General features: G+C 42.8%; 3 protein-coding genes, 1 long non-coding RNA gene and 2 pseudogenes across 5 annotated transcripts; 3 read left to right on the top strand and 3 right to left on the bottom strand.

The window, feature by feature from the left end:
- Positions 1 to 36,150: 36,150 nt before the first annotated feature.
- On the top strand, positions 36,151 to 88,406 carry LOC123448347 (annotated as a pseudogene).
- Positions 88,407 to 89,337: 931 nt separating this feature from the next.
- On the bottom strand, positions 89,338 to 91,807 carry LOC123450972. The gene is made up of 2 exons (XM_045127982.1): positions 90,122 to 91,807; positions 89,338 to 89,943 (listed from the first exon to the last, which is right to left on the bottom strand). The coding sequence occupies exons 1-2, from the start codon at positions 91,575 to 91,577 to the stop codon at positions 89,825 to 89,827; spliced, it is 1,575 nt and encodes a 524-aa protein (XP_044983917.1). The 5' UTR covers positions 91,578 to 91,807; the 3' UTR covers positions 89,338 to 89,824.
- Positions 91,808 to 93,907: 2,100 nt separating this feature from the next.
- LOC123450971 lies at positions 93,908 to 96,271 on the top strand. Its single transcript, XM_045127981.1, has 2 exons — positions 93,908 to 95,431; positions 95,901 to 96,271. The coding sequence occupies exons 1-2, from the start codon at positions 94,105 to 94,107 to the stop codon at positions 96,017 to 96,019; spliced, it is 1,446 nt and encodes a 481-aa protein (XP_044983916.1). The 5' UTR covers positions 93,908 to 94,104; the 3' UTR covers positions 96,020 to 96,271.
- Positions 96,272 to 97,046: 775 nt separating this feature from the next.
- On the bottom strand, positions 97,047 to 100,124 carry LOC123448343 (annotated as a pseudogene). Its single transcript, XR_006631702.1, has one exon. The product of XR_006631702.1 is annotated as a receptor-like protein EIX1 (transcript).
- Positions 100,125 to 135,327: 35,203 nt separating this feature from the next.
- LOC123450970 (probable F-box protein At3g61730) lies at positions 135,328 to 138,761 on the bottom strand. Its single transcript, XM_045127980.1, has 5 exons — positions 138,519 to 138,761; positions 135,960 to 136,192; positions 135,819 to 135,863; positions 135,523 to 135,687; positions 135,328 to 135,419 (listed from the first exon to the last, which is right to left on the bottom strand). Exons 1-5 carry the CDS (start codon positions 138,617 to 138,619, stop codon positions 135,391 to 135,393), a joined length of 573 nt encoding a protein of 190 aa, XP_044983915.1. The 5' UTR covers positions 138,620 to 138,761; the 3' UTR covers positions 135,328 to 135,390.
- Positions 138,762 to 139,650: 889 nt separating this feature from the next.
- On the top strand, positions 139,651 to 140,216 carry LOC123450969. The gene is made up of 2 exons (XR_006632084.1): positions 139,651 to 139,988; positions 140,074 to 140,216. It is a non-coding gene; the product is annotated as an uncharacterized LOC123450969 (long non-coding RNA).
- The last annotated feature ends 3,963 nt before the right edge of the window (positions 140,217 to 144,179 follow it).

Genomic DNA, 144,179 nt, shown 5'->3' with positions numbered 1-144,179 from the left:
ACGGAAGCAATAATTATCTGAAAAAATAATGTTTTCCTGCTACACTTAGCCTCATTGTACAAAAAACAGATGTGACTGAGAGAAGTAGGAGCAGTAGGCCGTGATCCTATCTGAATGATCTCAACTTCAAATATGGCAACACAGACCATCCATCCATCCATCATAAACACTAGAATGTGAAGGGAAATCTGCAGCAGTGAGAGGACACGAGCAGCAGCAGGGAAATCTGCTACGGACGCGCCTCGGCGGCACCAAATCGCTCGCTCACCCCCTGACTTGTTCCAGCATCTCGGGCGGGCGCTCGCGCCGGATTTTGTTGATGAACATGCCGTATAAATCCTCCGCCAGTCCATCTGCCAAGACAGCAAACATGTACAAGAAACGGATAGCACTATTCTTTTTTCAGTACAATTCAGTAGAATGCTTATCTTTTAAGAACAAAATCTGGACAACCATATGGGAACAAGAGAACTTCTGAATTATGATATCCATTTTTCAACGAAAAAACAGTTGGGAACATAGACAAGTTAACACTGGGAACCAGAGTATTTGAGCTATAGATCTGGAAATCACATTTCAGAAAGTAGCCAGTAACAGTTTCACTGCATAGTTGCTGATTTGATTGCTGATACTACGCGATACAGATTTACAAATTGGATGCACATTCAGTAAGGCCCTTAATTTTTTGTATGTAAGGAAATGTTGTAGTGGTGGCTCCAATAGGATAATCAATATGAACCAATTCAATACTCCAGGATCCGATCCATGCATGAAAATAGAGGAAGTGGAACCTTACCAGGAAACTATAAACACCGATTGTAATATACTGATACAAGTTCTTCCCGAGAAACGGAGACAAGAAAGCATAGAATGCTATACACAGCAAGAACACTGTTATAGCACCACCTGCCGAAAAAAACACCATTCAAAGTTTATAGAAGAAGAAAGAGCGTTCAGTATATCAAACCATCGACCGAACGACTGACAAGAAAATACAAGTCACAACCAACCAAACATAACCTGAACGGAACACTGACAAACACCACTAGGGCTAAAACTAGACAAAACAAAACAGAAAATACCGCTTGGGTATGATCTAATTAAGAGATCACTGTTTTTTCTTTCAAAAATGCAGAATATTATGTCATGAACAGTACTATATATATCGAATATTATGCGGCGAATAAATATATGTTGTGAACAGTATTGAAACTAAACAACTACTGAAACTAAACAGCTACTGAAATTTTGCCTTAAAGAGTACACGGTGGCATCCCAACATTGGGTTCGTATGCATAAGTCGTGAGTACTTGTACCAAATAATTGTGTAACTGAGAAGAGCTTCTAAATTACTGCAGGACAAACAGTTGTAGAGCAGAATCATACTTGGTAAACAATGCATGAACATCCAAGTCCTTCTCCTTTAGTTTTGGACCAGTGTTGTACCAGCCAACAACATGCTCCTTGGCTGCATCCGAAACAGCTCATCAGTATTAAAACGATAAAAAAGTGACGGCTTAGATGTAACAATAATGAAAGAGTAAAAAAGAACGGTTGCGATTTGCTTGAAAGAATATGTCTATATACATGTCTCCCTATCCCATAAGTTCCAAAAACCAATATGACTAGGCTCACTATTGGAATCGGGCAGACAAAAAAAAACACCGTGGACTCGTATGCTAGAGGTAACCTGGAGTCCAAAACTAATACATATATGTGTCTCTCTCTTTCCTTATAATTCAACACAAGATTTTTTATGTGAACTCATCATAAGCCGTAATTAAAGGGATGGCCAGCTGACGTTGGCAACAAATCAAGGACCAACATTTCTTTCATCTAGCACTTCTTAATTTGCACACAAAGGAGCCAAAAGGATTCGTGCAGCCAAATAAAACATCACGTCATGTTCTTTCATACAGATTAAATTTCCCTATCAGTTAATTCTTAGATATAAACGGTTGACATTTAAAGATTTAATGTGACACAAAAATATTTCTGTATAGATAGATATTGTGTTGCCCATGTCAAGTCTGTCACGCCCATGTACCTTTAATGGAAAAGCACAATCAGAATCACGTAATGACAAGGGTATGTATTTTTGAAGCTACGTAATAAGAAGGACATGCACTATTGTGACTTCCCATAATATATGCAGATTCGTACAACAGTGTTTTTTTCCAAACTACATCTATCTATAATTCAAAACCATAGAAGCGTCAGAGATAGAAGTTGAATGGATATAGAAAGAGGAGTCCGATCGTATCACATATGAGTAGATTATAGACCAAGATGAAGAACCCATCATAACTGCAAAAGGCAAAGATGAAATCGATTAGATGAATGCCAAGTTAATATCCCTAATTAACTCGGAGATAAAACTACATCACTCACACAAGACACTAGGTACCAGAAAACGAAGGCACGCGATCCACTCATTGCCAAAATTGCACAAATATTCAATGAAACAAGACGCATCCGTCTATCCTGGCAGTCATATTCAGTGACAGGGTGGGTGCATTTGATGGGACAAACCCACCGGCGACCTAAACGCCGGACGAAGGTAGATGGAGGAGATACCATGATCTTTCCGACGAAGAACGCCGCGGCGCATCAACGCCTGTATCTTGGCTTTATTTCTCTCTACGACTCAAACACATACATGAGGTACACACGCACGCACGCGGCACAATCCGGAAGAAGTCTCACGTCGACCGGGCACACACCACGGTCCCGACAGAGACTACATCTTCTAGGCCCCTCATAGTTGGCTCAGCACACCACTTCGCTCGGCAACACACCAGAGCACGGCTATACATACCCGCGCCACACCCACATATTCCCTACGCTACACAACACCACATCCTCTTAAGTAATACCCTCACGGACTCAGCCGGAGCAACAAACTACCTAGATTTTATGCCACTCACGACTTAACCACCAGGACACCTTACGGGCCACTAACCCACAGCCTGGCTAACAAACTACCCATGCACGCGCGCATGCACTAACAAACTTCCTAGCTGCATCCATCACGTCCATTGATGGTGCTGGATCTTCACAACGGCACACGACCTGGACAACACATACTAAGTTAAGATTATGGCTAACAATTTTCCCTTTAATCTTGACATAGCTTGTTTTCGACCGCCACACTCGCCGCCGGCCGCCGCTCGCACGCCTCTGTCCTGGACGCGCTCTTACTGATCACCACCATGCCTGACTCGACCTGGCGCACATACGCCGGTCTTTACCGTACCTGACCCGACCTGGTGCGACCTGGCGCACATACATCGGTCTCCACCTGCCGGACCCGACCCGATGCACATACCCCGGTCGTCACCGTGCGCCTGCACGATCGCCGCATCCATGCCCTTTGCACCGCGCCGCTGCGGCCTCCGTCGCCGTGCAGCACCTTCATGCCGCCATGCCGCATGAAGTGCCTCCGCAACTGTTGGGCTTGTCACGGGCTCACCGTGCCCTACCGCCGCGTCCGCCATGGCAGCCACAACGCCGTGCACCTCCATTGACTGACACACGGTCCGGAGCTTCGCCCAGCCATCGACGAACGTCGCCATCGCCCGTACGCCTCCGTCACAGCAAACCAGGCCCAATACCACTAAGCTCATGATACCAAATGATGGGACAAACCCACCGGCGACCTAAACGCCAGACGAAGGTAGACGAAGGAGATACCACGATCTTTCCGGCGAAGAACGCCGCGGCGCACCAACGCCTGTATCTTGGCTTTATTTCTCTCTACGACTCAAACACATACATGAGGTACACACGCACGCACGCGGCACAATCCGGAAGAAGTCTCACGTCGACCGGGCACACACCACGATCCCAACAGAGACTACATCATCTAGGTCCCTCACAGTTGGCTCAGCACACCACGTCGCTCGGCAACACACCGGAGCACGGCTACACATACCGGTGCCACACCCACATAAGAGACTACTGAAGACTACATCTCTCCTAGCTGCTACTGTTCCCTGCCCTACACAACACCACATCCTCTTAAGTAGTACCCTCACGGACTCAGCCGGAGCAACAAACTACCTACTCTCTGTTCCTAAATATTTGTTGTTGGAAAGAACTAGGCTAGTTCTCTCCAACAACAAATATTATGGTGCAGAGGAAGTAGATTTTATGCCACTCACGACTTAACCACCAGGACACCTTACGGGCCACTAACCCACAGCCTGGCTAACAAACTACCCATGCGAGCGCGCATGCACTAACAAACTTCCTAGCTGCATGCATCACGTCCATTGATGGTGCTGGATCTTCACAACGGCACACACGACCTGGACAACACATACTAAGTCAAGATTATGGCTAACAGCATTTTCTCGTCGTGTGATACAGTCAGATACAATAAAGTAAGCAATTCTTCAACTACGTACTAAATTTGTTAACTCTTACTCCCTCCGTAAAGAAATATAAGTGTGTTTAGATCATTACTTTAGTGATGTATAAACACTTTTATATTTCTTTAATAACTTGTCATTAGTTTGATTGATCTGGCCCGCCAAAAAACCCGTGATAAACTGGAATCTAGGCTATAAATGCATCAAAAATGCTACGACTAGTATTGGTAACTAATAAGAAATCCCAACAAACGAACCCTCCAAACCAAACCACATAAAGCAGCGCTTCTCACAGAAGAGAAACAAGTGCAAATAATACGGCGGGACCGTTGCGTGCGCAGTTCGCTCATTCATTCGACGATACTATGTGCACAAACGAAAATTCGTGGTGTGCCTGCGTGCGTGCGCCCGTCGTGCGAACCTAAGAGAAAAAGCACGCGGTTGCCCCGGCTGGCGGCTGCAGAGAAGACCTCCTGAGCGGCTGAGCCCTGGCCACAACCGAAACCCTCGAAGAACCCTAGCCCGGAATGGGGACAGAGCCGAACCGAACCGAATCCGGATCAGTCAGGGATGCAAACATCAGGCAGGCAATGCGGCCGCAGCAACCCAGCGTCGGGCGTCATCTATGTACGAGCGATCGAATCGAGAGTAGGACCGCCGGGGTCTCTTCCGGTCGCATTGGGGATATACGGGAAGGGGAGGATGAGGAACTCACCGTGGCTAGGGATGGTCGCCGCCCGCGTAGATCTGGCGAGGCCTGAGACGAAGAGCGGGGGAGGGTGGGCGTGGCCGCGCGGATCTGGCGGCGAGGGACGATAGGGTGGCAGCTAGTCGTTGGAGAAGGGAGGATCGCCGAGAGAGAGAGAGAGAGAGAGAGAGAGAGAGAGAGAGAGAGAGAGAGAGAGAGATGCGGGCGCGAGCGGCATCGGTCGGCGTGTGGGCTGGGCGGGCGCACCGCGCCCCTGCGCCGCGAGAAGCCCCTGGGCTGTACCGGCATGCAGGAAGGTCCGCCCCGCGTCGGAGGGGGCCCTCGCCCCGCCCCGTCAGGCGGCGAGCCTCCCCCGCGTCAGGCGGTGGGCTCCCTGTGGCGCGCCGGATCAGGGGAAACCTCCTCTTTCCATGCGCGACACTGTGCGTGTGCTCAACCGCGCCACATCTCGCAGATCGGGGCGGCCATGGGATCGCACGCGCTTGTAGGGTTTGGCTCGGGCACGCGGGTGGGAAGAAGCACGGGATAGTGGAGGAGCGGAACAAGCGGATCCATGTCGTGTGCTTGGCACCGTCTATCCCCACCAGAGGTCGCCTGGATCAGGGCGCCGTTGGTGATAGCGGCGGCTAGAGGGGTTCGTGCGGGAGAGAGATGGGGACGAGGGAGAACTGTGTGGCTGTGTGTGAGGGGTGGGGATCGGATAGTTAGGGTTTGGTTTTTCGGGAGATGCTCCACCGTTGGATGGACGCGTGATGGATGGCTGAGATTGCATCTGGTGGGGTGATCCACGTGGAGGAGGTTCCTCGCGTTTCATTGGTTCGCTGGCTCTTCTTATCCTCCGTGAGGTCGTGATGTATCTAAAAATTAGACCTATTCTCTGAAATTTTTCAAACAAATTTCTAAATATGTATACAATTTTTTCACTAGAGTTAGACCATATTTTATGGATGAGATCCAATTTGTATGCATTTCCGATCTTTCTAGCTATTTTTAACCATTTTCCGAGTGGCAAAAATGGATTGTTAGGTGGGGTTAAAATTTTGTGGAGAGCTATGTTTTGGGCACATAGAAGATGTGAAAAAAATTCAACCCATGAGGATATTCCTATCTAGTACTTCCTTCACAAAGCTATTACATGAACGTAAACTTTGGAAATTTGCTGAGAAAGATTTACTAGGCAAATCGTTACGAATGTTTTCATGAGGCGGCAATGATTTGGATAGGAAAGAGTGCACAAAAAATATGAGGGTAATCAAAAAAAATAGAAATAACACTTCTTTCACAAAGTGTTGTTCTGAACAGAATAGGAAATGAATATTACAGAATTATTTTTGAACTATGGAAGAAAGGGTTTTCACATATTTGAGGAATGTATGATCCAAAGTATTTATGAGAATTTTTGGAACGATAGAATAGTAGGTTTCTTCACAAACTAGGATGAGGTGGGATAGAATGGACCCACGAGTGACATGTCAACATAGTTAGAACACGTTACGATATTTTTATAATCGTCGTAAAAGTTATGACGATCTCATCTTATGCGGTTACGACGTTTTTGACTCATGTCGTCGTAATTTATATGTAGATTTGATCCCCTCAAATAGTTTACGACGATCTCGGATGAAATCGTCATAGATTTATGACGAATTCATTAACGACATCTTAAAAAAGTCATGTATGAGCATATTTCTTGTAGTGGTGGCTCCCCCTTATGTTGGAACTATACATCATTAACATCATTTTCACATCATCTTAATCTGTCACTTTAGATTTCCGTTCGTCTAAAACTGGAAATTAATATATATGGCATCGTCGATAGATAACAGTAGCCTTTCGACCATTTGATTATTACGGGGTAGTATTTGTTGCCTAATGTACCTCAAACAACAACTTACATGTGGAAATCGGTCAATTTCTAATATGTTTTGTGCCATTTCGATCCATCATGGTATTTTTTTCTCTTCTGTGAAACTGAAAAGCCGTTTAAATAACAAAATTGACATATGCTATCAGTCATGCTTCATTTGTTGTTGTCAAAGTTATCTTCGCAGCAGTATGTAGCTCCTTCAAAAACTTATTTCTACAAATGATACAATTTTAGCACATTTTCATAACCTTTTCATACATTACTGTAAATTTCCCTACCCTGTAAACGGAAACATTTTTCATACAGGATAGAAGTCGTATTACAACAATGTTTCCTTCATTTCATGCTTCAGGATTAGTCTCTGCAGCAGTATGTGGATCCTCTTATATAGGAATCATACATCTTTAGCACCATTTTCGTACCCTCTTGATTCATCACTCTAGATTTTAACTTCATGTGAAAATTAAAACTTATTTATATAGCATCTCGACATATTCCACTCGCCTTTTCATCATTTCAATTTTCAAGAGTACTTATCATTGCATTATGTACCTCACACAATGACTTACATGTGGAAATCGGACAATTTTTAATATTATTCTTATTTTTCGGTCCATCATGTTATATTTTATCTTATATGAAAATAAAAAGTTGTTTAAATAGACAAATCGACATAAGCTAGTAGTCCCGCTTCATTTCTTTCTTCCGAAGTTATCTCTACAGCAACATGTAGCTCCTCCAACAACTTATATGTGGAGATGATATAGTTTCAACACTTTTCTTATAACCTTTTTATTCATTACTATAGATTTTCTCTTCCCGGGGAAGTGGAATGTTTTTCAAATAGGATAGTCGCCATATTACGACATCATTTTCTTCATTTCATAGTTTGCCACTACTCTGTGCAGCAGTATGTGGCTCCCCCTCATGTTGGAACTATACATCATTAACATCATTTTCACATCATCTTAATCTCTCACTTTAGATTTCCGTTGGTCCAAAACTGAAAATTAATATATATGGCATCGTCGACAGATAATAGTAGCCTTTCGACCATTTCATTATTACAGGGTAGGTTTTGTTGCCTAATATACCTCAAACAACAACTAACATGTGGAAATCGGTCAATTTGTACTATGTTTTGTATCATTTCCATCCATCGTGGTATATTTTCTCTTCTGTGAAACTGAAAAGCTGTTTAAATAGCGAAATGGACATATGCTATCAGTCTTGCTTCATTTGTTGCTGTCAAAGTTGTCTTTGCAGCAGTATGTAGCTCCTCCAAAAACTTATTTCTACAAATGATACAATTTTAGCACATTTTCATAACCTTTTCATTCATTACTGTAAATTTCCCTACCCTATAAACTGAAACCGTTTTCAAACAGGATAGAAGTCATATTACAACAATCTTTTCTTCATTTCATGCTTCGGGATTAGTCTCTGCAGCAGTATGTGGCTCCTCTTATATAGGAATCATACATCTTTAGCACCATTTTCGTACCCTCTTCATTCATCACTCTAGATTTTAACTTCATGTGAAAATTAAAACTTATTTATATAGCATCTCGACATATTCCAGTCGTCTTTTCATCATTTCAATTTTCAAGAGTAGTTACCGTTGCGTTATATACCTCGCACAACGACTTACATGTGGAAATCGGACAATTTTTCATATTATTCGTATTTTTCGGTCCATCATGGTATATTTTCTCTTATGTGAAAATAAAATGTTATTTAAATAGATAAATCGACATATGATAGTAGTCACGCTTCATTTCTTGCTTCCGAAGTTATCTCTACAGCATTATGTAGGTCCTCCAAGAACTTATATGTGGAGATGATATAATCTTAGCACTTTTCTGATAACCTTTTTATTCATTACTATAGATTTTCTCTTCCTAGGGAAGTGGAATATTTTTCAAATAGGGTAGTCGCCATATTACGACATCATTTTCTTCATTTCATAGTTTGCCACTACTCTGTGCAGCACTATGTGGCTCCCCCTTATGTTGGAACTATACATCATTAACATCATTTTCACATCATCTTAATCTGTCACTTTAGATTTCCATTCGTCTAAAACTGGAAATTAATATATATATGGCATCGTCGACTAATAACAGTAGCCTTTAGACCATTTCATTGTTACGGGGTATTATTTGTTGCCTAATGTACCTCAAACAACAACTTATATGTGGAAATCGGTCAATTTCTAATATGTTTTGTGCCATTTCGATCCATCATGGTATTTTTTCTAATCTGTGAAACTGAAAAGCTGTTTATATAGCAAAATTGACATATGCTATCAGTCCTCCTTCATTTGTTGCTGTCAAAGTTATCTTTGCAGCAGTATGTAGCTCCTCCAAAAACTAATTTCTAGAAATGATTTAATTTTAGCACATTTTCATAACCTTTTCATTCATTACTGTAAATTTCCCTACTCTATAAACTGAAACATTTTTCATACAAGATAGAAGTCATATTACAACAATGTTTCCTTCATTTCATGCTTCGGGATTAGTCTCTGGAGAAGTATGTGGCTCCTCTTATATAGGAATCATACATCTTTAGCACCATTTTGGTACCCTCTTGATTCATCACTTTAGATTTTAACATCATGTGAAAATTAAAACTTATTTATATAGCATCTCGACAAATTCCACTCGCCTTTTCATCATTTCAAATTTCAAGAGTAGTTATCATAGCATTATATACCTCGCACAACGACTTACATGTGGAAATCGGACAATTTTTAATATTTTTCGTATTTTTCGGTCCATCATGGTATATTTTCTCTTATGTGAAAATAAAAAGTTGTTTAAATAGACAAATCGACATAAGCTAGTAGTCCCGCTTCATTTCTTTCTTCCAAAGTTATCTCTACAGCAATATGTAGCTCCTCCAACAACTTATATGTGGAGATGATATAATTTCAGCACTTTTCTTATAACCTTTTTATTCATTACTATAGATTTTCTCTTCCCGGGGAAGTGGAATATTTAATAAATAGGGTAGTCGTCATATTACGACATCATTTTCTTCATTTCATAGTTTGCCACTACTCTATGCAGCAATATGTGCACTACAAGGAATATGCTAATACACGACGCTATATTTTCGTCGCTACATCGTCACGGTTTTTAATTAGTTTACGACGATCTCACGACGAAAAACCAAGCGTCAAAAATGGAGCGTCACAAATGAACAACAGCGACGTTTTGATCAAAATCGTCGTAAATTTTACGACGATTCGTGGATCATCGTAACCGTTATAACGATCCTAAATCGTGTGGACAATCTAATTAACCGAGTCCTACGTGGCAGTCTACGTGGCAAAATTACGACGAAATCAAAACATCATAGTTGAAATCAGCCCAACCCATTTCAATTGATCACATGGGCTGGTTTTATTTTTTTGAGCTTTTTTTATTGGGCTTCTTTTTGGGCCTTAGCCCATTTATAGGCACTTTTAGTTTTTTCCTTTTTGAATTTTTTTTGGGCCCTGGACTTTTAGTGGCCAAGTACATTTGGTCCAGTTTAAGTTTTGGCCTTTTTTTATTTTTGAATTCAGCAACTTTTTTTCGAGAACTTGGTTCCATTTCTATTTACTAGGCCTTTTCAACCAATTATTTTTCCAATATTAAATGCAGCACTATTTCATATTCAAATCAAGAAAACTCCAAGTTGAATTAAAATCATCCATCATATAACATCACATAATACATCTCTAGGTTTACATAATACAATACCTCATGTGATTCACAGTTGACAATCAGATACCAGTTTTCACAGCCGAAGCATCAACCCAAAAGAATCTTAAAAGAAAATATAGAAATTAGCACTCGCTGTGAAGAAGTCATCATGCTCTTGCTTCCCCACTCCTATTTTTGCATCCCTGATACCAGCTTTTATGGGCTCTAGTATAACTGCATCCAAACAAAGTAATGTATTGTTGAGGCGCAGGAACTAGATGGCAATGCTAAATTGTAAAACGTCTTTCGACGAACAAAATATCATCTCAGGTGTAACAATTACATTGAGTAGCTAGATGAGGTGCAAGCTAGCTGAAACACCATTCGTTAAGTACCAAAACTACTCCCTTGGATAATAAGTGACCACCAGGAACTACCCATACATATACTCAGCAAGTTTGCATCAGGTAGGCTAGTGTTAGCTGGCATGACAAGCAGAGAAACGAGCAAACTTTAAAAACAAACACTGGCATGATGATTATGAAAGGGGTCTAGAAGCCTAACCAGACAGCCATGGAACGATGTCCATAGACCCACACCATGATCGTGGCTTGAAGGCCACGAGGATCATCACAGCAACCGGGGACAGGAGGCACAAAGCAGAGGAGGGAGAGGAGCTCACCATGCCGATGCCAAACAGCGTCGCCGGCAGCAACGGGGCAGTCCAATGGAAGACGCCGAAGCTGAGCCTACCTCCATGCACCTTGCCTGTAAGAGATGGTAAAGTAGTTTCAGATATCACATTAGTGAATTGCTTGTAGTGTGACATGAGCTAGCCAAAAGTATGTAAGGGACTAAAAAGTTTTAGAAGTCTAGAATCATATATGCCCCTAACATGCATCTCTCAAATAGTTAATTAATCAGAATTGCACTGTTGTACTAACAAGCATGAGCTTTTAATTTGTACTCAAAACTGAACCTAGAGGATATATATGATAAATCTCACTCACTGCTAGCCAAATCAACAACTAGAAATTGGTGGTGTGCTATTTAGAAGGTCAACAATGAAGACATGTTTGTGTCTTTCAAAAGAAACATGTGTGTGGTGTTTTTCCCAACAAGATATAATTAAGCGGTCCAAGTAAATATACCACTAGTGGAAAATGGGCCTTTGGCCGGGACCCTTTAGTCCCGGCCTGCCTCTGGGCCGGGACTAAAGGCCCGGCCACGTCGCCCCAATTCTCATATCCTCCCTCGAGGCTTTAGTCCCGGTTCGTGTCCCAAACCGGGACTAAAGGGCTACGCGGTGTGCAGCCCGCATGTGCGCCACCTTTAGTCCCGGTTTGTCTCTCAAACCGGGACTAAAGTCCTGTGCCTATATATAGCACAACCCCCCTCTAACCTCTTCGTTGCATTTTTCTTGGATGGAGGATTGTGGGTGGGTGCTTGCTCTCCACTTTTTTTGATGCACTAGAGGTGTTTGTTGAAATGTGTGTTAGAGCGATGTCGCTTCAGTTCACCGAACACAACTACGATATGAGATGCCTGAGCCACGCTTAAACCTCTTCCTCTTTATTTCTACTTATTCTAAAAGGTTAGCAACTATATTTCCTCGTTTAGACCGTGTCGTACTAATTTTTAGGATCGTGATTGTATTTGGTATACTGTCGTATAACGCAGATGAGCCATCCATGGATGTACGATGATCGACGCACAGCCGCTTACAGAGAAGGCATGCATTCTTTTCGAGATGCAGCCGATACGAACAAGCATGGTGGTGGCTATATGTTTTGTCCATGTGTTGAATGTCGGAATGAGAAGGATTACACTTCCTCAAGAGTCATTCGGAGCCACCTGCTTCGGTCCGATTTTATGTCGGCCTATAATGTTTGGACCAAGCATGGAGAAAGAGGGGTTATGATGGAAGACGACGATGAAGAAGAAGAGAACGATGATGACAACTACCGATCTATGTTCCCTGAGTATGCTGTTACCGCAATGGAAGACAATGAAGAAGAAGATCAGGATGAAGAACGGGAACCAGATGAGCCCGCTGATGATCTTGGCCGGGTCATTTCTGATGCACGGCAAGGTTGCGACACAGAAAAGGAGAGGTTGCAGTTCAAGCAGATGTTACCGGACCACAACAAATTGTTGTACCCAACTTGTGAAGATTGCCAGAAGAAGCTGGGTAGCACACTGGAATTGCTGAAGTGGAAGGCAGAGACCGGTGTGATTGACTCGTCATTCGAAAAGTTGCTAGTACTGATGAAGAAGATGCTTCCAAGAAAGAACGAATTGCCCGCGAGCACGTACGAAGCAAAGAAGCTTGTCTGCCCTCTAGGATTAGACGTGCAGAAGATACATGCATGCCCTAATGACTGCATCCTCTACCGCGGTGAGAAGTACGAGAATATGGATAAATGCCCGGTATGCACTGCATTGCGGTATAAGATCAGAAAAGATGACCCTGGTGATATTGAGGGCGAGCCACCCAGGAAGAGGGTTCCTGCCAAGGTGATGTGGTATGCTCCTATAATACCACGGTTGAAACGGCTGTTCAGAAATAAAGATCATGCGAAGTTGTTGCGATGGCACATGGAAGATCGTATGAAAGACGATAAGTTGAGGGACACCGCTGATGGTCGGCACTGGAGAAAAATCGAGAGAGAGTTCCCGAGATTTGCAGCTGACGCAAGGAACTTATGGTTAGGTCTGAGTATAGATGGCATGAATCCTTTTGGGGAGCAGTGTTGCAGTCACAGCACCTGGCCCATTACTCTATGTATCTACAACCTTCCTCCTTGGTTGTTCATGAAGCGGAAGTTCATTATGATGCCAGTGCTTATACAAGGTCCAAAGCAACCCGACAACGATATTGATGTGTACCTAAGGCCATTAGTTGATGAACTTTTACAGCTGTGGGACGAGCACAAACAAGAGGAATTTGACCTTCGAGCGTTGCTTTTCACAACCATCAATGATTGGCCTGCTCTTAGTAACATTTCAGGACAGTCAAACAAGGGATACAATGCATGCACACACTGTTTGGATCAGACAGAAAGTATATATCTCGACAACTGTAGGAAGAATGTGTATCCGTACAATCGTCGTTTTCTTCCGCCCAAGCATCCCTTAAAGAAAAAGGCAAGCATTTCAATGGCAAGGTAGAACCCCGGGGGAAGCCTGTCATCCGTACTGGTGCTGAAGTATTTGATATGGTCAAAGATTTAAAAGTAATCTTTGGAAAGGGTCCTCGCAGCCAACCTGTCCCTAACGGCCCTGATAAGCGCGTACCCATGTGGAAGAAAAAATCTATATTTTGGGAGCTACCCTACTGGGAAGTCCATGAGTTCTGCTCGACAATCGACGTGATGCACCAGACCAAGAATCTCTGCGTGAATATTCTAGGCTTCCTGGGCTTGTATGGGAAGTCAAAAGATACACCGGAAGCACGGGAGGACCAGGAACGTCATAAAGGAAGAGATGGCATGCATCCAGGGCAGTTTCAAGGACGTGCCAGCTACGCTCTTACTAAGGAAGAGAAGGAAATCTTCTTTGAAGTCCTTTTCAGTATCAAGGTCCCGACTGGCTTCTCATCGAATATCAAGGGAATCGTAAATATGAAAGACAAAATATTCCAAAACCTAAAGTCTCATGACTGCCACGTGCTTATGACGCAATTGCTTCCGGTTACATTGAGGGGAATTCTACCGGAAAATGTTCGCCTGGCAATTGTGAAGGTATGTGCTTTCCTCAAAGCAATTTCTCAGAAGGTAATCGATCGAGAAAGTCTATCAGGGTTACAGATTGATGTGGTCCAATGTCTGGTCAGCTTTGAGTTGTTGTTCCCGCCATCCTTCTTCAATATAATGACACACCTCCTAGTTCACCTAGTCGAAGAGATTAGAATTCTGGGTCCTGTGTTTCTACACAATATGTTCCCCTTCGAGAGGTTCATGGGAGTCTTAAAGAAATATGTTCGTAACCGTGCTAGGCCAGAAGGAAGCATCTCCAAGGGCTATGGAATAGAGGAGGTCATTGAGTTTTGTGTGGACTTTCTTCCTGACCTTAAGCCGATTGGTGTTCCTGAATCTCGGTATGAGGGTAGGCTGACAGGAAAAGACACACTAGGAAGGAAAGCAAAAGTATGTATGGACGGGCATTCTTTCTCTCAAGCACACTACACAGTTCTACACAATTCCACCGTGGTGGCTCCGTATATCGTGAGACACAAGAATATTCTACGCTCCGAAAACCCGGGGAATGCTGACTCTTGGATTAAAGGGGAACACCGTGGTCTGCCGAAAAAGGGCCTTTAGTCCCGGGGTGTGGCTCCACCCGGGACTAAAGACCTCCTTTAGTCCCCGTTCTTGCCACGCCCCGGGACTAAAGGCCCCTGCTTCCCGGCTTTTGGTCTGCCCGAAAAAGGGCCTTTAGTCCCGGGTCGTGGCTCCACCCGGGACTAAAGGGGTCTTTAGTCCCGGATCGAGCCCCGAACCGGGACTAAAGATCCACCTGTATAAGCGGGAGTTAGAAAATTTCGAACCCAAATCGTCCATTTCTCTTCTTCTTCCTCTTGTCCTCCTGCCCGGCGCGGCAAGCGACGAACTCGACGACGTCGTCAGGCTGCCCGCCATCCTTCTCGCCGCCGCCTGCCGTCCTCCTCGCCGTCGCCGTGGTCCTGCTCACCGCCTCCGTCCTCCTCGCCCCGCGCCGCCCTCCTCACCGCGCGCCGCCCCGTCCTCCTTGCCGTGCGCCGCCGTCCTCCTCGCCGCGCGCCGCCGTCCTCCTTGCCGTGCTCCGTCGACACCTCCGGCCGGTAAGCCCCACACCCCCTCCTCCCCAACACTCCGGAAAGGAGAAGAAAAGAAGAAAAAGGAGAAGAAAGGAAGAAAAAGGAGAAGAAAAGAAGAAAAAGGAGAAGAAAGGAAGAAAAAGGAGAATAAAAGAAGAAAAAGGAGAAGAAAGGAAGAAAAAGGAGAAGAAAGGAAGAAAAAGGAGAAGAAAGGAAGAAAAAGGAGAAGAAAGGAAGAAAAGGAGAAGAAAAGAAGAAAAAGGAGAAGAAAGGAAGAAAAATGAGAAGAAAGGAAGAAAAAGGAGAAGAAAGGAAGAAAAATGAGAAGAAAGGAAGAAAAAGGGAAGGAGAAGAAAAGAAGAAAAAGGAGAAAAAAAGAAGAAACGAAGAAAAAGGGAAGAAGAGGAAAAATAGAAGAAGAGGAGAGGAGAAGTAGTAGAAGAAGAGGAGAAGTAGAAGTAGAAGAAGAAGTAGTTGAAGAGGAGAAATAGAAGAAGAGGAAAAATTAGTTTAGGGTTACAAGAAGAAGAAATATATTTTTTGTCATTTAATTTTGCTATTGTATAGTGTATATGCTTAAGTGTTAATAGTGTTTCTTAGATTATTGCTTAATTTTGCTATTGTATATGCTTAAGTGTTAATAGTTTAATTTTGCTATTGTATATGCTTAAGTGTTAATAATTTATTTTTAGCAAGAAAATTAATAGAACTAGTTTAATTTTGCTATTGTATATGCTTAAGTGTCCGGGACTGGGCTCCGCCCGGCTGGCATTTTAGAGTTTAGGTTCTAGCCAAGACCCGGGACTAAAGGTCCTCCTATATAAAACGAGCCTTCGAAGTTTCCTACCCCTCTTATATAGTTTTTTAGTTTATTAGTTAATCAATTGTCCGTTTTTTGCAGAACTATGGATCCACATATCAGGAACCCCGAAGAGGAAGAACTTCTCGAAGATATAATCAAAGACCGCCCCGACGTTGAACTAGCTGAATCTCCGACGTCATATCTAAATGACTCCGGATATGGAATGGAGGTCGAGCGACACGAAGATGAAGCCGATGGGGCAGGAGATAGTTCCAATGACGGAGAAGGTGATAGCTCCACTGATGGAGAAGCCGATGGAGAAGCCGGTGAAGAAATAATAAAGTCAGGCGAGGTATACATATGAAGTTCGACAATCACTTGTAATATGTGAAAAATATTGGAGATAGCTCTATATTGTATACATATACATTCATTTTACGAATGTTTCTCCCTCTTAGGCCTCCACATCGAGCAAATCTACGAAACGAGGCCCGACTAGAAAGTTGGATGCACGGACGCATTACACCTTTGAGGTGATAATGCCTACGGGCGAACCCAAGCTTCCTAAGAATGCTGCTGACACATTCAAGAAGCAATGCGGAGTTCTCGTTAGGGATCACGTCCCGATCAGCGTTCGGGAGTGGAACAAGCGCAAAGGGGCAGCCAATAGTGACTATGTCGCCGAAAGTTACAAAGATAATCTTTCGAATGATCTCATGTCACATTTCAACCTGCCAGAATGTGAGAATGAAGACGCCGCAGACAAACTGAGGGCCAAAGTCAAGCAGTGGACTCTAAAGAAGATGGCCGAACTGTTCCGTAGCTGGAAGAAGAAGCTATGGAAAAATTATCTGAAGACAAAGAAAGTGCCAGTATTCGAGGGGTATCTAGCCAAGCAGGCGAATCACTGGAAGGAATTTCAAGAGTACAAGGAGTCAGAAGATGCCCAGGCATTATTAGAAAAGAACAAGATAAATGCCGACAAGAAGAAATATCACCACAAGCTGGGGCCAGGGGGCTATGAGACTGCCATCCCAAAGTGGGATAAGAAAGAGCAAGATCTGATAGATAAAGGCATCGTACCTGAACCACTCCGTGATGAGTGGGAATTGAGAGCAAGAAATTGGTTCCTTGCGCATGGTGGGTCGTACGACGAAACAACAGGGGACCTCATCTGCAATGACAATCTTAGGATACCCAGGGAGAATTGGAAAAGGATAGTGAAAGAAATTAAGGAGGGACAAAGAAAGTTCACTGCAGATAGAGATAAAGATTTTCTCACACTAGTCCTCGGCAATGACGAACATGGAGGACGAACGCGAGGCTTCGGTCCTTCTTACCCGTGGTGGCTTGGGTTTGCCAGAGACCAAGACACTTACAGAAGCCGAGAGAGAGCAAAGAAGCGGCAGCAGGATGAGGAGAATGACAAGTTCAACCAGTTGCTTGACAGGAATAACGAGAAACAGAAGCATATTGATGAGCTTAGAGGAGTACCGCGCCAGGAAGATCCTGCACTTGATATTACAGGCGCCCCATCTAAGCGGAAAAGCAGCGTGGCTGAATCTGAGGCCCCGCCCGACGATGAACGAAGAATGAGAGAGGGCGTTCCCGGCTACCCCATGGATGGAATCAAGGAGTCAACATCATGTGAACTCCATCAGAAATTCAAGAACATATCCATGAAGGTGGCCGTCGGACAAGCTTTACCTTCTGGCCCTGATGCACGCTCGCATGGCCATGAGATTCCATCTGGCTTTGCTAAAGTCGGGGTGGATGAAATCATGACGGGGTTTAATGATATGCAGCTCGACATAGCTGGACCCGAAGATGAGAGGACACTCGGAGAAGTACTGGGTGGAGTCATCCTATGGGACAAGAACTACATCAAGCTTCCAGGCTCGGCCCCAAGGACAACACCGCCTACGAGTCGTCGCAGGTCACCTACACCTCCATTACCTCCAAGCCCTCCGCATGACGTCGGCCAGCACAACATGAGTCCATCTCGATCACCGCCGTCGGACTTGGGTCGTCCGTCTCCGCCGCCGCCCGCTCCGGATACAAAGCGGGAGCGTGCCACCAAGAATGCTCCGCCGGCGATTCCTAAGCCACAGAGCACCCCAAAGCGCAAATGGTCGCCCCTCCGAAAGGTATGTCATGCTCATCTTCCTATCAGACCTTGTGATCGTACCCCCGAGGAAAACGCCAGGATAGCAAAGGAACATCATGATGCACAGATGAAAAAGAAGGAACCCGAGCCCCGCTCGGAATACACCGAGAAGCAAATAGCATTTGCAAAATACTTCACGACCCTTCCATCATAGTATGACTTACACCATAAGCCTGATGACTATACACGCACATTACAGAAGGAAGTGAAAAAGAGCAGATCACGTGCAAGCCCTCCACATGACGTCGGCCAGCACAACACGAGTCCATCTCGATCACCGCCGCCGGACTTGGGTCCTCCGTCTCCGCCACCGCCCGTTCCGGATACTAAGCGGGAGCGTGCCACCAAGAACGCTCCGCCGACGATTCCTAAGCCACAGAGCACCCCAAAGCGCAAACGGTCGCCCCTCCCAAAGGTACGTCATGCTAATCTTCCTATGAGACCTTATGATCGTAACCCCGAGGAAAACGCCAGGATAGCAAAGGAACATCATGATGCGCAGATGAAAAAGAAGGAACCCGAGCCCCGCCCGGAATACACCGAGAAGCAAATAGCATTTGCAAAATACTTCATGACCCTTCCATCACAGTATGACTTACATCATAAGACTGATGACTATACACGCACATTGCAGAAGGAAGTGAAAAAGAGCAGATCACGTGCAAGTGCAAGTGGGAGCAAATCAAGTTCAACTACAAGCAAGAAAAAATCAGACGTTCCTCAGCTTGGACAACAGGCCAAACAGTCGATCCCACCCCTCAAGGTGTTAACCGAGAATGTTCCCCCTCCGGTGCAGGGGCTAGTTTTAGAAAGAGCAAAGGAGTTGGCGGCTGCATGTGGTGTCTCGGTTGAAAAATTGCTGTGTTTCCAAGACGACAGGATACCCAAGGTTGTGGTAGCCCCTAAGCCACAGTTTGTCATGGGTGAGCCTTTGGTCAGCAAAGATGATCTCCCAACAAATATGCGTTACTTGCATCAATGGTACTTAAGTGAATCAAAGAATGAGAGAACGATGATCGTGTTGTGTGTCCCACAGGAGTACTACGGCCGCCCCGAACAAATCCATATCGACTTTGATGAACTCTTCCAGATGTACAATGGCGACGCCCTCGACAAATCGCTTATGAGTTGCCATTGTGTGTAAGTTTTTCAATTCATTGTCTACATATAACTTGTTTAGTTATTTCAATTCATTGTCTATATATGACTTGTACTCTATTATGCAGAATGAAGATTCTGGATTGTAAAAGTAAGAGCATCCTAAATATTAGGTTTATTGACCCAGACAAAATACATATAGCGACGCTAACTAATTATACCAAGGAGACGGAGAAAAACCTTCTAAGGTTTCTAACAGATCAAAATTTCTGTGACCACATACTGTTTCCATACAACTTCAGGTGAGGGTCTTTACTCTGTTGTGTCCATTCACTTATAAGTGTAATTGATAAGTTACTGACACATATATATACATGTGCAGCTTCCATTGGATTCTGTTGGACATTCAAATTGATAAGGGAAGAGTTGATGCCTTCGACCCATTATCGAGACCCTTGAAACAGTTCCAAAGCCTGCAGGACATGCTCCAAGGGTAATTTCAATCATTCTTGCGCTCTATCGGTCTCTTTCGATGATTTTATGATATATCAATTAATGAAAAACTTAGCACATCATTATCCTTGTCGGGCAGGGTTTGGAAGCGGTTCAAGTGCGTGACTCCCGGTATCGAGCATGAGAAGCTGACCTTTAAAGCGGCTCAGGTAAGTAGGAGTATGATATACTTCTATTTTCAATACATTTATGATGCTAGATTATTATTTTGATTATATATATTCTATTCTCGTAAAGTGCGACCAGCAGCCACAGGGAACGCATCTATGCGGATACTATGTTTGTGAGACCATTCACACGTTTACCTCTGAGCACAAGGATCACAGATTCAACGTAAGCAATGAACATTCACACCTCTATTTTTACCCGTCATTCTTTGTTATCATGATTGATATTCATATTCATCTCCTCTTCTTATATAGCACACGGCCATGACGACGAAGGTCCTACCAGAGCAACGCGTGATTGTTGTTGCAGAGGAGCTTGCGACCTTTCTGAGGACGGAAGGTATAGATGACAAAGGACGATTTAGTGTAGCTCGGGGCCATTACTGATGTTCGTCCATGTAATCGAATAGATGGGCTCTAGTCCCGATAATTCAGATCTCCATATAATTGTATATATATGCTCGCTTGTAAGATAAGTTAACCTTTAATTATTTCTATTTAAATTATATGAAAACTAATTCCCAAACACCAAACGAGGCATCACGTTAATCTCCCGAACACCTAAACCCTAAAACCCTAAAACCCAAAAATAATTTCATTCAAAAAAAACCCAAAAATAAGCAAAATCTGAAACTCTTTAGTCCCGGCCCGTGTAATGAACCGGGACTAAAGGTCCTGCCCCTGGGGCGCTACGAAACGTCCACGTGGAGCACCTTTAGACCCGGCTTGTAACAGGGCCGGGACTAAAGGTTAGGCCTTTAGTCCCGCCCCTTTAGTCCCGGTTGGTGAACGGAACTAAAGCCCCTTACGGGCTGGGGCTAAAGGCCCCGTCCCCACTAGTGTACTGAAGCAATAATTATCTGAAAAAATAATGTTTTCCTGCTGCACTTAGCCTCATTGTACAAAAAACAGATGTGACTGAGAGAAGTAGGAGCAGTAGGCTATGATCCTATATGAATGATCTCAACTTCAAATATGGCTACACAGACCATCCATCCATCCATCATAAACACTAGAATGTGAAGGGAAATCCGCAGCAGTGAGAGGACACCAGCAGCAGCAGGGAAATCTGCTACGGACGTGCCTCGGCGGCACCAAATCGCTCGCTCACCACCTGACTTGTTCCAGCATCTCGGGCGGGCGCTCGCGCCGGACTTTGTTGATGAACATGCCATATAAATCCTCCGCTAGTCCATCTGCCAAGACAGCAAACATGTACAAGAAACGGATAGCACTACTCTTTTTTCAGTACAATCTGGACAACCATATGGGAACAGGAGAACTTCTGAATTATGATACCCATTTTTCAACGAAAAAACAGTTGGGAACATAGACTTGTTAACACTGGGAACCAGAGTATTTGAGCTATAGATCTGGAAATAACATTTCAGAAAGTAGCCAGTAACAGTTTCATTCCATAGTTGCTGATTTGATTGCTAATACTACGCGATACAGATTTACAAATTGGATGCACATTCAGTAAGGCCCTTAATTTTTGTATGTAAGGAAATGTTGTAGTGGTGGCTCCAATAGGATAATCAATATGAACCAATTCAATACTCCAGGATCCGATCCATGCATGAAAATAGAGGAAGTGGAACCTTACCAGGAAACTATAAACACCGATTGCGATATACCGATACAAGTTCTTCCCGAGAAACGGAGACAAGAAAGCATAGAATGCTATACATAGCAAGAACACTGTTATAGCACCACCTGCCGAAAAAAAACACCATTCAAAGTTTATAGAAGAAGAAAGAACGTTTAGTATATCAAACCATCGACCGATCGACTGACAAGAAAATACAAGTCACAACCAACCATACATAACCTGAACCGAACACTGACAAACACCACTAGGGCCAAAACTAGACAAAACAAAACAGAAAATACCGCTTGGGTATAATCTAATTAAGAGATCACTGTTTTTTTATTTCAAAAATGCAGAATATTATGTCATGAACAGTACTATATATATCGAATATTACGCGGCGAATAAATATATGTCGTGAATAGTATTGAAACTAAACAACTACTGAAACTAAACAGCTACTGAAATTTCGCCTTAAAGAGTACACGGTGGCATCCCAACATTGGGTTCGTATGCATAAGTCGTGAGTACTTGTACAAAATAATTTTGTAACTGAGAAGAGCTTCTAAATTACTACAGGCCAAACGGTTGTAGAGCAGAATCATACTTGGTAAACAATGTTGGAATTTGCAATAATAAATATAGTTATTATTATAATTCCTGTATCAAGATAATCGTTTATTATCCATGCTATAATTGTATTGAATGAAGACTCATTTACATGTGTGGATACATACACAAAACACCGTCCCTAGCAAGCCTCTAGTTGGCTAGCCAGTTGATCAAAGATAGTCAGTGTCTTCTGATTATGAACAAGGTGTTGTTGCTTGATAACTGGATCACGTCATTAGGAGAATCACGTGATGGACTAGACCCAAACTAATAGACGTAGCATGTTGATCATGTCATTTTGTTGCTACTGTTTTCTGCCTGTCAAGTATTTATTCCTATGACCATGAGATCATATAACTCACTGACACCGGAGGAATGCTTTCTGTGTATCAAACGTCGCAACGTAACTGGGTGACTATAAAGATGCTCTACAGGTATCTCCGAAGGTGTTAGTTGAGTTAGTATGGATCAAGACTGGGATTTGTCACTCCGTGTGAACGGAGAGGTATCTCGGGGCCCACTCGGTAATACAACATCACACACAAGCCTTGCAAGCAATGTGACTTAGTGTAAGTTGCGGGATCTTGTATTACGAAACGAGTAAAGGGACTTGCCGGTAAACAAGATTGAAATAGGTATGCGGATACTGACGATCGAATCTCGGGCAAGTAACATACCGAAGGACAAAGGGAATGACGTACGGGATTATATGAATCCTTGACACTGAGGTTCAGACGATAAGATCTTCGTAGAATATGTAGGATCCAATATGGGCATCCAGGTCCCGCTATTGGATATTGACCGAGGAGTCTCTCGGGTCATGTCTACATAGTTCTCGAACCCGCAGGGTCTGCACACTTAAGGTTCGACGTTGTTTTATGCGTATTTGAGTTATATGGTTGGTTACCGAATGTTGTTCGGAGTCCCGGATGAGATCACGGACGTCACGAGGGTTTCCGGAATTGTCCGGAAATGAAGATTGATATATAGGATGACCTCATTTGATTACCGGAAGGTTTTCGGAGTTACCGGGAATGTACGGGGAATGACGAATGGGTTCCGGGAGTTCACCGGGGGGGGGGGGGGCAACCCACCCCGGGGAAGCCCATAGGCCTTGAGGGTGGCACACCAGCCCTTAGTGGGCTGGTGGGACAGCCCAAAAGGGCTCTATGCGCCAAGGAGAAGAAAATCAAGAGGAAAGAAAAAAAAAGGGAGGAGGTGGGAAGGAAGGGGGACTCCCTCCCACCAAACCAAGTCCAACTCGGTTTGGGGGGGAGTCCTCCCCCCTTGGACTCGGCCGACCCCCTTGGGGCTCCTTGAGCCCCAAGGCAAGGTCCCCTCCCTCCCACCTATATATATGGAGGTTTTAGGGCTGATTTGAGACGACTTTTCCACGGCAGCCCGACCACATACCTCCACGGTTTTTCCTCTAGATCGCGTTTCTGCGGAGCTCGGGCGGAGCCCTGCTGAGACAAGGTCATCACCAACCTCCGGAGCGCCGTCACGCTGCCGAAGAACTCTTCTACCTCTCCGTCTCTCTTGCTGGATCAAGAAGGCCGAGATCATCGTCGAGCTGTACGTGTGCTGAACGCGGAGGTGCCGTCCGTTCGGTACTAGATCGTGGGACTGATCGCGGGATTGTTCGCGGGGCGGATCGAGGGACGTGAGGACGTTCCACTACATCAACCGCGTTCACTAACGCTTCTACTTTACGATCTACAAAGGTACGTAGATCACTCATCCCCTCTCGTAGATGGACATCACCATGATAGGTCTTCGTGCGCGTAGGAAAATTTTTGTTTCCCATGCGACGTTCCCCAACAGTGGCATCATGAGCTAGGTTCATGCGTAGATGTCTTCTCGAGTAGATCACAAAAGTTTTTGTGGGCGGTGATGTGCGTTTTGCTGCCCTCCTTAGTCTTTTCTTGATTCCGCGGTATTGTTGGATTGAAGTGGCTTGGATCGACATTACTCGTACGCTTACGAGAGACTGGTTTCATCGTTACGAGTAACTCCGTTGCTCAAAGATGACTGGCAAGTGTCGGTTTCTCCAACTTTAGTTGAATCGGATTTGACCGAGGAGGTCCTTGGTTGAGGTTAAATAGCAACTCATATATCTCCGTTGTGGTGTTTGTGTAAGTAAGATGCGATCCTACTAGATACCCATGGTCACCACGTAAAACATGCAACAACAAAATTAGAGGACATCTAACTTGTTTTTGCAGGGTATGCTTGTGATGTGATATGGCCAACGATGTGATGTGATATATTGGATGTATGAGATGATCATGTTGTAATAGAAATATCGACTTGCACGTCGATGGTACGGCAACCGGCAGGAGCCATAGGGTTGTCTTTATACTAACGTTTGTGCTTGCAGATGCGTTTACTATTTTGCTAGGATGTAGCTTTAGTAGTAATAGCATGAGTAGCACGACAACCCCGATGGCAACACGTTGATGGAGATCATGGCGTGGCGCCGGTGACAAGAAGATCGTGCCGGTGCTTTGGTGATGGAGATCAAGAAGCACGTGATGATGGCCATATCATGTCACTTATGAATTGCATGTGATGTTAATCCTTTTATGCACCTTATTTTGCTTAGAACGACGGTAGCATTATGAGGTGATCTTGTTGGGGAACGTCGCATGGGAAACAAAAATTTTCCTACGCGCACAAAGACCTATCATGGTGATGTCCATCTACGAGAGGGGATGAGTGATCTACGTACCCTTGTAGATCGTACAGCAAAAGCGTTAGAGAACGCGGTTGATGTAGTGGAACGTCCTCACATCCCTCGATCCGCCCCGCGAACAATCCCGCGATCAGTCCCACGATCTAGTACCGAACGGACGGCACCTCCGCGTTCAACACACGTACAGCTCGACGATGATCTCGGCCTTCTTGATCCAGCAAGAGAGACGGAGAGGTAGAAGAGTTCTCCGGCAGCGTGACAGCGCTCCGGAGGTTGGTGATGATCTTGTCTCAGCAGGGCTCCGCCCGAGCTCCGCAGAAACGCGATCTAGAGGAAAAACTATGGAGGTATGTGGTCGGGCAGCCGTGAGAAAGTCGTCTCAAATCTGCCCTAAAAGCCCCATATATATAGGAGGAGGGAGGGGGACCTTGCCTTGGGGTCCAAGGGACTCCCAAGGAGTCGGCCGAGCCAAGGGGGGGAGGACTCCCCCCCAAACCGAGTTGGACTTGGTTTGGTGGGAGGAGTCCCCCTCCCTTCCCACTTCTTCCCTCTTTTTTTTTCTTTTCCTTTGATTTTCTTCTCTTGGCGCATAGGCCCCTCTGGGGCTGTCCCACCAGCCCACTAAGGGCTGGTGTGTCTCCCCAAAGCGGGACCTGGATGCCCATATTGGATCCTACATATTCTACGAAGATCTTATCGTTTGAATCTCAGTGCCAAGGATTCGTATAATCCCGTATGTCATTCCCTTTGTCCTTCGGTATGTTACTTGCCCGAGATTCGATCGTCGGTATCCGCATACCTATTTCAATCTCGTTTACCGGCAAGTCTCTTTACTCGTTCCGTAATACAAGATCCCGCAACTTAAACTAAGTTACATTGCTTGCAAGGCTTGTGTGTGATGTTGTATTACCGAGTGGGCCCCGAGATACCTCTCCGTCATACGGAGTGACAAATCCCAGTCTTGATCCATACTAACTCAACTAACATCTTCGGAGATACCTGTAGAGCATCTTTATAGTCACCTAGTTACGTTGCGACGTTTGATACACACAAAGCATTCCTCCGGTGTCAGTGAGTTATATGATCTCATGGTCATAGGAATAAATACTTGACACGTAGAAAACAGTAGCAACAAAATGACACGATCAACATGCTACGTCTATTAGTTTGGGTCTAGTCCATCACGTGATTCTCCTAATGACGTGATCCAGTTATCAAGCAACAACACCTTGTTCATAATCAGAAGACACTGACTATCATCGATCAACTGGCTAGCCAACTAGAGGCATGCAAGGGACGGTGTTTTGTCTATGTATCCACACATGTAAATAAGTCTTCATTCAATACAATTATAGCATGGATAATAAACTATTATCTTGATACAGGAATTATAATAATAACTATACATTTATTATTGCCTCTAGGGCATAATTCCAACAGATCTCTCACTAAAATTTCAAGACGAAATTGTGTTCTCCCCGACTGTGCACCGTTGCTACAGTTCGTCGTTTCGAGACACCACGTGATGATCGGGTGTGATAGACTCAACGTTCACATACAACGGGTGCAAAACAGTTGCACACGCGGAACACTCGGGTTAAGCTTGACGAGCCTAGCATGTGCAGACATGGCCTCGGAACACATGAGACCGAAAGGTCGATCATGAACCATATAGATGATATTATTAGCATAGGGATGCTTACCACTGAAACTATACTCAACTCACGTGATGATCGGACTTGAGCTAGTGTAAGTGGATCATGAACCACTCAAATGACTAGAGAGATGTATTTTTTGAGTGGGAGTTTAGCGAATAATTTGATTAAGTTAAACTCTAATTATCTTGAACATAGTCTAAGTCCACTTTGAATATATTTGTGTTGTAGATCATGGCTCACCCGACAGTCATCCTGAATTTTAATACGTTCCTAGAGAAAGCTAAGTTGAAAGATGACGGAAGCAACTTTGTAGACTGGGCTCGTAATCTTAAGCTAATCTTACAAGCTGGGAAGAAGGGTTATGTCCTTAATGCTGAGTTAGGAGATGAACCACCCGCTACGGCTGATCAGGATGTTAAGAACGCTTGGTTAGCACGTAAGGAGGACTACTCAATAGTTCAATGTGCAGTCTTGTATGGCTTAGAACCGGGACTTCAACGTCGCTTTGAGCATCATGGAGCATTTGAGATGTTCCAGGAGTTGGAGTTTATCTTTCAGAAGAACGCCCGGATCGAGAGGTATGAGAACTCCGATAAATTCTATGCTTGCAAGATGGAGGAAAACTCATCTGTCAGTGAACATGTGCTCAAAATGTCTGGGTACTCAAACCGTCTAGCTGAGCTGGGGATTGAACTCCCGCAGGAAGCTATCACTGACAGAATCCTTCAATCACTGCCACCAAGCTATAATGGCTTTGTGTTGAACTACAACATGCAAGGGATGAACAAGTCTCCCGGCGAGTTGTTTGCGATGCTGAAAGTCGCAGAGTCTGAACTCCGTAAAGAGCATCAAGTGTTGATGGTGAATAAGACCACTAGTTTCAAGAGAAACGGCAAAGGCAAGAAGGGAAATTCGAAGAAGAGCGGCAAGCCTGTTGCCAATCCGACGAAGAAACCCAAAGCTGGACCTAAGCCTGAAACGGTGTGTTTCTATTGCAAGGGTATGGGTCATTGGAAGCGCAATTGCCCCAAGTATCTGGCAGATAAGAAAGCGGGCAAAGAAAGATCAGGTATATTTGATATACATGTTATTGATGTGTACTTAACCGGCTCTCGTAGTAGTGCCTGGGTATTCGATACCGGTTCTGTTGCTCATATTTGCAACTCGAAACAGGAACTGCGGAATAGGCGAAGGCTGGCGAAAGATGAAGTGACGATGCGCGTAGGAAATGGTTCCAAGGTTGATGCAATCGCCGTCGGCACAGTGTCACTTCAGTTACCGTCAGGATTAGTAATGAACTTAAATGATTGTTATTTAGTGCCTGCATTGAGCATGAACATTATATCTGGATCTTGTTTATTGCGAGACGGTTACTCTTTTAAGTCAGAGAATAATGGTTGTTCTATTTCTATGAGTAACATCTTTTATGGTCATGCACCGAATGTGAGAGGATTGTTCATATTGAATCTTGATAGCGATACGCATATACATAACATTGAGACCAAAAGAGTTAGAGTTAACAATGATAGCGCCATATTTTTGTGGCACTGCCGCTTAGGTCATATTGGTGTAAAGCGCATGAAGAAACTCCATGCTAATGGACTTTTGGAGTCACTTGACTTTGATTCATTTGACACGTACGAACCATACCTCATGGGCAAGATGACTAAGACTCCGTTCTCCGGAACAATGGAGCGTGCAAGTGACTTGTTGGAGATCATACATACCGATGTGTGTGGTCCGATGAGCGTGGAGGCACGCGGCGGATATCGTTATTTTCTCACCTTCACTGACGATTTAAGTAGATATGGTTATGTCTACTTGATGAAGCACAAGTCTGAAACATTTAAAAAGTTCAAGCAATTTCAGAGTGAAGTGGAAAATCATCGTAACAAGAAGATCAAGTTCCTACGGTCTGATCGTGGGGGTGAATATCTGAGTTTCGAGTTTGGTGCTCACTTAAGACAATGTGGAATTGTTTCACAGTTAACACCGCCTGGAACACCACAGCGTAATGGTGTGTCCGAACGTCGTAATCGTACTCTATTAGAGATGGTGCGATCTATGATGTCTCTTACTGATTTGCCGTTATCATTTTGGGGCTATGCATTAGAAACAGCTGCATTCACTTTAAATAGGGCACTATCAAAATCCGTTGAGACGACACCATACGAACTGTGGTATGGCAAAAGGCCAAAGTTGTCGTTTCTTAAAGTTTGGGGATGTGATGCTTGTGTCAAAAAGCTTCAGCCTGAAAAGCTGGAACCCAAAGCGGAAAAGTGCGTCTTCATGGGTTACCCAAAAGAGACAGTTGGGTACACCTTCTATCTCAAATCCGAGGGCAAAGTGTTTGTTGCTAAAAACGGAGCTTTTCTCGAGAAGGAGTTTCTCTCGAGCGAATTGAGTGGGAGGAAGATAGAACTTGACGCGGTTGTCGAACCTCTCATCCCTCTGGATGGTGGCGCAGGGCAAGGGGAAACCTCTGTCATTGCGACGCCGGTTAAGGAGGAAGTTCATGATGATGATCATGAAACTCCAGTTCAAGTTTCTGTCAAACCACGCAGGTCGACGAGACCACGTGCTGCCCCAGAGTGTTACGGTAATCCTGTCTTATCAATCATGTTGTTAGACAAACAATGAACCTGCGAATTATGAAGAAGCAATGGTGGGCCCAGATTCCAACAAATGGCTGGAAGCCATGAAGTCCGAGATAGGATCCATGTATGAGAACATGGACTTTGGAGGTACTGCCTGAGGGCCGCAAGGCCATTGAGAATAAATGGATCTTTAAGAGGAAGACGGACGCTGACGGTAATGTGACCGTTTATAAAGCTCGACTTGTGGCAAAGGGTTTTTCACAAGTTCAAGGAGTTGACTACGATGAGACTTTCTCACCCGTAGCGATGCTTAAGTCCGTCAGAATCATGTTAGCAATAGCTGCATTTTTCGATTATGAAATCTGGCAGATGGATGTCAAAACGACGTTCCTTAACGGTTTCCTTAAGGAAGAATTGTATATGATACAACCCGAAGGTTTTGTCGATCCTAAGAATGCTAACAAGGTGTGCAAGCTCCAGCGATCCATTTATGGACTGGTGCAAGCATCTCGGAGTTGGAACAAACGCTTTGATGAGGTGATCAAAGCATTTGGTTTTATACAAGTGGTTGGAGAATCTTGTATTTACAAGAAAGTGAGTGGGAGCTCTGTGGCGTTTCTAATATTATATGTGGATGACATATTACTGATTGGAAACAACGTAGAGTTTTTAGAGAGCATAAAGGATTACTTGAATAAAAGTTTCTCTATGAAGGACCTAGGAGAAGCTGTTTACATTCTAGGCATTAAGATCTATAGGGATAGATCAAAACGCCTGATAGGACTTTCACAAAGCACATACCTTAATAAAGTTTTGAAGAGGTTCAAAATGGAACAGTCTAAGAAAGGGTTCTTGCCAGTTCTACAAGGTACGAGATTGAGTAAGACTCAGTGCCCATCAACTGATAAAGATAGAGAGCATATGCGCTCCGTCCCCTATGCTTCAGCCATAGGTTCTATCATGTATGCGATGCTGTGCACTAGACCGGATGTTAGCCTGGCCATAAGTATGGCAGGTAGGTTCCAGAGTAATCCAGGAGTGGATCACTGGACAGCGGTCAAGAGTATCCTGAAGTACCTGAAAAGGACTAAGGAGATGTTTCTCGTGTATGGAGGTGACGAAGAGCTCGCCGTAAAAGGTTACGTCGATGCAAGCTTTGACACAGATCCGGACGACTCTAAGTCGCAAACCGGATACGTATTTATTCTTAATGGGGGTGCAGTAAGCTGGTGCAGTTCCAAGCAAAGCGTCGTAGCAGATTCTACATGTGAAGCAGAGTACATGGCTGCCTCAGAGGCGGCTAAGGAGGGTGTCTGGATGAAGCAGTTCATGACGGATCTTGGAGTGGTGCCAAGCGCACTGAATCCAATAACCTTGTTCTGTGACAACACTGGTGCCATTGCCTTAGCAAAGGAACCATGGTTTCACAAGAAGACCAGACACATCAAACGACGCTTCAACCTCATCCGCGACTACGTCGAGGGAGAGGACGTGAATATATGCAAAGTGCACACGGATCTGAATGTAGCGGACCCGCTGACTAAACCTCTTCCACGGCCAAAACATGATCAACACCAGAACTATATGGGTGTTAGATTTATTACAATATAATTCACATGGTGATGTGAGGGCTAGATTATTGACTCTAGTGCAAGTGGGAGACTGTTGGAATTATGGCCTAGAGGCAATAATAAATATAGTTATTATTATAATTCCTGTATCAAGATAATCGTTTATTATCCATGATATAATTGTATTGAATGAAGACTCATTTACATGTGTGGATACATAGACAAAACACCGTCCCTAGCAAGCCTCTAGTTGGCTAGCCAGTTGATCAAAGATAGTCAGTGTCTTCTGATTATGAACAAGGTGTTTTTGCTTGATAACTGGATCACGTCATTAGGAGAATCACGTGATGGACTAGACACAAACTAATAGACGTAGCATGTTGATCGTGTCATTTTGTTGCTAGTGTTTTCTGCGTGTCAAGTATTTATTCCTATGACCATGAGATCATATAACTCACTAACACCGGAGGAATGCTTTGTGTGTATCAAACGTCGCAACGTAACTGGGTGACTATAAAGATGCTCTACAGGTATCTCCGAAGGTGTTAGTTGAGTTAGTATGGATCAAGACTGGGATTTGTCACTCCGTGTGAACGGAGAGGTATCTCGGGGCCCACTCGGTAATACAACATCACACACAAGCCTTGCAAGCAATGTGACTTAGTGTAAGTTGCGGGATCTTGTATTACGAAACGAGTAAAGAGACTTGCCGGTAAACAAGATTGAAATAGGTATGCGGATACTGACGATCGAATCTCGGGCAACTAACATACCGAGGGACAAAGGGAATGACGTACGGGATTATATGAATCCTTGACACTGAGGTTCAAACGATAAGATCTTCGTAGAATATGTAGGATCCAATATGGGCATCCAGGTCCCGCTATTGGATATTGACCGAGGAGTCTCTCGGGTCATGTCTACATAGTTCTCGAACCCGCAGGGTCTGCACACTTAAGGTTCGACGTTGTTTTATGCGTATTTGAGTTATATGGTTGGTTACCGAATGTTGTTCGGAGTCCCGGATGAGATCACGGACGTCACGAGGGTTTCAGGAATAGTCCGGAAACGAAGATTGATATATAGGATGACCTCATTTGATTACCGGAAGGTTTTCGGAGTTACCGGGAATGTACCGGGAATGACGAATGGGTTCCGGGAGTTCACCGGGGGGGGGGCAACCCACCCCGGGGAAGCCCATAGGCCTTGAGGGTGGCACACCAGCCCTTAGTGGGCTGGTGGGACAGCCCAAAAGGGCTCTATGCGCCAAGGAGAAGAAAAGCAAGAGGAAAGAAAAAAAAAGGGAGGAGGTGGGAAGGAAGGGGGACTCCCTCCCACCAAACCAAGTCCAACTCGGTTTGGGGGGGAGTCCTCCCCCCTTGGACTCGGCCGACCCCCTTGGAGCTCCTTGAGCCCCAAGGCAAGGTCCCCTCCCTCCCACCTATATATACGGAGGTTTTAGGGCTGATTTGAGACGACTTTTCCACGGCAGCCCGACCACATACCTCCACGGTTTTTCCTCAAGATCGCGTTTCTGCGGAGCTCGGGCGCAGCCCTGCTGAGACAAGGTCATCACCAACCTCCGAAGCGCCGTCACGCTGTCGGAGAACTCTTCTACCTCTCCGTCTCTCTTGCTGGATCTAGAAGGCCGAGATCATCGTCGAGCTGTACGTGTGCTGAACGCGGAGGTGCCGTCCGTTCGATACTAGATCGTGGGACTGATCGCGGGATTGTTCGCGGGGCGGATCGAGGGACGTGAGGACGTTCCACTACATCAACCGCGTTCACTAACGCTTCTGCTGTACGATCTACAAGGGTACGTAGATCACTCATCCCCTCTCGTAGATGGACATCACCATGATAGGTCTTCGTGCGCGTAGGAAAATTTTTGTTTCCCATGCGACGTTCCCTAACAAACAATGCATGAACATCCAAGTCCTTCTCCTTTAGTTTTGGACCAGTGTTGTACCAGCCAACAACATGCTCCTTGGCTGCATCCGAAACAGCTCATCAGTATTAAAACGACAGAAAAGTGACGGCTTAGATGTAACAATAATGAAAGAGTAAAAAAGAACGGTTGCGATTTTCTTGAAAGAATACGTCTATATACATGTCTCCCTATCCCATAAGTTCCAAAAACAAATATGACTAGGCTCACTATTGGAATCGGGCAGACACAAAAAAAAAACACCGTGGACTCGTATGCTAGAGGTAACCTGGAGTCCGAAACTAATACATATATGTGTCTCTCTCTTTCCTTATAATTCAACACAAGATTTTTTATGTGAACTCATCATAAGCCGTAATCAAAGGGATGGCCAGCTGACGTTGGCAACAAATCAAGGACCAACATTTCTTTCATCTAGCACTTCTTAATTTGCACACAAAGGAGCCAAAAGGATTCGTGCAGCCAAATAAAACATCACATCATGTTCTTTCATATAGATTAAATTTCCCTGTCCGTTAATTCTTAGATATAAACGGTTGACATTTAAAGATTTAATGTGACACAAAAATATTTCTATACAGATAGATATTGTGTTGCCCATGTCAAGTCTATCACGCCCATGTACCTTTAATGGAAAAGCACAATCAGTATCACGTAATGAGAAGGGTATGTATTTTTGAAGCTACGTAATAAGAAGGACATGTACTATTGTGACATCCCATAATATATGCCGATACGTACAACAGTGTTTTTTTCCAAACTACATCTATCTATAATTCAAAACCATAGAAGCGTCAGAGATAAAAGTTGAATGGAGATAGATAGAGGAGTCCGATCGTATCACATATGAGTTGATTATAGACCAAGATGAAGAACCCATCATAACTGCAAAAGGCAAAGATGAAATCAATTAGATGAATGCCAAGTTAATAATCCCTAATTAACTCGGAGATAAAACTACATCAGTCACACAAGACACTAGGTGCCAGAAAACGAAGGCACGCGATCCACTCATTGCCAAAATTGCACAAATATTCAATGAAACAAGACGCATCCGTCTATCCTCGCAGTCATATTCACTGACAGGGTGGGTGCATTTGATGGGACAAACCCACCGCGACCTAAACGCCGGACGAAGGTAGATGAAGGAGGTACCACGAACTTTCCGGCGAAGAACACCGCGGCGCACCAACGCCTGTATCTTGGCTTTATTTCTCTCTACGACTCAAACACATACATGAGGTACACACGCATGCACGCGACACAATCCGGAAGAAGTCTCACGTCGACCGGGCACACACCTGGTGCGACCTGGTGCACATACATCGGTCTCCACCTGCCGGACCCGACCCGATGCACATACCCCGGTCGTCACCGTGCGCCTCCACGATCGCCGCATCCATGTCCTTCGCACCGCGCCGCTGCGGCCTCCGTCGCCGTGCAGCACCTTCATGCCGCCATGCCGCATGAAGTGCCTCCGCAACTGTTGGGCTTGTCACGGGCTCACCGTGCCCTACCGCCGCGTCCGCCATGGCAGCGGCAACGCCGCGCACTTCCATTGACTGACACACGGTCTGGAGCTTCGCCCAACCATCGATGAACGTCGCCATCGCCGGTACGCCTCCGTCACAGCAAACCAGGCCCAATACAACTAAGCTCATGATACCAAATGATGGGACAAACCCACCGGCGACCTAAACGCCGGACGAAGGTAGACGAAGGAGATACCACGATCTTTCCGGCGAAGTACGCCGCGGCGCACCAACGCATGTATCTTGGCTTTATTTCTCTCTACGACTCAAACACATACATGAGGTACACACGCACGCACGCGGCATAATCCGGAAGAAGTCTCACGTCGACCGGGCACACACCACGGTCCCGACAGACTACATCTTCTAGGCCCCTCACAGTTGGCTCAGCACACCACGTCGCTCGGCAACATACCGGAGCACGGCTACAGATACCGGCGCCACACCCACATAAGAGACTACAGAAGACTACATCTCTCCTAGCTGCTACTGTTCCCTGCGCTACACAACACCACATCCTCTTAAGTAGTACCCTCACGGACTCAGCCTTAGCAACAAACTACCTAGATTTTATGCCACTCACGACTTAACCACCAGGACACCTTACGGGCCACTAACCCACAGCCTGGCTAAAAAACTACCCATGCACACGCGCATGCACTAACAAACTTCCTAGCTGCATGCATCACGTCCATTGATGGTGCTGGATCTTCACAACGGCACACGACCTGGACAACACATACTAAATCAAGATTATGGCTAACAACATTTTCTCGTCGTGTGATACAGTCAGAAACAATAAAGTAAGCAATTCTTCAACTACGTACTAAATTTGTTAACTCTTACTCCCTCCGTAAAGAAATATAAGTGTGTTTAGATCACTACTTTAGTGATGTATAAACACTCTTATATTTCTTTAATAACTTGTCATTAGTTTGATTGATCTGCCCCGCCAAAAAACCCGTGATAAACTGGAATCTAGGCTATAAATGCATCAAAAATGCTACTACTAGTATTGGTAACTAATAAGAAATCCCAACAAACGAACCCTCCAAATCAAACCACATAAAGCAGCGCTTCTCACAGAAGAGGAACAAGTGCAAATAATACGGCGGGACCGTCGCGTGCGCAGTTCGCTCATTCATTCGACGATACTATGTGCACAAACGAAAATTCGTGGTGTGCCTGCGTGCGTGCGCCCGTCGTGCGAACCTAAGAGGAAACGCACGCGGTTTGCCCTGGCGGGTGGCAGCAGAGAAGACCTCCTGAGCGGCTGAGCCCTGACCACAACCGAAACCCTCAAAGAACCCTAGCCCGGAATGGGGACAGAGCCGAACCGAACCGAATCCGGATCAGGCAGGGATGCAAACATCAGGCAGGCAATGCGACCGCGGCAACCCAGCGTCGGGCGTCATCTATGTACGAGCGACCGAATCGCGAGTAGGACCGTCGGTGTCTCTTCCGGTCGCATTGGGGATATACGGGAAGGGGAGGATGAGGAACTCACCATGGCTAGGGATGGTCGCCGCCCGCGTAGATCTGGCGAGGCCTGAGAGGAAGAGCGGGGGAGGGTGGGCGTGGCCGCGCGGATCTGGCGGCGAGGGACGATAGGGTGGCAGCAAGTCGTCGGAGAAGGGAGGATCGCCGAGAGAGAGAGAGAGAGAGAGAGACGCGGGCGCGAGCGGCGTCGGTCGGCGTGTGGGCTGGGCGGGCGCACCGCGCCCCTGCGCCGCGAGAAGCCCCAGGGCTGTACCGGCATGCAGGAAGGTCCGCCCCGCGTCGGAGGGGGCCCTCGCCCCGCCCCGTCAGGCGGCGAGCCTCCCCCGCGTCAGGCGGTGGGCTCCCTGTCGCGCGCCGGATCGGGGGAAACCTCCTCTTCCCATGCGTGGCACTGTGCGTGTGCTCAACCGCTCCACATCTCGCAGATCGGGGCGGCCGTGGGATCGCACGCGCTTGTAGGGTTTGGCTCGGGCACGCGGGTGGGAAGAAGCACGGGATAGGGGAGGAGCGGAACAAGCGGATCCATGTCCTGTGCTTGGCACCGTCTATCCCCACCAGAGGTCGCCTGGATCAGGGAGCCGTTGGTGATGGCGGCGGCTAGAGGGGTTCGTGCGGGAGAGAGATGGGGACGAGGGAGAACTGTGTGGCTGTGTGTGAGGGGTGGGGATCGGATAGTTAGGGATTGGTTTTTCGGGAGATGCTCCACCGTTGGATGGACGCGTGATGGATGGCTCAGATCCACGTGGGGTGATCCACGTGGAGGAGGTTCCTCGCGTTTCATTGGTTCGCTGGCTCTTCTTATCCTCCGTGAGGTCGTCATGTATCTAAAAATTAGACCTATTCTTTGAAAATTTTCAAACAAATTTGTAAATATGCATACAATTTTTTCACTAGAGTTAGACCATATTTTATGGATGAGATCCAATTTGTATGCATTTCCGATCTTTCTAGCTATTTTTAACCATTTTCCGAGTGGCAAAAATGGATTGTTAGATGGGGTTAAAAATTTGTGGAGAGCTATGTTTTGGGCACATAGAAGATGTGAAAAAAATTCAACTCATGAGGATATTCCTATCTAGTACTTCCTTCACAAAGCTATTAGATGAACCTAAACTTTGGAAATTTGCTGAGAAAGATTTACTAGGCAAATCGTTACGAAAGTTTTCATGAGGCGGCAATGATTTGGATAGGAAAGAGTGCACAAAAAATATGAGGGTAATAAAAAAAATAGAACTAACACTTCCTTCACAAAGTGTTGTTCTAAACAGAATAGGAAATGAATATTACAGAATTATTTTTGAACTATGGAATAAAGGGTTTTCACATATTTGAGGAATGTATGATCCAAAGTATTTATGAGAATTTTTGGAATGATAGAATAGTAGGTTTCTTCACAAACTAGGATGAGGTGGGATAGAATGGACCCACGAGTGACATGTCAACATAGTTAGAACATGTTACGATATTTTTATAATCATCGCAAAAGTTATGACGATGTCATCTTATGCGGTTACGACGTTTTTGACTCATGTCGTCGTAATTTATATGTAGATTTGATCCCCTCGAATGGTTTACGACGATCTCGGATGAAATCGTCATAGATTTATGACGAATTCATCAACGACATCTTAAAAAACGTCATGTATGAGCATATTTCTTGTAGTGGTGGCTCCCCCTTATGTTGGAACTATACATCATTAACATCATTTTCACATCATCTTAATCTGTCACTTTAGATTTCCTTTCGTCTAAAACTGGAAATTAATATATATGGCATCGTCGATAAATAACAGTAGCCTTTCGACCATTTGATTATTACGGGATAGTATTTGTTGCCTAATGTACCTCAAGCAACAACTTACATGTGGAAATCGGTCAATTTCTAATATGCTTTGTGCCATTTCGATCCATCATGGTATTTTTTCTCTTCTGTGAAACTGAAAAGCTGTTTAAATCGTAAAATAGACATATGCTATCAGTCCTGCTTCATTTGTTGTTGTCAAAGTTATCTTAGCAGCAGTATGTAGCTCCTCCAAAAACTTATTTCTATAAATGATACAATTTTAACACATTTTCATAACCTTTTCATACATTACTGTAAATTTCCCTACCCTATAAACGGAAACATTTTTCATACAGGATAGAAGTCGTATTACAACAATGTTTCCTTCATTTCATGCTTCAGGATTAGTCTCTGCAGCAGTATGTGGCTCCTCTTATATAGGAATCATACATCTTTAGCACCATTTTCGTACCCTCTTGATTCATCACTCTAGATTTTAACTTCATGTGAAAATTAAAACTTATTTATATAGCATCTCGACATATTCCACTCGCCTTTTCATCATTTCAATTTTCAAGAGTAGTTATCATTGCATTATATGCCTCACACAATGACTTACATGTGGAAATCGGACAATTTTTGTATTATTCTTATTTTTCGGTCCATCATGTTATATTTTATTTTATGTGAAAATAAAAAGTTGTTTAAATAGACAAATCGACATAAGCTAGTAGTCCCGCTTCATTTCTTTCTTCCGAAGTTATCTCTACAGCAATATGTAGCTCCTCCAACAACTTATATGTGGAGATGATATAATTTCAGCACTTTTCTTATAACCTTTTTATTCATAACTATAGATTTTCTCTTCCCGGGGAAGTGGAATATTTTTCAAATAGGGTAGTCGCCATATTACGACATCATTTTCTTCATTTCATAGTTTGCTACTACTTTGTGCAGTAGTATGTGGCTCCCCCTCATGTAGCAACTATACATCATTAACATCATTTTCACATCATCTTAATCTGTCACTTTAGATTTCCGTTCGTTTAAAACTAAAAATTAATATATATGGCATCGGCGACAGATAATAGTAGCCTTTCGACCATTTCATTATTACGGGGTAGTATTTGTTGCCTAATGTACCTCAAAAAACAACTTACATGTGGAAATCGGTCAATTTCTAATATGTTTTGTGCCATTTCGATCCATCATGGTATATTTTCTCTTCTGTGAAACAGAAAAGCTGTTTAAGTAGCGAAATCGACATATGCTATCAGTCATGCTTCATTTGTTAGCGTCAAAGTTGTCTTTGCAGCAGTATGTAGCTCCTCCAAAAACTTATTTCAACAAATGATATAATTTTAGCATATTTTCATAACCTTTTAATTCATTACTGTAAATTAACCTATCATGTAAACTGAAACATTTTTCAAACAGGATAGAAGTCATATTACGACAATGTTTCCTTCATTTCATGCTTCGGGATTAGTCTCTGCAGCACTATGTGGCTCCTCTTATATAGGAATCATACATCTTTAGCACCATTTTCGTACCCTCTTGATTCATCACTCCAGATTTTAACTTCATGTGAAAATTAAAACTTATTTATATAGCATCTTGACATATTCCACTTGGCTATTCATCATTTCAATTTTCAAGAGTAGTTACCATTGCATTATATACCTCACACAACGACTTACATGTGGAAATCGGAAATTTTTTAATATTATTCATACTTTTCGGTCCATCATGGTATATTTTCTCATATGTGAAAATAAAAAGTTGTTTAAATAGACAAATCGTCATATGCTAGTAGTCCCGCTTCATTTCTTGCTTCCGAAGTTATCTCTATAGCAATATGTAGCTCCTCCAACAACTTATATGTGGAGATGATATAATTTCAGCACTTTTCTTATAACCTTTTTATTCATTACTATAGATTTTCTCTTCCCGGGGAAGTGGAATATTTTTCAAATAGGGTAGTCGCCATATTACGACATCATTTTCTTCATTTCATAGTTTGCCACTACTCTGTGCAGCAGTATGTAGCTCCCCCTTATGTTGGAACTATACATCATTAACATCATTTTCACATCATCTTAATCTGTCACTTTTGATTTCCGTTCGTCTAAAACTTAAAATTAATATATATGGCATCGTCGACAAATAACAGTAGCCTTTCGACCATTTCAATATTACAGGGTAGTTTTTGTTGCCTAATGTACCTCAAACAAGAACTTACATGTGGAAATAGATCAATTTGTAATATGTTTTGTGCCATTTCGATCCATCATGTTATTTTTTCTCTTCTGTGAGACTGAAAAGTTGTTTAAATAGCGAAATCGACATATGCTACCAATCCTGCTTCATTTGTTGCTGTCAAAGTTGTCTTTGCAGCAGTATGTAGCTCCTCCACAAACTTATTTCTACAAATTATACAATTTTAGCACCTTTTCATAACCTTTTCAATCCTTACTGTAAATTTCCCTACCCTGTAAACTGAAACATTTCTCAAACAGGACAGAAGTCATATTACAAGAATCTTTCCTTCATTTCATGCTTCGGGATTAGTCTCTGCAGAAGTATGTGGCTCCTCTTATATAGGAATCATACATCTTTAGCACCATTTTCGTACCCACTTGATTCATCACTCTAGATTTTAACCTCATGTGAAAATTAAAACTTATTTATATACCATCTCGACATATTCCACTCGTCTTTTCACCATTTCAATTTTCAAGAGTAGTTACCATTGCATTATATACCTCGCACAACGACTTACATGTAGAATTCGGACAATTTTTTATATTATTCGTATTTTTTCGGTCCATCATGGTATATTTTCTCTTATGTGAAAATAAAAAGTTGTTTAAAAAGACAAATCGACATATGCTAGTAGTCCTGCTTCATTTCTTGCTTCGGAAGTTATCTCTACAACAATATGTAGGTCCTCCAAGAACTTATATGTGGAGATGATATAATTTAAGCACTTTTCTGATAACCTTTTTATTCATTACTATAGATTTTTCTCTTCCCGGGGAAGTAGAATATTTTTCAAATAGGGTAGTCGCCATATTACGACATCATTTTCTTCATTTCATAGTTTGACACTACTCTGTGCAGCAGTAGATGGCTCCCCCTTATGTTGGAACAATACATCGTTAACATCATTTTCACACCATCTTGATTTGTCACTTTAGATTTCTGTTCGTCTAAAACTGAAAAAATTAATATATATGGCATCGTCGACAGATAACAGTAGCCTTTCGACCATTTCATTATTACATGGTAGTATTTGTTGCCTCATATACCTCAAACAACAACTTACATGTGGAAATCGGTCAACTTCGAAAATGTTTTGTGCCATTTCGATCCATCATGGTATATTTTCGCTTCTGTGAAACTGAAAAGTTGTTTAAATACCGAAATCGACATACGCTATCAGTCCTGCTTCATTTGTTGCTGTCAAAGTTGTCTTTGCAGCAGTATGTAGCTCCTCAAAAAACTTATTTCTACAAATTATACAATTTTAGCACATTTTCTTAACCTTTTCATTCATTACTGTAAATTTCCCTACCTTGTAAACTGAAACATTTTTCAAACAGGACCGGGTCTCATATTACAACAATCTTTCCTTCATTTCATGCTTCGGGATTAGTCTCTGCAATAGTATGTGGCTACTCTTATATAGGAATCATACATCTTTAGCACCATTTTCGTACCCTCGTGATTCATCACTCTAGATTTTAACTTCATGTGAAAATTAGAACTTATTTGTATAGCATCTCGACATATTCCACTCGCCTTTTAATCATTTCAATTTTCAAGAATAGTTACCGTTGCATTATATACCTCACATAACGACTTACATGTGGAAATCGGACAATTTTTAATATTATTCGTATTTTTCGGTTCATCATGGTATATTTTCTCTTATGTGAAAATAAAAAAGTTTTTTAAATAGACAAATCGACATATGCTAGTAGCCCCGCTTCATTTCTTTCTTCCGAAGTTATCTCTACAGCAATATGTAGCTCCTCCAACAACTTATATGTGGAGATGATATAATTACATCAGTTTTCTTATAAACTTTTTATTCATTACTATATATTTTCTCTTCCCGGGGAAGTGGAATATTTTTCAAATAGGGTAGTCGCTATATTACGACATCATTTTCTTCATTTCATAGTTTGCCACTACTCTGTGCAGCAGTATGTGGCTCCCCCTCATGTAGGAACTATACATCATTAACATCATTTTCACATCATCTTAATTTGTCACTTTAGATTTCCGTTCGTCTAAAACTGAAAATAAATATATATGGCATCGTCGAGAGATAATAGTAGCCTTTCTACCATTTCATTATTATGGGGTAGTATTTTGTGACATCCTCGACTTTTGCTACAGTAATGATTGTGATTAAGCGACACTGATCCCGCGCTAATGATGCCACGTCATCGCAAGTGATATCAATGATCTCGGGTTGTTTGAGACCGAATCAAATTCGAAGCTTTAAAATAAAGTCAGGCGAGAAAAGATTTTTTTGTTGTTGAAATAAAAACGTCGCGGAGTTATCAAAAATTTTCTAACGGATTATAATATCGAATCGGGCACATTTAGAATTATTGATAATCCCAATATATTTGAAAGTGGAGCTTTAAATCAAATAAATAAAAGAAAGATAGTAAATGAAAATAAATATATAAAAGAAAGAATTAAAAGTATATATGGTAAATTATAAAATAAAGTAATAGAATTGAATAACAAAAGGAATTAGATTTAATAATAAAAAGAATGTAATTTTTTTTAAAGGAAAGAGAACCCCCTGGCCCAACTGGGCCTAGTGGCCCAACCGGCCAGGCCACCAACCGGCCCGCAGGGGCCAAACCCTAGCTAGCGAGGCCCCTCCCCTCGCTCCCCCGTGGCAGCCGCCGCCACCCCACCCAGCGCACCCCCTCGAACCCTCCTCTCTCCCTCTTGATACACCTCCCTAGGGGAGCCGAGCCCCACCAAGCCCCCGTGCACGCCGAAGCCCCCACCCCACCGACACCTCCCGCTCGCCTCACCCCCACCCACCGTCGAGGCCCCCCCACGTCCCACGAGCTCCCTCGATCCCCCATACCCCCGTCGGCCCCAGATCCCTCCTCCCCTCGTCTCCTCCCTCCTCTCAGGCTCCCAGATCGAGCCCCCCACCCTCCAGGAGCCCTGCCGACCAACCTTTCCCTGCATCCCATCGGGCCCTCGTCTCCACCTCGCCCCCACCCCCCACCGGTGAGCCACCTCTCCCTCCCGGCCTCCTCCCGCCGGCGAGCCCCCTCCCATCCCCACCGACCTCGCCCCCCCCCCCCCCCCCCCCCGCAGCCTCCCACCCGCCGGTTCCCTGCTACCCAACCGGCCGGAGCACACCGCCCCTTCCTCGCCGGCCGAAGCCCCCACCCCGAGACCGTCTCCCGTCGGCCCCCCGTGCCGGCCGGAGCTCCCCGTCGGTGGCTCCATCCCGGGGGCCCTCCTCACCGGGGCCCCTCTTGGCACGATCTCGCCGTCACGTTCTCACCGGCATCATCACCACCGTGCCACCATCGTCACCGCATCGTCTTCGTCCTCTCCGTCACCTCCGCCTTCCCGCGAACTCCGGCTTCACCGGGCCGTCTCATCAACGTTGGTGAGCCCTCCTTGGGCTCCTCCCACCATCGCGTTCCCCTCACCGTCCCGGTTCCATTCCGGCAAGAGGGACTCCGATCCGTCGACGGTAGTGACCGGTAGGAGGATTTGGAGGATGTGTTCTTCTATGTTTAGTTAGAGCAGAGAGTTCTATGTCTCTCTGTTAACAGAGAGAGAGATGGGAGTGTTGAGAGTTAAAAGAAATAAAATAAATGATGTATTAGATGCGTATGTATGTATGTATGTATGAGATGCGATGTATGTATTTGCGTATATAGATATTTGAGGAATACGATATTTGCATGATTATGTATCTGTGAATAAAATCGAGTATTTGGCCTAAGGTCACTTACCGGTGGGGCCAACGCACCCGCTGTATATGACACGGAGGCCCCACGCGATAGTTAAAAAAATAAAGATCATGTTAATGTTTTTATTAAATAAATAAATATATATATTAGTTAAATTAATTAATTGGATAATTCGAATTATTAGAGTATGACACGTGGGTCCCCCACTAAATTAATCTGATTAATTAATATTTAATCTTAATTAAAACTTGTGCCCATGACGTTCGGACCCGCTGGTCACTTGACCAGTCTACTATTGATGTCAGCACGACATCATGCTGATGCCATAATAGATTTTTATTAAATTATTTAAATCTGTTTTTAATTCCTAATTATTGAATAAAACTTTAAAAATTAATATTAAATAATCCGTAAGTCAGATCAAAATATTTCCAACATGAAAGTTGATCAGCAGAACGAGACGAACCCGGATGCACGGTCCATTCGTCTGTCACGCGTTCCTAGCATAGCAAACATGGAACATTTCCATCGTTTCCAGTATGACCGGTAGTAGCCCGAGACCCGGAAAATATCGTCAGATATTCTTCCGACCCGTCTATGACGGATGTTGCTGTGTTAGCTCATGTCTAGCCTGCATCTTGCCATGTCATGTCTTGTGTTGCACCGTTGCTATTATTTATTGTTTCTTCCACCTTTTCTTACCGGTAGACCCCGAGACTGACGCTGCTGCCGGGTACATCTACGACCCTGTCGATCAGTCCTTTGCCGCAGAGCAGCAAGGCAAGCAAACTCCCCTTGATCATTCCTATATCGCCTATGTCTTTCTTCCTACTGCTTGCATTAGTATTTTGCTACTGTTGTAGTTAGCTCCTATATCTGATGCATAGCCTGTTTTTGATGAACTGCTACTTTCAGTCCTGTACTTTTAATATGCTTAGTATAGGTGGAGCAGTCATCCCCTCTGACCCCGTAGCTCAGTTGCTCCTCTTGTTTTCAAATCTCGATCTCTGATCGACGAGCTAGACCCGACACAGCACATTCACCCCCCCTTGTTGTACGACGCTACAGAGATACTATCGGGTACCGAGGGTGACACCTCGCTAAGTACTCCTGATGATATCTCTGTAGTATAGCTAGTCGGTCGTGGTTATTGAGGGTGATTCCTCTTTCACCATTCCCGATGACGTCTCTGTCGTGCCACCCCGCGATTGTGGGACCCCCGAGGGTGATTCCTCTAAGCCCACCTTGACGGGTACATCGTTCGGAATCCAACGAGGGTGATACCTCGGATTCCCCTGATGTTACAACCACACAGTTACTCGACCATGTTACTGGGATCTTCGGTGATTAGTTGTAAGACGGGTGGATTCCCGCGAGACTGTGTTGCTGACCTATTTAAAATGCTAATGGATTTGGGTATTTGATCTGGGTTGGTCGGAGACCTTTTCGCACTAACCGGCTACGCGGGAAGAATTATGGGTACTCGGCGTCGCGGTATCAGCCGAAGCTTTTCAGATGCCAGAAGTGTAGCGGCGCGCGCCCGAGTGGTCCCGAGATGCATCGGCTTGTGATTAAGGGATGCTAGGACTGACGTGGGCCGCCCACGCCACGTGCAGGAGCGTGAAGGGGAACTGGGCCCATGAACCCTTTGTGCTTAGGATTTAGACCGGCGGGCTGGCCTCTCTGATTAGTCTTAGGTGGGGCTGCGACGTGTCGTTATTCCGAGGCCGGGCAGGACCCAGAAAAGTATGTCCGGCCAGAGTGTTATCGAGCGTGACGGGACATGTGGTGCACCCCTGCAGGGATGAAAATTAACTATTCGGATAGCCGTGTCCACGGTTACAGTACGACTTGGAGTTGTGCCCCAATCTCTTACAACTACAATTGTTACTTAACTGGAATTAGTTTGCCTCGGGATTGCTTCCTCGCAGGGAGTCGAGGGAGGATCTCTAGGCGTGACCTCACTTTAATTTTGCTGCAACAATATGACTATTAATGTTTTACCCCTGTTCTACTCTCATCTATTGCTGCAAGACCCTGAAGATGCTAGTCTTTGATGGGACTAGGCCTTCTCTCTCTATTGTCGCACTGCTGCAGTCAGTCCACATATAACCCCCTTCTTTGATACTGGTGCATAATTAGAATAGTTCTGATGTAAGACTTGCGAGTACTTTGGATGAGTACTCACCGCTGATTTGCTCCTCCTTTGCCCCTTGATCCGTTGCTGCGACCAGATGATGGAGCCCGGGAGTGGAGTTTCCTGCCGACGCCTACCGTCCCGATAGTGTCTTCTTCGTGGAGGCCGCTGAAGCCCAGGAGTAGTTTAGGAGGTTCCCAGGCAGGAGGCCTCGCCTCGTTCGATCATGTTTCTTTTGTGCTAGCCTTCTCTAAGGCACCCCATGTTTTATGCCTGTACTCAGATATTTGTTGCTTCCGCTGACTCGTGTGTTTATCGAGCTTCTGTATTCTAGCCCTCGAGGCCCATGGCTTGTAATATGAAGCTGATATTGTTTTATTTGCGTCTAGTGTTGTGTTGTGATATCTTCCCGTGAGTCCTTGGGTTTAATCGTACGCATTTGCGTGTATGTTTAACGTACGATTAAACCGAGGGCGTCACATATTTGTTGCCTAATGTACCTCAAACAACAACTTACATGTGGAAATCGGTCAATTTCTAATATGTTTTGTACCATTTCGATACATCATGGTATATTTTCTCTTGTGTGAAACTGAAAAGTTGTTTAAATAGCGAAATCGACATATGCTATGAGTCCTCCTTCATTTGTTGCTGTCAACGATATCTTTGCAGCAGTATGTAGCTCCTCCAAAAACTTATTTCTACAAATGATACAATTTTAGTACATTTTCATAACATTTCCATTCATTACTGTAAATTTCCCTACCGTGTAAACTGGAAAAAATTTCAAACAGGATAGAAGTCATAATACAACAGTCTTTCCTTCATTTCATGCTTCGGGATTAGTCTCTGCAGCAGTATGTGGCTCCTCCTTTATAGGAATCACACATCTTTAGCACCATTTTTGACCCCCTTGATTCATCACTCTAGATTTTAACTTCATGTGAAAGTTAAAACTTATTTATATAGCATCTCGACATATTCCACTTGCCTTTTCATCATTTCAATTTTCAAGAGTAGTTACCGTTGCATTATATACCTCACACAACGACTTACATGTGGAAATCGGACAATTTTTTATATTATTCGTATTTTTCGGTCCATCATGGTATATTTTCTCTTACGTGAAAATAAAAAGTTGTTTAAATACACAGATCGACATATGCTAGTAGTCCCGCTTCATTTCTCTGACATCCTCGACTTTTGCTACAGTGATTATTGTAATTAAGATACACTGATCAACCGCTAATGATGCCACGTCATCGGATTCCCATCTCAGACCTGCGTTGATTCGAGTTTTGTCCGGATTCAAAATTTGAAGACAAACGAAGAGTACTTTATAAGTTCATTACAAATATTAAAAGGATATGTATACGAAAGAAAGAATTAAAAGTATGTATAATAAATTGTAAAAGAAAGTGTAATAAAAGAAAGTATTTAAAAAGAAAAATAAAATAATAAAATAAATAGGAAAGTATTAAAGAAATAATAATGATAAAAGAAAGAAAAGAAAACTGAAAGAAAGAAATAATAAAAAAGGAAAAAGAGAAAACAAACTAAGACAAAACAAAACAAAACAAAAAAAGAAAGAAAGAAAGCCCCCCCCTGGCCTGGCTGGGCCAAGAGGCCCAACCGGCCAGGCCCCCCCGCGCCCCCTGCACCCAAACCCTAGCCCCTGGCGAGGGAGCTGCCTACCCCCCTCGCTACTCCCTCCTCCCACGGCGCCGCCAGCGCCCCCCCACTCCCTCGTCACGACCCCCCCTCCCCTGCCGAGCCACCCCCCCACCAACCGGGCCCCACCCTCCCACCGACAACCCCCCACGAGAGGACCTCCCTCTCGGTCCCCCCCACCTCCCGTGACTTCCTCTCCCCCCCACACCAGATCCACCCCATCTCGCCCCCTCCCCATCCCCACGACACCTCTCCACCTCGCCCCCTCCCTGGCCGGCGGCCTCCCCTGCCTCCCGCTGGCGAGCTCCCCCGCCGGCCTCCTCCCTCCCAGATCCCTCCTCCTCCTCCCTCACGTCGGCCCTCCCGCCGGCGAGCCGCCCCCACCTCGGCCCTCCATCCCGCCGGCCGTCCCCGGGAGCCTCGTCGGCCTGCCCTGCACCGTCCTCCCCGCCGGTTCCTTCCCCGCCGGCTGGAGCTCACCGCCCCTCCAGATCCGGCGACCGAGCCCCTCCCCGTCGGCGCTTCGGCCGGGGTCCTCACCGGCCACGGCGACCCCGTCACCGGGCCCCTCCCCGTCGGTCCTTCTCCGGTCCACCGTGACCTCCGCGCCACCGACGTTAACCGCCACCTCGGGCTCCTCCTCGCCGGCACTGCACCATCGGCCTCCTCGTCATCCTCCACAACGGCCACCCCGAGCCTCGCCGCCCCGTTCCCCGGCAACGCCGGTGAGCCCTTTTACGGGCTCCTCCCACCCTCTCCTTCAGTTTTCCGCCCCGGTTCCGTTCCGGAGATTAGTTCCCTTTTCCGACGCCGTTGAGGTCTCGTAGGGTGGTGGAGTTTTGCCCCATTCCTCTCTGTTGAGAGATGAACAGATGAACAGAGAGGGCAGAGATGAGAGTTAAATGAAAAAAAAAGAGATGTATTAGATGCCGTATGTATGTATGTATGTATGTATGTATGTATGTATGTATGTATGTATGCATGTAAGTATGATATGCGATGTATGTATTTGCGTATATAGATACTGGAGGAATACGGTATTTGCACGGTTAGGTATCTAATAAATAAAAGATGAGAAAATAGCCTTAGGTCACTTACCGGTGGGGCCAATGCACCCGCTGTCTATGACAGGGAGGCCCCATGCGGTAGTTAATATAAATAATAATAAAAAAATAATGTTTTATTAAATAAATAAATAGATATATTAGTTAAATTAATTAATTAGAATAATGAGAGAATGCCACGTGGGTCCATCAGTAAATTAATCTGATTAATTAATATTTAATCTTAATAAAAACTTGTGCCTATGACGTTCGGGACCCGCTGGTCAGTTGACCGGTCAAATGTTGATGTCAGCATGACATCGCGATGATGTCATAATAGGATTTTACTAAATCTTTTAAATCTGTCTTTAATTCTTAAATAATTAATAAAACTTTGAAAATTAATATTAAATAATCCGTAAGTCAGATCAAAATATTTTCAACATGAAAGTTGATCAGCAAAGCGAGACGAACCCGGATACACGGTCCATTCGTCTGTCACGCGTCCCTAGCATAGCAAACTTGGAACTTTTCCTCCGTTTCCAGTATAACCGGTAGTAGCCCGAGACCCGGAAAATATCGTCAAGTATTCTTCCGACCCGTCTATGACGGATGTTGCTGCGTTAGCTCATGTCTAGCCTGCATCTTTCCATGTCATGCTTTGTGTTGCATCGGTGCTATTATTTATTGTTTCTTCCCCCTCTTCTTACCGGTAGACCCCGAGACTGACGCTGCTGCCGGGTACATCTACGACCCTGCCGATCAGTCCTTTGCCGCAGAGCAGCAAGGCAAGCAAACTCCCCTTGATCATTCCTATATCGCCTATGTCTTTCTTCCTACTGCTTGCATTAGTATTTTGCTACTGTTGTAGTTAGCTCCTATATCTGATGCATAGCCTGTTTTTGATGAACTGCTACTTTCAGTCCTGTACTTTTAATATGCTTAGTATAGGTGGAGCAGTCATCCCCTCTGACCCCGTAGCTCAGTTGCTCCTCTTGTTTTCAAATCTCGATCTCTGATCGACGAGCCAGACCCGACACAGCACATTCACCCCCCCCCCTTGTTGTACGACGCTACAGAGATACTATCGGGTACCGAGGGTGACACCTCGCTAAGTACTCCTGATGATATCTCTGTAGTATAGCTAGTCGGTCGTGGTTATCGAGGGTGATTCCTCTTTCACCATTCCCGATGACGTCTCTGTCGTGCCACCCCGCGAGTGTGGGACCCCCGAGGGTGATTCCTCTAAGCCCACCTTGACGGGTACATCGTTCGGAATCCAACGAGGGTGATACCTCGGATTCCCCCGATGTTACAACCACACAGTTACTCGACCATGTTACTGGGATCTTCGGTGATTAGTTGTAAAACGGATGGATTCCCGCGAGACTGTGTTGCTGGCCTATTTAAAATGCTAATGGATTTGGGTATTTGATCTGGGTTGGTCGGAGACCTTTTCGCACTAACCGGCTACACGGGAAGAATTATGGGTACTCGGCGTCGCGGTATCAGCCGAAGCTTTTCAGATGCCAGCAGTGTAGCGGCGCGCGCCCGAGTGGTCCCGAGATGCATCGCGCTTGTGATTAAGGGATGCTAGGACTGACGTGGGCCGCCCACGCCACGTGCAGGAGCGTGAAGGGGAACTGGGCCCATGAACCCTTTGTGCTTAGGATTTAGACCGGCGGGCTGGCCTCTCTGATTAGTCTTAGGTGGGGCTGCGACGTGTCGATATTCCGAGGCCGGGCAGGACCCAGAAAAGTATGTCCGGCCAGAGTGTTATCGAGCGTGACGGGACATGTGGTGCACCCCTGCAGGGATGAAAATTAACTATTCGGATAGCCGTGTCCACGGTTACAGGACGACTTGGAGTTGTGTCCCGATCTTATACAACTACAATTGTTACTTAACTGGAATTAGTTTGCCTCGGGATTGCTTCCTCGCAGGGAGTCGAGGGAGGATCTTTAGGCGTGACCTCACTTTAATATTGCTGCAACAATATGACTATTAATGTGTTACCCCTGTTCTACTCTCGTCTATTGCTGCAAGACCCTGAAGAGGCTAGTCTTCGATAGGACTAGGCCTTCTCTCTCTATTCTCGCATTGCTGCAGTCAGTCCACATATAACCCCCTTCTTTGATACTGGTGCATAATTAGAATAGTTCTGATGTAAGACTTGCGAGTACTTTGGATGAGTACTCACCGCTGCTTTGCTCCCCCCTTGTCCCCTTGATCCGTTTGCTGCGACCAGATGATGAAGCCCACGAGATGGAGGTCCCCGCCGCCGACGACTGCTACCCCGACGGTGCCTACTACTACGTGGAGGCCGCTGATGATCAGGAGTAGTTAGGAGGTTCCCAGGCAGGAGGCCTCGCCTCGTTCGGTCGTTGTATCTTTTGTGCTAGCCTTCTCTCACGCACCCCATGTTGTTTTATGTCTGTACTCAGATATTTGTTGCTTCCGCTGACTCGTGTGTTTATCGAGCTTTCGTATTCTAGCCCTCGAGGCCCCTGGCTTGTAATATGAAGCTGATGTTATTTTATTTGTGTCTAGAGTTGTGTTGTAATATCTTCCCGTGAGTCCTTCGGTTTGATCGTACGCACTTGCGTGTATGGTTAGCGTATGATTAAGCCGAGGGCGTCACAATTTCTTGCTTCCGAAGTTATCTCTACAACAATATGTAGGTCCTCCAAGAACTTAAATGTGGAGATGACATAATTTCAGCACTTTTCTTATAACCTTTTTATTCATTACTATAGATTTTCTCTTCCCGGGGAAGTGGAATATTTTACAAATAGGGTAGTCGCCGTATTACGACATCATTTTCTTCATTTCATAGTTTACCACTACTCTGTGCAGCAGTATGTGGCTCCCCCTCATGTAGGATTTATACATCATTAACATCATTTTCATATCATCTTAATCTGTCACTTTAGATTTCCGTTCGTCTAAAACTGAAAATTAATATATACGGCATCGTCGACAAATAACAGTAGCCTTTCGACCATTTCATTATTACATGATAGTATTTGTTGCCTAATGTACCACAAACAACAACATACATGTGGAAATTGGTCAATTTGTAATATGTTTTGTACCATTTCCATCCATCGTGGTATATTTTATCTTCTGTGAAACTGAGAAGGCTACTTAAATAGCGAAATCGACATATGCTATCAGTCCTGCTTCATTTGTTGCTGTCAAAGTTGTCTTTGCAGCAGTATGTAGCTCCTCCAAAAACTTATTTCTACAAATGATACAATTTTAGCACATTTTCATTACCTTTTCATTCATTACTGTAAATTTCCCTACCCTGTAAACTGAAACATTTTTCAAACAGGATAGAAACCATATTACAACAATCTTTCCTTCATTTGATGCTTCGGGATTAGTCTCTCTAGCATTACGTGGTTCCTCTTATATAGGAATCATACATCTTTAGCATCATTTTCATACCCTCTTCATTCATCACTCTAGAATTTAACTTCATGTGAAAATTAAAACTTATTTATATAGCATCTCGACATATTCCACTCGTCTTTTCATCATTGCAATTTTCAAGAGTAGTTACCGTTGCATTATATACCTCACACAACGACTTACATGTGGAAATCGGACAATTTTTAATATTATTCGTATTTTTCGGTCCATCTTGCTATATTTTCTCTTATGTGAAAATAAAAAGTTGTTTAAATAGACAGATCGACATATGCTAGTAGTCCCGCTTCATTTCTTGCTTCTGAAGTTATCTCTACAGCAATATGTAGGTCCTCCAAGAACTTAAATGTGGAGATGATATAATTTCAGCACTTCTCTTAAAACCTTTTTATTCATTACTATAGATTTTCTCTTCCCAGGGATGTGGAATATTTTTTAAATAGGGTAGTCGCCATATTACGACATCATTTTATTCATTTCATAGTTTACCACTACTCTGTGTAGCAGTATGTGGCTCGCCCTCATGTAGGATTTATACATCATTAACATAATTTTCACATCATCTTAATATGTCACTTTAGATTTCCGTTCGTCTAAAACTGAAAATTAATATATACGGCATTGTCGACAAATAACAGTAGCCTTTCGACCATTTCATTATTACATGGTAGTATTTGTTGCCTAATGTACCTCAAACAACAACTTACATGTGGAAATCGGTCAATTTGTAATATGTTTTGTACCATTTCCATCCATCGTGGTATATTTTATCTTCTGTGAAACTAAAAAGCTATTTAATTAGCGAAATCGACATATCCTATCAGTCCTGCTTCATTTGTTGCTGTCAAAGTTGTCTTTGCAGCAGTATGTAGCTCCTCGAAAAACTTATTTCTACAAATGATACAATTTTACCACATTTTCATTACCTTTTCATTCATTACTGTAAATTTTCCTACCGTGTAAACTAAAACATTTTTCAAACAGGATAGAAGCCATATTACAACAATATTTCCTTCATTTCATGCTTCGGGATTAGTCTCTCTAGCAGTATGTGGCTCCTCTTATATAGGAATCATACATGTTTAGCACCATTTTCGTACCCTCTTCATTCATCACTCTAGATTTAACTTCATGTGAAAATTAAAACTTATTTATATAGCATCTGAACATATTCCACTCGTCTTTTCATCAATTCAATTTTCAAGAGTAGTTACCGTTGCATTATATACCTCGCACAACGACTTACATGTGGAAATCGGACAATTTTTCATATTATTCGTATTTTTTCGTTCCATCATGGTATATTTTCTCTTATGTGAAAATAAAAAGTTGTTTAAATAGACAAATCGACATATGCTAGTAGTCCCACTTCATTTCTTGCTTCCGAAGTTATCTCTACAGCAATATGTAGGTCCTGCAAGAACTTATATGTGGAGATGATATAATTTCAGCACTTTTCTGATAACCTTTTTATTCATTACTATAGATTTTCTCTTCCCGGGGAAGTGGAATATTTTTCAAATAGGGTAGTCGTCATATTACGACATCATTTTCTTCATTTCATAGTTTGCCACTACTCTGTGCAGCAATATGTGGCTCCCCCTTATGTTGGAACTATACATCATTAACATCATTTTCACATCATCTTAATCTGTCACTTTAGATTTCCGTTCGTCTAAAACTGAAAATTAATATATATGGCATCATCAAGAGATAACAGTAGCCTTTCGACCATTTCATTATTGGGTAGTATTTGTTACCTAATGTACCTCAAACAACAACTTACATGTGTAAATCGGTCAATTTCTAATATGTTTTGTGCCATTTCGATCCATCATGTTATTTTTTCTCTTCTGTGAAACTGAAAAGTTGTTTAAATAGCGAAATCGACATATGCTATCAGTCCTGCTTCATTTGTTGTTGTCAAAGTTATCTTTGCAGCAGTATGTAGCTCCTCCAAAAACTTATTTCTACAAATGATACAAATTTAGCACATTTTCATAACCTTTTCATTCATTACTGTAAATTTACCGACCGTGTAAACTGAAACATTTTTCAAATAGGATAGAAGTCATATTACAACAATGTTTCGTTCATTTCATGCTTTGGGATTAGTCTCTGCAGCAGTATGTGGCTCCTCTTGTATAGGAATCATACATCTTTAGCAGCATTTTCGTACCCTCTTGATTCATCACTCTAGATTTTAACTTCATGTGCAAACTAAAACTTATTTATATAGCATCTCGACATATTCCACTCGCCTTTTAATCATTTCAATTTTCAAGAATAGTTACCATTGCATTATATACCTCACACAACAACTTACAGGTGGAAATCGGAAATTTTTTAATATTATTTGTATTTTTCGGTTCATCATGGTATATTTTTTCTTATGTAAAAATAAAAGGTTTTTTAAATAGACAAATCAACATATGCTAGTAGTCCCGCTTCATTTCTTTCTTCGGAAGTTATCGCTAGAGCAATATGTAGCTCCTCCAACAACTTATATGTGGAGATGATATAATTATAGCACTTTTCTTATAACTTTTTTATTCATTACTATAGATTTTCTCTTCCCGGGGAAGTGGAATATTTTTCAAATAGAGTAGTCGCCATATTACGACATCATCTTCATTTCATAGTTTCACTACTCTGTGCAGCAGTACGTGGCTCCCCCTCATGTAGGAACTATACATCATTGACATAATTTTCACATCATCTTAATGTGTCACTTTAGAGTTCCGTTCATCTAAAACTGAAATTAATATATACGGCATCGTCGACAAATAACTGTAGTGTTTCGACAATTTCATTATTACACGGTAGTATTTGTTGCCTAATGTACCTCAAACAACAACTTACATGTGGAAATCGGTCAATTTCTAATATGTTTTGTGCCATCTCGATCCATCATGATATATTTTCTCTTATGTGAAACTGAAAAGCTATTTAAATAGCGAAATTGACATATGCTATCAGTCCTGCTTCATTTGTTGCTGTCAAAGTTATCTTTCCAGCAGTACGTAGCTCCTCCAAAAACTTATTTCTACAAATGATACAATTTTAGCACATTTTCATTACCTTTTCATTCATTACTGTAAATTTACCTACTCTGTAAACTGAAACATTTTTCAAACATGATAGAAGTCATATTACAACAATCTTTCCTTCATTTCATGTTTCGGGATTAGTCTCTGCAGCAGTATGTGGTGGCTCCTCTTATATATGCGTCATACACCTTTAACACCATTTTCGTACCCTCTTGATTCATCACTCTAGATTTTAACTTCATGTGAAAATTAAAACTTCTTTATATAGCATCTCAACATATTCCACTCGCCTTTTCATCATTTCAATTTTCAAGAGTAGTTACCATTGCATTATATACCTCACACAACGACTTACGTGTGGAAATCGGACAATTTCAAATATTATTCGTATTTTTCGGTACATTATTGTATATTTTCTCTTATGTGAAAATAAAAAGTTTTTTAAATAGACAAATCGACATATGCTAGTAGTCCCGCTTCATTTCTTTCTTCCGAAGTTATCTCTATAGCAATATGTAGGTCCTCCAAGAACTTAAATGTGGAGATGATATGATTTCAGCACTTTTCTTATAACCCTTTTATTCATTACTATAGATTTTCTCTTCTCGGGGAAGTCGAACATTTTTCAAATAGGGTAGTCGCCATATTAGGACATCATTTTCTTCATTTTATAGTTTGCCACTACTCTCTGCAGCAGTATGTGGCTCCCCCTTATGTTGGAACTATACATCATTAACATCATTTTCACATCATCTTAATCTTTCACTTTAGATTTCCGTTCGTCTAAAACTGAAAATTAATACATACGGCATCGTCGACAAATAACAGTACCCTTTCGAACATTTCATTATTACAGGGTAGTTTTTGTTGCCTAATGTACCTCAAACAACAACTTACATGTGGAAATAGGTCAATTTGTAATATGTTTTGTGCCATTTCGATCCATCATGGTATATTTTCTCTTCTGTGAAACTGAAAAGCTGTTTAAATAGCGAAATCGACATATGCTATCAGTCCTACTTCATTTGTTGCTGTCAAAGTTGTCTTTGCAGCAGTATGTAGCTCCTCGAAAAACTTATTGCTACAAATCATACAATTTTAGCACATTTTCATAACCTTTTCATTCATTACTGTAAATTTCCCTACACTGTAAACTGAAACATTTTTCAAACATGATAGAAGTCATATTACAAAAACTTTCCCTTCATTTCATGCTTGGGGATTAGTCTTTGTAGCAGTATGTGGCTCCTCTTATATAGGAATCATACATCTTTAGCACCATTTTCGTACCCTCTTGTTTCATCACTCTAGATTTTAACTTCATGTGAAAATTAAAACTTATTTATATAGCATCTGGACATATTCCACTCGTCTTTTCATCATTTCAATTTTCAAGAGTAGTTATCGTTGCATTATATACCTCAGACAACGACTTACATGTGGAAATCAGACAATTTTTAATATTATTCGTATTTTTCGGTCCATCATGGTATATTTTCTCTTATGTGAAAATAAAAAGTTTTTTAAATAGACAAATCGACATATGCTAGTAGTCCCGCTTCATTTCTTTCTTCCGAAGTTATCTCTACAGCAATATGTAGGTCCTCCAAGAACTTAAATGTGGAGATGATATAATTTCAGCACTTTTCTTAAAACCTTTTCATTCATTACTATAGATTTTCTCTTACCGGGGAAGTAGAATATTTTTCAAATAGGGTAGTCGCCATATTACGACATCATTTTCTTCATTTCATAGTTTACCACTACTCTGTGCAGCAGTATGTGGCTCCCCCTCATGTAGGATTTATACATTATTAACATCATTTTCACATCATCTTAATATGTCACTTTAGATTTCCGTTCGTCTAAAACTGAAAATTAATATATACGGCATTGTCGACAAATAACAGTAGCTTTTCGACCATTTCATTATTACATGGTAGTATTTGTTGCCTAATGTATCTCAAACAACAACTTACATGTGGAAATCAGTCAATTTGTAATATGTTTTGTACCATTTCCATCCATCATGGTATATTTGATCTTCTGTGAAACTGAAAAGCTGTATAAATAGCGAAGTCGACATATGCTATCAGTCCTGCTTCATTTGTTGCTGTCAAAGTTGTCTTTGCAGCAGTATGTAGCTCCTCCAAAAACTTATTTCTACAAATGATACAATTTTAGCACATTTTCATTACCTTTTCATTCATTACTGTAAATTTCCCTACCCTGTAAATTGAAACATTTTTCAAACAGAATAGAAGCCATATAACAACAATCTTTCCTTCATTTCATGCTTCAGGATTAGTCTCTCTAGCAGTATCTGGTTCCTCTTATATAGGAATCATACATCTTTAGCACCATTTTCGTACCCTCTTCATTCATCACTCTAGATTTTAACTTCATGTGAAAATTAAAACTTATTTATATAGCCTCTCGATATATCCACTCGTCTTTTCATCATTTCAATTTTCAAGAGTAGTTACCGTTGCATTATATACCTCGCGCAACGACTTACATGTGGAAATCAGACAATTTTTCGTATTATTCGTATTTTTTGGGACCATCATGGTATATTTTCCCTTATGTGAAAATAAAAAGTTGTTTAACTAGACAAATCGACATATGCTAGTAGGCCCGCTTCATTTCTTGCTTCCGAAGTTATCTCTACAGCAATATGTAGGTCCTCCAAGAACTTATAGGTGGACATGATATAATTTCAGCACTTTTCTGATAACCTTTTTATTCATTACTATAGATTTTCCTCTTCCCGGGGAAGTAGAATATTTTTCAAATAGGGTAGTCGCCATATTACGACATCATTTTCTTCATTTCATAGTTTGCCACTACTCTGTGCAGCAGTATGTGGCTCCCCCGTATGTTGCAACTATACATCACTAACATCATTTTCACATCATCTTAATCTATCACTTTAGATTTTCGTTCGTCTAAAACTGAAAATTAATATATATGGCATCATCGACAGATAACAGTAGCCTTTCGACCATTTCATTATTACGGGGTAGTATTTGTTACCTAATGTACCTCAAACAACAACTTACATGTGGAAATCGGCCAATTTCTAATATGTTTTGTGCCATTTCGATCCATCATGTTATTTTTTCTCTTGTGTGAGACTGAAAAAGCTGTTTAAATAGCGAAATCGACATATGCTATCAGTCCTGCTTCATTTGTTGTTGTCAAAGTTATCTTTGCAGCAGTATGTAGCTCCACCAAAAACTTATTTCTACAAATGATACAATTTTAGCACATTTTCATAACCTTTTCATTCATTACTGTAAATTTCCCGACCGTGTAAACTGAAATAGTTTTTAAACAGGATTGAAGTCATATTACAACAATGTTTCCTTCATTTCATGCTTCGGGATTAGTCTCTGCAGCAGTATGTGGCTCCTCTTATATAGGAATCATACATCTTTAGCACCATTTTCGTACCCTCTTGATTCATCACTCGAGATTTTAACTTCATGTGAAAATTAAAACTTATTTATATAGCATCTCGACATATTCCACTCACCTTTTAATCATTTCAATTTTCAAGAATAGTTACCGTTGCATTATATACCTCACACAACGACTTACATGTGGAAATCGGACAATTTTTAATATTATTCGTATTTTTCGGTTCACCATGGTATATTTTCTCTTATGTGAAAATAAAAAGTTTTTTAAATAGACAAATCGACATATGCTAGTAGCCCCGCTTCATTTATTTCTTCCCAAGTTATCTCTACAGCAATATATAGCTCCTCCAACAACTTATATGTGGAGATGATATAATTACATCACTTTTCTTATAAACTTTTTATTCATTACTATAGATTTTCTCTTCTCGGGGAAGTGGAATAGTTTTCAAATAGGGTAGTCGCCATATTACGACATCATTTTCTTCATTTCATAGTTTGCCACTACTCTGTGCAGCAGTATGTGGCTCCCCCGCATGTAGGAACTATACATCATTAACATCATTTTCACATCATCTTAATTTGTCACTTTAGATTTCCCTTCGTCTAATACTGAAAATAAATATATATGGCATCCTCGAGAGATAACAGTAGCCTTTCGACCATTTCATTATTACGGGGTAGTATTTTGTGACATCCTCGAATTTTGCTACAGTAATGATTGTAATTAAGCGACACTGATCCCGCGCTAATGATGCCACGTCATCTCAAGTGATATCAATGATCTCGGATTGTTTGAAACCGAATCAAATTCGAAGCTTTAAAATAAAGTCAGACGAGAAAAGATTTTTTTGTTGTTGAAATGAAAACGTCGGGGAGTTATCAAAAATTCCCTAACGGATTATAATATCGAATCGGGCACTTTTAGAATTATTGATAATCCCAATATATTTGAATGTGGAGCTTTAAATCAAATAAATAAAAGAAAGATAGTGAATGAAAATAAATATATAAAAGAAAGAATTAAAAGTATATATGGTAAATTATAAAAGAAAGTAATAGAATTGAATAACAAAAAGAATTAGATTTAATAATAAAAAGAATGTAATTTAAAAAAAGGAAAGAGAACCCCCTGGCCCAACTGGGCCTAGTGGCCCAGCCGGCCAGGCCACCAACCGCCCGCACGGGCCAAACCCTAGCTAGCAAGGCCCCTCCCCTCGCTCCCCCCGGCAGCCGCCGCCACCCCACCCTGCGCACCCCCTCGAACCCTCCTCTCTCCCTCTCGGTACACCTCCCAAGGGGAGCCGAGCCCCACCAACCCCCCATGCACGCCGAAGCCCCCACCCCACCGACACCTCCCGCTCGCCTCACCCCCACCCACCGTCGAGGCCCCCCACGTTCCACGAGCTCCCTCGATCCCCCATACCCCCGTCGGCCCCAGATCCCTCCTCCCCTCGTCTCCTCCCTCCTCTCAAGCTCCCAGATCGAGCCCCCCACCCTCCAGGAGCCCCACCGACCAGCCTTTCCCTGCATCCCATCGGGCCCTCCTCTCCACCTCGCCCCCACCCCCCCATCGGTGAGCCACCTTTCCCTCCCGGCCTCCTCCCGCCGGCGAGCCCCCTCCCATACCCACCGGCCTCGCCCCCCCAGTGGCCTCCCACCCGCCGGTTCCCTCCTACCCAACCGGCCGGAGCACACCGCCCCTTCCTCGCCGGGCGAAGCCCCCACCCCGGGACCGTCTCCCGTCGGCCCCCCGCGCCGGCCGGAGCTCCCCATCGGCGGCTCCATCCCGGGGGCCCTCCTCATCGGGGCCCCTCTCGGCACGATCTCGCCGTCACGTTCTCACCGGCATCATCACCACCGCGCCACCATCGTCACCGCATCGCCTTCGTCCTCTCCGTCACCTCCGCCTTCCCGTGAACTCCGGCTTCACCGGGCCGTCTCATCAACGTTGGTGAGCCCTCCTCGGGATCCTCCCACCATCGTGTTCCCCTCACCGTCCCGGTTCCGTTCCGGCAAGCGGGACTCCGATCCGTCGACGGTAGTGACCGGTAGGAGGATTTGAAGGATGTGTTCTTCTGTGTTTAGTTAGAGCACAGAGTTCTGTGTCTCTCTGTTAACAGAGAGAGAGATGGGAGTGTTGAGAGTTAAAAGAAATAAAATAAATGATGTATTAGATGCGTATGTATGTATGTATGTATGAGATGCGATGTATGTATTCGCGTATATAGATATTTGAGGAATACGATATTTGCATGATTATGTATGTGTGAATAAAATCGAGTATTTGGCCTAAGGTCACTTACCGGTGGGGCCAACGCACCCGCTGTCTCTAAGGCACCCGTTGTTTCTTTTGTGCTAGCCTTCTCTAAGGAACCCCATGTTTTATGTCTGTACTAATATATTTGTCGCTTCCGCTGACTCGTGTGTTTATCGAGCTTCTGTATTCTAGCCCTCGAGGCCCATGGCTTGTAATATGAAGCTGATATTGTCTTATTTGCGTCTAGTGTTGTGTTGTGATATCTTCTCATGAGTCCTTGGGTTTGATCGTCCGCATTTGCGTGTATGTTTAACGTACGATTAAACCGAGGGCGTCACATATTTGTTGCCTAATGTACCTCAAACAACAACTTACATGTGGAAATCGGTCAATTTCTAATATGTTTTGTACCATTTCGATACATCATGGTATATTTTCTCTTGTGTGAAACTGAAAACGAGTTTAAATAGCGAAATCGACATATGCTATGAGTCCTGCTTCATTTGTTGCTGTCAACGATATCTTTGCAGCAGTATGTAGCTCCTGCAAAAACTTATTTCTACAAATGATACAATTTTAGTACATTTTCATAACATTTCCATTCATTACTGTAAATTTCCCTACCGTGTAAACTGGAAAAAATTTCAAACAGGATAGAAGTCATAATACAACAATCTTTCCTTCATTTCATGCTTCGGGATTAGTCTCTGCAGCAGTATGTGGCTCCTCTTATATAGGAATCATACATGTTTAGCACCATTTTTGACCCTCTTGATTCATCACTCTAGATTTTAACTTCATGTGAAAGTTAAAACTTATTTATATAGCATCTCGACATATTCCACTTGCCTTTTCATCATTTCAATTTTCAAGAGTAGTTACCGTTGCATTATATACCTCACACAACGACTTACATGTGGAAATCGAACAATTTTTAATATTATTCGTATTTTTCGGTCCATCATGGTATATTTTCTCTTACGTGAAAATAAAAAGTTGTTTAAATACACAGATCGACATATGCTAGTAGTCCCGCTTCATTTCTTGCTTCCGAAGTTATCTCTACAACAATATGTAGGTCCTCCAAGAACTTAACTGTGGAGATGATATAATTTCAGCACTTTTCTTATAACCTTTTTATTCATTACTATAGATTTTCTCTTCCCGGGGAGGTGGAATATTTTACAAATAGGGTAGTCGCCATATTACGACATCATTTTCTTCATTTCATAGTTTACCACTACTCTGTGCAGCAGTATGTGGCTCCCCCTCATGTAGGATTTATACATCATTAACATCATTTTCACATCATCTTATATTGTCACTTTAGATTTCCATTCGTCTAAAACTGAAAATTAGTATATACGGCATCGTCGACAAATAACAGTAGCCTTTCGACCATTTCATTATTACATGGTAGTATTTGTTGCCTAATGTACCTCGAACAACAACTTACATGTGGAAATCGGTCAATTTGTAATATGTTTTGTACCATTTCCATCCATCGTGGTATATTTTATCTTCTGTGAAACTGACAAGCTGTTTAAATAGCGAAATCGACATATGCTATTAGTCCTGCTTCATTTGTTGTTGTGTAAGTTGTCTTTGCAGAAGTATGTAGCTCCTCGAAAACTTATTTCTACAAATGATACAATTTTAGCACATGTTCATTACCTTTTCATTCATTACTGTAAATTTCCCTACCCTGTAAACTGAAACATTTTTCAAACAGGATAGAAGCCATATTACAACAATATTTCCTTCATTTCATGCTTCGGAATTAGTCTCTGCAGCAGTATGTGGCTCCTCTTATATAGGAATCATACATCTTTAGCACCATTTTCGTACCCTCTTCATTCATCACTCTAGATTTTAACATCATGTGAAAATTAAAACTTATTTATATAGCATCTCAACATATTCCACTCGCCTTTTCATCATTTCAATTTTCAAGAGTAGTTACCGTTGCATTATATACCTCGCACAACGACTTACATGTGGAAATCGGACAATTTTTAATATTATTCGTATTTTTTGGTCCATCATGGTATATTTTCTCTTATGTGAAAACAAAAAGTTCTTTAAATAGACAGATCGACAGATGCTAGTAGTCCCGCTTCATTTCTTGCTTCCGAAGTTATCTCTACAGCAATATGTAGGTCCTCCAAGAACTTAAATGTGGAGATGATATAATTTCAGCACTTTTCTTTTAACCTTTTTATTCATTACTATAGACTTTCTCTTCCCGGGGAAGTGGAATATTTTACAAATAGGGTAGTCGCCATATTACGACATCATTTTCTTCATTTCATAGTTTGCCACTACTCTGTGCAGCAGTATGTGGCTCCCCCTCATGTAGGATTTATACATCATTAACATCATTTTCACATCATCTTAATCTGTCACTTTAGATTTCCGTTCGTCTAAAACTGAAAATTAATATATACGGCATCGTCGACAAATAACAGTAGCCTTTCGAACATTTCATTATTACATGGTAGTATTTGTTGCCTAATGTACCTCAAACAACAAGTTACATGTGGAAATCGGTCAATTTGTAATGTGTTTTGTACCATTTCGATCCATCGTGGTATATTTTATCTTCTGTGAAACAGAAAAGCTGTTTAAATAGAGAAATCGATATATATGCTATCAGTCCTGCTTCATTTGTTGCTGTCAAAGTTGTCTTTGCAGCAGTATGTAGCTCCTCCAAAAACTTATTTCTACAAATGATACAATTTTAGCACATTTTCATTACCTTTTCATTCATTACTGTAAATTTCCCTACCCTGTAAAGTGAAACATTTTTCAAACAGGATAGAAGCCATATTACAACAATCTTTCCTTCATTTCATGCTTCGGGATTAGTCTCTCTAGCAGTATGTGGTTCCTCTTATATAGGAATCATACATCTTTAACACCATTTTCGTACCCTCTTCATTCATCACTCTAGATTTTAACTTCATGTGAAAATTAAAACTTATTTATATAGCCTCTCGACATATCCACTCGTCTTTTCATCATTTCAATTTTCAAGAGTAGTTACCGTTGCATTATATACCTCGCACAACGACTTACACGTGGAAATCAGATAATTTTTCGTATTATTCATATTTTTTCGGTTCATCATGGTATATTTTCCCTTATGTGAAAATAAAAATTTGTTTAAATAGACAAATCGACATATGCTAGTAGTCCCGCTTCATTTCTTGCTTCCGAAGTTATCTCTACAGCAATATGTAGTTCCTCCAAGAACTTATATGTGGAGATGATATAATTTCAGCACTTTTCTGATAACCTTTTTATTCGTTACTATAGGTTTTCTCTTCCCGGGGAATTGGAATATTTTTCAAATAGGGTAGTCGTCATATTACGACATCATTTTCTTCATTTCATAGTTTGCCACTACTCTGTGCAGCAGTATGTGGCTCCCTCTTATGTTGGAACTATACATCATTAACATCATTTTCACATCATCTTAATCTGTCACTTTAGATTTCCGTTCGTCTAAAACTGAAAATTAATATATATGGCATCATCGACAGATAACAGTAGCCTTTCGATCATTTCATTATTACGGCGTAGTATTTGTTACCTAATGTACCTCAAACAACAACTTACATGTGGAAATCTGTCAATTTCTAATATGTTTTGTGCCATTTCGATCCATCATGTTATTTTTTCTCTTGTGTGAGACTGAAAAGCTGTTTAAATAGCGAAATCGACATATGCTATCAGTCCTGCTTCATTTGTTGTTGTCAAAGTTATCTTTGCATCAGTATGTAGCTCCACCAAAAACTTACTTCTACAAATGATACAATTTTAGCACATTTACATAACCTTTTCATTCATTACTGTAAATTATCCGACCGTGTAAACTGAAATATTTTTCAAACAGGATAGAAGTCATATTACAACAATGTTTCCTTCATTTCATGCTTCGGGATTAGTCTCTGCAGCAGTATGTGGCTCCTCTTATATAGGAATCATACATCTTTAGCACCATTTTCGTACCCTCTTGATTCATCACTCTAGATATTAACTTCATGTGAAAATTAAAACTTATTTATATAGCATATCGACATATTCCACTCGTCTTTTAATCATTTCAATTTTCAAGAATAGTTACCGTTGCATTATATACCTCACACAACGACTTACATGTGGAAATCGGACAATTTTTAATATTATTCGTATTTTTCGGTCCATCATGGTATATTTTTCTTATGTGAAAATAAAAGGTTTTTTAAATAGACAAATCGACATATGCTAGTAGTCCCGCTTCACTTCTTTCTTCCGAAGTTATCTCTACAGCAATATGTAGCTCCTCCAAGAACTTAAATGTGGAGATGATATAATTTCAGCACTTTTCTTAAAACCTTTTTATTCATTACTATAGATTTTCTCTTCCCGGGGAAGTGGAATATTTTTCAAATAGGGTAGTCGCCATATTACGACATCATTTTCTTCATTTCATAGTTTACCACTACTCTGTGCAGCAGTATGTGGCTCCCCCTCATGTAGGATTTATACATCATTAACATCATTTTCACATCATCTTAATATGTCACTTTAGATTTCCGTTCGTCTAAAACTGAAAATTAATATATACGGCATTGGCGACAAATAACAGTAGCCTTTCGACCATTTCATTATTACATGGTAGTATTTGTTGCCTAATGTACCTCAAACAACAACTTACATGTGGAATCGGTCAATTTGTAATATGTTTTGTACCATTTCCATCCATCGTGGTATATTTTATCTTCTGTGAAACTGAAAAGCTGTTTAAATAGCGAAACAACATATGCTATCAGTCATGCTTCATTTGTTGCTGTCAAAGTTGTCTTTGCAGCAGTATGTAGCTCCTCCAAAAACTTATTTCTACAAATGATACAATTTTAGCACATTTTCATTACCTTTTCATTCATTACTGTAAATTTCCTACCCTGTAAACTGAAACATTTTTCAAACAGGATAGAAGCCATATTACAACAATATTTCCTTCATTTCATGCTTCGGGATTAGTCTCTCTAGCAGTATGTGGTTCCTCTTATATATGAATCATACATGTTTAGCACCATTTTCATACCCTCTTCATTCATCACTCTAGATTTTAACTTCATGTGAAAATTAAAACTTATTTATATAGCATCTCAACATATTCCACTCGTCTTTTCATCAATTGAATTTTCAAGAGTAGTTACCGTTGCATTATATACCTCGCACAACGACTTACATGTGGAAATCAGACAATTTTTCATATTATTCGTATTTTTTCGTTCCATCATGGTATATTTTCTCTTATGTGAAAATAAAAAGTTGTTTAAATAGACAAATCGACATATGCTAGTAGTCCCTCTTCATTTCTTGCTTCCGAAGTTATCTCTACAGCAATATGTAGTTCCTGCAAGAACTTATATGTGGAGATGATATAATTTCAGCACTTTTCTGATAACCTTTTTATTAATTACTATAGATTTTCTCTTCCCGGGGAAGTGGAATATTTTTCAAATAGGGTAGTCGTCATATTACGACATCATTTTCTTCATTTCATAGTTTGCCACTACTCTGTGCAGCAGTATGTGGCTCCCCCTTATGTTGGAACTATACATCATTAACATCATTTTCACATCATCTTAATCTGTCACTTTAGATTTCCGTTCGTCTAAAACTGAAAATTAATATATATGGCATCATCAAGAGATAACAGTAGCCTTTCGACCATTTCATTATTACTGGGTAGTATTTGTTACCTAATGTACCTCAAACAACAATTTACATATGGAAATCGGTCAATTTCTAATATGTTTTGTGCCATTTCGATCCATCATGTTAGTTTTTCTCTTCTGTGAAACTGAAAAGCTGTTTAAATAGCGAAATCGACATATGCTATCAGTCCTGCTTCATTTGTTGTTGTCAAAGTAATCTTTGCAGCAGTATGTAGTGTTGGGGAACGTCGCATCGGAAACAAAATTTCCCTACGCGCACGAAGACCTATCATGGTGATGTCCATCTACGAGAGGGGATGTGTGATCTACGTACCCTTGTAGACCGTACAGCAGAAGCGTTAGTGAACACGGTTGATGTAGTGGAACGTCCTCACGTCCCTCGATCCGCCCCGCGAACTATCCCGCGATCAGTCCCACAATCTAGTGCCGGACGGACGGCACCTCCGCGTTCAGCACACGTACAACTCGACGATGATCTCGGCCTTCTTGATCCAGGAAGAGAGACGGAGAGGTAGAAGAGTTCTCTGGCAGCGTGACGGCGCTCCGGAGGTTGGTGATGATCTTGTCTCAGCAGGGCTCCGCCCGAGCTCCGGAGAAACGCGATCTAGAGGTAAAACCGTGGAGATATGTGGTCGGGCTGCCGTGGCAAAGTTGTCTCAAATCAGCCCTAATACCTCAGTATATATAGGACGGAGGGAGGGGAGGAGGCAGCCTCAAACCCTCAAGGTTTGGCCGAAATTTGAGGTGGAGGAGTCCTACTCCAATCCTACTTGGAGTAGGATTCCACCTTCCCACTTGGAAACACTTTCCACCTTGTGTTTTTTCCTTTTCAAACCTTATGGGCCTTAGTGGGAACTTATTCCAGCCCACTAGGGGCTGGTTTATCTCTTCCCATAGCCCATGAGACCCCTTGGGGCGTGACACCCCTCCTGATGGATCCCGTCACCCCTCCCGGCACTCCCGGTACACTACCGATGAGCCCGAAACTTTTCCGGTAATGCCCGAAAACTTTCCGGTAACCAAATGAGGTCATCCTATATATCAATCTTCGTTTCCGGAACATTCCGGAAACCCTCGTGACGTCCGTGATCTCATCCGGGACTCCGAACAACATTCGGTAACCAACCATATAACTCAAATACGCATAAAACAATGTCGAACCTTAAGTGTGCAGACCCTGCGGGTTCGAGAACTATGTAGAGATGACCCGAGAGACTCCTTGGTCAATATCCAATAGCGGGACCTGGATGCCCATATTGGATCCTACATATTCTACGAAGATCTTATCGTTTGAACCTCAGTGGCAAGGATTCATATAATCCCGTATGTCATTCCCTTTGTCCTTCGGTATGTTACTTGCCCGAGATTCGATCGTCAGTATCCGCATACCTATTTCAATCTCGTTTACCGGCAAGTCTCTTTACTCGTTACGTAATACAAGATCCCGTAACTTACACTAAGTCACATTGCTTGCAAGGCTTGTGTGTGATGTTGTATTACCGAGTGGGCCCCGAGATACCTCTCCGTCACACGGAGTGACAAATCCCAGTCTCGATCCATACTAACTCAACGAACACCTTCGGAGATACCTGTAGAGCATCTTTATAGTCACCCAGTTACGTTGCGACGTTTGATACACACAAAGCATTCCTCCGGTGTCCGTGAGTTATATGATCTCATGGTCATAGGAACAAATACTTGACACGCAGAAAACAGTAGCAACAAAATGACACGATCAACATGCTACGTCTATTAGTTTGGGTCTAGTCCATCACATGATTCTCCTAATTATGTGATCCCGTTATCAAGTGACAACACTTGCCTATGGCCAGGAAACCTTGACCATCTTTGATCAACGAGCTAGTCAACTAGAGGCTTACTAGGGACAGTGTTTTGTCTATGTATCCACACAAGTATTGTGTTTCCAATCAATACAATTATAGCATGGATAATAAACGATTATCATGAAATAAGAAATATAATAATAACTAATTTATTATTTCCTCTAGGGCATATTTCCAACTTGTAGCTCCTCCACCTTTTTATTCATTACTATAGATTTTCTCTTCCCGGGGAAGTGGAATATTTTTCAAATAGGGTAATCGCCATATTACGACATAATTTTCTTCATTTCATAGTTTGCCACTACTCTGTGCAGCAGTATGTGGCTCCCCCTTATGTTAGATTTATACATCATTAACATCATTTTCACATCATCTTAATCTGTCACTTTAGATTTCCGTTCGTCTAAAACTGAAAATTAATATATACGGCATCGTCGACAAATAACAGTAGCCTTTCGACTATTTCATTATTACAGGGTAGTAGTTGTTGCCTAATGTACCTCAAACAACAACTTACATGTGGAAATCGGTCAATTTGTAATATGTTTTGTACCATTTCGATCCATCATGGTATATTTTCTCTTCTATGAAACTGAAAAGCTGTTTAAATAGCGAATCGACATATGCTATTAGTCCTGCTTCATTTGTTGCTGTCAAAGTTGTCTTTGCATCATTATGTAGCTCCTCTAAAAACTTATTTCTACAAACGACACAATTTTAGCACATTTTCATAACTTTTTCATTCATTACTCTTAATTTTCCTACCCTATAAACTGAAATATTTTTCAAACAGGATAGAAGTCATATTACAACAATCTTTCCTTCATTTCATGCTTCGGGATTACTGTCTGCAGCAGTATGTGGCTCCTCTTATATAGGAATCATACATCTTTAGTACCATTTTATTACTCTCTTGATTCACCACTCTAGATTTTAACTTTTTGTGAAAATTAAAACTTATTTATATAGCATCTCGACATATTCCACTCGTCTTTTCATCATTTCTTTTTTCAAGAGTAGTTACCGTTGCATTATATACCTCGCACAACGACTTACATGTGGAAATCGGAATTTTTTTAATATTATTCGTATTTTTCGGTCCATCATGGTATATTTTCTCTTATGTGAAAATAAAAAGTTGTTTAAATAGACAAATCGACATATGTGTCGGGACCCCGATCCTAAGACATAGGAATCCAGCCTGTAACACATCGCATCCCTTTGCGGTCTCACGCACGGTTAACCCCACGGCTGCAGCCTTACCTTAGCCGGGACCGTTTGCGCCTTTTGACTCACGTATGCAATTGTGTCGCTAGCATTCCAATGTCAAAGAACCCGGATCGACAAGTCTAGTCATAAACCAAAGTGGCAGTACCGCACAAGGACAGGCATACATGACCTAACAAAGCAGGTGTCGGTCACCAGCGAGTGTAGACGAGTCGTAGCAAGCTACAAGGACTCCATTACATCGCGTGACATTTCCCCAAAGGGGACAGACACAGCAGCTACGAAGGACACATGCCGGTCAACCAATGTGTCCGGAGCAGTAGCGAGCTACCATGGCTCGTTGGATCACAAAGGGGCATTTCCCTGTAAGGAGTGCTACTAAAGTTCACGGCTAGGTAATCAAAGCCCATACATATCAAGTACGACACACGTACGCATGGCATACCGATATGTATAGATACATCGATGGCATCACAACATAACCATAAACATACAAGCTTTATTTAAGAGGCTCGGAAGAGCCCCACACATAATATTACACAGTAAGGGTCTCACGACCCATAATAGCAGTCATCCAGTTACAAGCGAGCGGAAGTGTTTAAAACTATGTGAGTACAGACATGTGAAACTAGAAGGCACATGGCATGACTATACTACAGACCCAACCTAGGGCCAGATCGTAGCTGGGACACCAGCTACTCGTCGTTGTCGATGTCTATGAAGAACCCTCCATTAGGGTCATTAGCAGCCTCTGCAACATTTATTAAGCAAACATGAGTATAGAGGTATTCAACAAGACTTTAGGATAACTATCTACTCATGCAATATATCAATAAGGTATTGTGGGGTTTCTTGCGGAAAGCCTGCATTTGACACGTGGCTAGACAACTTGCATTTTTAAATAATTTTGACAACTTGATTTCTCGCACTCGAGTCCACTAACACCACAACAATACTCCATCGTGGAATCATTCTGTCTCCATACGGAAATGCCGTCCACGACACTCACGCTTATCTTGACAATTTTATGAGTAGCCATTTAAGTTATCTATGAACAACATATGTCTCCAAGTAGTCCATATCCGCGGACGCGGCTATTCGAATAGATCATAACCCTGCAGGGGTGTACTTCGTCACACACGCTCTCGCCACTTATCGCCATATGCACGTCATGCACATCGGCAACCTTCAAGCGGAAGCCCAGCGAGGGAGTCGGCCACGACCGTTAACCACATTAATACCTAGTCCAGGTTTATCGCCTATCTGAGAGTAACCCGTACGGAAGTCCGGCCGAGGTTTCCGCCACGGCCCCAAACGATGTGCGCAGGGTTCCCAAGCCCACCATCCGGGTGCCACTTGGTACACCGTGCCACTGCCTACCGCATCACAGCCCACCTCTCAGGTCAGCGCTATGCATGGCCTCCAGCATGACTATAAACACCAGAAACTACTTGCAACTCCTGGACCGAGTACTAAGCGATTAATAAGTCGAGAGGGTCAATTAAGTATCCCAACGTGTGGTAGTATCTAGTCTTGGATTACATACACGGAACTCAGTTCCTAAGGACGGTTCCAATGAAACAACCCGCCAGGTAGTCCTACACAGCCTTTCACCGGTACCTTTACCAAATCAGGTTCAACACACAACCTTTGCTTACCGAACACATTCTCACAATTCTGTTCATCTCCCAGATGACAGACCATACACAACTCTAAGCATAGCATGCATAGCAGGATAAGGCACATCATGGCTCAAGCAACTACCAGGTATGCTAGGTTGCAAGGTTCAGCTATTTACTGTGACAAATATAGGTCATGCAAAGGAAGTGGGTTCAACTAACGTGGCAAAAGCATTTGAAGAATTTGATCCTAATGCAATAAGTAAGTGCAGGAGCAAGAACATGGGATTTATCGGGATGATCAAAATGGTTGCTTGCCTTATTGCTCACAGGAGTGACAATATCCGTCAGACGGATATTCGGTGGAATCCGGGGGAGCGGAGCCTACCGAAAGGAATGACAACAATCAATATCAAACATATGCAATCAAGATGATGCATGAGCATGGCATGAGGATGCAAGGTGGTATACTATTATAGCTAGCATGGATTAGGTTTGAAGTTGATTTGTATCAAATTCAAATATCACTTTAAACGAGGTATTATCGAATACCATTTTAATTGATTCGACCTGATGCTCAGATCAACTTGCTTTTAACATGCATGGGGTGACATGTTAGGTTGCTGGTTTGTATTTAGGACAGTGTTTGATCATGTTATTTACAGTGAAAATTAAATATTTGCCAAATTTCATCTACAAAGTATTTATAAGAATTAACTTATTCATTAATCTACATGTTTGGGTTCTGTAACATTTTCAAACATGTTTAAAATGACATATTCAGATTCCTTGAACTTTTCTCATACTTTTTCATATATAAATTATTTTCATTGGAGTTACAGATTAATTTCTACGATTTTTAGAAGTTTTGGCATTTTTCTGGAATTCTTTTTAAACAGAAAACTCTTTACTGCATCAGCATGACATCAGCAGGTCAACTAACCTGATCAGGTCAAACCTGACAGGGGGACCCACTGGTCAGCGAGTGATTAGGGTTAAACCTACTGGGTTAAGATGGCCACGTCGTTCCTCGCCGGAGCCTGGCCGGCGGCGACCAGATCCGCGGCAGAACCTCGCCGGAGACACGCTATATCGTGCTGTGGTGCTCGGAAAAGGATGCCGAGAGCACTGGAGTGATCTCCAGGCTCGACCTCATCCAGCGCTGGCCTCAGGGAGGGCTATAGGTGGCCGGAGCAAGCCGGCGACGAGCCGGGGCGGCTACCGGAGTACGGGTTCGATGGTCCAGTGGCTAGGGGGCACGGATCCGAGGGGAAGGAGAGGGGAAATGATCGCAGGCTCACGATGGAGGTGAAGCTAGGCTCAGACTGCTCGTGGAGGGGCTGTAGCCGGCGTTTAACCGTCGATTTGCCGGCGACCGAAGGTTGAAGACGATGGCGTTGGGGACGTTGCAGAGCTCGGGGAGACTTCAGCCTTCGCAGAGAGAACCGGCTCGACGAGGCGAAGCTACTGGACTACTCGGAAGGGAGGTCCTGTGGCTAGAGGCGCGGCGGCTCGAGCTCGAGCTCTTGGCAATGGCGGTAGAAGGAGGGAGGAGAGATCCCGAGAGGGGAAAGGGATCGAGAGGCCTAGGGGAGAGGATAGAGCCGCGGGAGGAGGATAAGAAGGCTCAGGCGTCGCGCTGGCGCTCCTGGAGGCCTCGAGCAGGCAGGCAGGAGGTGGCCGGGCTTGGCCGCCGTGCTCATCTACTCCCCTGCCTACTGGCAGGAGGAGGAAGATGACCGGGGAGCCCCTGGTGGGCTGGGCCGGCGACAGATAGAGGTAAGCCATTCCTTTCTCTTATTTCTTTTCTGTTTGGTTTTTTCTGATTTGCTAACTAATTGATTTGCTATTTATTTCAGCTTCAAAGTAGTTTGTAAAAACTATTTTGAACACACCAGAATATTTGTTGGAATATATCCAACCATTCCTGGAGTTTTTGAAATCAAACTTAAACATGAAACCAATAGTTTTCTACATTTATTTAAAATGCTTAAAGTATCAAGAAAATGGTTTTCTTCATTGCTCATTTACTTCCATGATTTATCAGAAAACTTGAACTTTTCTTGAGGCCATTTTGGGTTCATTGATTTTAACTAGTTTGAAATTTCCTTTAATTTGAGAAGTGGCTAGGGTTTTTGAGTTTTCCTTCACCACTTACTTTGTTCTAGTTGAAAATTTCCTAGATGCAATGCAAAGAAAACATGAGCACAAAGCTAACTTGATTAAGGTGTCGGGGATGTGACAATATGCTAGTAGTCCCGCTTCATTTCTTGCTTCCGAAGTTATCTCTACATCAATATGTAGGTCCTCCAAGAACTTATATGTGGAGATGATATAATTTCAGCACTTTTCTTATAACCTGTTTAGTCATTACTGTAGATTTTCTCTTCCTAGGGAAGTGGAATATTTTTCAAATAGGGTAGTCGCCATATTACGACATCATTTTCTTCATTTCATAGTTTGCCACTACTCTTTGCAGCAGTACGTGGCTCCCCCTTATGTTGGAATTATACATCATTAACATCATTTTCACACCAATCTTAATCTGTCACTTTAGATTTCCGTTCCTCTAAAACTGAAAATTAATATATATGGCATCGTCGACAGATAACAGTAGCCTTTCGAACATTTCATTATTACACGGTACTTTTTGTTGCCTAATGTACCTCGAACAACAACTTACATGTGGAAATCGGTCAATTTGTAATATGTTTTGTGCCATTTCGATCCATCATGGTATATTTTCTCTTCTGTGAAACTTAAAAGCTGTTTAAATAGCGAAATGGACATATGCTATCAGTCCTGCTTCATTTGTTGTTGTCAAAGTTGTCTCTGCCGCAGTATGTAGCTCCTCCAAAAACTTATTTGTACAAAAGATATAATTTTAACACATTTTCATGACCTTTTCATTCATCACTGTAAATTTCCCTACCCTGTAAACTAAAACATTTTTCAAACAGGATAGAAGACATATTACAACAACCTTTCCTTCATTCCATGCTTCGGGATTTGTCTCTGCAGCAGTATATGGCTCCTCTTATATAGGAATCATACATCTTTAGCACAATTTTCGTACACTCTCGATTCAACACTCTAGATTTTCACTTCATGTGAAAATGAAAACTTATTTATAGAGCATCTCGACATATTCCACTCGCATTTCCATCATTTCAATCTTCAAGAGTAGTTACCGTTGCATTATATACCTCACACAACGACTTACATGTGAAAATCGGACAATTTGTAATATTATTCGTATTGTTTCAGTACATCATGGTATATTTTCTCTTATGTGAAAATAATATGTTTTTTAAATAGAAAAATTGACATATGCTAGTAGACCCGTTTCATTTCTTGCTTCCGAAGTTATCTCTACAACAATATGTAGCTCCTCCAACAACTTATATGTGGAAATGATATAATTTCAACACTTTTATCATAAACCTTTTATTCATTACTATAGATTTTCTCTTCCTCAGGAAGTGGCATATTTTTCAAATTGGGTTGTCACCATATTACGACATCATTTTCTTCATTTCATAGTTTGTCACTACTGTGTGCAGCAGTATGTGGCCCCCCTTATATAGGAATTATACATCATTAGCATCATTTTCGCATCATCTTAATCTGTCACTTTAGATTTCCATTCGTCTAAAACTGAAAACTAATTTATATGGCATCGTCGACAGATAATAGTAGCCTTTTGACCATTTCATTATTACAAGGCAGTTTTTGTTGCGTTATGTACCTCAAACAACAACTTACATGTGGAAATCAGAAAAATTGTAATATGTTTTGTACCATTTAGATCCATCATGGTATATTTTCTATTCTGTGAAACTGAAAAGTTGTTGAAATATCGAAATCGACATATGATATCGGTCCTGCTTCATTTGTTGCTGTCGAAGTTGTCTGTGCAGCAGTATGTAGCTCCTCCAAAAACTTATTTGTACAAATCATATAATTTTAGCACATTTTCATAACCTTTTCATTCATTACTATAAATTTCTCTACCGTGTAAAGTGAAACATTTTTCAAACAGGATATAAGTCATATTACAACAACCTTTCCTTCATTTCGTGCTTCGGGATTAGTCTCTGTAGCAGTATATGGCTCCTCTTATATAGGAATCATACATCTTTAGCACCATTTTCGTACCCTCTTGATTCATCACTCAAGATTATCACTTCATGTAAAAATGAAAACTTATTTAAAGAGGATCTCGACATATTCCACTCGCCTTTCCACAATTTCAATCTTGAAGATTAGTTATCGTTGCATTATATACCTCACACAACGACTTACATGTGGAAATCGGACAATTTTCAATATTATTTGTATTTTTTGGTCCATCATGGTATATTTTCTCTTATGTGAATAAAAAGTTTTGAAAATAGACAAATCGACATATACTAGTAGTCCCGCTTCATTTCTTGCTTCCAAAGTTATCTCTACAACAATATGTAGCTCCTCCAACAACTTATATGTGGAAATGATATAATTTCAACACTTTTCTCATAACCTTTTTGTTCATTACTATAGATTTTATCTTCTTGGGGAAGTGGAATATTTTTCGAATAGGGTGGTCGCCATATTATGACATCTTCATTTCATAGTTTTCCGCTACTCTGTGCAGCAGTATGTGGCTCCCCCTTATGTAGGAATTATACAACATTAGCATCATTTTCGCATCATCTTAATCTGTCACTTTAGATTTCTGTTCGTCTAAAACTGACAATTAATTTATATGGCATCGTCGACAGATAACAGTAGCCTTTCGACCATTTCATTATTACAGGGTAGTTTTTGTTGCGCTATGTACCTCAAACAACAACTTACATGTGGAAACCTGACAATTTACAAGGGGTGCACCACATGTCCCGTCACGCTCGATAACACTCTCACCGGACACACTTTTCTGGGTCCTGCCCGGCCTCGGAATATCGACACGTCGCAGCCCCACCTAAGACTAATCAGAGAGACGAGCCCACCGGTCTAACTCCTAAGCACAAAGGGTTCGTGGGCCCAGTTCCCCTTCGCACTCCTGCATGTGGCGTGGGCAGCCGACGTTAGTCCTAGCATCCCTTAATCACAAGCGCGATGCATCTCGGGAGCACCCGGGCGCGCGTCGCTACATTTGCTGACATCTGAAAAGCTTCGGCTGATATCGCGACGCCGAGTACCCATAATTCTTCCCGCGTAGCCGGTTAGTGCGAAAAGGTCTCCGACCAACCCAGATCAAATACCCAAATCCATTAACATTTTAATTAGGCCATCAACACAGTCTCGCGGGAATCCACCCGTCTTACAACTAAGCACCAATGATCCCAGAACATGGTCGAGTAACTGTGTGGTTGTAACATCGGGGGGAATCCGAGGTATCACCCTCGTTGGATTTCGAAGGATGTAGCCGTCAAGGCAGGCTTAGAGGAATCACCCTCGGGGGTCCCACACTTGAGGGTTGTACGACAGAGGCATTGTCGGGAATGGTGAAAGAGGAATCACCCTCGATAACCACGACCGACTAGCAATACTACAGAGATATCATCAGGAGTACTTAGCAAGGTGTCACCCTCGGTACCCGATAGTATCCCTATAGCGTCGTACAACTAAGGGGGGTGTGATGTGTCAGGTCTGGCTCGTCGATCAGGGATCGAGATTTGAAAACAAGCGGGGCAACTGGACTACGGGGTCAGAGGGGATGACTGCTCCACCTATACTAAGCATATTAAAGGTACAGGACTGAAAGTAGCAGTTTATCAAAAATAGGCTATGCATCAGATATAGGAGCTAACTGCAACCGTAGCAAAATACTAATGCAAGCAGTATGAAGAAAGACATAGGCGATATAGGAATGATCAAGGGGGGTTTGCTTGCCTTGCTGCTCTGCGGCAAAGGACTGATCGGCAGGGTCGTAGATGTACCCGGCAGCAGCGTCAGTCTCGGGGTCTACCCGTAAGAAGAGGGGGAAGAAACAATAAATAATAGCAACAGATGCGGCACGATGCATGACATGGAAAGATGCAGGCTAGACATGAGTTAACGCATCAACATCCGTCATAGACGGGTCGGAAGAATATCTGATGATATTTTCCGGGTCTCGGGCTACTACTGGACAGATGGAAAACGATGGAAATGTTCCACGTTTGCTATGCTAGAGACGCGTGACAAACGAATGGACCGTGTATTCGGGTTCGTCTCGTTCTGCTGATCAACTTTCATGTTGAAAATATTTTGCTATGACTTACGAATTATTTTATATTAATTTTTAAAGTTTTATTAATTATTTAGGAATTAAAAACAGATTTAATTAATTTAAATAAAAGCAATTATGACATCGGCATGATGTCATGCTGACATCAGCAGCTGACTGGTCAACTGACTAGTGGGTCGCGGACGTCATAGGCACAAGTTTTAATTAAGATTAAATATTAATTAATCAGATAAATTTAGTGGGGGACCCACGTGTCATACTCTAATTATTCTAATTATCCAATTAAATAATTAAATAATATATCCTTTTATTTATTTAATAAAAACATTATTTTTATTTTTATATTTTAATTTTCACTTTTCTTTAAAAGAGGTTGTGGGGCCTCCGTGTCATAGACAATCGGGTGCGTTGGCCCCACCGGTAAGTGGCTTTAGGCCAAATACACATATTTACCCACACATACATATCCATACAATTAACGTATACCCCCATATACCGAAATACGACATACATACATACGTGCATCTCATACATACAAAATACATACGCAATACATTAATTATTTTATTTCTTTTTCTCAACTCATCTCCCAACTCTCTCTGCTAACAACTAACAACAAAGACCCTCTCGCAACAAAGAAAGGAAGCATCTCCATCAACACCTACGCGAACCTAACCGCGTCATATCGGAGTGCCGTCTGTCAGAACGGAACCGGGACGGCGCGAGGAAGAAGATGGTGGGAGGAGCCCGAGGAGGGGCTCACCGACGTTGACGAGAGGGTCCGGTGAAGCCGGAGTTCTCGTGAGGTGGAGGTGACGGCGAGGAGGAAGACGATGTGGTGACGGTGGTGACGTGGTTCCGGTGAGGACGGTCGTTGCCGGAGAGACCTCCCGGAGGTGGTCAAGCGGCGTGACCGGGAGGAGGGTTCTCCCTGCCCGGTCCCTCCTGGACCGAGCGGGAGGAAGGACTCAACGGGACTGAGGCGGTCGGCCGCCAGGGGGTAGTGTCGCGGTAGGAGGCCGACGAGGGTTGGAGACCGGGGGCTAGGGAGGTTGGGGCCGATGGGGAAGGGGCTCGGTCCCTGGGAGGCCGACGGGGTGAACCGGGGGGTTGGTCGCTCTGGTGGGAGAGGGAGGCCCGGGGTGGGATCTGGCGGTCGATGGGGGGATCGATGGGGGCTCTGGGTCGCCGAAGGGAGGAAGTGGGGCCTCGGCCGACGGGGGAACCGGGAGGCTTCGGCCGACGGGGTTGGAGGTGTCCGTCGGGGAGCCGCCGGGATCGAGGGGGTTCCGGGGCGAAGGGAATGGAGGCAGGTGGGGAAGGATCGCTGGGGGGCTGCGCGGCGTTCTCGGGGGGATCTGGGGCTGCGTAGGTGTCGGCGAGGAACTCTGGGAGGGAGATAGGAGCCGAGGGGAGAGCTCGGTCGATCAGGTTGGCAGGGGGGATCATGGGGGTTGCTATCGGTGGGGGGGGTAGGCTACCGAGAGAGAGATATTTCTCTCGTGCGGTGGGTGAGGCGAGAGATGGGGGGATCGGGAGTAGGGAGACAGGAGATCGTGGGGAGGCCCCCCCCCCCCGAGGGGATGAGGCTGGCGGCGGCGCTGGGAAGCGGGGGGCGCAGGGGTGCGCTAGGGTTTGCCCTGCGGGGCTGTGGCCTCGCCGGCTGGGCCTCTAGGCCTAGTTGGGCCAGGGGATGGGGGGTTCTTTTTCCCTTTTTTTGTTTTGTTTTCCTTTTTCTATTATTTTTAATTCTTTTTAGTACCTAATTTTATTTACTATCTTTTATAATTTATTATATATACTTTTATTTTTTTTTCTTTTACATTATTATATTTTATTTTCTCTATTGTATTTAAAGCTTCATTTTTAAATATATTGAGATTACCAATAATTCCAAAAGTGCCTGATTCATTTTAATACTTCGCTAGGCAATCTTTATAACTCCCCTGACGTTTTCATTTCATCAACCGAATTCTTTCCTCGTTTGACTTCATCTTAAAGCATCGAATTTTGATTCGGTTTCGACCAACACGAGATTGTTGATATCATTAATGATGACGTGGCATCCTTAGCGCGGGATCAGTGTCGCTTAATTACAATCATTACTGTAGCAAAAGTCGAGGATGTTACAGGTGGCAGCTGTGGGGTTTGCCGTGCGTGAGGCCGCAAAATGATGTAATGTGTTAGAGGCTGGGTTCTTATGACTTAGGATCAGGGTCCCGACACTTCATTTGTTGCTTCCAAAGTTGTCTCTGCATCAGTATGTAGCTCCTCCAGAACCTTATTTATACAAAGGATATAATTTTAGTACATTTTCATAACTTTTTGATTCATTACTGTAGATTTTCTCTCTGTGAGAAACTGGAATATTTTTCAAACATGATAGTCGACATTTAAAGACATCCCTTCCTTCATTTCATGCTTTCGCACTCATCTCTGCAGCAGTACGTGATTCCATCTTATGTAAGAATCATACATCTATGACCATTTTGGCACCATCTTGATCCATCACTTTAGATTTTCACTTTTTTTAAAACTAAAAACTTACTTATATAGCATCATCGACATATTGTAGTAGCTTTTTCATCATTTCATTCTTTAAGGGTTGTTTGTGTTGCATTATGTATCTGAGACAACAACTTACATGTGGAAATCACAGAATTTGTAATGTTTTTCGCAACATTTCGTTTGATCATGGTATATGTTTTTCTTTGTGAAATTGAAAAGTTGCTTAAATAGCGAAATCAACATAACACGCGCATTCTGGCTCCCGGGCTGAGATGAGCCACGGAGTGAACAGTACCATGATTTAAAACAGTAAATGAATTCAAAAAATTGTACTTTTTTGTGACGAAGGATGTTTGAGTCAGTGATGTCCGTGCCAAATTTGAAGAAGTTTGAACATTCGTGGAGCTTGTGGCAAAAAAAGTCGGGTTTGAAAGAAACATCTTAAAAACATCACTATTCATATTTGAATTTGTTTTTTTGCCGCGCGCAACTCGCATGTCCAAGCATCATCAGATTTTAGACGAACATCACGCACATGCACATCTTGCTAGCAAAAGATGGATTGTTTTGTCTTTATTTTCTATTTTAACTCGGGATGTACACCGGGCTCATCTCAGCCCGGGCACGGAAGGGGATTTCCTAATGAACATATTGTAGTAGTCCTGCTTCATTTTCTTGCTTCCAAATTAGTTATCTGTGCAACAATATGTAGCTCCTCCATGAATTTATATGTATAATAGAGATTGTTTTAGCACCTTTTTCATACCCAGTTGATTCATTACTGTAGACTTTCCATTATTTCATTCTTAGAGGGTAGTTTTTTTTGTTGCATTAAGTACGCCACACAACAACTTACACGTTGAAATCAGACAACTTCCAATATTTTCTATATTGTCTTGATCCATCATGGTATATTTTCTTTGATGTGAAAATAAAAAGTTGTTTAAATAGCCAAATCAATATATACTAGCATTTCTGCTTCATTTCTTGCTTCCAAAGACATCTGTGGAGCAGTATGTAGCTCCTCCAACAACTTATATGTACAAATGATATAATTTAATCACATTTTCATAACCTTTTCATCATTACTGTAAATTTTCTGTTCCCGGGAATTCAAAGAGGATAGAAGTCATATTACAACAACCTTTCCTTCATTTTATGCTTTGGGATAAGTCTCTGCAGCAGTATGTGGTCCTCTTATGTAGAAATCATACATCTTTAGCACCATTTTCGTACCCTCTTGATCCATCACTGTAATTTTCACTTCATGTAAAAAATGAAAACTTATTTATATGGCATCTCGACATATTCCACTTGCCTTTCCATCATTTCAATCTTCAATTGTAGTTAGCGCTGCATTATATACCTCACACAACGAGTTACATGTCGAAATCGGACAATTTGTAACATTTTTCGTATTGTTTAGATCCATCATGGTTTATTTTCTCTTATGTGAAAATAAAAAGTTGTCTAAACACCCAAATCGACATATGCTAGTAGCCCCACTTCATTTCTTGCTTCTGAAGTTGTGTGTGCAACAATATGTATCACCTCCAACTACTTATATGCTGAAATGATATAATTTTAACACCTGTCTCATTACCTTTTGGTTCATTACTATATATTTTCTCTTCCTTGGGAACTGGAATATTTTTCAAACAGGTTATTCGACATATTACAACACCATTTTCTTCATTTCATGCTTTGTCACTGGTGCCTGCAGTAGTATTTGGCCCCCTCTTATGTATGAAACAATATGTACCAACTCCATGAATTTATATGTAGAAGTGATATTATTTTAGCACCCTTTTATAACCATTTGATTCATTACTGTAGACTTTATCTTTCTTAGAAACTAAAATATTTTTCAAACAACATATTCGAATGGCCCCCTCTTATGTATGAAACAATATGTACCAACTCCATGAATTTATATGTAGAAGTGATATTATTTTAGCACCCTTTTATAACCATTTGATTCATTACTGTAGACTTTATCTTTCTTAGAAACTAAAATATTTTTCAAACAACATATTCGACACATTACAACATCCGTTTCTTCATTTCATGCCTTGGCACTAGCATCTGCAGGAGTACGTAGCCCCGTCTTATGTAGGAATAATAAATAATTAGCTCCATTTTCGCACCGTATTGATCCATCTCCATAGATTTTCACTTCATCTAAAGCTGAAGACTTATTTGTATAGCATTGAACACATATACTTGTATCCTTTCCACCATTTCATTCTTCGAGGGTAGTTCTTACTTTATTATGTACCACAGACAACAACTTACATGAGGAAATCAGACAATTTGTAATATTTTCCGTACCCTTTCGATCCATCATGTTTTTTCTATTCCCGTGAAACTAGAAAGTTGTTAAAATTGCGAAATCGACATATGCTAGTCGTCCTTCATTTCTTCTTTACGGAGTTATCTGTGCAACAATATGTAGCTCCTCCAAAAACTTATATGTAGAAATGATATAATGTTAGCACTTCTTTGTAACCTTTCGATTCATTAATGTAGATCTTCACTTCCTCTAAAAATGAAATATTTTCCAAACAGGATAGTCGACATGTTACAACATCCTTTCCTTCACTTCATGCTTTCGCACTAGTCTCAACAGCAGTGTGTGTCTCCCTGTTAAGTAGGAATCATACATCTTTCGCACAATTTTCGCACCATTTTGATCCATGAATTTTGATTTTCACTTCATCTATAACTCAAATCTTATTTATGTAACATCATCGACATATCCGAATAGCCTTTACATTATTTTATTCTTAGAGGGTAGTTTTTTTGTTGCATTAAGTACGTGAGACAAGAACTTACATGTGGAAATGAGACAACTTCCTATATTTTTCGTATTGTCTTGATCCATCATGGTATATTTTCTCTTGTATGAAAATAAAAGGTTGTTTAAATAGCCTAATGAATATATGCTAGCAATCCCGCTTCATTTCTTGCTTCAAAAGTCATCTATGGAGCAGTATGTAGCTCCTCCAACAACTTATATGTAAAATGGTATAATTTTAGCACATTTTCATTCATTATTGTAAATTTTCTCTTCCCCAAAAACTAAAACATTTTTCAAACAGGATAGAAGTCATATTACAACAAGCTTTAGTTCATTTCATGCTTCAGGATTAGTCTCTCCCGCAGCAGTATGTGGCTCCTCTTATATAGGAATCATACAACTTTGGCACCATTTTCGTACCCTCTTGATTCATCATTGTATATTTTAACTTCATGTAAAATGACAACATATTTATATAGCATCTTGGCATATTCCACTTGCATTTCCATCATTTCAATCTTCAAGAGTAGTTAGCGTTGCATTATATACCACACACACAACAACTTACATATGGAAATCGGATAGTTTGTAATATTTTTTATAATGTTTTGATCCATCGTGGTATATTTTCTCTTATGCGAAAATAAAAGGTTGTCTAAATAGACAAATCGACATATCCTGGTAGCCCCGCTTCATTTCTTGCTTCCGAAGTTGTATGTACAGCAACTTGTAGCTCCTTCAACAACTTATATATGGAAATGATATAATTTCAACACTTTTCTCGTAAACTTTTTATTCATTACTATAGATTTTCTCTTTCCGAGGAAGTGGAATATTTTTCAAATAGGATAGTCGACACATTACAACATCATTTTGTTCATTTCATACTTCGCCACAACCCTTTGCAGCAGTATGTGGTTCCCCCTTATTTGGGAATTATACATCATTGGCACCATTTTATCATCATCTTTATCCGTCACTTTAGATTTCCGTTTGTCTAAAACTAAAAATTTACTTATATAGCATCGTCGACAGATAATAGTAGCCTTTCCACTATTTCATTCTTACAAGGTAGTTCTTGTTGAGTTATGTACCCCAGACAACAATTTAAATGTGGACATCATACAATTTGTAATATTTTTTATACCATTTTGATCCATCATGGTATATTTTCTCTTCTGTGAAATTGAAAAGTTGTTTAAATAGCGAAATCGACATATACTATCAGTCATGCTTCATTTGTTGCTTTCAAAATTGTCTCTGTAGCAGTATGTAGCTCCTTCAAAAACTTATATGTACAAATGATATCATTTCAGTACATTTTCATAACTTTTTAATTCATTAGTGTAGATTTTCTCTCCCCGAGAAACTGTAATTTTTTTCAAACATGATAGTCGACATTTAAAGACATCCATTACTTCATTTCATGCTTTCGCACTCATCTCTGCAATAGTACGTGACTCCATCTTATGTAAGAATCATACATCTATCACCATTTTGGCACCATCTTGATCCGTCACTTTAGATTTTTCACTTCATTTAAAACTAAAGCCTTACTTATATAGCATCGTCGACATATTCGAGTAGCTTTTCCATCATTTCATTCTTTTTGGATTATTTGTGTTGCATTATGTATCTCAGACAACAACTTACATGTGGAAATCACAGAATTTGTAATATTTTTCATAACATTTCAATTAATCATGGTATATTTTTTACTCTCTGAAACTAAAAAGTTGCTTAAATAGCCAAATCAACATGACACGCGCATTCTGGCTCCCGGGCTCAGATGAGCCACGGAGTGAACAGTACCATGATTTAAAATAGTTAATAAATTCAAAAATTTGTACTTATTATGATGAAGGATGTTTGAGTGAGTAATGTCTGTGCCAAATTTAAAGAAGTTTGAACATTCGTGATGCTGCTGGCAAAAAAAGTTGTGTTTGAAAGAAACATCTTAAAAACATCACTATTCATATCTGGATTTGATTTTTTTGCCGCGCGCTACTCGCATGTCCAAACATCATTAGATTTTAGACGAACATCACACACATGGACACCTTGCTAGCAAAAGATGGATTGTTTTGTCTTTATTTTCTATTTTAACTCCGGTTGTGTACACCGGGCTCATCTGAGCCCGGGCACCGAAGGGATTTCCTAATCAACATATTGTAGTGGTCCTTCTTCATTTCTTGCTTCCAAATTAGTTATCTGTGCAACAATATGTAGCTCCTCCATGAATTTATATGTATAAATGATATTATTTTAGCACCTTTTTCATACCCATTTGATTCATTACTGTAGACTTTCCATTATTTCATTGTTAGAGGGTAGTTTTTTTGTTGCATTAAGTACGCCATACAACAACTTACACGTTGAAATCAGAAAACTTCCAATATTTTCTGTATTGTCTTGATCCATCATGGTATATTTTCTCTTATGTGAAAGTAAAAAAGTTTTCTAAATAGCCAAATAAATATATTCTAGCAGTTATGCTTCATTTCTTGCTTCCAAACTCATCTATGGAGCAGTATGTAGCTCCTACAACAACTTATATGTACAAATGATATAATTTTAACACATTTTCACAACCTTTTCATCATTACTATAAATTTTATGTTCCCCGGAAACTGAAATCTTTTTCAAAGAGGATAGAAGTCATATTACAACAACCTTTCCTTCATTTCATGCTTTGGAATTAGTCTCTGCAGCAGTATGTAGCTCCTCTTATGTAGGAATCATACATCTTTAGCACCATTTTCGTACCCTCTTGATCCATCATTTTAGATTTTCGCTTCATGTAAAAAAGAAAACTTATTTATATAGCATCTCGACATATTCCACTTGCTTTTCCATCATTTTAATCTTCAAGAGTAGTTAGTGATGCATTATATACCTCGCACAACGACTTATATGTAGAAATCGGACAATTTGTAACATTTTTCGTATTGTTTAGATCCATCATGGTTCATTTGCTCTTATGGGAAAATAAAAAGTTGTCTGCAGCAAGAAGACCGGCCATGTCGTCAAGCAGGACCTTGGTGGTTACTCCCTCAAAGGCAAGACCAGTCTATCTTTGGCCACTTTGACCAGATTAGTGCACCTCAAGCTGAGCGATAGTGACTTCGATGGGGTGCCCTTCCCGGAATTTGTAGGTTCCTTCAAGATGTTGAGATATCTTCATCTGTCGCATGTCGGTTTTGGTGGAGCAGCTCCTCCTCAGCTTGGTAATTTGTCGAGACTCGTCTATCTTGATCTGGGTTCGTTCGGAGGTCCTGGGATCACTGCAGATAACTTCCATTGGGTTTCCAAGCTGACTTCCCTGAGGTATCTGGACCTCAGTTAGTCCTATCTTGTTGCTTCTGTGGGTTGGCTGCGGGCAGTGAACATGCTCCCGTCACTCCAAGTGCTTCACCTCAACGATGCTAGTCTTCTTGCCACCGACCTCACTTCTATTTCTCAAGTCAACTTCACTTCCCTTAAGCTGCTTAATCTGAAGAGTAACGATCTGAATTCCTACATGCCAAATTGGATTGACAAGCTATCTGCCCTCTCAGAGTTGGACATGACTAGCTTTGGGCTTTCAGGGATGATTCCTGATGATCTTGGCAAACTGACCTCACTTATGTTCATATTACTAGGGGACAACAAGTTGACTGGAGCAATAACAACATCAGCTAGTAGGCTGTGCAACTTGGTTCAAATCAGTTTGTCCGGGAACATCTTGTCAGGAGTTATTGCGGAAGCAGGCAAGAGCATGTTTCCCTGTATGAAGCGGTTGCAGGTCCTTGAACTTTCGGGTAACAAGTTAACTGGAAACCTATCTGGTTGGCTTGAGGGCATGTCAGGATTAAGAATCCTTGATCTCAGCGTGAACTCACTGTCTGGAGTTGTGCCATATGGTATTGGTAACCTATCAAGCTTGACATACTTGGATATTTCCTTTAATAGATTTGAAGGCACACTATCGGAACTCCACTTTGCCAAATTGTCAAGATTGGATACTTTAGATCTAGCATCAAATTCATTCGAGATTGTCATCAAACAAAGCTGGCTGCCACCTTTTTATCTCAGAAATCTCGGACTGCATGACTGCCTTGTAGGACCAAGGTTTCCAACTTGGCTGCAATCACAAACTAGAATCGAGACGATTGATCTAGGCAGTGCAGGCATCAGGGATTCATTACCTGACTGGATCTGGAACTTCTCCTCATCCATCACTAGCTTAAATGTCTGTACAAACAACATAACGGGTAGGTTGCCTGCAAGCTTGGAGCAATTGAAAATACTGAAAACCCTGGCTATGAGGAGTAATAAGCTTGAGGGGAACATTCCAGATTTGCCTATTAGCATCCGAGTGTTGGACCTATCCCACAACAACTTATCAGGATCACTACCACATAGCTTTCGAGACAAAGAACTTCATTACCAATCGTTGTCAAGAAATTTCATTAGTGGAGTAATCCCAGCAGATTTTTGCAACATGACATCAATGGAACTGATTGACCTATCTGATAACAACCTTTCAGGAGAGCTTCCCAACTGTTGGCTGAAGGAATCGGAACTGCATGTCATAGATTTTTCAAGCAATAACTTGTGGGGAGTAATACCATCTACCATGGGTTCTCTAAATTCCCTCATGTCACTGCATCTTAGCAAGAACAGCTTATCTGGAGAATTGCCGATCTCATTGCAGTCATGTCAAACGTTGATGTTCCTTGATCTTGCAGAAAATAATTTGTCAGGAAACATCCCAAAATGGATAGGTGACAGTATAAAATCTCTGATATTTGTGAGTTTAGGGTCCAACCAGTTTTCTGGTGAAATACCTGAAGAATTGTCCCAACTTCCTGCTCTGCAATATTTGGATCTTCATAACAACAAACTATCTGGCCCTATACCACGTTTCCTGGGAAATTTAACAGCCTTACACTTGCGCAATCTTTACCAGATATCATCGTCTTCCGTTCAGTTCAAGGTTTATGGTCTCGGGGGTGCTTACTTTTCTGTGTACACAGATGCCTTGGAGGCAACGTGGAAAGGTCAAGTTATTGTTTTTGAGAGAACACTGTTCCTGCTTACCGGAATTGATCTCTCCGCAAACCAGTTAACTGGTGAGATTCCAAGTGAAATAGTATCTCTATCTACATTACGGTTATTGAATCTGTCAAAGAACCACATTGGAGGAAGTATCCCTGCTGAACTGGGGAATTTGGTCGATTTAGAGTCACTCGATCTCTCATGGAATGAACTATCAGGTCCAGTTCCTCACAGCTTGGCGTCAGTACCATATTTGTCCTACCTGAATTTGTCCTACAATGATCTCTCAGGGCAGATACCGTATGGAAATCAATTGAGCACTTTTGATAATCTCAGCTACTTGGGAAACGAAAATCTTTGCGGGCCTCCACTTTCCAGAATCTGTGTACCTGAGAGTAACAGACACCAAAACCATAAACTTCAACTCAGATTTGACACGCTGACATGTCTATTTACACTGCTCGGGTTTGCGTTCGGAATCTCCACTGTATTCACCACCTTCATATGCAGCGCGGTCGCAAGGAAGGCTTACTTTCGGTTGTATTCACCACCTTCATATGCAGCGCGGTCGCAAGGAAGGCTTACTTTCGGTTCACCGACAGGGCACTGAGCAAGCTGTGGTGCACTGCAGTGGAGATGAAGCTTAGCATCAACAGGATGATGCCAGCAGGAAGAGACCCCTCCATGGCGACACGGAGTCAGGACACCATCACTTGCTACGAGCTGGAACAACCTTCTGCCGCTAGTATGTAATAAGGCGCCCTGTAATATCATATGAATGGACCAGCCATATGTTATTTCCTTAGAATAACCAGCTGAACTCCCTTGCCCCGCTGGATATTATTGTACGATCCACTTGGACCTCTTTATAGTTCCTACTAGAGATGAAGCACGTATAATTTTCCATGTGGGTTTGCCTTTGATTTGACAAACATGCAAGTTTCTAAAATGCATTTTCTCCAGTATTTACCAGGATTCATGCGTTTTTCTTATTTCTGTCAAACATGTAAGTTTACAAAATTCCTATATTTTCTAAAAGAAGTCCTCTGTTTTGCACTTGTATGTCTATCATATTCTTGTGTCTGTCCTTTCCTATGCTTTCAGAATCCCGTGTACCAAAGAGGCCCTTTTGATTGGAAACAGAGACGGGTTTCACATTACAATTTCAATCAACAAGCTTAATGATTTCTAATTAGTCTGAAGATCATCATCCACTGACGGTGTTGCCCGTCTCCAGGCATTCAGAGCTGCAGGAAGAGCAACTGACGGTATGTTTCCAAGCAAAAACACAAAATCTTCCTTCTTTTACATGCTGAATAACATTCAAGATATTAAAACAACAAGTAGAAGAAGATATAAACCCCCGGCCACAGCCCGAGTGACTCCTAGCACAGGCCAAGAAAATGAGAAAGCAGCTAACCAATTCTGATAGAAAAATGACTGGTTGCAAGCACAAACAAACAAATCTGGTATCACAATAAACACTTTCTACATGGCTCAAAATTTTGATAAAATTCCCCACCCATCCAAACGGAGATTTTGCGTCACTGGCAAACACATGTCAGAAACAATACTCAGCCAACTCTCCATAGGGTTATGGTGTTAACAACCAATTCCGCAGGTTATGATGCACACGAAGACAGCCGCGGGCAACAGAAAACATAAAGGGGTAGCACAACTGACATAATATATAGTTCATACAGAGTTCTAATAATACAAGCTCGTATGATAAACAAGCCGGTAGGGTAGAGTAGCGATAAGACAATGAAGAAAGGAACTCCAGAACAGGGTCTAGAGAGCCATAATTATAACCCTAAGATAAATAAAAGACAGGCAAAGGAAGGAGCAGACCAGCAGACATATAATCCACTACTCCCCCTCCATCCATTGATACCGAGTTGCTTGATCTATAAAGCGGGGCAAAAGCCTATTTCGACCATCCATTGATACCCAGCACCAATCTCTGGCAAAACAGCTTCCATGCAACCTGAAGCCGGTAGGGTATAGTAGGCGGTGAGACAATGAAGAAAGGAACTCCTGGACAGGGTCTAGAGGGCCATAATCCTAAAATAAATAAAAGACAGGCAAAAGAAGGGGCAGACCAGGAGGCATGATGATCTACTACCCCCACCATTGATACCAATCTTAGGACATACAGCTTCCATGCAACCTCACGAATAAGAAATCACCATGGCGTCGTCTTCTTCAGGATCTTCAACATCTTTAATATGCTTCTTGCTAGGGCATTTCAGCAGCGGCACCCCTGGTCGTTTAGATGTTTGCTGTGTACCTGGGATGTCAAATTCCAGGTTTCTTCAGTAATAGTTTGGGAAAGAAGAACCGGTCGACAAACAACTAGCGCTAATACAACAATTAACCATTCTATATATAAAATCTCCGTGCTGAAAGACTACTGAAAAAGACCCAAACTTGATAAGCATGTGTGTCACAAGAGAAGCAGGGGTTACCTGGAGCGGGTTGGAGATATGCGGAGATCCTGCTTGCGTCGTAGCCCTTGGCTAAACAATAAGTCCTCTTAGCAGGGAACTCCACCACTTGCTCGGCAGTCTCGTTCTCCATGTCGACAGCAAGCACCCAAGCTGTGCGTTCCATTGGGCTGAAGCTATTCTTGGCGAGGAAGTAAACAATGGCATCATTGTTCTGCTTCTGCAGGCTGAGTGTGGGCATGCCAACGCAAAGAGACGACAATGTTGGCAAGGTAGCGGCGGCACGAGCTGCATCAACCTTTATATGGGTGGAATCGAGCTTGCCTTCCATGCGCCATTCCTTGGGCCAGGACCGACGGGCCTTCTTGATGCTCCACGTTGTGACCATCCAATCACTGGTGCCCGGTTGAGGCTGCATGTCAACGTACTTGATGGTGTCGCCGACGACCGCAATGTCGCGAACAGACCTTGCCTCGATACGTGGCCACATCGTGTCGGGTGTGGTCGGCAGCTTCAGGCAGCTGAGCTTGGGGCGTTTGGCGAAAACGTCGCAGAAGACGATGTTGCGCCAGAGATCCACCCAAGCAACGGTGCCATTGCTTCCTCCGATGGTGAGTGTCTTGTTTGTCAAGTGTGTTCCTGTACATGAACCCATGACCACCGGCTTGTTGCTCCAGGTCTTGGTAGCAGAGTCATAGATGCAGAGGTTAGGAGATTTTTCACCCCAGAAATAGTAAGCTCGTGCGACAACGACGAAGTGATCTGCCTCCGCCTCGGCCTCTCCATGTCCATGGGGGCGTAGGGCGAAGTGGCGATCCGCCTCGGCCTCTCCATGTCCATGGGGGCGTAGGGCGAAGTGGCGATCCGCCTCCATCTCCGCCTCTCCATGTCCATGGGGACGGGGGTGTAGGGCGAAGTGGTGGGATCGGAGGGTTAAGTCGTTGTGGTTGGTGGTGTTTTTGGAGGATTTGTTGGGTTTGCGCATGATGGCGAGCGAGGGCCCGTTGAGTTTGTGTTGGAAGCCGGGGAGTTGGTCAAGTTTGCGGGAGAGGGCGTCGTAGACGAAGTAATGGCGATTTCGGGGATACCAGTGATCGGTGTGATGGTTGCCGGTGGCGAGGCATAGGAGGACGAGGCCGCCGTCGGTCTCGGTGGCGAGGATGTGGGGCGTGACGGGGAACTCGGTGTGGTCCATGTGGGAGGTGTGGACGCAGAAATAGGAGACGAGGGGCGGGGCGACGGCGCAGAAGGTGACCTTGAGGCGGCCCGTGAGGCTGGGGCCTTCCATCTCGCAGACGGCAGTGGTGGCGTTGTCCCGGTCGACGAAGTAGGCGCGTGGGTCGATGAGGACGAACGGTGGCAGCTCGCCGCCGTCGGGATAGCCATAGGCGGGAGGAGCCATCTCCTCGACCGATTCCTCGTCCTCGCCGTCGCTATCGCTATCGGGGTAGCCGTAGCCGTAATCGGGAGGTGCCATCGATCCTCCCTCCCAGGCTTGCCGTCAATCGATCCCAAAACGATTGCCTTGTTCAAGGATGGATCGCAAATCAATCGTTGATTCGTCTTGGCTGGGTCTGCGTGGATGGATTTATGTGGTGGATTGGCGCGATTGATCCGAGTTGGGTGGGGAGATCGATTCGAGATGGAGACGAATTGCAGTGGGAGACGGAGTAAAAGGGGATCGACGCAGGACTCCGCCGCCGCCTCCTGCTGCTGGTGCTGGGAAGAGAGTAATTTTTTTTTTGAACTGGGAACATTTCATTCCATTAATCAGCAGCACGCCAGCCAGAGTCGGCGGCAACTATACCTTTGGCAAAGGTAGGAGCAAGACCCGGCCATACGGCTTGGGGTTCAAACACCATCTTCGACCCATGCATCGTGAGAGCGTCTGCAACCTTATTACAAGCCCGTGGGCGATGAACTATGTCGAAAGAAATAAAGTTTAAAGAAACAAAAGCTTTAATCTCTTGGAACAAACTTCCATTTGTAGCCAGATCATATCTTGATGTCTTGATCGCCGAGACCAACGTGGAAGCATATGTTTCCAGCACCACATTGCCGATGCCTAACTCCTGCGCCTTATAGATAGCACGGATGCATGCCTCCGCTTCAGCTTGTAGTGCATCGTAGACATTGTTTACCCGCCCCGCTGCCGAGACCACAATATCGCCTTCATGGTCCCTGATAATAAACCCCCACCCTCCTGTCGAGGTGTCCCTCTGGTAGCTACCATCAGAGTTAATTTTCAGAATACCTTCTGCTGGTTTGGTCCATTTAGTGATCTCTCGTTACTGGTTCTGCTTACTCCCGCCAAAGAACTCCATATACTCCTCGGCTGTACGTCGTGTCTGCCAGCCCAGCATTTGTATGTTGATCCGAGTCTGGTCCACTTTGAATTTGTTGCGGTCATTCCACCAGCTCCACAGCAGTGCTATGACGGTTGTCGTCTGTGCAAGAGATCCAACTAGCATCACCCGTATCACCTCCTTCGGATCATGAAGTAATATGCATGCACGCCTCACCTCCTCTACCCCCAGGTTCCGCCATAGCTATTTTGCGCCTTTAACTGGAAGAGAAGGTGGCTCCCGTCTTCGTCGCGTCTTTGGCAGACCGGACAGCGGGTATCTACCTCGATACCCCTCCGTTGTAGGTTTACTCGTACGGACACTTTTACTAGTACCTAATAATAAAGAGACTATTGCTTCTGACCGTACGTCACCGAAATTGCCACTAAAGTGATTTCACCAAGTGATAAAAAATGTTTCACATGGGAGAATCCCCGCCTGGGCCGGGCCATGCAGTAGAACCTTCTATACTGCACTTTGCACGCTAGGAAAAGACACAACACTCTTGCACGTCCACACGGCCTGTTTTGAAATTTCGTTTTTTATTTTTCATTTTCCTTTTGCATATTCGTTTTTCTCTTTTAAATAATTTATAATATCAGAAAAATCCGAAAATGAAAGAATGATATTTTTGAAATAAAATGTTTAATAATTAATAAATGTCCGTGGATTCAGAAATGTTTGCAATTTAAAAACATTACATATTCAAAAAATATTTGCAATTTGGCAAGCAAATGTTTGGGAAATAAAAAAATAATGTAATGAACTTTTAGAATCTTTCGTGTATTAAAAAAGGTTGATGAAATTGTAGAACATTTTGCCAATTCAAAAAAAATCATGAATTGAAAAATATCCTAGAAATTCAAAAATTGTTTGTGACTTACAAAATAGATTATTGATTCATAAAATGTTCGCTGATTCAAAAAATGATCATATATTAAAAAATTATTTATTAAATCAAAAACAATGTCCGTGAATTTCAGAAATTGTTCCGTCAAAAACTTTTTAAAAAATGTTTTCGATTCTAGTAATGTTCGCCTATTCAAAAAAAAATTCCAAAAATATTCAAAATTTTAAAAGAAATGTTTGCAAATAGTATAAAATTTGCATGAATTCAAAAAAAATAGTCATGATCTTAGATAATGTTCAAAAAATTGTAAAAATGTGAACGAATTTGAATAATGTTGACGAATTCAGATATGCTCACGAGTTTAAAAAAATGTTCATGGTTTTCAAAAATATTGATGATTTCACGAAAATAAGATCGATAGTGTATGTCGGTGATGCAGCAAAATGTGGTCATGGCCATTAAAGATTATTATTTTTTTCTCCCGATGCAACGTACGAACCGTTTTCCTATAGTATATAATACAGTACAAATGAACAACACAGAATAGCGAGGTGGTTCCGCGTGGGCTGCGGCCTACGTAAAGTGGCGGCGGTCAGGAGGAGGAGGCCCGAATAAAAAAGAAAGAACGCTCGTCCTCCTCACTCTGTTCCGAGGCGGCGTTGATCCCCTTTGACTCCGACCACGACTGAAATTCGATTTCGATCTCGCTACCTTCCCATAAATCCATCGATTTGTGATCCATCGAGCTTCAGCCAGGCAATCGATTTGTGATCCATCGAGCTTCAACCAGCCAATCGATTTGTGATCCGATGGCCGATTACGGCTACACCGACGGCGGCGGCGGCAAAGAATCGGTCGAGGAGAAGGGCAGGCAGTGGCCACCGGCTCCTCCCGCCTACGGCTACCCCGACGGCGAGGACGAGCGGCCGCCGTACGTCCTCATCGATCCGTGCGCCTACTTCGCCGACCGGGACAACGCCACCACCGCCGTCTGCGAGATGGACGGCCTCAGCCTCACCGGCCGCCTCAAGGTCACCTTTTGCGCCGTCGCCCCGCCGCTCGTCTCCTACTTCTGCGTCCACGCCACCCGCATGGACCACACCGAGTTCCCCGTCACGCCCTACATCTTGGCCACAGAGACCGACGGCGGCCTCGTCCTCCTATGCGTCGCCACCCGCGACGGCGACCATCACTCCGACTTCTTGCGCCCCCGAAATTGCCACTACTTCGTCTACGACGCCCTCTCCCGCAAACTTGACCGCCTCCCGCTCCCCGGCTTCCAACACCGACTCAACGAGCCCTCGCTCGCCATCATGCGCAAACCCTCCAAAAACACACGCTCCAGCCCCCATCCCCATGGACATGGACATGGAGACGCGGAGGCCGAGGCCCATCACTTCGTCGTTGCCGCACAATCTTACTCTTTCTGGCGTGGAAAATCTCCTCACCTCTGCATCTATGACTCTGCTACAAAGACCTGGAGCAACAAGCCGGTGGTCATGGGTTCATCGTATCCAGAAGTACACATCACAGGCAAGACACTCACCATCGGAGGAAGCAATGGCACCGTGGTTTGGGTGGATCTCTGGCGCAACATCGTCTTCTGCGACGTTCTCGTCAAACGCCCCAAGCTTGGCTACCTGAAGCTGCCGAGCGCACCCGACATGGAGCCACCTTTCGAGGGAAGGTCTCTTCGCGACATTGCCGTCGTCGGCGACACCATCAAGTATGTTGACATGCTGCCTCACCCCGACGTAAGCCCCTCCCTTCATTGGATGGCCACGGCATGGAGCATCAAGAAGGCCCGTCGGTCCTGGCCCAAGGAATGGCACATGGAATGCAAGCTCGATTCCACCCGTATAATGGTTGATGCGGCTCGTACCGTCGCTACCTTCCCAACCTCCTTGTCGTCTCTTTGCGTTGGCCTGCCCACACTCAGCCTGCAGAATGATGCCATTGTTTACTTACTCGCCAAGATTGACTTCAGCCCAAGCCAACACACAGCTTGGGTGCTTGCTGTTGACATGGAGAACGAGACTGCTGAGCAAGTGGTGGAGTTCCCGGCTGAGAGGACTTATTGTGTAGCCCAGGGCTACGACGCAAGTAGGATCTCCGCGTATCTCCAACCCACGCCAGGTAACTAACTGACCGTAACCCCTTCCTTGCTGTCTCTTAGTTACTTCCAACGATACATGCTAAACTACCAGATTAATCCGTGCATGTTCTTCTTGGTGGAGTGGGTGACGGCAGCGAGCGTCATTTCACATGCATTGATCATGTGGGGTTTAGGATGGATAATCCACCAAAATAAGATACCCTAGGTCATAATACTATCCATTAAGTCAAATGCCACCAATTTTTTTAAGGGACGGGGGGTTTGCTAACTGTGGATTTCTCACCAGAGCAATTCACACTTCTCTTGTGGCATGTAGTAATTCATTTATAGGGCGAGCGTTGCACATGCTTATCATGTTTGGTCTTTTTCAGTAGTATTTCAGCGTGGAGATTTTAGAGTAATTAATTGCTTGTATCAGTGCTAGTTGTTTGTCGACCGGTTCTTCTTTGCCAAACTATTACTAAAGACACGTGGAATTTGACATCCCAGGTACACATCAAACATCTAAACGACCAGGGGTGCCGTTGCTAAAATGCCCTAGCAAGAAGCATATTAAAGATGTTGAAGATCCTGAAGAAGACGACGCCATGGTGATTTCTTATTCGTGAGGTTGCATGGAAGCTGTATGTCCTAAGATTAGTATCAATGGTGGGGGTAGTAGATCATCATGCCTGCTGGTCTGCCCCTTCTTTTGCCTGTCTTTTATTTATTTTAGGATTATGGCCCTCTAGACCCTGTTCTGGAGTTCCTTTCTTCATTGCCTCACCGCCTACTATACCCTACCGGCTTGTTTATTATACAAGCTTGTATTATTAGAACTCTAATGTACTATATATTATGTCAGTTGTATTACCCCCTTATGTTTTCTGTTGCCCGCGGTTGTCTTACGTGAACATCATGATCTGTGGAATTGGCTGTTAACACCATAACCCTATGTAGAGTTGGGTGAGTATTGTTTTTGACATGAGTTGTCGGTGACGCAAAATCTCCATTTGGGTGGGTGGGGAATTTTATCAAAATTTTGAGCCATGTAGAAAGTGTTTATTGTGATATCAGATTTTTGTTTGTTTGTGCTTGCAACCAGTCATTTTTCTATCAGAATTGGTTAGCTGCTTTCTCATTTTCTTGGCCTGTGCTAGGAGTCACTCGGCTGTGGCCGGGGGTTTATATCTTCTTCTACTTGTTGTTTTTATATCTTGAATGTTATTCAGCATGTAAAAGAAGGAAGATTTTGTGTTTTTGCTTGGAAACATACCGTCAGTTGCTCTTCCTGCAGCTCTGAATGACTGGAGACGGGCAACACCGTCAGTGGATGATGATCTTCAGACTAATTAGAAATCATTAAGCTTGTTGATTGAAATTGTAATGTGAAACCGGTCTCTGTTTCCAATCAAAAGGGCCTCTTTGGTACACGGGATTCTGAAAGCATAGGAAAGGACAGACACAAGAATATGATAGACATACAAGTGCAAAACAGAGGACTTCTTTTAGAAAATATAGGAATTTTGTAAACTTACATGTTTGACAGAAATAAGAAAAACGCATGAATTCTGGTAAATACTGGAGAAAATGCATTTTAGAAACTTGCATGTTTGTCAAATCAAAGGCAAACCCACATGGAAAATTATACGTGCTTCATCTCTAGTAGGAACTATAAAGAGGTCCAAGTGGATTGTACAATAATATCCAGCGGGGCAAGGGAGTTCAGCTGGTTATTCTAAGGAAATAACATATGGCTGGTCCATTCATATGATATTACAAGGCGCCTTATTACATACTAGCGGCAGAAGGTTGTTCCAGCTCGTAGCAAGTGATGGTGTCCTGACTCCGTGTCGCCATGGAGGGGTCTCTTCCTGCTGGCATCATCCTGTTGATGCTAAGCTTCATCTCCACTGCAGTGCACCACAGCTTGCTCAGTGCCCTGTCGGTGAACCGAAAGTAAGCCTTCCTTGCGACCGCGCTGCATATGAAGGTGGTGAATACAGTGGAGATTCCGAACGCAAACCCGAGCAGTGTAAATAGACATGTCAGCGTGTCAAATCTGAGTTGAAGTTTATGGTTTTGGTGTCTGTTACTCTCGGGTACACAGATTCTGGAAAGTGGAGGCCCGCAAAGATTTTCGTTTCCCAAGTAGCTGAGATTATCAAAAGTGCTCAATTGATTTCCATACGGTATCTGCCCTGAGAGATCATTGTAGGACAAATTCAGGTAGGACAAATATGGTACTGACGCCAAGCTGTGAGGAACTGGACCTGATAGTTCATTCCATGAGAGATCGAGTGACTCTAAATCGACCAAATTCCCCAGTTCAGCAGGGATACTTCCTCCAATGTGGTTCTTTGACAGATTCAATAACCGTAATGTAGATAGAGATACTATTTCACTTGGAATCTCACCAGTTAACTGGTTTGCGGAGAGATTAATTCCGGTAAGCAGGAATAGTGTTCTCTCAAAAACAATAACTTGACCTTTCCACGTTGCCTCCAAGGCATCTGTGTACACAGAAAAGTAAGCACCCTCGAGACCATAAACCTTGAACTGAACGGAAGACGATGTTATCTGGTAAAGATTGCGCAAGTGTAAGGCTGTTAAATTTCCCAGGAAAGGTGGTACTGGGCCAGATAGTTTGTTGTTATGAAGATCCAAATATTGCACAGCAGGAAGTTGGGACAATTCTTCAGGTATTTTACCAGAAAACTGGTTGGACCCTAAACTCACAAGTATCAGAGACTTTAGACTCTCACCTATCCATTTTGGTATGTTTCCTGACAAATTATTTTCTGCAAGATCAAGGAACATCAACGTTTGGCATGACTGCAATGAGGTGGGCAATACTCCGGATAAGCTATTCTTGCTAAGATGCAGTGACATGAGGGAATTTAGAGAACCCAGGGTAGATGGTATTTCTCCCCACAAGTTATTGCTTGAAAAATCTATGACATAAAGTTCCGATTCCTTAAGCCAACAATTGGGAAGCTCTCCTGAAAGGTTGCTATCAGATAGGTCAATCAGTTCCATTGATGTCATGTTGCAAAAATCTGCTGGGATTACTCCACTAATGAAATTTCCTGACAACGATAGGTAATGAAGTTCTTTGTCTCGAAAGCTATGTGACAGTGATCCTGATAAGTTGTTGCGGGATAGGTCCAACACTCAGATGCTAATAGGCAAATCTGGAATTTTCCCCTCAAGCTTATTACTCCTCATAGCCAGGGTTTTCAGTATTTTCAATTGCTCCAAGCTTGCAGGCAACCTACCAGTTATGTGGTTTGTAGAGACATTTAAGCTAGTGATGGACGAGGAGAAGTTCCAGATCCAGTCAGGTAATGAATCCCTGATGCCTGCACTGCCTAGATCAATCGTCTCGATTCTAGTTTGTGATTGCAGCCAAGTTGGAAACTCTGGCCCTACAAGGCAATCTTGCAGTCCGAGATTTCTGAGCTGAAAAGGTGGCAGCCAGCTTTGTTTGACGACAATCTTGAATGAATTTGATGCTAAATCTAAAGTATCCAATCTTGACAAATTGGCAAAGTGGAGTTCCGATAGTGTGCCTTTCAATCTATTAAAGGAAATATCCAGGTATGTCAAGCTTGATAGGTTACCAATACCATATGGCACAACTCCAGACACTGAGTTCGCGCTGAGATCAAGGATTCTTAATCCTGACATGCCCTCAAGCCAACCAGATAGGTTTCCAGTTAACTTGTTACCCGAAAGTTCAAGGACCTGCAACCGCTTCATAGAGGGAGACATGCTCTTGCCTGCTTCCGCAATATCTTCTGACAAGGTGTTCCCGGACAAACTGATTTGAACCAAGTTGCACAATCTATTAGCTGATGTTGGTATCACTCCAGTCAACTTGTTGTCCCCTAGTAATATGAACTTAAGTGAGGTCAGTTTGCCAAGATCATCAGGAATCATCCCTGAAAGCCCACAGCTAGTCATGTCCAACTCTGAGAGGGCAGATAGCTTGTCAATCCAATTCGGCATGGAGGAATTCAGATCGTTACTCTTCAGATTAAGCAGCTTAAGGGAAGTGAAGTTGACTTGAGAAAGAGAAGTGAGGTCGGTGGCAGGAAGACTAGCATCGTTGAGGTGAAGCACTTGGAGTGACGGGAGCATGTTCACTGCCTGCAACCAATCCACAGAAGCAGCAAGGTAGGACCAACTGAGGTCCAGATACCTCAGGGAAGTCAGCTTGGAAACCCAATGGAAGTTATCTGCAGTGATCCCAGGACCTCCGAACGAACCCAGATCAAGATAGACGAGTCTCGACAAATTACCAAGTTGAGCAGGAGCTGTTCCGCCAAAACCGGCATGCGACGGATCAAGATATCTCAACATCTTGAAGGAACCTACGAATTCCGGGATGGGCACCCCATCGAAGTCACTATGGCTCAGGTTGAGGTGCACCAATCTGTTCAAAGTGGCCAAAGATGGACTGATCTCGCCTTTGAGGGAGTAAGCACCAAGGTCCAGCTTGACGAAATGGCCGGTCTTCTTGCTGCAGCTCACACCGCCCGAGCTGCAGCAGTTTACCCCTTGCCATGAGCGTAACCTCCCACCAGGATCAGTGATGCTGGCGTTGAATGTAGCCAGTGCATCCCTCTCAACGGTGATGCACGCAGCAGCTGTGCCCCGGGTGTTGTTGGTGATCACAGGGCACCAAAGTGCCAACGTTATGAGCAATCCAAGCATTGTATGAGATCTCATGGCTGTGGACCAAACTTGTGAAGCTAAACTGAGCTAGTTGGGGAATACAAAAGCTAGGTACTCATCTGAAGAATCGTATGACCTTCCATTGTATTGCAGATCAAAACTTGTCTTCTGTGCTAGTCTGGTCTCCCTGCATGTCCTTATCTCAAGTCTCTCAGTACTGGTTGCAATCTGCAGTGACCAGCCAGTTTTGCCTGCACGGCAAGGGAATTGCGACGCATCAGTTTGAATTCAGATAAATGGTGGTGCCGAGGAGATCCTCCAAAAATTCTACGGAGGCGGTTATACATCACTTTCTTGTAGCCTTTTGCCCCAAATCGAACGTCTGCTTCGCCGTCCCCCTCTGCTCAGCCTGCTCCTTAGCACACCCCCAAATATGAAACATGATCAGCCTGCTCCTTCCCCACCTTCTGTTATGTAAGTGGCCATTTCTAGATTAATGTGATGTGATGTAACCACGACTATGATAATAACAAAATTTCCTAGTTTGACGGATGTGTATGATACAAAGCAATCTGCAATCAACAACGCTGCCGTCGGCTAAACAGCGGCCATCGATTTTCCTGGTCATTTTCTACACGTCGGTTAAACAGGTTTGGCACGACGCTGCGATGGATGACAGGTCGGCCAAGAGCCCAAGACGCCCATATCTTTTTGGCAAGTACTCGGCCCGAACGCTCGCTCTGGTCGCAGCACAGCCATCAAATTAGGGGTCCCTTAACCGTCAGATCTCGTCTCTCATCCTAAACCTTGAGTCATGAACGTGAGTGCCCCGCTGGTCATCCTCATCCAACGCGCAGCAACGCTCCCCACCCCTCCCTCTCCCCTGCCCCCGGCGGTCGAGGGGTCCTTCTCCCGTCGCCCCCTCTCGCTGGACGTCCTCGTCGCCGGTCGCCGTCCTTGCAGAGCCAACAAACGCGAGCACCTTGCCGGCCATCCTCGTCCACAGTTGTAGCATTTTTCATCAACGGTTGTAGCATTCCGCCATGGCGATGACCGCTTGCACCTTTTTATATATCTCGTTGTAGCTTTTTTCATCAACGGTTGTAGCATTTTATGTTAATGATTGTAGCATTCCGTCATGGTGATGACCGCTTGCACCTTTTTTCTATGTCTAGTTGCAGCTTTTTCATCTGTGTTTGAAGCTTTTTTCATAAAGTTGTTGAAGCAATTTTGGGTGACGTTTGCAACACTTGTATACGCGCGGCCTGGACATGGCGGCAGACGACGAGGACGAGGTCGGAGGCTAGATCCGGCGATGAGAGCGGCCGACGGGGGCGGGAACTGGCGATGTGGGCGGCCAACGGGGGTAGGGATCGGTGATGTCGGCGGCAGCAGCGTAGGGGCACGCAGATGGTGGGCCTCCTCGACCATGCGCCCCATGTGACGCCCTCGATTTAATCGTACGCTAATCATACACGCAAATGCGTAGGATCAAACTCAAGGACTCATGGGAAGATATCACAACACAACTCTAGACACAAATAAAATATACAAGCTTCATATTACAAGCCAGGGGCCTCGAGGGCTAGAATACGGAAGCTCGATAAGCACACGAGTCAGCGGAAGCAACAATATCTGAGTACAGACATTAAACATGAGGTGCCTTAGAGAAGTCTAGCACAAAAGATACAACGATCGAACGAGGCAAGGCCTCCTGCCTGGGAACCTCCTAACTACTCCTGATCTTCAGCGGCCTCCACGTAGTAGGCACCGTCGGGATAGCAGTCGTCGCCGATGGGATACTCCATCTCCTGGGCTTCATCACGAGATCGCAGCAACGGATCAAGGGGGCAAAGGGGAGCAAAGCAACGGTGAGTACTCATCCAAAGTATTCACAAGACCGACATCAGAACTATACTAAGCATGCATCAGTATCAAAGGAGGGGGGTTTATATGTGGACTGACTCCAGCAATGTGAGAAAAGGGAGAGAAGGCCTAGTCCTATCGAAGACTAGCATCTTCATGTTGGAAATATGCTCTAGAGGCAATAATAAATTAGTTATTATTATATTTCTTTGTTCATGATAATCGTTTATTATCCATGCTATAAGTGTATTGATTGGAAACACAAATACATGTGTGGATGCATAGATAAAGCACTGTCCCTAGTAAGCCTCTAGTTGACTAGCTCGTTGATCAAAATGGTCAAGGTTTCTTGACCATAGGCAAGTGTTGTCACTTGATAACGGGATCACATCATTAGGAGAATCATGTGATGGACTAGGCCCAAATTATGAACGTAGCATGTGATCGTGTCATTTTGTTGCTATTGTTTTCAGCGTGTCAAGTATTTATTCCTATGATCATGAAATCATATAACTCACTGGCACCGGAGGAATACCTTATGTGTATCAAACGTCACAACGTAACTGGGTGACTATAAAGGTGCTCTACAGGTATCTCCGAAGGTGTCCGTTGAGTTAGTATGGATCAAGACTGGGATTTGTCACTCCACGTGACGGAGAGGTATCTCGGGGCCCACTCGGTAATACAACACATCACACACAAACCTTGCAAGCAATGTGACTAAGTGTAAGTCACGGGATCTTGTATTACCTAACGAGTAAAGAGACTTGCCGATAACGAGATTGAAATAGGTATGCGGATGCCGACGATCGAATCTCGGGCAAGTAACATACCGAAGGACAAAGGGATTGACATACGGGATTATATGAATCCTTGGCACTGAGGTTCAACCGATAAGATCTTCGGAGAATATGTAGGATCCAATATGGGCATCCAGGTCCCGCTATTGGATATTGACCGAGGAGTGTCTCGGGTCATGTCTACATAGTTCTCGAACCCGCAGGGTCTGCACACTAAAGGTTCGATGATGTTTTAGTATAGTTGAGTTATATGTGTGGTTACCGAATGTTGTTCGGAGTCCCTGATGAGATCACAGACGTCACTAGGGTTTCCGAAATGGTCCGGAAATGAAGATTGATATATAGGATGGTTTCATTTGGTTACCTGAAGATTTTCGGGCATTGCCGGCATTGTACCGGGAGTGACGAATGGGTTCCGGAAGTTCACCGGGAGGGGGCCACCCACCCGCGAGGGAGTCCAATGGCCTTAGGGTGGCGCACCAGCCCTTAGTGGGCTGGTGGGACAGCCGAAGAAGGCCTTGGCGCCAAGAAGAGAAAAACCAAAGAGAAAAGAAAAAAAAGGAGGTGGGAAGGAAGAGGAGGCCTCCTCCTTCCCAAACTGAATTGGAGTTGGAGTCCTCCTCTCCTCCTTGGCCGGCGCACCTTGGGCTCCTTGAGCCTCAAGGCAAAGCCCCTCCCCTCTGTTGGGTAACGTAGCAAAAATTCAAAATTTTCCTACACCATGCTTAGATCTTCCTATGGAGAAACCAACAACGAGAGAGGGGTGAGAGCATCTGCATACCTTTGAAGATCGCTAAGCAGAAGCATTGCTAGAACACGGTTGATGGAGTCGTACTCGCTGCGATTCAGATCGCGGTGTGATTCCGATCTAGTGCCGAACCACGGCACCTCCGCATTCAACACACGTGCAGCCCGGTGACGTCTCCCGCACCTTGATCCAGCAAGGAGGAGGGAGAGGTTGGGGAAGAGCTCCGGCAGCACGACGGCGTGGTGGCGATGGAGCGACGAGGTCTCCCGGCAGGGATTCGCCAAGCACCGTGGGAGAGGAGGAAGAAGAGAAGCAGGGCTGCGCCGAGAGAGAGAGAGAAATTGCCGTCTCTCCAATGGCCAAACCCCCCACTATATATAGGGTGAAGGGGAGGGTGGCGCACCCCTAAGGACGAGAACCTTGCCTATTGGTCCGCCTCGTTCAAACGAGCAGGAAAATGATTCTGTTCGCCCCCCACCCTTGGTACCAATGTTGTTGCCAACATAACTGACAGGTTATCCTCTTACATGTCTTATTACCAACACCGTATAAGATGTCGCCGCTCTGCCTATTCTTGGCCCACATGGTGGACCCATAACCCAAAGTTCGACAAGATTGAAACCTGACTCTCCTGTACATCCTTGACTCCAAGGTATCCTTTACACTTGGCTTCGTATGGAATTCTAGAGCCACCGTTCAATGGACCAATCACTCTTTGGTCCGGATATTATCCAACATGCTGAAGATCAAGTCTGCATTATTCATGACAATCTGTAGGCTGCTCAGTCTCATCAGAAGATTCAGTATGACCGTCATCTTCAAGATATGGTCTATCATCCGGGCAAAAAGGCTTATCTTCATGTCACATCAATGAGAGCCGCACACCGTTTTGGGATCAAGGGCAAGTTAGCTCCTCGCTATATTGGTCCTTTCACTATTCTCAAAAGGCGTGGAAGAGTGGCTTATCAATTGGAACTGCCGACAAACCTTTCTCAGGTTCACGATGTCTTCCATGTTTCTCAGCTCCGCCGCTGCTTCAAGGATCCTATTCGAGCAGTGGATCATGATATGCTTGAGCTTCAACAAGACCTCTCTTATAAAGAGCATCCGGTCCGTATTCTCGACCAAGCTGAACGTAAGACTCGTCGCAAAGTCACCAAATTCCTTAAAGTGCAGTGGTCAAATCATTTTGAAGATGAAGCCACTTGGGAACGCGAGGATCATCTTCGTGATGAATACCCCGAGCTCTTTCCTTCTACCTCTTAATTCTCGGGACAAGAATTCTTATTAGTAGGGGAGAGTTGTGACATCCTCAACTTTTGCTACAGTGTTGAATGTAATTAAGCTACAGTGATCACACGCTAATGATGTCACATCACCGCGATTCCCTATCGTTGATCTCGCGTTAGTTCAAAACAACTCGAGTTCGAAATTTAAAAATAAAACCAAACAGGAAAAATTATCGAATGCGAAATTAAAGATGTCGGGTGAGTTATAAAAATCCCCTAATGATTTATAAAGTGAAATCGGGCATTTTTAAAATTTAGTTGGAACCCTATATATATAACAGAAATAATAAAAGAATATATAAAAAACAACAAAAAGAAGAAAAAAAACCCAGCCCAACTTGTCCTAGTGGCCCAGCCGGCCACCCCCCCATTCGTCCCACCTGATGGGTGGGGGTATAAAGCCCCCCCACCAGGGGCAACCCTAGCCGCCCCATCCACAACTCCAGTGCCCGCCGCCACCACTCACCCATCCCCTTGTCAGCCACCCCCACCTCCCCCTCGCTCCCATCCCCACCTCCCACGCGCCTCACTCCCTCACGAGGCCACTGCCTTCGAGATCCACCCCGCTCGCCCCCGAGCTCCCTCCTTTCCTACGCCACCGCGCCTCCTCTCCCGGCGACCTCCCGATCCCCATATCGCCTCCACCTCACCCCCATGGCCTCCCTCACCCCATCACCCCACTGGTTGGAGCCCCTCCCTCAACCAGTGCCGGCTCGCCGTCACCTCCTCCCACGCCTATCCCCCCAGCGCCCTCGGCCAGGGCCCCGCCGGCCACGGCGGCCCCCGCCTCCGGATCCTCTCCCGATGATCCCTTTACCTCCCGTCGGCCGGAGCTCCCCACGGCGGCCCCGCCACCGGGCCCCTCCCCACCGGTCGCCTTTCCAACGTCGCCACCACACCGGGAGCTCCTCCTCGCCGGAACCGCGCTGACTTCTCTTGCATTCCGGCTACACCGGGCCCTCCCGTCAACGTCAGTGAGCTCCGGGCCCCGGCCATCCTCTCCTCCTCCCTCTCCCGGTTCCATTCCGGCGCCGTTGGGCTCGTGGAGGTGGATGTGGAGTTGCCTCTGTCTCTGTGTTGACAGAGAGAGGAGCAGAGAGTTGGCACAGAGAGAGAGAATTGAGAGATATGAGAAAATAAAAAAACCGGATGTATTAGAAGCATGTATGTATTATGTATGTATTAATGTATGTATGTATTGCGTATGCATGAATGTATGTAGAAAAAGAAAAAAGGCCTAAAAATAAATATATATTTTTATTAAATATATATATATATATTATTTAATTACTTAGTTAATTAAGTAAATAGATTAATTAGATAATATATTAATTAGGATAATTAAATTATCCTATTAGAGTATGACACGTGGGTCCCCCACTAAATTAATCTAATTAATTAATAATTAACCCTAATTAAAAAAACTGACCAGTCAATTGCTGATGTGTGCATGACATCATGCTGATGTCATAATTGCATTAAACCAAATTAATGAAATATGTTTTTATTTCCTAAATATTGAATAAAACTTTAAAAATTAATATAAAATAATCCGTAAGTGAGATCATTATATTTTCAACATAAAAGTTGATCAGCAGAATGAGACGAACCCGAATACACGGTCCTTTCGTCTCTCACGCGTCCCTAGCATAGCAAACATGTAACTTTTTCATCGTTTTCCGTCTAACCGGTAGTAGCCCGAGACCCGGAAAATTACATCAGATATTCTTCCGACCCATCTATGACGGATGTTACTGCGTTAGCTCATGCCTAGTCTGCATATTGCCATGTCATGCTTAGTGTTGCACCTGTTGCTATTATTTATTGTTTCTCCCCCCTCTTCTTACCGGTAGACCCCGAGACTGACGGTGATGTCGGGTACATCTACGACCCTGCCGACCATCCCTTTGCCGTAGAGCAACAAGGCAAGCAAACCCCCCTTGATAATCCCTATATCGCCTATTCTTTCTTCCTCATGCTTGCATTAGAATTTTGCTATTGTTGTAGTAGCTCCTATATCTGATGCATAGCCTATTTTTGATGAACTGTTACTTTCAGTCCTGCACCTTTAAACTGTTTAGTATAGGTGGAGCAGTCATCCCCTCTGACCCCTTAGTTCAGTTGCCCTGCTTAATTGTCGAGTCTCGATCCCTGATCGATGAGGCAAACCCGGCACCGCACTTACACCCACTTAGTTGTGCGACGCTACAGAGATAATATCGGGTACCGAGGGTGACACCTCGCGAAGTACTCCTGATGATATCTCTGTAGTATAGCTAGTCGGTCATGGTTATCGAGGGTGAATCCTCTTTCACCATTCCCGGCGATGCCTATGTCGTGAAACCCCTCATGTGTGGGACCCTCGAGGGTGATTCCTCTAGTTCCACCTTGACGATTACATCGATCGGGATCCAACGAGGGTGATACCTCGGATTCCCCCTAATGTTTCTACCACAGAGTTACTTGACCATGTTACTGGGATCGTTGATGAATAGTTGTTAGGTGGGTGGATTCCCGCGTGTTTGTGTCGATGGCTTAATTAAAATGATAATGGATTTGGGTATTTGATCTGGGTTGGTCGGAAGGCCTTATTACGCACTAACCGTCTGCGTGAGAAGAATTATGGGTACTCGACGTCCCGGTATCAGCCGAAGCTCTTCAGACGTTAGTGATGTAGCGGCGCGCGCCGGAGTGGTCCCGAGATGCATCGCTCTTGTATTAAGGAGTGCTAGGACTGACATCGTCCTCCCTCGCATCCTGCAGGAGCGCGGAGGGCTAGTGGGCCCATGAACCCTTTGCGCTTAGGAGTTACACTGACGGGTTGGCCTCTCTGCTGAGCTTAGGTGGGGCTATGCCGTGTCGATATTCCGAGGCCGGGCAGGACCCAGAAAGGTGTGTCCGGCCAGAGTGTTATCGAGCGCGTCGGGAAATATGTTGTGCACCCCTGCAGGGAAGAACTTATCTATTCGAATAGCCGTGTCCACGGTTACAGGATGACTTGGAGTTGTGCCCTGATCTTATACAACTACAATTGTTACTTAACTGGAATTAGTTGCCCCGGGATTGCTTCCTCGCAGGGAGTCGACGGAGGATCTCTGGGCGTGACATCATATTAATTTTGCTGCAACAATATGACTATTAATTGTGTTCCTTGCTCTATTCTCCTCTTTTGCTGCAAGACCCTGAAGATGCTAGTATTCGATAGGACTAGGTCTTCTCTCTCTATTCTCTCGCATTGCTGCAGTCAGTCCACATATAACCCCCCTTCTTTCATACCGATCCATACTTGGAATAGTTCTTATGTAAGACTTGCGAGTACTTTGGATGAGTACTCACCGTTGCTTTGCTCCCCCTTTGCCCCCTTGATCTGTTGCTGCGAGCAGATGATGGAGCCCAGGAGATGGAGGTTCCCGCCGACGACGACTGCTACCCCGACGGTGCCTACTACTACATGGAGTCCGCTGAAGACCATGAGTAGTTAGGAGGTTCCCAGGCAGGAGGCCTCGCCTCGTTCGATCGTTGTATCTTTTGTTCTAGCCTTCTCTAAGGCACCCCATGTTTTATGTGTGTACTCAGATATTGTTGCTTCCGCTGACTCGTGTGTTTATCGAGCTTCCATATTCTAGCCCTCGAGGCCCCTGGCTTGTAATATGAAGCTTGTATTATTTTATTTGTGTCTAGAGTTGTGTTGTGATATCTTTCCGTGAGTCCTTGAGTTTGATCGTACACATTTGCGTGTATGAAGGGTGTCACAAGTTGGTATCAGAGCCGACTGCCTGTAGGTAGCCCCCTTTCCAACTCCTTGGCCGAAGTTGAGTCTAGTACTTGAAAAGCTTTACTAACACTGATGTTGTGGCTTACGGGCCCACATCTCAAGTGGGTGGTATTAGTATCTTTTACTCCTTTCCTATACTCTGGGATCTACTATCTCTCTTCTCTTTCGGGATAAAGATTTTGCTAACTCTAACATTAGGTTCGTGTAAATACTTCCTCCCGGAGAGCCCCGTATTCCAGACGATGGCTTGATCCGTTAGAAGACTCCGAGGATACTCTCTGATGTTCTCTCGAGAACTTGTGCACATCGCTTCTGCGATTTCCCTTCCTCCGTCAACCCCTATGGATGACGACATACAAATGTCGTCCATACGTTCTTTTCCAATTGCTCTTGTTTTACGAGAGGCTATGAATTATCTTATCGGGGATTTGTTCGTCATCAGTTGTCATGGGTTTCGAAAGTTCTTCGAATTGCTATTCGATCTTTCGGAATCCCGAGTAACCTATTGCTTTTGACCTTTCTCACCTGCTTGTGTTATGGTTAAATCCATATGTCTAGCAGCATTCATTAAAATCCTTTGTGATTTTCCTGTGATCTTATTGATTCTACCTTTTTGTGAATGCACACAATCATCTGTTGATACTCATAAATTATCTTCCGGCTTAGACGTCCTTCCAGATAGAGTTGGTTCTCGACAAATCAACTTTGGTTGATTGTCCTTTTAAGTCCATTCAGTTTACTTGTATTTGGTCGGAGCATCTGATTATGATACACCAACCTGGAAATCCTAATTCCTTTGGTAACTAAGTATCGATATTTTTCACATGTTCAATAATCCGATGCCTTGCATTTTACCCCCTCTGATTGAGTATCGATACTCACATCAGGTCCTTTGTGGATTGTCAGACCCATTGCTGGGTTATAATCCGATGGCATCCTTTACATTCAAAAAATTATTGTGATATTGTTCCCCTGACACATGATGCCATTGGTAAATTGTGTCTTCTCCCTCTGATAAGTTGTACCCTACGCTTTTGTCAGCCATGCCCTTCAAGCATGTGTTAATTACTCTTGGAGTGTATGGTATATGTTCCTAAGATCACTAGTAGAAAACAGGGCTACCGTTCGGCCCTGGCCAGCCCATTAGTCCCGGTTCTTCAAGAACCGGGACCAATGGGGGGTATTAGACCCGGTTCATGAGCCCAGGGGGCCGGCCGGGGCCTCGTGGGCATTGGTCCCGGTTCGTGTGGAACCATTTGTCCCGGTTCGAGCCACGAACCGGGACCAATGGTCCTCGCTGCTCGCCCACAACCTTTAGTCCCGGTTCATGCCACAAACCAGGACAAATAACTTGCCTACATATATACCCACCGCCGCGGCAGAGCACTCCACAGTGCTCTGTTTTTGTCGAGCCGGCGAGGGGAGGGCATTTGGGTGCTTTAGTTCACCTCCTATGCACATGAGGTGTTCGATGAAATGCCCGAGCCACACTAGTTAAGCTTTCTCCTCTCGAAACTCGATCTCCGAGCTCCATTTTCAACGAGACTTGTCTAGATTTAGCGGTCCATCACGCCCCGTCCCCGCCCCGTCTTCACCATCGTCGATCGCCCGCACCGATCTCGTCGCCGGCACCACCGTGGTGAGCCTCTTGTTCTTATCTTCTTTCTGAAAGAAAAAAATTCCGACTTCAGATAGATACTTGTCTAATTTTTTTACTTTTATTATTCCTTGTTATTATATAGTGCGATGGTTTTTGTATCTGCCCCCGTCGGCCCTCGTCATGTCTATGATTCAGATGTGGTATGTATTATCTTTTCATAACTATTTGGTTCATTTATTGTTTATGACAATTATGATAACCAATGTGACATATATTTTTAATCTAGGAGGTATGTGAACCGGAAATTCCAACCCACCTAGAAATGCTTCTCGAGAAGTTAACTTTGGTTGAAAAAGAAAACAAATACTTGAAGGAAAAATTGAAAATAATTGAGGATAAGAATATGGAAATGGAGTTGCATGTTGCCGAGGTCATTGACGATCGCAAGATGAAGATCGATGCGATGCGGTTGAAGATGGATGCAATGCACTTGAAGATGGATGAAATGCGCTTGAAGATTAGGAATATTAGAAAATATGCCATTGATAAAGAGGCTTGGTATCATTATGCTGTTGGGTCAATTGTTACCTTACTTGCGATTTTGATCGCATTTGTTGTTGCATTTAAATGTTTTACATAGTTGTATGTTGTTTTATGAGAGAACTTTATGTATTTATTTTTCAATATTAACATTTGATCACTATTGTGCTTTGGTTTTAATGTGATGATGAACTTGTATTAATTTGGTCATTTCTCTATTTATTTTGTTCTGCAATGGTTTTTTGATATATACTTAATTTCATAATAGAGATGAACCGCCAATGGATGTACGGTGACCGACGCACTTTGGAGTACATTACGAACCGGGACTAATGCCCGAGTCGAAAAGGGTTGTAAATTGATGATGTGGCTTTGAATGGTGCATTTTGAACACCGAAAACTTATGGAGTTCAAATAAGTTCAAAAAAATGAAATCCCTTTGTAACAAACGAGTTTCCGTATGAAACCCTGATACTTGGAAAGAGATTGTCCGTTTTGTACACGAAGTGCATCCAGTTTTTGCCGTAACCCTCTCAACTTTCTCGCACATGCTATGTGGGTGAAATGATGATACCATGCCAACTTGGAACCTTTTCAGAGTTCATTTTGAAATGCTTTTCAATTTCATGGTCTTATAGCTCATAATAATCAGTAAATGCATGAAAAATAACAAATGAAGTCAGAAAGGGTTGTAAATTGATGATGTGGCTTTGAATGGTGCATTTTGAACACAGAAAATCTATGGAGTTCAAATAAGTTCAAAAAATGAAATCCCCTTTGTAACAGACGAGTTTCCGTATGAAACCCTCATACTTCGAAAGAGATTGTCCGTTTTGTACACGAAGTGCATCCAGTTTTTGCCATAACCCTCTCAACTTTCTCGCACATGTTATGTGGGTGAAATGATGATACCATGCCAACTTGGAACCTTTTCAGAGTTCATTTCAAATGCTTTTCAATTTCATGGTCTTATAGCTCAAAATAATCAGTAAATGCATGAAAAATAACAAATGAAGTCAGAAAGGGTTGTAAATTGATGATGTGGCTTTGAATGGTGCATTTTGAACATAGAAAAATATGGAGTTCAAATAAGTTCAAAAAAATGAAATCTCTTTGTAACACACGAGTTTCCGTATGAAACCCTCATACTTCGAAAGAGATTGTCCGTTTTGTACACGAAGTGCATCCATTTTTTGCCGTAACCCTCTCAACTTTCTCGCACATGCTATGTGGGTGAAATGATGATACCATGCCAACTTGGAACCTTTTCAGAGTTCATTTCAAATGCTTTTCAATTTCCTGGTCTTATAGCTCAAAATAATCAGTAAATGCATGAAAAATAACAAATGAATTTAGAAAGGGTTGTAAATTGATGATGTGGCTTTGAATGGTGCATTTTGAACATAGAAAAACTATGGAGTTAAAATAAGTTCAAAAAAATGAAATCCCTTTGTAACAGACGAGTTTTCGGGACTAAAGATCCAGCGAAACCACGTGGCGTGCCGCATACATTATTAGTCCCGGTTCAGGATAAAAACCGAGACTAAAGATCAAGCGAAACCACGTGGCGTGCCGTGCAAACACGTGGCATGCCGCATATGTTATTAGTCCCGGTTTTAGATACGAACCAGGACTAAAGGATTGCCTATATAAACCCTCCCCCTCCCACCCCTCTCCTGTGTTTTTGGGCGTTGAGGTGTGAGCATGCATGCCATGCTCTTGCCACTCTAGCTCATGCATATGAGAGAAGAAGAATGCCGGCTGTTGTTATGGGGGTCGCTCTTCCTTAACTCCTTGTACTAGATATTTTTTATGCATTAGGGGAAGAAGGAATAGCGGCCATCATCGACGGTCGAAAAATCAGGTGAGGGTGTGTCCACCATATATGAGAGAAACTTTAATAGAAAAAAGAATTATCATAAAATAAAATTAATAAGTAATTATAAACAAAATAAAATAAAATAAATAAGAATTTTGTTGTAAGTAGAAACAAAACAAAATAAGCTAACTAGCACTTTGAATTTAAGTAGAAACAAAATAAAATAAACAAAACAAAAATTAAAAGAAAAAATAATCAGTAAATGCAACTAAAATTATCAAAGTATTTTCTGTTAAAAATCATTAAAAGCAAAAAAGAATTTTCATAAAGAACTTTTTTTGTTAGAAACTTTAATGGCAAAAAGAATTATCATAAAATAAAATAAATAAGTAATTAGAAACAAAAAAATAAAAAAAAGTATTTTGTTGTAAGGAGAAACAAAACAAAATAAGCTAACTAAAAAAATAAACAAAACAAAAATAAAGCAAAAAACAAAACAAAAATAATAGAAAAAAATTAAAAAATAGATGCGAATTTATTGAGAAAATTCAACCTAAATTCAAAGTATTAGTTAGCGCCAACTAAAACTTTAAATTTAGATTGAATTTTCTCTATAAAGTCGTTCCTCTCCACGTTGCAGCCGCGGCGGAGCTTATAAACACGCTCGAAAGCCTTCGCTTGACGAGGTGGGACTAAACATTCAACCGCACCACGACTGTGGCAGGCAACCGGTATCAATGCAAAAAAGAAATAAAATAAATAAAGCAAAAAGAAAACAAAAAAGAACTGGGAAAAAATAAAAAAAACTAGGCCACCACGGCGTGAATACGATTAGAAACCCATCCATGGGCCAGGATTCAGCCCCGCAGTAGGCCGAGAAGGCCCATCAGGCCAAACATTAGCAAGTAGGCCCGTAAGCCTGCAACGGAGAGGAGCTCGAGAGGGGTGTGGCACTGGGGCTTATAAATCACTGCGCGCCTCTCTCAACTAGCGAGGTGGGACTAAACTTTGGCCGCGACGCGGGCAGCACAGGGGCCTTTGGTACTGGTTCGTGGCACCAACCGGGACCAAAGGGCGGGAAGCGGCGGCCTTTGGTCCTGGTTGGTGGCACCAACCGGGACTAAAGGGTGGGCATTGGTACCGGTTGGTGCCACGAACCGGTACCAATGGATTTGATATATAAGCCCGCGCTTCTGAAATTTTCGTCAGTTTCTTCGATCCCTCCGACGACGCCGGTAGGCTGCCCGAGATCCCGACCACGCCTCTGCCCCCCAACCACGCTACCGTTGCCCCCTCCCCGACCACGCCGCCGTCGCCGCCGTCGCCGTGCCTCTGCCCCCCGACCATGCCGCCGTCGCCGCCATCGCCGTGCCTCTGCCCCCCGACCACGCCGCCGTTGCCGCCGTCGCCGTGCTTTTGCCGCGCCCCCGACCCGCCACGTCGACGCCGTCGCCGCCCTCTGCCCCGTCGACACCGTCGCCGCCCTCTGCCCCGACCACGTCGTCGTCGCCGCCCTCTACACCGACGCCAACGCCGTGCCTCTGCCCCTGCCCCGACCAACCTCTCCCTCCTTGATCAGGCCGGCGGCGCCGCCCCCCTCTCCTCTCCTCTGTTTTTTTTCATTATATGATGTTTTTTTCCACATTATGTGTATATGTGTGAGTATATGTATGTATATGTTCTTTTCATTATTAGATTTTTTGATCATATATATTATGATTTGTTTTTTGCATTTTTATAAAAAATTATATATGTATATGTTCTGTGTGCATATAAAAGTTAGATTTTTAGTACATTTGGGTACATTTTAGGTTAGTTTTATCTATATATGTTCTCTGATTTAGTACATTTTAGGTTAGTTTTATCTATATATATATTTAGGAAGAAGGAAGAAGGAAGAAGAAGAAATTTTTTTATATATGCAAAAGTTACATTTTTAGAAAAGTATTATATATCTAGCTAGGAAGATAAGGAAGAAGAAGAAAATGACTGAGAGGAAAAAGGAAAATAAGAAGAGGAAGAAAGGAGAAGAACAGGAGAGCAAGAAGAGGAGAAATAAATAAGAAGAGGAAAAAAGAAGAAAAAGAAGAGGAGAAGAAGAAAGGAATAGAGGAGAAAGAAGAAAAAAAGAATTTTTTTTCTTCTTTCTCCTCTATTACTTTCTTCTTCTCCTTTTTTTTCTTTTTTTTTCTTCGATTGCTTCTCTTCTATTCCTTTCTTCTTCTCCTCTTTTTATTTCTTGTTTTGTCTTCTTATTTTTTATCGGGTATGTCGTTGTCAATATATACCCCCTCCCAAATTTACCAAGTTAAAAGAGCGTTGTCGTCGAGCCACCCCAAACCCTTGAAGCCCTGTGTCCAGGCCACCCCAAACCCTTGAAGCGTTGTGTCCAGGCCACCCCAAACCCTTGAAGCGTTGTCTAGGCCACCCCAAACCCTAGAGAAGCAGCGTCGAGGCCACTAACATGATTCCTTATTGTGATTAGCTAGCTAGTTCTACGTTTGTCACTAATATATATCCATCTATACCATGTTTGAATAATAATTGACATGTTGTAAATATTTGCAGAAACTATGGATCACTCCCGAGACGAAGAGGAAGAAGCGATGTTGGGGGATATAATCGCACAAGGAAGTGATGTCATTGCGTCGTTTCTCAGAGACACCGATGGTCTGGAAGGACCGGGTGAAGAAGAGGGCTATGTTCATGATGATCTGGAAGGACCGGGTGAAGAGTTCATGATGATCTGGAAGGACCGGGTGAAGAAGAGGGTGTTCATGACGGCTCCGTTGACCGAACCGAGTCCGGCCAGGTATATATATATTAGTTAAGCCCGTGTTGACTAGTTAATTGATGCATTCATTGTTTTCATATGTACACATATTAATTAACTCTCGTCTTTCTTATTTTTTCTCTAGCCCTCCGGATCGACCTCAACTTCGGTAAAGAAACGAGGCCCAAAGAAAAAGTTGCGCTCAGATGAAAGGTTTGAGATCACAGCAATCGCGCGCGATGGCAAGCCGATTGAACCCATCCGGACAAGGGATGCATTTCATGCTCAGTGCGGGGTTCTTGTTAGGGACAAGATCCCGATCAGTATCCAGCAATGGTTAAAGCCAAAGAAGGAAGACCCTGAGGTGCCGACGTCTTATGTCTCCGATAAACAGAAAGAAGATCTTTGGACAACGCTTAAGGAAAATTTCACCCTACCGCGAGAGGAGGGTCCAGAGAAGCCAGTTAAATAGGAATTGATCAAGTCTCATGCTCTTAAGAAGATGGCAGAACTATTCAGGAGGTGGAAGAATGAGCTAAAAATGTTTGTCGACAAAGAAGAGACACCAGAATTCACCGTCCGGTTTGAGAAGATCAGAGATCAATGGCCCGCATTTGTGTCCCACAAGACATCGGAAAAGAGCAAGAAGATGTCAGCGACAAACAAGAAAAATGCTGCGAAGAAGAAGCATCACCATTGCACGGGGTTAGGTGGTTACCTCAAAGCCCAACCTTTGTGGGACAAGGCTGAGAATGACCTGATTGCTAAAGGGGTCGAACCAGAGACATTGAGATGGCCAGACCGTTGCTGGACTTGGTTCTTCGGGGTTGGCGGAACCTTGGACCCTGTATCAGGGGAGTGCATTTGGACGGAAGAGCAACTGCGAATACCCGTCAGGAAGCTTCAGCACTATATCGCCGCAACACAGGAAGGGGCATTCATTCCAGACAGAGAGAATGACGAGCTCACAATGGCCCTCGGGAATCCTGAGCACCCTGGACGGACACGAGGCACGCCAGGCTCCCTTCCGTGGAAGGCTGGGTTTCCGGACGAGGGGGTTACAAAACCCAGGAGAGGAGGAAGAAAGCGGAGCATAGCCAACTGCAGGCGCTGCAAGAAAGGGTACAGGGGCTAGAGGAACGAGAAGCAGATCACAGCAAACGACCTGCCGAAGCTTCCCGTGAAGCTACCCCGCCATCTCAGCGGAGAAGCAGCATGGCTTCCACCGAGCAGACTCAGCAGCTGGAGCCTGTCTTCACGTGCTGCCCCGTGGATGCTATCACAGAGTCTCAACATTGCTACCTTATGACGCAATGGATGACATTCAAAGTCAAGGCGGCTGTTGGCTCTGTTATACCTAATGAACCTGGCTCAACCTACCACGGCCAGCCGATTCTAGAAGAATATGCTAGGGTGATGGTGGATCAAATAACGGAAGGATTTGAGGACCTTGAGCTTGACCACCCTACGGGTGAAGGGGAGATTCGGCTGGGTTCTTCTCTGAAGACTCCATGCCTATGGCGGAAGGAGCTCATCCACCTTCCGAACTGGACGCCTCCGCCTCCTCCTCCTCCTCCGGCGAGTCAGGGCCCGCCTCCTCCTCCGTCTCCTCCTCCGCCTCCTCTGCTGAGTGATCAGGGCACTCAGCCTCCTTCTCCGGCGCGTGACGGCACTCCGCCTCCTTCTCCGCCTGCGCCGGCGCGCCCGAGCAGCCACCTGCCTCCTCCTTCTCCGCCTCGTCAACAAGGGCTGAAGAGACCCACTGCCTCTCCGGCTCCTCCGGCACGTAGTCCTTCTCCTCCGCCTCGTAAGAAAGGAAAGACAATCGCAGCCGCTCCGTCTGCTCCGACATGTAGCAGTACAACCAGAGCGAGGCAATACAAATACAGTCCTTCTCTGAAGCCTCTAGAGAAGTTACCATACGAGAGGAGCCCGGAGGAAAATGATAAGATCGTGGAAGCCGAAGTGAAGAACTTTTTTGAATGGGTGAAAGCAAAAAAACATCCACCTCCGGAGGAGAAGATAGATCCGGTAAAAGCAAAGCGTACTCTGGCTGCCCTGAAGAAACCACCAAAGTCTCCGACGAAAGGTAACTATGAGCGCATTATTACAAAGTCATTTATCAAAGCGCAGCGGTCGGGAAGTACTGTCAGTGATCAAAGGTTAGCAGAACGACGAGTTGGGAAAAAAGTTGCCCAGCTCGGCGAACAAGCAAACCAATCGTTCCGCCCGCTCAAGGTGTCTAGCGATATCGTCGCTAATCATCCGGGGATCTTGTTGCCCGGTACCAATCCTGCAGATTACTTGCCCGATGATGCACATTTTGATTTATTGGAGGTGGACGAACAAAAATACGTGTACGAGAAGCCTCTCGTCAAAGATGAAAGATCTCTAACAACGATGATGCGAAGATTCCATGATTGGTACATGAAAACTTGCAAAGAGTCTGGGGGGAGTAATATTTTGACGCTGGGAGTTAGAAAGGAGCATGACCTCGTTGGACTTGAACTGTTGATGGTTCCATTTGAGGAGTTCTTCCCGTTTTTCAATCTAAAGGCCCTCGATAAATTAATGATCACTTGCTACTGCCTGTAAGTAGTACTACTTCTGTCATTAAGTCTCTATATATAGGTCAGCTCTTTCATTGCATGTAATTTTAATTATCCTCACTATATTATATGCAGATTGAAGATCGTCGAATTGAAGAAAAGACAAATCGGTGATATTAGGTTCATTAACACAAATCTCGTAGATGCATTTATGATTAAATCTCAGGCCAAAGATACAGAGGCCAACCTGCTACAATCGTTTGTATTGAATCAAAACAAAGCTATAATACTCTTCCCTTACGATTCCAGTGAGTGTTACTGTCTTGTGCATATTCGGTTTCCCTTATTAGTCAAGGTTATAGTAATGTAACTGATGAGTTATGCATGCGTGCGCAGCTTCCACTATATTCTCCTAGAGATTAAGCTTGAGCAGGGACTAGTAACCGTCTTAGACTCGAGACGAAAAGATCCCAACGAGTATGCGAACATGACTGAAATTCTAGAGAAGTAAGTTAAATCGATCATTATCGCACCATATCGGCAACTTTGTTCATGTCCTGATATCAAGTAATTGTTTTCTTTGTCTAACAGGGTTTGAAAAAAATTCACCGCAAAAACTCCAGGACTGCCGAAGAAGCTGCAATTTAGACACCCGAAAGTAAGTACTATAGTAGCATGTTCCATGCATCTCCTAGTGATTCAAGCGCTAGTTTCATCAATACCATTTAGCATGCTTGCTAACTATCAGTTTGATTGACCTCTATTTGTTGTAAATTGGTTGTGGCAGGAACCAGGGAATGATTACTATGGATACTAAATTTGCGAGTCCATCCGCCACGTGACCTGTGAGCGGGGCTACTCTGACAAACAATATGACGTGCGCAAATAATAATATTCAAAATTTTATTTTATTACCATCATTTGTGTTCAGTTTCATTTTATCATATATATGTATTGACCCCCTTCTTCAAATTAGATATATCGGATGCGGAATGAACTCCTACCAGCAGATCGTATGCGAGGAATTCAAGAGGAATTGGCGGCATTCTTTCTTGACCACATGATCGCTAAAGACGCATAATACCATGTGAACCCTAACGAGTTGAATTTTAATTAGGAGATTATATTGTAAGAGATAATTATATTGTATATATGTAGCCAGTAGCATCGGATAGATATACGAGAACTTGTTGTTCGACCAATCTCTCAGAGAAGGAGAGGTGGTCGATATCACTTCTCTTTGTATGCATATGTTCATGACGATCTTCTGTTTCCTTCATTTGCTTACTAGCTAGCGTGTCTAGTCATCTCTATACGTATAGTATGCAGCGTCGACCAAGCACGGAGATAAGAGAGGACACTTCTCTCTATTCATTAGCTAGCTAACACAATATATGAAACACCTAAATTAACCCCCCAAACCCCCTAAACCCCCCTTTCAAAAAAAAACCATCACCTGAAATGCTGACGCGTGGATGCCTTTTGGTCCCGGTTGGTGTCACCAACCGGGACTAAAGGCCCCCCTGCCCGGGCTCGCCGCACCGGCCACGTGGAGGCCCATCTGTCTCGGTTCGTGTAAGAACCGGTACTAAAGGCCAAGGGCATTAGTAACGACCTTTTAGTCCTGGTTCCGAAACCGGGACAGAAGGCCCTTACGAACCGGGACAAAAGGCCCTTTTTCTACTAGTGGATGCCCCGACGGGTTGAACCTATGCCTTCCTAAATCAATATGACTCGAAAGTTTTCATGAGTCTTACTCTTTTGGTGCTTTGACGAATATCCTTTCAAAGCTACAACCTGATCAAAGGCGAGGAGTAAATGGAAGTTGATGCATTGATGAAGTGGGAGTCTACGTTGAACTTTGTGTTCATGCCCATGAAAACGACATTGATCCTATCATAGAAACTTCTCGTGTCAATAATCATTCATTCTGTGGTTTAAATCTGTCATCTGTGACCTTGTCCTTTGCAATCGTGGTTTCGACCATGTTGTCCTACCTTGATTTCATTCTCAGACGAGTTAAAGTACTTATCTTCTTCAGATCAATACATCGGTCCAAGCCTTAATGTTGATCTACCTCCGAGTATTATTCCTTGTAGCTCGAGGATATCACAGAGCTATATAACTTCTTGTGAGCTCCTCATCAACTATGATATTTTCATTAATTCCATTTTCCTCGTGTTTGAGTTGTTGGGCACTCAAGGACACTGATTACTGAATTGAGTATGCATCGAGATTCAACAACTCTTAGTAATCTTCTTTGCTTATGAGTTTGTACTTGATCATGTCTTTCCAAGCTATTAAGCTACATCATCATCGCCATGCTAAAGCTTGACCATGCTATCTCTGTCCTTCATCCCCGGAACAAATTTTCAACTCTGCGTCAAACTTGCATCGAGCTTTCCACATCATGTTGGTTGTCCTGAAAGGCCATCTCAATTCTAAGCTAGCAGTCCTATCTGTGATTCCGACAACCTCTTGCTTCACCATTCCCTTGCTTGATGTCGTCGCTGAACAATTACATCTTCATGAAGCTTCTCGACAAATGTGTCGTGATCATCATCATCATCCCGAGCTCTTGCAGGGTATCAATCGAATGCGTGATGAGAAATGCCATCCTTGCCCCTCGAGGATTTGTGAAATCATCGTCAACCTTATTGCCTCCCCTCCAACACGAACTTGTTCATGTTTTGTGTTGTCCTTTGAGTTCCTTGCTATCCAGCTTATGCTATCTTCTACCTTGGAGTATTACCATCTTTATGTCAAGAATGTTGTGAGCATCATTGCACCTCTTAGGAATTATTGATACAGAAATACTTCTCGCCATCACCATTCATTTCTTGGTTCCGTGTTGTTTCAAACCGGAATACCAACAAGTGAACTCTGATGTGTGATCACAATACTTCTGGCAACCCTATTGCCTTGAGGTTAACAACTGATTGTTTCATTCTTAGTGAGTTGGGTGTTGACTCAGCATTTTTACATTGGTTGTGCTACTCCGTCCTTATTTTCTAGTGCACCCTTTGACCAACGTTTAATTATTGTTGTTCCCTCGAGCATACGACATTATAGCATTTGTTTTGACAAATGCTATCTCCTTGATATTATAATTTTGGAAATTCATCCCTGTCAAAATCTTGAGGGATTGTTGTTGAGCCCATCGGCCGCACCCTCAAGTTCTCCATGGTTCGTGATGAAGCTTTTAAAAGCACTATCTTTGTGCCTAGCTCATGAAGGATATGTTTGATATAAGAAGTATTTTCCCAAGGTTCACGTGCAATCCTGTCGCTATGAATATATGAAAGTTTTGTTTTGCTTTCCTTAGGATCATCCCAAGTCATTCACGCATGTGCGAAGTGTTATATGTGTTGAAGATTTGTTATCTTCACTTCATATAATTTCTCTTAGCACCCCAAGCCACTTACTGATTTGATCAAGGGAAAATAAGTTCCTTCATAAGAGCTAATCCAGGTTTACGTATGGGACCTTGTTATCCTCGATGGTGGTTTCCAAATCAGAACTCAGTTACGTTTTGACGTAAGGATTCTATGTGGGCACGAATATCTTGACATTGTGTTCAAATGTCTTACAGTCGAAATCATGATTCAAGGATTGCTTGTGTACTTCATATCCTGAGAATCCTGCATCATCATCTTTTCTTCTTAGGTATCTTGAGTCTGAGGTGTCCTGACATCAATCAGATTTGAATATCGGGCATATATGATGGTTGGAACATTTTCCAATAATTATAACTTTGGTCTTATATAACCCGGTACGGTGATGTCTTGGCTGGCACACCGGGCCGCAGGACATATTGTTATAAATTCTTCCATATGTAAGATTCGCCATTCTACCATGAGGAAATTGTATGACTTAGTTTTATAAGTTGTTCCTCATGGTTCCTCTTTGTATAACCATAAGTCAGACCTTTATCTGATGACCTTGTCGATGCTACCTCGAAGCACGGATGTGGTACTTCAAATTTCAACAGGACATTGGAAGCGCAATGCTAAATTGTTCCTGATCAATTATACCAAACCGTATGGTATGGGTAAACATCATGATTCTTCTTGCCTCTCTATCATAATGGTTATGTACTGGATGACCGATCATATGTATACCATACTCTATGTTTTCCTCGGGAATGGTATACTTTAATACTTATGTGTGTGAACAAATTTTCCTTCCCATTGGTCTGTTTGACCTTTCTTAGGGCATAACTTATCTAAGGAGTGTCAATTCCCTGCTTAGGTAAAATTCTTGGTATACAACTCTGTCAGTAAGACCCTGTTACTATTGTGGATAAACATTCCGGTAGCCGCCGGTGGACGAGAACCTTGCCTATTGGTCCGCCTCGTTCCAACGAGCAGGAAAATGGTTCTGTTCGCCCTTGCCCTTGGTACCGATGTTGTTACCAACATAACCGACAGGTTATCCTCTTACATGTCTTATTACCAAGACCGTATAAGATGTTGCCGCTCTGCCTATTCTTGGCCCACATGGTGGACCCATAACCCAAAGTTCGACAGGACTGAAACCTGACTCTCGTGTACATCCTTGACTCCAAGGTATCCTTTACACTTGGCTTCGTATGGAATTCTAGAGCCACCGTTCAATGGACCAATCACTCTTCGGTCCGGATATTATCCAACATGCTAAAGATCAAGTCCGCATTATTCATGACAATATGTAGGCTGCTCAGTCTCGTCAGACGAGTCAGTATGACCGTCATCTTCAAGATATGGTCTATCATCCTGGCGAAAAGGCTAATCTTCGTGTCACACCAATGAGAGCCGCACATCGTTTTGGGATCAAGGGCAAGTTAGCTCCTCGCTATATTGGTCCTTTAACTATTCTCGAAAGGCGTGGAAACGTGGCTTATCAATTGGAACTGTCGGCAAACCTTTCTCAGGTTCACGATGTCTTCCATGTTTCTCAGCTCCGCCGTTGCTTCAAGGATCCTATTCGAGCAGTGGATCATGATATGCTTGAGCTGCAATAAGACCTCTCTTATAAAGAGCATCCGGTCCGTATTCTCGACCAAGTGGAACGTAAGACTCGTCGCAAATCACCAAGTTCCTTAAATTGCAATGGTCAAATCATTCTGAAGATGAATCCACTTGGGAACGCGAGGATCATCTTCGTGATGAATACCTCTTAATTCTCGGGACGAGAATTCTTATTAGTAGGGGAGAGTTGTGACATCCTCAACTTTTGCTACAGTGTTGAATGTAATTAAGCTACAATGATCACACACTAATGATGCCACACCACCGTGATTCCCTATCGTTGATCTCGCGTTAGTTCAAAACAATTCGAGTTTGAAATTTAAAAATAAAATAAAACGGGAAAAGTTATCGAATGCGAAATTAAAGATGTCGAGTGAGTTATAAAAATCCCCTAATGATTTATAAAGTTAAATTGGGCATTCTTAAAATTTAGTTGGAACCCTATATATATAAAACAGAAATAATAAAAGAATATAAAACAAAAACAACAACAAAAAGAAGCCGGCCAACTGGGCCTAGTGGCCCAACCGGCCACCCCCCATTCGGCCCACCTGATGGGTGGGGGTATAAGCCCCCCCCACCAGGGGCAACCCTAGCCGCCCCATCCACAACTCCCGTGCCCGCCGCCGCCACTCACCCCATCCCCTCGTCAGCCACCCACCTCCCCCTCGCTACCGAACCCAGCCCCCCACGTCGCTTGCTCCCATCCCCACCTCCCATGCGCCTCACTCCCTCACGAGGCCACTGCTTCCGAGATCCACCCCGCTCGCCCCCGAGCTCCCTCCTTCCTTGCGCCACCGCGCCTCCCTCACCCCCCCCCCCCCCGTGCCTCCTCTCCCGGCGACCTCACGATCCCCACCGCGCCTCCACCGCACCCCCACGACCTCCATCACCCCCGTCAACCCCACCAGTTGGAGCCCCTCCCTCAACCAGCGCCGGCTCGCCCCTCATCTCCTCCCGCGCCTATCCTCCCCGCCCCTTGGCCGGGGCCCCGCCGGCCACGGCGGCCCTCGCCTCCGGAGCCTCTCCCGGCGAGCCCTTTCCCTCTCGCCGGCCGGAGCTCCCCACGGTGGCCCTGCCACTGGGCCCCTCCCCACAGGTCGCCTCTCCAACGTCTCCACCACCACCGGGAGCTCCTCCTCGCCGGAACCGCGCCGACTTCCCGTGCACTCCGGCTACACCGGCCCCTCCCGTCAACGCAAGTGAGCTTCGGGCCCCGGCCATCCTCTCCTCCTCCCTCTCCCGGTTCCATTCTGGCAACCAACGCCACGTTCTGGCGCCGTTGGGCTCGTGGAGGTGGAGGTGGAGTTACCTCTGTCTCTGTGTTGACACACATAGGAGCACAGAGTTGAGAGATAAGAGAAAAAAGGATGTATAAGAAGCATGTATGTATTATGTATGTATTAATGTATGTATGTATGTATGTATTGCGTATGCATATATATATGTAGAAAAAGAAAAAAAGCCTAAAAATAAATATAAAAATAAATATTTTTTATTAAATAAATAAATAATTAATTAGATATATTATTTAACTAATTAGTTAATTAAGGAAATATATTAATTAGATAATCTGTTTATTAGGATAATTAAATTATCCTATTAGAGTATGGCAAGTGGGTCCCCAATTAAATTAATCTGATTAGTTAATAATTAACCCCTAATTAAAAGAACTAAGCCTATGACGAATGGGACCCACTGGTTAGTTGACCAGTTAACTGCTGATGTCAGCATGACATCATGCTGATGTCATAATTGCATTAAATCAAATTAATTTAATCTATTTTTATTTCCTAAATATTGAAAAAAACTTTAAAACTTAATATAAAATAATCCGTTAGTCAGATCAAAATATTTTCATCATGAAAGTTGATCAGCAGAACGAGACGAACCGGAATACACGGTCCTTTCGTTTGTCACGCGTCCCTAGCATAGCAAACATAGAACTTTTCCGTCGTTTTCCGTCTGACCGGTAGTAGCCCGAGACCCGGAAAATATCATCAGATATTCTTCCGACCCGTCTATGACGGATGTTGCTGCGTTAGCTCATGCCTAGTCTGCATATTGCCATGTCATGCTTAGTGTTGCACCTGTTGCTATTATTTATTGTTTCTCCCTCATCTTCTTACCGGTAGACCCCCGAGACTGACGCTGCTGACGGGTACATCTACGACCCTGCCGACCAACCCTTTGCCACAGAGCAACAAGGCAAGCAAACACCCCTTGGTCATCCCTATATCGCCTATTCTTTCTACCTCATGCTTGAATTATAATTTTACTATTATTGTAGTTAGTTCCTATATCTGATGCATAGCCTATTTTTGATGAACTGTTACTTTCAGTCCCGCACCTTTAAACTGTTTAGTTTAAGTGGAGCAGTCATCCCCATTGACCCCTTACTTCAGTTGCCCCGCTTAATTGCCGAGTCTCGATCCCTGATCGACGAGCCAGACCCGGCACTGCACTTACATCCCCATAGTTGTGCGACGCTACAGAGATAATATCGGGTACCGAGGGTGACACCTCGCGAAGTACTCCTGATGATATCTCTGTAGTATAGCTAGTCCATCATGGTTATCGAGGGTGATTCCTCTTTCACCATTCCCGACGATGCCTCTATCGTGCAACCCCTCAAGTGTTGGACCCTCGAGGGTGATTCCTCTAGTTTCACCTTTACGGTTACATTGATCGGGATCCAACAAGGGTGATACCTCGGATTCCCCCTGATGTTTCTACCACATAGTTACTTGACCATGTTACTGGGATCAACAATTTGCGTGTATGATTAGTGTACGATTAAATCGAGGGCATCACATCAATCCTCTTTGAAAAAGGTTTTAGTTTCTGGGGAACATAAAATTTACAGTAATGATGAAAAGGTTGTGAAAATGTGCTAAAATTATATCATTTGTACATATAAGTTGTTGGAGGAGCTACATACTGCTCCACAGATGACTTTGGAAGCAAGAAATGAAGCAGAACTGCTAGAATATATTGATTTGGCTATTTAAAAAACTTTTTATTTTCACATAAGAGAAAATATACCATGATGGATCAAGACAATACGGAAAACAATATTGGAAGTTTTCTGATTTCAACGTGTAAGTTGTTGTGTGGCGTACTTAATGCAACAAAAAAACTACCCTCTAACAATGAAATAATGGAAAGTCTACACTAATGAATCAAATGGGTATGAAAAAGGTGCTAAAATAATATCATTTATACATATAAATTCATGGAGGAGCTACATATTGTTGCATAGATAACTAATTTGGAAACAAGAAATGAAGAAGGACTACTACAATATGTTGATTAGGAAATCCCTTCGTTTCCCGGGCTCAGGTGAGCCCGGTGTACACAACCGGAGTTAAAATAGAAAATAAAGACTAAACAATCCGATGTTCGTCTAAAATCTGATGATGTTTGGACATGCGAGTAGCACGCGGCAAAAAAAACAAATCCAGATATGAATAGTGATGTTTTTAAGATGTTTCTTTCAAACACAACTTTTTTTTGCCAGCAGCTCCACGAATGGTCAAACTTCTTTAAATTTGGCACATACATTACTGACTCAAACATCCTTCAGCATAAAAAGTACAATTTTTTGAATTTATTTACTATTTTAAATCATGGTACTGTTCACTCCGTGGCTCATCTGAGCCCGGGAGCCATAATGCGCGTGTCATGTTGATTTGGCTATTTAAGCAACTTTTTAGTTTCACAGAGGAAAAAAATATACCATGATTAATTGAAATGTTATGAAAAAATATTACAAATTCTATGATTTCCACATGTAAGTTGTTGTCTGAGATACATAATGTAACACAAATAACCCTAAAAGAATGAAATGATGGAAAAGCTACTCGAATATGTCGATGATGCTATATAAGTAAGGCTTTAGTTTTAAATGAAGTGAAAATCTAAAATGATGGATCAAGATGGTGCCAAAATGGTGATAGATGTATGATTCTTACATAAGATGGAGTCACGTACTGCTGTAGAGATGAGTGTGAAAGCATGAAATGAAGTAAAGGATGTCTTTAAATGTCGACTATCATGTTTGAAAAATATTCCAGTTTCTGAGGGAGAGAAAATCTACACTAATGAATCAAAAATTTATGAAAATGTACTGAAATGATATCATTTGTACATATAAGTTTTTGAAGGAGCTACATACTGCTACAAAGACAACTTTGAAACCAACAAATGAAGCATGACTGATAGTATATGTCGATTTCGCCATTTAAACAACTTTTCAGTTTCGCACAAGAGAAAATATACCATGATGGATTGAAATGGTATAAAAAATATTACAAATTGTATGATGTTAACATGTAAATTGTTATTTGTGGTACAAAACACAACAAAAACTACCCTGTAAGAATGAAATGGTGGAAAGGCTACTATTATCTTTCGACGATGCTATATATATAAATTTTCAGTTTTAGACGAACGGAAATCTAAAGTGATGGATAAAGATGATGATAAAATGGTGCTACTGATGTATAATTCCCAAATAAGGGGGAGCCACATACTGCTGCAAAGGGTTGTGGCGAAGTATGAAATGAACAAAATGATGTTGTAATGTGTCGACTACACTATTTGAAAAATATTCCACTTCCTCGCGAAGAGAACATCTATAGTAATGAAATAAAAAAGTTTACGAGAAAAGTGTTGAAATTATATCATTTCCACATATAAGTTGTTGGAGGAGCTACAAGTTGCAGTACAGACAACTTCGGAAGCAAGAAATGAAGCGGGGCTACTAGCATATGTCGATTTGTCTATTTAGACAACCTTTTATTTTCACATAAGAGAAAATATACCACGATGGACCGAAACATTATAAAAAACATTACAAATTGTCCGATTTCCATATGTAAGTTGTTGTGTGTGGTATATAATGCAACGCTAACTACTCTTGAAGATTGAAATGGTGGAAAGGCAAATGGAATATGTCAAGATGCTATATAAATAAGTTGTCATTTTTACATGAAGTGAAAATCTATAGTGATGAATCAAGAAGGTACGTAAACGGTGCCAAAGTTGTATGATTCCTATATAAGACGAGCCACATACTGCTGTAGGAGAGACTAATCTCGAAGCATGAAATGAAGGAAAGCTTGTTGTAATATGACTTCTATCCTGTTTGAAAAATGTTTTAGTTTCTGGGGAAGAGAACAATTACAATAATGAATGAAAATGTGCTAAATTTATATCATTTGTACATATAAGTTGTTGGAGGAGCTACATACTGCTCCATAGATGACTTTCGAAGCAAGAAATGAAGCAGGATTGCTAGCATATATTGATTAGGCTATTTAAACAACTTTTTTTCATACAAGAGAAAATATACCATGATGGATCAAGACAATACGAAAAATATAGGAAGTTGTCTCATTTCCACATGTAAGTTCTCGTCTCACGTACTTAATGCAACAAAAAACTACTCTCTAAGAATAAAATAATGGAAAGGCTATTCGGATATGTCGATGATGTTACATAAATATGATTTCAGTTTTAGATGAAGTGAAAATCTAAATTGATGGATCAAAATGGTGCGCAAATTGTGCGAAAGATGTATGATTCCTACTTAACAGGGAGACACACACTGCTGCTGAGACTAGTGCGAAAGCATGAAGCGAAGGAAAGGATGTAGTAACATGTCGACTATTTCATTTTCAGAGGAAGTGAAGATCTACATAATTGAATCAAAAGGTTATAAATAAGTGCTAAAATTATATCATTTTCACATATAAGTTTTTGGAGGAGCTACATATTGTTGCACAGATAACTCCGCAAACAAGAAACGAACGACTACTAGCATATGTAGATTTGGCAATTTTAACAACTTTCCAGTTTCACGAGAATAGAAAAAAACATGGTGGATCGAAAGGGTACGGAAAATATTACAAATTGTCTGATTTCCACATGTAAGTTGTTGTCTGAGGTACAAAATGAAGTAAGAACTACCCTCGAAGAATGAAATGGTGGAAAGGCTACAAGTATATGTGTTCGATGCTATACAAATAAGTCTTTAGTTTTAGATGAAGTGAAAATATACGGAGATGGATCAATACCGTGCGAAAATGGAGCTAATTATTTATGATTCCTACATAAGACGGGGCTACGTACTGCTGCAGATGCTAGTGCCAAGGCATGAAATGAAGAAATGGATGTTGTAATGTGTCGACTATGTTGTTTGAAAAATATTTCAGTTTCTAAGGAAGATAAAGTCTATAGTAATGAATCAAATGGTTGTAAAAGGGTGCTAAAATAATATCATTTCTACATATAAATTCATGGAGTTGGTGCATATTGTTTCATACATAAGAGGGAGCCAAATACTGCTGCAGACACCAGTGACAATGCATGAAATGAAGAAAATGATGTTGTAATATGTCGAATAACCTGTTTGAAAAATATTTCAGTTCCCAAGGAAGAGAAAATATATAGTAATGAACCAAAAGGTAAAGAGACAGGTGTTAAAATTATATCATTTCCGCATATAAGTAGTTGGAGGTGCTACATATTGGTGCACACACAACTTCGGAAGCAAGAAATGAAGTGGGCTACTAGCATATATCTATTTGGGTGTTTAGACAACTTTTTATTTTCCCATAAGAGAAAATAAACCATGATGGATCTAAAAAATACGAAAAATGTTACGAATTGTCCGATTTCTACATATAAGTCGTTGTGCGAGGTATATAATGCAGTGCTAACTACTCTTGAAGATTGAAACGATGGAAAGGCAAGTGGAATATGTCGAGATGCTATATAAATAAGTTTTCATTTTTACATGAAGTGAAAATCTAAAATGATGGATCAAGAGGGTACGAAAATGGTGCTAAAGATGTATGATTCCTACATAAGAGGAGCTACATACTGCTGCAGAGACTAATTCCAAAGCATGAAATGAAGGAAATGTTGTTGTAATATGACTTCTATCCTCTTTGAAAAAGGTTTCAGTTTCCGGGGAACGTAAAATTTATAGTAATGATGAAAAGGTTGTGAAAATGTGCTAAAATTATATCATTTGTACATATAAGTTATTGGAGGAGCTACATACTGCTCCACAGATGACTTTAGAAGCAAGAAATGAAGCAGAAATGCTAGAATATATTTATTTGGCTATTTAAAAAACCTTTTATTTTCACATAAGAGAAAATATACCATGATGGATCAAGACAATACAGAAAATATTGGAAGTTTTCTGATTTCAACGTGTAAGTTGTTGTATGGCATACTTAATGCAACAACAAAACTACCCTCTAACAATGAAATAATGGAAAGTCTACAGTAATGAATCAAATGGGTATGAAAAAGGTGCTAAAATAATATCATTTATACATATAAATTCATGGAGGAGCTACATATTGTTGCACGGATAACTAATTTGGAAGCAAGAAAATGAAGCATGACTACAACAATATGTTGATTAGGAAATCCCCTTCCGTGCCCGGGCTCAGATGAGCCCAGTGTACTTAACCGGAGTTAAAATAGAAAATGAAGACAAAACAATCCATCTTTTGCTAGCAAGATGTGCATGTGCGTGATGTTCGTCTAAAACCTAATGATGTTTGGACATGCGAGTAGCGCGCGGCAAAAAAATTAAGTCCAGATATGAATAGTGATGTTTTTAAGATGTTTCTTTCAAACCCGACTTTTTTTTCTACAAGCTCCACGAATGTTCCAATTTTTCAAATTTGGCACGGACATCACTGACTCAAACATCCTTCGTCACAAAAAGTACAATTTTTTGAATTCATTTACTGTTTTAAATCATGGTACTGTTCACTCAGTGGCTCATCTCAGCCCGGGAGCCAGAATGCGCGTGTCATGTTGATTTCGCTATTTAAGCAACTTTTCAATTTCACAAAGAAAAACATATACATGATCAAATGAAATGTTACGAAAAACATTACAAATTCTGTGATTTCCACATGTAAGTTGTTGTCTCAGATAGATAATGCAACACAAACAACCCTCAAAGAATGAAATGATGGAAAAACTACTACAATATGTCGATGATGCTATATAAGTAACTTTTTAGTTTAAAACAAAGTGAAAATCTAAAGTGATGGATCAAGATGGTGCCAAAATGGTCATAGATGTATGATTCTTACATAAGATGGAGTCACCTAGCGCTGCAGAGATGAGTGCGGAAGCATGAAATGAAGGAAAGGATGTCTTTAAATGTCGACTATCATGTTTGAAAAATATTTCAGTTTCTCACGGAGAGAAGATCTACAGTAATGAATCAAAAAGTTATGAAAATGTACTAAAATTATATCCTTTGTACAATTAAGGTTTTGGAGGAGCTACATACTGATGCAGAGACAACTTTGAAAGCAACAAATGAAGTGTCGGGACCCTGATCCTAAGTCATAAGAACCCAGCCTGTAACACATTACATCACTTTGCGGCCTCACGCACGGTAAACCCCACGGCTGCCACCTTACCCTGGCCGGGACCGTTTGCGTCTTTTGGCTCACGTATGTGAATGTGTTGCTAGCATTCAAATGATAAAGAACCTGGGTCGACATGACTAGTTATAAACCCAAGTGGCACATCCGTACAGGGACATGCATACATAACCTAGCAAAGCAGGTGTAGGTTAACAACGTGTGTAGACAAGTCGTAGCAAGCTACATGGACTCCATTACACTGCGTGACATTTCTCCGAGGGGACAGACACAACAGCAAAGAAGGATACATGGCGGTCAATCAATGTGTCCGGAGCAGTAGCAAGCTACCAAGGCTCGATGGAAGCACAAAGAGGCCTTTACCTGTAAAGAGTACTACTAAAGGCACATAACTAGGTGTCGAATCCCACACATACAATGCATTTCAAAGCATTCACACAATATGCACGGTATGTGTAGATACAACATGGCATCACAACATAACTCTACAACACAAGTATTTATTATAGACTCATAAGAGTCTACATAGTGCGATATTACAAATAGGGGTTACAAGACCCAACACTCAAGTCATACAAGCAATCAAGCGGAAGCAAAACATGTCTGGGTACAGACATCTAGAAAGTAAAAAAGGCTGAGAAAACCCGTCTATCTACAAGACCCTCCATAGGAACCAGACCTCTGTTTGGGATTTCCAAGCTACTCAGTCAACATCGATCTTATCGTTGAAACCATTAGCGAGACTGGAGTATCCTCTGCAAAAACATAAATTAAGCAACAGTGAGTACAGAGGTACTCAACAAGACTTACATCAGAACTAACTACATATGCATCGGTGTCAAAAAGGGATTGTAGGGTTTAATGCAGCAAGCCAGCTTTGACTCTGTGGCTATTTTGTACTACGACTATGAGTAGTTTAATAACGTGAGAAAGCACACACGAGTCCACTAGCTAGTCTCCACAACAATACACCACTATGGGTCCACTCTCGTCTCCTACGAGAGAGCCATCCATAGCACTCACACTTGTCTTAAATATTTTATAGTATCCATTCAAGTTGTCTATGACCATATAAGTTTTCAAGTAGTCCATATCCGCGGACGCGGCTATTCGAATAGATTAGATTACCCTGCAGGGGTGTACTTCTTCACACATGCTCTCACCACTTATCACCATATGCACGTCATGCATCTCGGCAACCTTCAAGCGGAAGCACTAGCGTTTGCGTCGTACCCTCATCGATACCTTTACGAAATCAGGTTCAAACACTTATCCTTTTGTCACTAGAACAAATTCATTCACTCCAGTTCATCACCCAGATGAAGCAGACCTGACACGACTCTAAGCATAGCAAGCATAGCAGGGTAAAGCACATCATGGCACAGGCAACTACCAAGTATGCTAGGTTGCAAAGTTTAGTTATTTACTGTGAGAAGGTCAGGCCATGCAAAGGAATGGGTTAACCTACCGAAGCAAAACATTTGAAGCGATGTGTCCTAATGCAATAAATGAGAGCAGGAGAGAGAACATGGGATTTTATCGAAATGTTCAAGGGGGTTTTGCTTTCCTGATAAATCGTTGATACGTTACTGCTCCTCAGATGGATACTCGACCGTACCCTCCGGAACAGTGCCTAACACGAAGAACAACCAGCGAAGGGGAACGAATCAATACACATCAAATCCAACAATATGATCCATGAATATGACATGGCAATATGATGTGGTTTGGCCTAATGCATCTAGCAACATATTTAATATAAAGTAGGTTTGAACTCTAGGTTCAAATTCAACTCCATATATAAGGTTATATAATGTATTTTGAACAAAATGTCCAAATAATCCTATTTAGATTGCTCTATAATGCATGAAATTAGTACCAATGGATTCTTTGGATTTTTTTGATAATTTTTCATATATAATTTATTTCATTTGGAGTCATTATTGAATTTCTATGATTTTTACAAGTTTTAGCAATTTTCTAGAATTATTTAAAATCCATAAAATGAGTTATTGTGTCAACCTGATGTCATAGTGAGATCAGCTGGTCAAAGGCGCCAACCGAGGTCAAAATTGTGGTTGGGCCCCACATATGAGTGACTCTGGTTGACTGATTTTGTTTTTGTTTTAAAACTTACTAATTAAGCGCGTGGGGCTCGTGTCAGTGTCCCATTAGGCTAATTAGGCAGAGGGGGTTAGTACTAATGACAACCACGTCATACGTCGCGGGAGCTTCGCCGGCGACGACCAATCCGACGGCGGCTACGCGCCCGAATCACGAGAATGGTGATGGTTTGACGCGCGGAGACCACTAGGAGGTAGCCCATGCTGGACCGCATCCATTCCTACAGTTTGGGGGGCGTGGGGGTCACCGGAGATGGCGGCAGCAGCGATGGAGCGGCGGCGGGTGCTCTGGCAAGACGGGGTCGAGGCCAGGGGAAGCAGGAGGAAGAGTTGGGGGTGGCTACGGGCTCCTGCGAGCTCCCTGAGCACGCTGATGTGCTCAGCAGCAGATCTTGGGGGCGCTAGCCACGGCGGCGCCTGCTACGGCAACAAAAGTCCTTCCGCGACAGTGGTGCCAGAGATCCTTCTGTCGTCTCTTGAGCTTGCGTTGTTTTTTCCCTTGAAGAGGAAAGGGTGATGCAGCACAGGAGCAGTAAGTATTTCCCTCAGTTTGGGAACCAAGGTATCAATCCAGTAGGAGAATCTCGTCAAGTCCAGAGTACCTGCGCAAACACAAAAGAGCTTGCACCCAACGCTTTAAAGGGGTTGTCAATCCCTTCAAGATTGATTGCAAAGTGAGATCTGAAGGCGGAAAGTGCAATGAAGTATAAAGTGTAAGGCTGAAAATATGGTGTGGAGTAGACCCCGGGGCCATAGTGTTCACTAGAGGCTTCTCTAAAATAGCAAATATCACGGTGGGTGAACAAATTACTGTCGAGCAATTGATAGAACCGCGCAAAGTCATGACGATATCTAAGGCAATGATCATACATATAGGCATCATGTCCGAGACAAGTAGACCGATACTTTCTGCATCTACTACTATTACTCCACACATCGACCGCTATCCAGCATGCATCTAGTGTATTGAGTTCATGACGAACAGAGTAACGCCTTAAGCAAGATGACATGATGTAGAGGGATAATCTCAAACCAATAATGAAAACCCCATCTTTTTACCCTTGATGGCAACAACAGAATGCGTGCCTCGCTACCCCTTCTGTCACTGGGTAAGGTCACCGCACGGTATGAACCCAAAACCAAGCACTTCTCCCATTACAAGAATCATAGATCTAGTTGGCCAAACAAAACCCACAACTCGAAGAGAATTACAAGAATATGAAATCATGCATAAGAGAGATCAGAAGAAACTCAAATAAGATTCATAGATAATCTGATAAAAAATCCATAATTCAGAGGATCTCGACAAACACACCGCAAAATAAGATTACATCGGATAGATCTCCATGAAGATCATGGAGAACTTTGTATTGAAGATCCAAGAGAGAGAAGAAGCCATCTAGTTACTAGCTATGGACCCGTAGGTCTATGGTGAACTACTCACGCATCATCGGAGAGGTCATGGTGTTGATGAAGAAGCCCTCCGTATCCGAATCCCCCCTCCGGCAGGGCACCAGAACGTGCCCCAGATGGGATCTTGAGGAGACAGAAGCTTGCGGCGGCGGAAAAGTACTTTCGATGATCTCCTGATTTTTGATGGGATTTTAAAGAATATACAGGCGCAAAACCTAGGGAAAAGGAGCCTCAGGTAGCCCACAAGCCAGGGGTCGCGGGCCCCCTGGCCGCGCCATGAGGTCTTGTGGGGTCCCTGGTGGCCCCGTGCCCTGATTCTCTGGCTTCCCGATATTTTTATGTTCCAGAAAAAAATCTTTTTGGCAGTTTCATTCCGTTTGGACTCCGTTCAAAATCCTCCTCTGAAAGGGGTCAAAAACATGGAAAAAACAGGAACTGGCACTTGGCACTGAGTTAATAAGTTAGTCCCAAAAATATATATATAAGGCATGCAAAACATCCAAAGTTTGACAAGATAATAGCATGAAACCATCAAAAATTGTAGATACGTTGGAGACGTATCAAGCATCCCCAAGCTTAACTCCTGCTCATCCCAAGCATCGCAGCCTGTGCATGTCTGCATCATTCAAGACAAGAGGACCAAAGAAGAATTAATGAAGAATACCAGGCAGACATTTTAACAAGACAAGGAATGTCCAAGAAGAAGGCATATGGTGTACCAGCGATCCAGACTCCGGGGCGGACGTTGGTGAGTAAGCAAGCTCCGATGGAGGTGTCTAGTGTATTATCAAGCACCTTCATCAACCACAGCGGCGCCAGCGCCAGCTTAGCTGTTAGCAGAAGCTTGGACGTGTCCATCACGAACCCACCGACGCGAAACAACTCTGCACCACGCCAAGCTTGAGGTCATAAACACATGACAGTAAACAGCAAGCAAGCAAGGAAGAAACAGGCCGGCCGGGAGCAGTAGGCTTTGAGGAGCAATGAGGGACGTGGCTGTGATGTGCATGCGCACCAATGTGCTTCTCGGGCTGACGGATGCAGTAGGAAACTATAGGGTCTGAAAGAAGCAGAGGGAAGAGGAGCACACATGTCATGTCAGTATAAGTGGGAGGGAGGAGAGAGGAGCAGACTGGAGACCTGGCCTGGTGCTTACCCAAGGCGGTGGCGTAGAGGAAGCGCCAGGAGCGGTGGAACGGGCGGGGAGCATGCAGAATCCTGAGCATGTTGGTATCGTCAGTGTGGAGCGTGATGTCGCGAAGGAAGGCATGTCGCCAGATGGAGTCGTCGGAGAGGAGGCGGCGGAACGAACGGCAGGTGGCGGAGAGAATTGATAGGTCGGTGACATGCAGGTGATTGGCCACCTCCGTCCAAGTATCCGGCTCAAAGCTGCAACAACAGCATACATCATGGTATTATTGACCAGCTTTCAAACCTGGAAAGTTGGATGCAACACAGAATTAGTAGGCAAATCATTCCATACCCCAATCAACCACGATCGCTCCAATTAATACAGAGCTCGAGTCTGAATATGCATGCAATTCAGTAGACAAAACTGCAAGGTTGGACGTGTCCATGAGGAACCCACTGATGCGAAATACATTTGCACCACGCTAAGCAAGCCCCCTACCCTGCTATGTATCAGCCCCGCAGGCGCGAACTTTCTCACATGGCTTCATCAAGTTCGGGGGCATACTTACATTTATACATAAACTTTTTTATTTATTTATAAATTATTTTGTTAGCATAATATCTAATTTTAGTTTTTTGACATCTACATTTTCAAATATACATTATGTTATATTAATTTTGTATTTGGGAACAACATTTATGTTTATTTCTTTGAACGGTCAATGAGAACACTTTGGTTGCGCTGAATCTCCGGTAGATCTGAGTAACATAATAATGAAAACATAACCTTCTTCATGGATTGATGTCTATCAGTATATGTACTATTGTGTATTTTATGCATTTCAAACTAGTATCTTTTATGATATCTTTCTCAAAGCTCTAGAGCATATGATTATACAAAATATCTTGATAGAGATCCCTAGATAATATGATTGTTTATATCAGATGTAAGTAGTAGAAACGTTATATTGTCACTATCTCATTAGGCAGATACTTATTAATCACCAAGATAAAGAGTCAAGAAGATTGGAGCCCTTGTTTGGACTTATCACGAGGGTTGTTGAGCATATTGCCTCCGACCCGAGTCTAGCTTTGTTTCTAGGTACATTAGGTGTCCTCCCTTCTTGGCACCTCCTACTAACATAACAACAATGTTGATTGTGATTGCCAAGCCATAAGAAGAACAAGTGGAGAACTGTTTTTGTGGTCTAAGAAGAATTGAAAACCTGGCTCACAACCAACACAACTGCACATCGGTCTTCAATAACAATGTCCTTTTTTGATAATGAGAATATATTAATATCAAGCGGATATCAATTACACCCGATCTCTGCAACAACATAATGTCAGGAACTAGTCGAGATATCAAGGATGCACACAACCAAAAGAGAAAAAAAAGAAAATAAAAAATACTACGGAACTGACCACTGAAACACCATGAACTACCACCACCAGAGGCCACACCCAGACTGCAAAAGAGGTTCTCCAAGAACGACGCCTCCAAGAAGGAAACCGTGCACAAACACAGTCGTCGCCTGATCATAGATCATGGGCTTTCACCCTGAAGAAAGTCCGACTATCCAAGCAATGCCTTCAACAAGGAGACGAATAGAGATCCGTCATTGCCAGGTACAACCAGTGAAGGTCAGACCTAGGGTTTTCACCCCGGAAGTCAAGACTTTGTGCCCAAAGAGCACCACCAAAAAGAAGTCCCACTATGTTGTCACCCTGCTAGCCGAGACTGCTGCAAAACACCGATCATCCGGTCCACAATCTTCACCACATCCGAACTCGCATCTGTCATCACTTGAAATCTCGATCTCAACATGAGCCATCAAGATCCACTGGTTGCAACTCTACGTTGCATGGACCACACGCACGTTCGCGAGTGGCGCATCACCCGACGGTCCATGTGCCGCGACGGAAAAATGTCGGCGATACCACGAACTCGATCCGGTCGCAACATGGTGTCCTGCAGACCAAACCCGCGTCCACGAGCGGCTAGTGGTATTCTGATGATCTGACCACCACCATCTTGTGCAATCGGCCTCATGATCCGGTCGCCGCTGTCATGTGCCGACGGCCTCACGATCTGGTCGCCGCCTTCCTGCGTCGTGGCCTCACGATCTGGCAGGTCGCCGGCCTCCGGATCTGGACGCCTGAGCTGGATGCATGTGAAGGCACCAAGGACCTGTATGCGTGTCTGGATGGATCCTATCCCATGCACCTGCACACGCGCGCGGCCGGGGATATTATCGTTCGCGCAGACGTGATGAGTAGACCGCCGTCGGCTGAAGCGCAAGCCCAGATCAGATCGGAGGCGATGGGATCGGTGAAGACTGCATAGATGCTAATCAAAAGGAAACATGCAGCGCAGGAGCACCCCGCCGTCGGACAGCCTCCTCCAGTGCGGCGGGGGAGGGAGGTCCTCGAGGGGTGGCCGGCGGTAGGGTTCCCCCAAGTCTCCCGGGGTGGACGACGTGAGGGACGCGAGATAATAACAATGTCCTGGTCTTAAATATCTATCATTGCTCGTGTGGACTGGACTCCAATAGTAGTTTAGCTTAGCGGAAGATATTGATACCCCTCTTTTGCTTCGACTGAGGCGACAATCTCTTCATCTCTCATGGATCCCTCCCGACACTTCAGATCTCTCTCTCCCAGCGGCGTCCCTCCTCTCTCCATCTGTGGTCTTGGTGCCCATCATCGCCATACCTACATCAAAGAAGCTACTCCGATGGCTGGATGTGGAGAGGAGTTTGAGGTTGGAGAGCACAACACGTGATGGGACTTATCCTTGAGTCACGCCATCACAACCTGGAGGGCAATGGAAGCCCCTACCAACAAGGCACGACATGGGCTGTCGGATGACGGCACCAAGAGTGGGAGGTCGCGCCGTTGGTAATCCTGAAACCGGCCTGCATAGCCCATTGAAGTGGGCAACGCCGTCGTTCCCCTAGCGACCACGCCACATATTTGACGGGCGGTGCTAAGGATCTTTGCATCGCCATGCGTCTTCCCCTTGCAACTGACCCCCATCACCTTCAGGCAACCAAACAATACACATACTGCTGATTCAAGCGATGCAATCATAACTACCCTAGTGGCATTTGGTGCCACATCATCCACCCAAGGTGTGTAGATTATTGTAGGTAAATTTCTTTTTATCCATTTTTAGTTGTGCTTCGGGATTGAAAATATATGTAATTTAAAAGGCAATGTGCAACGCCATGATATGCTCTCATTCGTCAAGATTTGCCATTTAAGAATTCTAACTTCTTGCTTCATAACTAAGACCGGGGCAGTGCTGAGCATCATGGCTCACCCCCATATTTGGTTCTCTCATCGGTTCTACATCGCCACTGAAGAAGGCATATACTGAAATCCATGGCTCACCACCAGACACACCTAAGAAACTGTCACAATATTGTCGGCAATATAGATGGATCAACATAGATTGATCAACGACTAACAAGTTGTTCTGAGTTGAATTTTCTTCTACCTTCGACTTCAGAGGATGCACTCAAGTTCACATGTCAGGAACATAGAGCTTGGGATTTTGGAACCATGACATGGATGAGGAAATATGTAGCTTTTGAGGTAAGATCACCTCCCCGTTTCTTCTAATTGATTTAAGTTTTTGCTGCCCAGGATAAGCATGGCAAGATATCATGGTCAACTTATTCTCATCTATTTTGTTGAAATGTAATATACCATTAAAAATAATTCATATATAAGTTGTTTTACATTATTTTAGTGTTTTTTTTTGCATGTTGTGGATGAGCACAATGAACAGTACGTCTACAATCAAACTTGGGTAAACATGACGACACGAAGTAGACTGACTAGGAGGAGTTGTTGTGGAGCATCGACCGTTACAAAGCCAGTCATGTCAACATACCCATACGATGTCTTTGGAATTTTATCTGCTGCCAGAAGACCATACGATGTCCTTGGAATTTTATCTGCTGCCAGAAGACCATACGGAATGGTCTTCTCTTGGTTGATTGGCTATTTCTTGACTTCCAAAGACCAAACACTTGAGGAGGACGTGGTAAAAGTCTCAATAATATATTTTGTTTTGTTTGTTTCATTCAAGAGTTAAGAATAAACGAATGAATTTGGGAAGCAACATTCAGGAACACTACGGGAAGCACATAAATACTCCAACTATATCCTAACTAGGTAGGATATATGGAAAGCAACATTCAGGAACACAAGCATTGAAAGAAATCTTCAATATATGCCATCTCAAATTCATATTTGTAATACTTTCCAGAAACCTTCAGCTCGCTACTTTTCTTTTTTCTTTCTATTACTTTACATGGAAAATATAGAGCAATCTCTAAGACAAAGGAAGGACAAAACTTTGTATGCCTACAAACTGGTTTTAGAAAATTTTGTAGGTTCCGGTCACCCGCCAGTTCAGCTTCTTGTAGAAAATATCTGCAAACAGCATCCACTACAAATAGCATATCCACTACCCTGATTTGTATACAAAATTTTGCTTTGTTCATAGCTAATTAATCTAATAAGCAAGAATTTGTTGAGACGACAACAGTAATAAGTTGTTTTTGGCACATGAAGCAGTAGGGAGAGAAGGTAAACACTAGATTGTGCAGGCAAACATTTGATGAAATCATTGCTAGTGTTGACGTCGAGCGGTAGCCAACCTGATTCACCCTGACTTTATGAAAAAACCAAACAGCAACAACCGTTTTTTCCTAGGCATGTAGTTAATGGATAAGGTTAGGTAGCAGCTGATTCAACCGAAGAACACACATACTGCTGATTCAAGTGATGCAGTAATAACTGGCCTATTAAATGGAACAAGTATAACCCATTATTCTGTGAAAAATATAATTGAAAGCATAGATGAACTAAAAGATTCAAATGGAGCTTGAATCAATCTCGGAGCAGCGGCAATGTCCCATAGCAACACTATGTTATACCACTCCCCTCCATTCATACCCGGCACTATTTTTTCAGATCATACAAGCTTCCACGCAACATCATGCCATATGAATTGCCATATATAGAGTCAACTTCCATTCCAGGCAACATTATGCCATCATGGCGTCAATGTCTCCAATATGCTTCTTGCTAGGTGATTTCAGCAATGGCACCCCTGGTCGTTTAAGTATTTTCTTCGTACCTGACACATCAAATTCTGCATGTATTCAGTAATAGTTTGGGAAAGAAGAACTGATCGACAAACAACTAGCACTAATACAAGCATTAATTATTCTAAAATCTCCATGCTGAAAGACTACAGAAAAAGACCCAAACTTGGTAAGCATGTGCAACTCTAGCCCTATAAATAAATTATTACATGTCACAAGAGAAGTGTGAATTGCTCAGTTGAGAAATTCACACTTAGCAAAAAAACCCTCCCTAAACTTTCTTGCTGGCATTTGACTTAATTAATGAATAGTATTACGAGCTTATGACCTAGGGTATCATATTTTGGTGGATTATCCATCCTAAACCCCACATGATCAATGCGTGTGAAATGACGCTCGCTGCCTTCACCCACTCCACCAAGAAGAACATGGATTAATCTGGTAGTTGAGCATGTATAGTTGGAAGTTACAGACAGCAAGGCAGGGATTACAGTCAGTTAGTTACCTGGAGCAGGTAGGAGATATTGTAGAAGTGCATGCTCTAGCCAATGCAACCAAAAGACCGATCTGATGGAAGAGACTAGGCAACACATTATACGTCAACACTCCCCCTCACATGTGGCTCCCTCAGGCCTAAACGTGGACCGAAAGTGGGCTGCAATTTAATTGCGCCAGCCGGGTCTTGAACTCGAGACCTCTTGCCTCTGGTACCATGTAGAAGTGCATGCTCTAGACAATGCAACCAAAAGACCGATCTGATGGAAGAAACTAGGCAACACATTATACGTCAACAGATATGAGGAAATCCTACTTGCGTCGTAGCCCCAAACATAAAACATTCACTTCCACCGCAAGAGTGTTTCTTTCTTCATTTTTGTAAAATTTGTGAATGAGAAAATATGTCAGGTAACTGCTCAAATATTACTTTATATCCATTCCTGGTTATAGTATCTTCAAATAAGACATATCTTCTAGTTGAGCTTTTCTTACTATTAATTTTATTGTGATATCAATATATAGCTTCACAATGTGTCCTTACTGTAAATTCTTTGAATCCTAGATATAGCCTAAAGGCATTTATTGCATTTACTACTACAAGGATTTACTTATTAATATTATTTACTGTCTTTAATTTATAACTTCCTGAAGCATATATGCATATTTTGTCTTCTCCTTTTGGGGAATATTTGTCAGGCTTTTGTTTTAGTATAGCTCCCCATTCTGCTTTTGGCGTCTCTTTAGTAAAAATAGGCATTGTTCCTTCAAAAAACAGGATTATTATTCTAAGCATCTACACCATTGTACAAGGCCTTATGGGGTAGATTGGCGCGATCGATCGAGTGGCATGGAGATCGATTCAATATGGAACCGAATTATAGTGGGAGTCGGAGGAATTCCCTATTTGCCGAATTCTGAAGTAGGGAGTCTAGGCTTTGCATAGGGAGATCAAGCGATCCTTCTAACTGGGCCGACCCATTCAAGCGGAACATCTCCACGCGTTTTTGCTGGTTTTGGGAACCTCCATTTTTTTCTACTTTTGGGAAGCTTCTAAAAGGTTCCCTGAATTGGTTTTTCTTTTTTTCTTTTCTATTTCTGTTTCAAAAAATGTTCTAGATTTTCAATTTTTTTCTTCAAATTCAGAAATATTTTTGCTTTTTTAGAAAATTTCTAAATTTCAAATAGTTGCCATTTCAAAAACATTCATAACTTCTATAAATGTTGAGTTTTAAAGAAATTTTCGGTAGTTTAAGAAATATGTTCTTGCTTTTTAAAAATGTTCCAAAATTCAGAAAATTATAGTTTTTCAAACATTGTTAATAAATTAAAAAAATGTTCGGGATTTACAAAAACATTCATAACTTTAAAAATGATCGATATTTTAAAAAATTGTCGATATTTTTGAAATATCTGCGGGATTTATATATTTTCTTTAAAAAAAATGTTATTGTTTCTGTTTTCATATTTTTCTTCACTATTTTCTTTTTTCATATTTTTTGAAATTTTTGAAATTTTGTTTTGAATTTAAAAAATGTTGCCATGTTTAAAATTTTGATCATTATTAATATTTAAATTTTCGTGCTTTAAAAAAAATCAGGAATCAAGAATTGATGAACAAAAGATTCCGTAAATTTCTGAAAAAATGCTCCTGTTTTAGGAAAAATGTTTATATATTTTTATAAATATGTTTGCAAATTGGAAACTTGTTCAAATTGTTTCATCAATTCTAAAAATGTTCTTGATTTGAAAATGTTCGATAATTTTCAAAAATGTTCTTCATTTTATGAAAAATGTTTAGTACTTCAAAAAATGTATGTAAGTTCAAAAAATGTTCCTTTTACAAAAAGTGTACATAAGTTAAATAAATGTTGCTTCTGAAAAAAATGTTCAAATTTTATAAAAAATGTTCGTGTTTCAAAATGTTTTCTAGTGTTCAAAGAACTGCACGATTTTCAAAAATTGTTCTTGTTTGAAAAAAGGAACATTTTATAAAATAATGGTGGAATTGTTTTAAAAAATAGTCCCATTCTAATTTTTTTAATATTTTTTTTCCAAAACAGCATATTTTTAGCTTCTGAACATTTTTCGAAATTTTGTTTTTTTAAATTTGAAGGAACAAGAAAGAGAATATAAAGTAATTAAAAATAAATAGAAAATAAATATATAACAGAAAAACGGAAAAAGAAAAGGAGAAAAGTATCGAAAAAAACCAAAAAATAAATACACTTAAAATGAAACAAAATAAATAAATAAACAAACATAAAAATGAAAAATCATGTAAATACCAGTTTAAGATCCTTTTAGAAGGTACCCAAAACCGGTCAGGATCATTTAGAGGGTGCCAAAATCATACACTGTAGCTTGGAGTTCTCTCGTAATTAAGCCGGAGCCTGCCAGACGACATATGTTGCAGCGCAGCCCAACCCATGTCGGAGTGATATCAAAGTGGAATCAACATATGCATGCATGTTGTCATGTACTACTCCCTCCGTTTCTAAATATAAGTCTTTTTAAAGATTTCACTAAAAGACTACATATGGAGCAAAATTAGTGAATCTATACTCTAAAATATACCTATATAAATCCTTATATAGTCTTCTAGTGAAACCTCTAAAAAGACTTAT

Source organism: Hordeum vulgare, chromosome 4H, assembly GCF_904849725.1.
Source record: "Hordeum vulgare subsp. vulgare chromosome 4H, MorexV3_pseudomolecules_assembly, whole genome shotgun sequence".
Lineage (NCBI taxonomy): Eukaryota > Viridiplantae > Streptophyta > Magnoliopsida > Poales > Poaceae > Hordeum > Hordeum vulgare.
This window is presented reverse-complemented; position numbering and strand designations above follow the sequence as displayed.

Bases quoted from the DNA above. Each gene is read 5' to 3' on its own strand.
- LOC123450972 (XM_045127982.1), bottom strand. From the start codon at position 91,577: ATGGCACCTCCCGATTACGGCTACGGCTACCCCGATAGCGATAGCGAC. The intron at 89,944-90,121 runs GTAACCCCTGCT...TTGACATCCCAG, and splicing joins ATATCTCCAACCCGCTCCAG to GTACACAGCAAACATCTAAA.
- LOC123450970 (XM_045127980.1), bottom strand. From the start codon at position 138,619: ATGGAGAGAGGAGGGACGCCGCTGGGAGAGAGAGATCTGAAGTGTCGG. The intron at 136,193-138,518 runs GTATCAATATCT...CTGTTGTTGCAG, and splicing joins TCAGTCGAAGCAAAAGAGGG to CTTTGAGCCGGATACTTGGA. The intron at 135,864-135,959 runs GTAAGCACCAGG...TGCTTCTTTCAG, and splicing joins CCTCTACGCCACCGCCTTGG to ACCCTATAGTTTCCTACTGC.
- LOC123450971 (XM_045127981.1), top strand. From the start codon at position 94,105: ATGGCCGATTACGGCTACACCGACGGCGGCGGCGGCAAAGAATCGGTC. The intron at 95,432-95,900 runs GTAACTAACTGA...TTGACATCCCAG, and splicing joins GTATCTCCAACCCACGCCAG to GTACACATCAAACATCTAAA.